The sequence below is a fragment of the Pseudochaenichthys georgianus genome, chromosome 17 (assembly GCF_902827115.2).
Source record: "Pseudochaenichthys georgianus chromosome 17, fPseGeo1.2, whole genome shotgun sequence".
In the NCBI taxonomy this organism is placed as follows: Eukaryota; Metazoa; Chordata; class Actinopteri; order Perciformes; family Channichthyidae; genus Pseudochaenichthys; species Pseudochaenichthys georgianus.
The window spans coordinates 41850646-41966281 of NC_047519.1; the positions used below are offsets into that span (position 1 = coordinate 41850646).

General features: G+C 40.5%; 15 protein-coding genes and 1 pseudogene across 16 annotated transcripts; 8 read left to right on the top strand and 8 right to left on the bottom strand.

The window, feature by feature from the left end:
* Window positions 1–1035: 1035 nt before the first annotated feature.
* On the bottom strand, window positions 1036–11804 carry LOC117461916 (uncharacterized). The gene is made up of 3 exons (XM_034103912.2): window positions 11410–11804; window positions 9055–9073; window positions 1036–1422 (listed from the first exon to the last, which is right to left on the bottom strand). Exons 1-3 carry the CDS (start codon window positions 11787–11789, stop codon window positions 1036–1038), a joined length of 786 nt encoding a protein of 261 aa, XP_033959803.2. The 5' UTR covers window positions 11790–11804.
* A 21508-nt stretch (window positions 11805–33312) lies between these two features.
* On the bottom strand, window positions 33313–33594 carry LOC139435672 (histone H4 type VIII). Its single transcript, XM_071206422.1, has one exon. It carries the CDS (start codon window positions 33592–33594, stop codon window positions 33313–33315), a length of 282 nt encoding a protein of 93 aa, XP_071062523.1.
* Window positions 33595–49066: 15472 nt separating this feature from the next.
* LOC117461938 (histone H2B 1.2-like) lies at window positions 49067–51002 on the top strand. 2 transcript variants are annotated; one of them, XM_071206252.1, is made up of 2 exons: window positions 49067–49456; window positions 50948–51002. In XM_071206252.1, the coding sequence occupies exons 1-2, from the start codon at window positions 49080–49082 to the stop codon at window positions 50967–50969; spliced, it is 399 nt and encodes a 132-aa protein (XP_071062353.1). In that variant the 5' UTR covers window positions 49067–49079; the 3' UTR covers window positions 50970–51002. The 2 variants fall into 2 exon arrangements, with proteins under 2 accessions (XP_071062353.1, XP_033959824.1); XM_034103933.1 differs by lacking the exon at window positions 50948–51002 and having other exon boundaries at window positions 49067–49466.
* A 534-nt stretch (window positions 51003–51536) lies between these two features.
* Window positions 51537–67052, top strand: LOC117461914 (uncharacterized). The gene is made up of 2 exons (XM_034103909.2): window positions 51537–51933; window positions 66533–67052. The coding sequence occupies exons 1-2, from the start codon at window positions 51554–51556 to the stop codon at window positions 66990–66992; spliced, it is 840 nt and encodes a 279-aa protein (XP_033959800.2). The 5' UTR covers window positions 51537–51553; the 3' UTR covers window positions 66993–67052.
* On the top strand, window positions 54851–55462 carry LOC117461898 (histone H1-like). The gene has a single exon (XM_034103895.2). The coding sequence runs from the start codon at window positions 54851–54853 to the stop codon at window positions 55460–55462; it is 612 nt and encodes a 203-aa protein (XP_033959786.1).
* On the top strand, window positions 62067–62399 carry LOC117462659 (histone H4). Its single transcript, XM_034104923.2, has one exon. The coding sequence runs from the start codon at window positions 62073–62075 to the stop codon at window positions 62382–62384; it is 312 nt and encodes a 103-aa protein (XP_033960814.2). The 5' UTR covers window positions 62067–62072; the 3' UTR covers window positions 62385–62399.
* On the top strand, window positions 63126–63692 carry LOC117461931 (histone H2B 1.2-like). The gene has a single exon (XM_034103926.1). It carries the CDS (start codon window positions 63145–63147, stop codon window positions 63523–63525), a length of 381 nt encoding a protein of 126 aa, XP_033959817.1. The 5' UTR covers window positions 63126–63144; the 3' UTR covers window positions 63526–63692.
* LOC139435582 (histone H3) lies at window positions 64630–65057 on the top strand. Its single transcript, XM_071206314.1, has one exon. The coding sequence runs from the start codon at window positions 64630–64632 to the stop codon at window positions 65038–65040; it is 411 nt and encodes a 136-aa protein (XP_071062415.1). The 3' UTR covers window positions 65041–65057.
* An 8934-nt stretch (window positions 67053–75986) lies between the features above and the next one.
* Window positions 75987–87374, bottom strand: LOC117461910 (uncharacterized). Its single transcript, XM_034103906.2, has 2 exons — window positions 86981–87374; window positions 75987–76621 (listed from the first exon to the last, which is right to left on the bottom strand). Exons 1-2 carry the CDS (start codon window positions 87358–87360, stop codon window positions 76162–76164), a joined length of 840 nt encoding a protein of 279 aa, XP_033959797.2. The 5' UTR covers window positions 87361–87374; the 3' UTR covers window positions 75987–76161.
* LOC117461907 (histone H3) lies at window positions 78316–78732 on the bottom strand. Its single transcript, XM_034103903.2, has one exon. It carries the CDS (start codon window positions 78724–78726, stop codon window positions 78316–78318), a length of 411 nt encoding a protein of 136 aa, XP_033959794.1. The 5' UTR covers window positions 78727–78732.
* On the bottom strand, window positions 79801–80239 carry LOC117461924 (histone H2B 1.2-like). The gene has a single exon (XM_034103918.2). It carries the CDS (start codon window positions 80230–80232, stop codon window positions 79852–79854), a length of 381 nt encoding a protein of 126 aa, XP_033959809.1. The 5' UTR covers window positions 80233–80239; the 3' UTR covers window positions 79801–79851.
* Window positions 80733–81139, bottom strand: LOC117462660 (histone H4). The gene has a single exon (XM_034104924.2). The coding sequence runs from the start codon at window positions 81122–81124 to the stop codon at window positions 80813–80815; it is 312 nt and encodes a 103-aa protein (XP_033960815.1). The 5' UTR covers window positions 81125–81139; the 3' UTR covers window positions 80733–80812.
* On the bottom strand, window positions 83441–84086 carry LOC117461893 (histone H1-like; annotated as a pseudogene).
* Window positions 87375–89221: 1847 nt separating the features above from the next.
* On the top strand, window positions 89222–90163 carry LOC139435664 (tripartite motif-containing protein 16-like protein). Its single transcript, XM_071206413.1, has one exon. The coding sequence runs from the start codon at window positions 89222–89224 to the stop codon at window positions 90161–90163; it is 942 nt and encodes a 313-aa protein (XP_071062514.1).
* A 1142-nt stretch (window positions 90164–91305) lies between these two features.
* epdr1 (ependymin related 1) lies at window positions 91306–97401 on the bottom strand. The gene is made up of 3 exons (XM_034103891.2): window positions 97000–97401; window positions 95742–95950; window positions 91306–93827 (listed from the first exon to the last, which is right to left on the bottom strand). Exons 1-3 carry the CDS (start codon window positions 97233–97235, stop codon window positions 93634–93636), a joined length of 639 nt encoding a protein of 212 aa, XP_033959782.1. The 5' UTR covers window positions 97236–97401; the 3' UTR covers window positions 91306–93633.
* Window positions 97402–105979: 8578 nt separating this feature from the next.
* On the top strand, window positions 105980–114920 carry nol7 (nucleolar protein 7). Its single transcript, XM_034104927.2, has 8 exons — window positions 105980–106199; window positions 107229–107289; window positions 107558–107604; window positions 107691–107716; window positions 108574–108655; window positions 110107–110228; window positions 111876–111953; window positions 114249–114920. The coding sequence occupies exons 1-8, from the start codon at window positions 106024–106026 to the stop codon at window positions 114317–114319; spliced, it is 663 nt and encodes a 220-aa protein (XP_033960818.2). The 5' UTR covers window positions 105980–106023; the 3' UTR covers window positions 114320–114920.
* Window positions 114921–115636: the final 716 nt, after the last annotated feature.

Below are 115636 nucleotides of genomic sequence, written 5' to 3' on the forward strand. Positions count from 1 at the left end.
TTGTATATTTTATTAAGTTCAGTTTTTAATCCTAAATATTTTTGTTTTTATTGAATGTAAATACAATTATTATAATTACTGTTATATAACTATACTATTCTGCCACTGTTTCTAATTGTGGCTCTATAGATATATAGTACTTAGTGTTTGAGTTTTAAATAAAGTTGAGAAACGTTTTTGTCCATAAAATACAGTTTAGTTTACCAATATTCTTCAAGATGTTAATATTTACATGCTTATCTAATCTTGAAATAGTGCTGTATAATAGCTTGTGCCATTATGTTTTAGAGCTACTAAACTAACTCCTAACACATTAATGAACTGCTAATTGGCTAAAAGATATTAACTTCATTAATATATGTACTAGATGTACCTCATTTCTCAAAATGCTAATAGAAAATAACACGTGTGTTAATATTTATATTCCACTACAAGAGAGCCACTATTTTCGTTCTGCTCCAAACATGTTGGTGAACACTGACATCTGGTGGATAAAGGCTGGAACTACATATAACCTGTTATTCATTTCAATGTGCGTGTGGGATAAAGATACCATCGAGTGCTTAAATGCTACGGTACGCTATTGATCGGTGAACTGCAGACACCTGCCAATAAGTAATACTGATGTAGTGTAAACTGAGTTAAACACTAATGATGGGTCCAACAAACGTTGTGGCTTTATTTATGTGGATTGACGGATGTAGAAACCACACCGCTATTCATTTGAGAATGTGGTGATTAACCTGCTGGATGTACGAAGGAAATTGTGAAAAAAAAGTTTGCTTTAGTTGAAATAAGGTTTAATTTTAGAGAGGCTACAACCTGCAATACATAATATCATTAATAGTAAATTAGGGTTATGTTTCAATTGTATAATTTGCTCTATAATGTGGGTGTTTTTAGTTGGGTGACTTGGTGTAACATGACATGTTGTGCACATCAATACATATAAGGCAAGGGGGAGAAATGTCTTTAGTTGGAAGTGTGTGGCTCTTAAAAGAGCCTTTGTTGTTTGTTGAAGCGGGTTCAGGGTGTTCACTTCTTGGCGGGCTTCTCGGTCTTCTTGGGCAGCAGCACAGCCTGGATGTTGGGCAGCACGCCTCCCTGAGCGATGGTCACTCCTCCCAGCAGCTTGTTCAGCTCCTCGTCGTTGCGGACGGCGAGCTGCAGATGGCGGGGGATGATACGACTCTTCTTGTTGTCCCGGGCGGCGTTTCCAGCCAGCTCCAGGATCTCAGCGGTCAGGTACTCCAGCACAGCGGCCAGGTACACCGGGGCTCCGGCACCGACACGATGGGCGTAGTTGCCCTTCCTCAGATGCCTGTGGACACGGCCGACGGGGAACTGGAGCCCGGCACGGGATGAGCGAGTCTTGGCCTTCGCCCTGACCTTTCCTGCACCTTTTCCGCGTCCAGACATTTTCTACGTGATTATTCTTTGACGTTTAGGAGAAAGTGAGTCGACCACCGTTCTCACCAGTTTATATAGGAGCGCAGCTAAACGCTCATTGGTCAGATTGATCCGTAACTGTGATCGTCCAATCAGAAAACAGGTCGGTCTGCCGCCTGAATTCTTTTCATGAATGAGACTGAATTTTCTGAAATTGTTTTTACCCGTTCAAAGATGAACATAAACTCCTGTAATTTAAGAAGCGAAAGTCTCAATGTGTAGAGAACATTAAGACATTCTAAAAGGTGTCATACTTAATGATTATTTACAGTGTGTAATTCACTTATTAAATAATATATTTGGGATTATAACTCAAATGACACACACACAGTGGCGTTGCGCAATATTGCGGGGCTCCCCCGCAGGTCGGACCATGGGGCCCCGCCCCCTCCCCTAAATCAATAATAGAGTGACATGGGATAGACATCGTGGCCACTTTTTTAAATGTTTATTTTTTCAGGCATCTTTTGTAAACAGTATAGGCCTATAGGTCAGTAGGACATTTCTGTATAATATACATCTGATTTAAACAGTAAGGTCAGTAGGAACTGTATAATAATATACATCTGATTTAAACATCATTGACAAATACAAACAAGTGGCTGTGTATTTTTTGTAACATGAAGGTATATTGTAGAACGTTATAGCCTATCATCATTGGAGTTCACACAACAGAACGGTTCACATATATATAACATTCTGTATAAAAGAAAAGTAGCCTACAAAAAACAAACAAATAAAACACATATAGGCTACATAGAGGATGCAATCAGGAGCTGCTTTGTATGCCTATTATTTTTATACGAGCGCGTCTCCTGGCATTCTTCTGCGCAAAGTCCTGTATAACAGTCTTTAAATCTATACTGCGCGCGCGTCGGCTCTCAATATTAAGGACTGCTAACCCAGACAGTCTCTCTTGCGACATTGTGCTCCTCAAATATGTCTTTATTAATTTAAGTTTTGAGAAAGATCTCTCAGCACCGGCAACAGTCACGGGTATAGTTAAAAACAATTTCACTGCTGTGGCAACATCGGGGATACTTGGCAAAATTGACTTATTTTCAATGAGCAGGGTTTGTGCCAGGTCTTTGATTGTTCCACGCTCAATTTTCTTTATAGTAGGCCTAAGAGCATTACGGAGGGACAGGATCTGGAAAGGAAACTCGGCTGACAGGTCGTCTTTATACTGGCCTGATAAAGCACTTGCAGACTCAGACAGATCCTTGTCTGTTGCGCGCAAAAGTTCGCAGGGAAGCAGAAAAGAAAATCGCTGTGCAACTTCGCTCATTCCTACAAATCGATTTTTGAGTTGCGCAACGACAATATCGATATTTGCGTAAAATACCGCCACTCTAAAATGCTCCCCTGGGTCTTGGAGCCGCTGGTCCTCGCAAAGCTCTGAAAAGTGCCTCTTTGTGCGCCTTGCGCGTCTGTCTTTGAAGAGACTGTGGACACCCCATGAGGATGCCAGGTCTTGCGCGTGCGCTTTTAAGCCATCAAACTCTCCTCGGAGTTGGGCAAGTGTATCGGTTGCGTTACCAAGCATTGCTGTCGCCTGTAAGAGGTCCACGTCTTTGCGCTGGAGAGCTTGGGACACAATGTTGACTGTTTCAAGGACCTTGCCCTGTATTACAGTCATTACAACAAACTCAAAGCTCTCCATGGCCTTTTTCAAGCCAGTCGCCTCGGCACGTTCCTCGCTTTTTTTGGAGAGCAAGTCTATCTTAGTTAGCGCTTGCATAATGTCAGCATAACGGAACCGCAATGATTGGACGGCGTCTTGTCTTGATGCCCATCGTGTCGGGCATAGTCTCTTCAGTGTAGGCTGGCCAGCCTTGGGCACTGAGAGGTGTGTTTCCAAAAGCTCCCATCGTTTGATGCTTCCACTAAAGAATACATATAGCCTTTCAACAGTGTCGTAGAAGTCTTTTATCTCAGGTATATTTTGGCATGCGTCATTGAGTACAAGGTTTAAATTGTGCGCAGCACAATGAATGTACACTGCGTTGGGCTCTTTGTCCCTTATGCGTTTTTGTACACCGGAGTAGACGCCACTCATATTGCTAGCCCCGTCATATCCTTGTCCGCGGCACTTCCCAAGTAGTATCCCCTTTCTCTCCATCGATTCGAGAATGTCTCTCTCTAGACCTGCAGCAGTTTGGTCTGTGACTGCATGGAAGCCCAAAAAACTTTCGTTTATTTTCAACTCCGTAGGGTTTCCATTTTCATCATTTGCTATAGTAACATATCTGAACACTTGACTCAGTTGGTCTACTTTTGAAATGTCCTGGGTAGTATCCATTATAATCGAATAGAATTCTGCATTCTGTATGTCTGTAATGATTGTGTCCTGCACTTTTTTCGATAGCAATGAAATTATTTCGTTTTGAGTTTGAGGACTTAGGTAGTGCACCTTCTTTTTGCTTTCAATAAGCCTTTGCAGAACTGGATCATAACGCGCCATAAGTTCTATGGTAGATAAGAAATTACCATTATCTATATCACCTATTTTCTCTCTGTGACCCCGGAAAGCAGAGTTGCGAGAGGCCAGTGTTAGTGTAACATCAGTTATTCTGGTTAGGACCTCGGTCCAAAACCCCACCTCTCTCTTAAACTCAGATGATATTTGCGCGTCAATGGTCAGATTATTTTTCCACGTATCATACACGACACATGCTGCCAAATGAGAGCGAGATAATTCGTGTTCCTTAACCTTTTTAGAGAGACCCTGCCAATCATTTATTCCTATTCTCCACGCTTGGTGGAGGTGATGGGCAGACGGTCTGTCACCGAACAGCCAGCACTGCTCACAGTACACCCGGTCCATAGATGGCGAGTAACATAGCCACTTGCGCGGAATTCTACGTCCAATTTTGGATGTTTTGTTATAGAACTCTTTTGAAAAGCACCTTCCCTTCCCATCCCTTTTGAATGGCCCTTCAGGCTTGCATGGCCCGTTATTCAGAATGTACCGTTTAACATCATCGTCTTCTAAATCTACAGGGAATTTCCCCCTATCAGTAGGGTATTCAGTCACAGAGTTGTCACTGGCCAACGTGTCCCTGGGGTGGGTGGGAGCTGCTGTCACTGTCGGGGCACGGCTAGCTGGCTGGGCAGCCTTGGCTATGGCCTCGGAGGGGGCACAGCTGACTTCTTGCTGACCTGAAAAAAGGAATGGATTATATTCCAATTCCAATGTAACCTGTAGCATACTGACTCGTACTGTTTATGGCGATTGGCGAATAAAACTTTCTATTATTCTAACCTGTCTCGAAGCGTGAGGCACAACTAGCTGGCTCGGCTGTAACGGGGCTGCTGGGGTCTGTGGGGGCACGGCTAGCTGGCTGGGCAGCCTTGGCTATGGCCTCGGAGGGGGCACAGCTGATTTCTTGCTGACCTGCAAAAATGAACGGATTAGATTCCAATTCCAATGTAACCTGTAGCATACTGTTAGGAGATTTGTGTGGACCACTTGTCCGCTTTCTTAAACCTCCTCGCGTTCCTAGAACATAGCCGTTATCTTACAGGAAGGAAACCCATAGCAAACAAGTAACCGTTTAACAATAATCCACTTTAATGGTAATATGCAATGCAATACAATCAAGTACAATCAATACAGTACAAATTACATACAGTTCTGTGGGATCCCACATTTACCTGATACTCACGTGAGCCAGCCAGCCAGCCAGCCAGCCAGCCAGCCAGAGGAGAAAGAGACCGAACACAGCGGGGTTTCTGTCTATATCCCTCGCTGACCCAAGGAGGAGTTATCTGCGCCTCCCTTCCAGACCAGTGATTGGCTGCCCAAATTATCATCAACACCCCACATCTTAAGTCCCCAATCCCAGTGGCTCAGCTTCCTTATCACAGGGATCTGAGATGACTATGTCAACTCCACACCTTCCCCCTCTTCCTTTGTCCTCACAAAACCACATGTTAGCAGGCCCAAAACCAGCCCAGTTTTCTACACAAATCATTTCCCTTTTTAAAGCATCTTGATAGTTTACTAACCTGAATACATACAAATATTTCTTTACAATTCCCTCTTTTGCACTCTTAAAAAAGAGAGTGCAATTTACACAAGGCACTTGCAAAAAACTGCATCCTTGTCTGCTGAGTCTCCATACTTTTTATTCTCAGTGTCCACAGTGAAGGGCACTCCGTCCAGGCTCTCGTTGCAGATGACGCAGCGGAAGCAACCGGGGCGGTAAGAATTCCCCAGGGCCTGCATGTCCATGATTAGATGTCCACCTGCGTTGCACTTGTCTGCAGACTGCTGGAACCCAGAGTACAGAAAGTCCTCTTCACAGAAAACCCTTCCTGCGTCATAGTAGAACGCCTTCCCTCTCAGCCTTCGACTACAGGCGCTGCAGGTGAAGCAGCTGTCATGGTAGAGGCTGCCCATAGCTTGGCAGGCCTGGCTGGCTCCATACACCGTCTTGTTGCACTTAACCCACACTCCTGTTTCAGCGGAGAGTGGAGTCCCCTGTGCCGTCCTGGCTTTGCCGTGTCTTTGTCCCCTCTGATCCGCTGATGGCGGCTTCCGAGTCGATGCTGAATAGATGTCCTCCCGATCTTCCTTCTCCGGTCCGATGATGATGCCTCCCGGGACGACTGCTGGATGGATGATGGATGTCCTTCTCCTCCAATCCGCTGATGACAGCCTCCGAGTCGACCTCCCTGATGAGAGCCCGATCCGTCCTGATGTCGTCTAGGGTCCTTGCAGGTGTTTTCCCCCGCCGCACACTGGCTCCGCACAGTGGTACCAGTTGTCCCCCTTTTGGCATCAACAACCTGTGTGGAGAAATCTGATACAAATCCCTCAAGCCTACGCTCCGGGCTCTGGGGCCCTCGGCTGTTTAACCCACCAGTGCGTGGCAACTTGGAGCCTGTTGGTGGGGTGTCTTAAAACAACAGACGTGTGTGCACAGGTTTTCTAAATTAATTGTGCTGCTTCAGAATCTTGGACTGTGCCCACTAAATAAGAACCCCAACATCTTTAGGTAAACTAAATAACATATTTCAATAGCTCTGAATTTCTGACAAGCATCTGTATTTATTTTTAAATGAAATCCCTGAGATCCCATTAAAAATCTAAAATATGATTTGAACTGCTAATGTTTCTGGTAAAGAAACACACTAATCTTATGGATTCAAAAACAACCAAAATCACAATACTAACAAAGTGAATGGCTTCCTGGTGATACTGCTTCTACCCGTCAGTGCTTAGATATTATCCCACTGAAAAAAATGAATACAGAATTCCCACCAACTGTCATCAAATGTCTTTCTAAATGTAGATGAAATGTATATCCCCATAATGACCTAAACAATAAAGTCTATGGCTTTTACTTCTTTACCAGGCTAGTTACATGATGTTGTCCAAATCACATTGTGTCTCATTACATTACTATGTTTTAGCTTAACTGTAAATATGTCTTTCTACATTTCAAACCTCAGTTACTTTATACCTGTTGAACATTAGTTGACACATTACTCACCGGTCAGCCTCTCCAGTATTTCATTCTGGACTTACATCTCTCTGGTAGCCCCTTGGCCACTGATTCTCTACCTGTGCTACCTGCTATAACTCAATCAATACTAGAGACATGTCAACATTCACCAACACAGCCTCTTATCCCCAAATATGGAGCAGGTCAATTCTAAAACTGTCAATCAATGGTCAGATTGAACAATGGAGTTGGGCAGCAGGTTCCTTTCCGTCCCTAAATGAAAAATGTACATTGTAAAGTTTACACTCCCCCTTTTTTACACATTCTCTCATGTGTAAACAAAAACCTGTATGGGAAGAAAACCTTCAGGTCATAATGGATTATAAGACAATACCAAACATTTTCCCAGTAAACACTTGAGAGTGTTTCTCTCCATCATTCAGTCCTAAAAGAAACAGAATTCCAAATTTCCTAGTTTGAGTTTCACATTCTGCAAACAGCCACCTCCTGTGGGAGTGAAACATCATCAACCAGATTAGATACGGTTTCCCCTTTTGTGCAATGTTAGGAAAGCTCTCATTTCACACATTATTATCACACAAAAATAATGTGTTAGTCCAAAACATGCTTGATTAGTCATCGTTTCAAATCACGCAGTTGCACTGATCAGGTGCAGACATACACACACTCACACTCACACTGTCAGGTTGTAAAGTCAGGTTTGGTCAGGTTCACCGCAGAGTCAGTCATTGACAGTGCCTTCCCAAGTTACCCTGTCTGTCAGGGTCAAAGGTCAGTTGGTCTCCGTCTTTTTGGCCATGGTTTGTGCTCTGCAGAGACTTTGATGTTCCAGCACAGGCCAGCAATCCTCCGTCTATACAAATCTGTATATATGGAGCGCCATCATTTATTAATTCACAATTACAACTATAATGTTCAAGATATCTCCAACCCCTCCTTGCTGTTTCCCACATTCCCTGAAAAGTGTCTAGCCAAAAAAAAATGTCACTTCCTTATTGTACTATTACTATTACTAGCAATTCATTTACACCTAATTAGTATTAAAATGACTAATAGATCTATTTCAGAAACATGTGTACATCACTATATTGTGTCAAACATTACTAGGATCTGTAAAGCTCTGCTATTTATTCCATAACTCATTCTATCAATTTATCTTCAATTCTGATGCACTTAAAGAACAATGTTACCCTCTTTCACAGTGCGTGGAACTCTGGGTGTCTGAACATGAAACCAGTACCTCAAATTGAAATACTATATTTTGTTTAGAACCAGCTTTCCCTTCAACATGACCTATATAAATAAATATGTATCTGATCTTATAGAGCTGTTACAAAACTCTCCCTTTGAACTGATCAATACTGTAACAAATTAAAACACTACCAAATTCACACACGAATAAAAAGTCCAGTGCATACTTCCTTCATGCCCCCCCCCTTTTTTTTATCAGTGTGTATTAGACTGATTTTCCACTTCCCTTTAATAGTTCCCCTCTTTTCCGCTATTTTTATTACCACTTGACTAATTTATGGGCCATACATCTTCTTATCTTCACTTATTTATCAAGTCAATTCAAGTTCTTTACAATACATTAGTAGATACCTTGTGGAGTCTTCACAATAACTAAATCCCTCTAGGATATGAAATCCATTCATCTTCAAGCAGATACTATGTCCTTATCTATGTTTTGTTCACGATAACAATGGTATAACAACCACATGTCATCCATTCTGGTCCACCTAAAAACCAATGTTAAACTCTTTAGCAGTGTGTGGAACCCTGGATGTCCGAACATGCAACCATTCCTCCCTCCTTTATCAAGGATTTAAAAACAGAAGTCATTTCATATTTCCCATGGTAATAACTATGCTACAATGGTGAAATCAATTATTTAGATTGGAATACTATATCTGGCTTGGCACCAGCTCTCCCTTTAACATTATTCAAACAGATAAAGATTTGTCTTATAGAGTGGTTCCCAAAACTATCCCACTACTTTATTCACGTGTGAATAAAGTGTCAAAGAATATTCTGTTAACCTGATGAAAAGATTGAAGAATATGGTTGTACTTTGTCATGTGGCCCCCTTTAACCCTCAGTGTGTTCTCATTTTACTCTAATAGTTTACTGCTATTTTTAATTTAATAAATCTTTCTGTCTTTACGTATTTATGCTTTAAATGTGCGTTTTGTGAATAAGTGTGTTTATGTGTAAACTCACTCATTCCCGTTTTCCTTTCTCCTCCTCTGGTTTTCTCAAGCCGTGACCCCGGCCTCCTCACTTCTAATTGACCATGCCAACTCCTCTGATTCTGTGTTCTCTTCAGTCCCTCAGCTGTAACTTCATCCGCTGTCAGCCATTGGCCCAGTTACCTCTGCATGCCCCATCTTGCACTGCTTTGCATTTTATCCCCTCCTTTACAGTCTCTCTGCTGTTTTTATGGAGGGCAGATTCTGCTCTATCTCCCACACTTTGCTCTTGTGCTCAGCTTGGAACTTCATGGTCCTGTCTGAGGGACTGATGAGCGTTTTGTGTTCTGCTCTTAAAATAAAGCATTATCTTCTGACTGTTTATCACATATATTCTTAAGGTCACGATGAATGTCACCACAATACATTGTTTTTATTCAGAAATGTTAACCAAATAACATTAGAAATGACATCAATTGCAGAAAAAGAAGATGTATTATTTCTGTATTTAGTCGACGCATAACCTGAAAACCTTTTAAAATCACTTAATCTATGTATGTTTTAGTTTTTTGCCTTTAAATACTTCGTACATGAATCTTGTGATGCACCAACTTGAACACACCCGTAATTGGGTGATTCGAGTCTTTAAACAGAAAGCCTCTTCCAGGCTTAAAGCCTGAGTCCAAACAAATATCACTACAATAAACAATATTTCTTTTTACATTCTGTTTTCGTCCATCTTATTCTGTACATCTATATAGACTCTTTCATTTACTTGGTCACCTCAAGCATTTTCTGCATTATTGAGATGATTGTATTCATTATTATTTATGTTTTATTATTATTATTATTATTATTATGTATCAAGTTTACTTCACCTCACATTTGTCTTGCAACATAAAATTCACTATTTTATTCTAATTGATTCTATGGTTTCTTTTTGCACTATTTTAATTTAATAATTTAAAAAAAAACAGTTTTATTGTCTTTTGTCCTATATAACTATGTTGCGTTGTTGGAGGAGCCTGGGACTTAAGATTTGTATTGCCACGTCTACACTGTAGCTACTGTGCATATGATAATAAATGAAACTTGACCTTATTAATCGAAATGTATTTTGGGTTAATTTTATATTCAAATTAAGTTAACGAATAATGGATCACGGAAATGTATCTCCATAACAATAATGTAGTCAAGCAGAAATAGTAGAGCTATAATAGTATTTAAAGAAATAATTCAAACATGAAGAATTATGTTTTGTATATTTTATTAAGTTCAGTTTTAATCCTAAATATTTTTGTTTTTATTGAATGTAAATACAATTATTATAATTACTGTTATATAACTATACTATTCTGCCACTGTTTCTAATTGTGGCTCTATAGATATATAGTACTTAGTGTTTGAGTTTTAAATAAAGTTGAGGAAACGTTTTTGTCCATAAAATACAGTTTAGTTTACCAATATTCTTCAAGATGTTAATATTTACATGCTTATCTAATCTTGAAATAGTGCTGTATAATAGCTTGTGCCATTATGTTTTAGAGCTACTAAACTAACTCCTAACACATTAATGAACTGCTAATTTGGCTAAAAGATATTAACTTCATTAATATATGTACTAGATGTACCTCATTTCTCAAAATGCTAATAGAAAATAACACGTGTGTTAATATTTATATTCCACTACAAGAGAGCCACTATTTTCGTTCTGCTCCAAACATGTTGGTGAACACTGACATCTGGTGGATAAGGCTGGAACTACATATAACCTGTTATTCATTTCAATGTGCGTGTGGGATAAAGATACCATCGAGTGCTTAAATGCTACGGTACGCTATTGATCGGTGAAACTGCAGACACCTGCCAATAAGTAATACTGATGTAGTGTAAACTGAGTTAAACACTAATGATGGGTCCAACAAACGTTGTGGCTTTATTTATGTGGATTGACGGATGTAGAACCACACCGCTATTCATTTGAGAATGTGGTGATTAACCTGCTGGATGTACGAAGGAAATTGTGAAAAAAAGTTTGCTTTTAGTTGAAATAAGGTTTAATTTTAGAGAGGCTACAACCTGCAATAACATAATATCATTAATAGTAAATTAGGGTTATGTTTCAATTGTATAATTTGCTCTATAATGTGGGTGTTTTTAGTTGGGTGACTTGGTGTAACATGACATGTTGTGCACATCAATACATATAAGGCAAGGGGGAGAAATGTCTTTAGTTGGAAGTGTGTGGCTCTTAAAAGAGCCTTTGTTGTTTGTTGAAGCGGGTTCAGGGTGTTCACTTCTTGGCGGGCTTCTCGGTCTTCTTGGGCAGCAGCACAGCCTGGATGTTGGGCAGCACGCCTCCCTGAGCGATGGTCACTCCTCCCAGCAGCTTGTTCAGCTCCTCGTCGTTGCGGACGGCGAGCTGCAGATGGCGGGGGATGATACGACTCTTCTTGTTGTCCCGGGCGGCGTTTCCAGCCAGCTCCAGGATCTCAGCGGTCAGGTACTCCAGCACAGCGGCCAGGTACACCGGGGCTCCGGCACCGACACGATGGGCGTAGTTGCCCTTCCTCAGATGCCTGTGGACACGGCCGACGGGGAACTGGAGCCCGGCACGGGATGAGCGAGTCTTGGCCTTCGCCCTGACCTTTCCTGCACCTTTTCCGCGTCCAGACATTTTCTACGTGATTATTCTTTGACGTTTAGGAGAAAGTGAGTCGACCACCGTTCTCACCAGTTTATATAGGAGCGCAGCTAAACGCTCATTGGTCAGATTGATCCGTAACTGTGATCGTCCAATCAGAAAACAGGTCGGTCTGCCGCCTGAATTCTTTTCTGAATGAGACTGAATTTTTCTGAAATTGTTTTTACCCGTTCAAAGATGAACATAAACTCCTGTAATTTAAGAAGCGAAAGTCTCAATGTGTAGAGAACATTAAGACATTCTAAAAGGTGTCATACTTAATGATTATTTACAGTGTGTAATTCACTTATTAAATAATATATTTGGGATTATAACTCAAATGACACACACACAGTGGCGTTGCGCAATATTGCGGGGCTCCCCCGCAGGTCGGACCATGGGGCCCCGCCCCCTCCCCTAAATCAATAATAGAGTGACATGGGATAGACATCGTGGCCACTTTTTTAAATGTTTATTTTTTCAGGCATCTTTTGTAAACAGTATAGGCCTATAGGTCAGTAGGACATTTCTGTATAATATACATCTGATTTAAACAGTAAGGTCAGTAGGAACTGTATAATAATATACATCTGATTTAAACATCATTGACAAATACAAACAAGTGGCTGTGTATTTTTTGTAACATGAAGGTATATTGTAGAACGTTATAGCCTATCATCATTGGAGTTCACACAACAGAACGGTTCACATATATATAACATTCTGTATAAAAGAAAAGTAGCCTACAAAAACAAACAAATAAAACACATATAGGCTACATAGAGGATGCAATCAGGAGCTGCTTTGTATGCCTATTATTTTTATACGAGCGCGTCTCCTGGCATTCTTCTGCGCAAAGTCCTGTATAACAGTCTTTAAATCTATACTGCGCGCGCGTCGGCTCTCAATATTAAGGACTGCTAACCCAGACAGTCTCTCTTGCGACATTGTGCTCCTCAAATATGTCTTTATTAATTTAAGTTTTGAGAAAGATCTCTCAGCACCGGCAACAGTCACGGGTATAGTTAAAAACAATTTCACTGCTGTGGCAACATCGGGGATACTTGGCAAAATTGACTTATTTTCAATGAGCAGGGTTTGTGCCAGGTCTTTGATTGTTCCACGCTCAATTTTCTTTATAGTAGGCCTAAGAGCATTACGGAGGGACAGGATCTGGAAAGGAAACTCGGCTGACAGGTCGTCTTTATACTGGCCTGATAAAGCACTTGCAGACTCAGACAGATCCTTGTCTGTTGCGCGCAAAAGTTCGCAGGGAAGCAGAAAAGAAAATCGCTGTGCAACTTCGCTCATTCCTACAAATCGATTTTTGAGTTGCGCAACGACAATATCGATATTTGCGTAAAATACCGCCACTCTAAAATGCTCCCCTGGGTCTTGGAGCCGCTGGTCCTCGCAAAGCTCTGAAAAGTGCCTCTTTGTGCGCCTTGCGCGTCTGTCTTTGAAGAGACTGTGGACACCCCATGAGGATGCCAGGTCTTGCGCGTGCGCTTTTAAGCCATCAAACTCTCCTCGGAGTTGGGCAAGTGTATCGGTTGCGTTACCAAGCATTGCTGTCGCCTGTAAGAGGTCCACGTCTTTGCGCTGGAGAGCTTGGGACACAATGTTGACTGTTTCAAGGACCTTGCCCTGTATTACAGTCATTACAACAAACTCAAAGCTCTCCATGGCCTTTTTCAAGCCAGTCGCCTCGGCACGTTCCTCGCTTTTTTTGGAGAGCAAGTCTATCTTAGTTAGCGCTTGCATAATGTCAGCATAACGGAACCGCAATGATTGGACGGCGTCTTGTCTTGATGCCCATCGTGTCGGGCATAGTCTCTTCAGTGTAGGCTGGCCAGCCTTGGGCACTGAGAGGTGTGTTTCCAAAAGCTCCCATCGTTTGATGCTTCCACTAAAGAATACATATAGCCTTTCAACAGTGTCGTAGAAGTCTTTTATCTCAGGTATATTTTGGCATGCGTCATTGAGTACAAGGTTTAAATTGTGCGCAGCACAATGAATGTACACTGCGTTGGGCTCTTTGTCCCTTATGCGTTTTTGTACACCGGAGTAGACGCCACTCATATTGCTAGCCCCGTCATATCCTTGTCCGCGGCACTTCCCAAGTAGTATCCCCTTTCTCTCCATCGATTCGAGAATGTCTCTCTCTAGACCTGCAGCAGTTTGGTCTGTGACTGCATGGAAGCCCAAAAAACTTTCGTTTATTTTCAACTCCGTAGGGTTTCCATTTTCATCATTTGCTATAGTAACATATCTGAACACTTGACTCAGTTGGTCTACTTTTGAAATGTCCTGGGTAGTATCCATTATAATCGAATAGAATTCTGCATTCTGTATGTCTGTAATGATTGTGTCCTGCACTTTTTTCGATAGCAATGAAATTATTTCGTTTTGAGTTTGAGGACTTAGGTAGTGCACCTTCTTTTTGCTTTCAATAAGCCTTTGCAGAACTGGATCATAACGCGCCATAAGTTCTATGGTAGATAAGAAATTACCATTATCTATATCACCTATTTTCTCTCTGTGACCCCGGAAAGCAGAGTTGCGAGAGGCCAGTGTTAGTGTAACATCAGTTATTCTGGTTAGGACCTCGGTCCAAAACCCCACCTCTCTCTTAAACTCAGATGATATTTGCGCGTCAATGGTCAGATTATTTTTCCACGTATCATACACGACACATGCTGCCAAATGAGAGCGAGATAATTCGTGTTCCTTAACCTTTTTAGAGAGACCCTGCCAATCATTTATTCCTATTCTCCACGCTTGGTGGAGGTGATGGGCAGACGGTCTGTCACCGAACAGCCAGCACTGCTCACAGTACACCCGGTCCATAGATGGCGAGTAACATAGCCACTTGCGCGGAATTCTACGTCCAATTTTGGATGTTTTGTTATAGAACTCTTTTGAAAAGCACCTTCCCTTCCCATCCCTTTTGAATGGCCCTTCAGGCTTGCATGGCCCGTTATTCAGAATGTACCGTTTAACATCATCGTCTTCTAAATCTACAGGGAATTTCCCCCTATCAGTAGGGTATTCAGTCACAGAGTTGTCACTGGCCAACGTGTCCCTGGGGTGGGTGGGAGCTGCTGTCACTGTCGGGGCACGGCTAGCTGGCTGGGCAGCCTTGGCTATGGCCTCGGAGGGGGCACAGCTGACTTCTTGCTGACCTGAAAAAAGGAATGGATTATATTCCAATTCCAATGTAACCTGTAGCATACTGACTCGTACTGTTTATGGCGATTGGCGAATAAAACTTTCTATTATTCTAACCTGTCTCGAAGCGTGAGGCACAACTAGCTGGCTCGGCTGTAACGGGGCTGCTGGGGTCTGTGGGGGCACGGCTAGCTGGCTGGGCAGCCTTGGCTATGGCCTCGGAGGGGGCACAGCTGATTTCTTGCTGACCTGCAAAAATGAACGGATTAGATTCCAATTCCAATGTAACCTGTAGCATACTGTTAGGAGATTTGTGTGGACCACTTGTCCGCTTTCTTAAACCTCCTCGCGTTCCTAGAACATAGCCGTTATCTTACAGGAAGGAAACCCATAGCAAACAAGTAACCGTTTAACAATAATCCACTTTAATGGTAATATGCAATGCAATACAATCAAGTACAATCAATACAGTACAAATTACATACAGTTCTGTGGGATCCCACATTTACCTGATACTCACGTGAGCCAGCCAGCCAGCCAGCCAGCCAGCCAGCCAGAGGAGAAAGAGACCGAACACAGCGGGGTTTCTGTCTATATCCCTCGCTGACCCAAGGAGGAGTTATCTGCGCCTCCCTTCCAGACCAGTGATTGGCTGCCCAAATTATCATCAACACCCCACATCTTAAGTCCCCAATCCCAGTGGCTCAGCTTCCTTATCACAGGGATCTGAGATGACTATGTCAACTCCACACCTTCCCCCTCTTCCTTTGTCCTCACAAAACCACATGTTAGCAGGCCCAAAACCAGCCCAGTTTTCTACACAAATCATTTTCCCTTTTTAAGCATCTTGATAGTTTACTAACCTGAATACATACAAATATTTCTTTACAATTCCCTCTTTTGCACTCTTAAAAAAGAGAGTGCAATTTACACAAGGCACTTGCAAAAAACTGCATCCTTGTCTGCTGAGTCTCCATACTTTTTATTCTCAGTGTCCACAGTGAAGGGCACTCCGTCCAGGCTCTCGTTGCAGATGACGCAGCGGAAGCAACCGGGGCGGTAAGAATTCCCCAGGGCCTGCATGTCCATGATTAGATGTCCACCTGCGTTGCACTTGTCTGCAGACTGCTGGAACCCAGAGTACAGAAAGTCCTCTTCACAGAAAACCCTTCCTGCGTCATAGTAGAACGCCTTCCCTCTCAGCCTTCGACTACAGGCGCTGCAGGTGAAGCAGCTGTCATGGTAGAGGCTGCCCATAGCTTGGCAGGCCTGGCTGGCTCCATACACCGTCTTGTTGCACTTAACCCACACTCCTGTTTCAGCGGAGAGTGGAGTCCCCTGTGCCGTCCTGGCTTGCCGTGTCTTTGTCCCCTCTGATCCGCTGATGGCGGCTTCCGAGTCGATGCTGAATAGATGTCCTCCCGATCTTCCTTCTCCGGTCCGATGATGATGCCTCCCGGGACGACTGCTGGATGGATGATGGATGTCCTTCTCCTCCAATCCGCTGATGACAGCCTCCGAGTCGACCTCCCTGATGAGAGCCCGATCCGTCCTGATGTCGTCTAGGGTCCTTGCAGGTGTTTTCCCCCGCCGCACACTGGCTCCGCACAGTGGTACCAGTTGTCCCCCTTTTGGCATCAACAACCTGTGTGGAGAAATCTGATACAAATCCCTCAAGCCTACGCTCCGGGCTCTGGGGCCCTCGGCTGTTTAACCCACCAGTGCGTGGCAACTTGGAGCCTGTTGGTGGGGTGTCTTAAAACAACAGACGTGTGTGCACAGGTTTTCTAAATTAATTGTGCTGCTTCAGAATCTTGGACTGTGCCCACTAAATAAGAACCCCAACATCTTTAGGTAAACTAAATAACATATTTCAATAGCTCTGAATTTCTGACAAGCATCTGTATTTATTTTTAAATGAAATCCCTGAGATCCCATTAAAAATCTAAAAATATGATTTGAACTGCTAATGTTTCTGGTAAAGAAACACACTAATCTTATGGATTCAAAAACAACCAAAATCACAATACTAACAAAGTGAATGGCTTCCTGGTGATACTGCTTCTACCCGTCAGTGCTTAGATATTATCCCACTGAAAAAATGAATACAGAATTCCCACCAACTGTCATCAAATGTCTTTCTAAATGTAGATGAAATGTATATCCCCATAATGACCTAAACAATAAAGTCTATGGCTTTTACTTCTTTACCAGGCTAGTTACATGATGTTGTCCAAATCACATTGTGTCTCATTACATTACTATGTTTTAGCTTAACTGTAAATATGTTCTTTCTACATTTCAAACCTCAGTTACTTTAATACCTGTTGAAACATTAGTTGACACATTACTCACCGGTCAGCCTCTCCAGTATTTCATTCTGGACTTACATCTCTCTGGTAGCCCCTTGGCCACTGATTCTCTACCTGTGCTACCTGCTATAACTCAATCAATACTAGAGACATGTCAACATTCACCAAACAGCCTCTTATCCCCAAATATGGAGCAGGTCAATTCTAAAACTGTCAATCAATGGTCAGATTGAACAATGGAGTTGGGCAGCAGGTTCCTTTCCGTCCCTAAATGAAAAATGTACATTGTAAAGTTTACACTCCCCCTTTTTTACACATTCTCTCATGTGTAAACAAAAACCTGTATGGGAAGAAAACCTTCAGGTCATAATGGATTATAAGACAATACCAAACATTTTTCCCAGTAAACACTTGAGAGTGTTTCTCTCCATCATTCAGTCCTAAAAGAAACAGAATTCCAAATTTCCTAGTTTGAGTTTCACATTCTGCAAACAGCCACCTCCTGTGGGAGTGAAACATCATCAACCAGATTAGATACGGTTTCCCCTTTTGTGCAATGTTAGGAAAGCTCTCATTTCACACATTATTATCACACAAAAATAATGTGTTAGTCCAAAACATGCTTGATTAGTCATCGTTTCAAATCACGCAGTTGCACTGATCAGGTGCAGACATACACTCACTCACACTCACACTGTCAGGTTGTAAAGTCAGGTTTGGTCAGGTTCACCGCAGAGTCAGTCATTGACAGTGCCTTCCCAAGTTACCCTGTCTGTCAGGGTCAAAGGTCAGTTGGTCTCCGTCTTTTTGGCCATGTGTTGTGCTCTGCAGAGACTTTGATGTTCCAGCACAGGCCAGCATCCTCCGTCTATACAAATCTGTATATATGGAGCGCCATCATTTATTAATTCACAATTACAACTATAATGTTCAAGATATCTCCAACCCCTCCTTGCTGTTTCCCACATTCCCTGAAAAGTGTCTAGCCAAAAAAAAATGTCACTTCCTTATTGTACTATTACTATTACTGCAATTCATTTACACCTAATTAGTATTAAAATGACTAATAGATCTATTTCAGAAACATGTGTACATCACTATATTGTGTCAAAACATTACTAGGATCTGTAAAGCTCTGCTATTTATTCCATAACTCATTCTATCAATTTATCTTCAATTCTGATGCACTTAAAGAACAATGTTACCCTCTTTCACAGTGCGTGGAACTCTGGGTGTCTGAACATGAAACCAGTACCTCAAATTGAAATACTATATTTTGTTTAGAACCAGCTTTCCCTTCAACATGACCTATATAAATAAATATGTATCTGATCTTATAGAGCTGTTACTAAAACTCTCCCTTTGAACTGATCAATACTGTAACAAATTAAAACACTACCAAATTCACACACGAATAAAAAGTCCAGTGCATACTTCCTTCATGCCCCCCCCCTTTTTTTTATCAGTGTGTATTAGACTGATTTTCCACTTCCCTTTAATAGTTCCCCTCTTTTCCGCTATTTTTATTTACCACTTGACTAATTTATGGGCCATACATCTTCTTATCTTCACTTATTTATCAAGTCAATTCAAGTTCTTTACAATACATTAGTAGATACCTTGTGGAGTCTTCACAATAACTAAATCCCTCTAGGATATGAAATCCATTCATCTTCAAGCAGATACTATGTCCTTATCTATGTTTTGTTCACGATAACAATGGTATAACAACCACATGTCATCCATTCTGGTCCACCTAAAAACCAATGTTAAACTCTTTAGCAGTGTGTGGAACCCTGGATGTCCGAACATGCAACCATTCCTCCCTCCTTTATCAAGGATTTAAAAACAGAAGTCATTTCATATTTCCCATGGTAATAACTATGCTACAATGGTGAAATCAATTATTTAGATTGGAATACTATATCTGGCTTGGCACCAGCTCTCCCTTTAACATTATTCAAACAGATAAAGATTTGTCTTATAGAGTGGTTCCCAAAACTATCCCACTACTTTATTCACACGTGAATAAAAATGTCAAAGAATATTCTGTTAACCTGATGAAAAGATTGAAGAATATGGTTGTACTTTGTCATGTGGCCCCCTTTAACCCTCAGTGTGTTCTCATTTTACTCTAATAGTTTACTGCTATTTTTAATTTAATAAATCTTTCTGTCTTTACGTATTTATGCTTTAAATGTGCGTTTTGTGAATAAGTGTGTTTATGTGTAAACTCACTCATTCCCGTTTTCCTTTTCTCCTCCTCTGGTTTTCTCAAGCCGTGACCCCGGCCTCCTCACTTCTAATTGACCATGCCAACTCCTCTGATTCTGTGTTCTCTTCAGTCCCTCAGCTGTAACTTCATCCGCTGTCAGCCATTGGCCCAGTTACCTCTGCATGCCCCATCTTGCACTGCTTTGCATTTTATCCCCTCCTTTACAGTCTCTCTGCTGTTTTTATGGAGGGCAGATTCTGCTCTCATCTCCCACACTTTGCTCTTGTGCTCAGCTTGGAACTTCATGGTCCTGTCTGAGGGACTGATGAGCGTAGATCTCTGCCCGTCAGCATGCTGTCTGGTTCTGGATGCCACAGGCGGAGATAGTTCTGGCTGCAGTCTTGTTGTTGTCGTTTCAGCTCTGGTTCTCTGTCTGTTCGATGGAGAAGGAGGAGTTTCCTGTTGGGTTAGGTCTTTTGTCTGCTTGGAGGGTCGGGACCGTAGCCTTTTCTAACTCAGAGGGGGAGTCCAGGTCTCGGGACGCATTACCTATAAAAAAATCTAGCACACTGAGGTTAAATAAATCCAACCCTTTCCACTCTGACTCTTTGTAATCATACTATCTGTCTTAATTGTTAAATGCCATCTAAACAACCTAATTGATGTCTACAAATGATATTACAAAAACCCACTCTAAAAATTGTTTCATCCATTGCTACATATGTACCCAACATAACTCTTTCAGGAAACCATTTTCTCCTATACATTGAAAAACGTACATGTTTCCAGCATCACATATTCCACACACCACGAAAGAACATCTACATATTTTCTCCAATATTTTAAGCTAGTTTCTATAACAAGATTATCATGTGTGACATAATAATCAGATGTCTTGTTTGCTAACCAAGAATATTAAACTTTAAAATGTCTTTTGGCCAGTTGAAGTCCTGCTTACTTCATCCTTAAACTCTACTTTAATTTGAAACCAAAAAAGGTCTTCCTTCTCCACCATGATCCTATCTCTATATCAAAGTCCAGACAAACTGATGATTTATCTTCAGAAACCATGAGGAATGACTCATAAAACACTATTTTCCCTTACTTCAGTTCTAAATCAAATGAGCCAGACAGGAAACCCCCTTTAACCACTTGCTTATCCTATTATTTTGATCAAAGTTGTGTTACAAGCAGGTTAGATCTGTAATGAATTAAAATCAATATTTAAAGACGCAATATAAGTTAAATATATTGTTAAGGTAATTACTGTTTTATTGTGAAGGCATCTCTGGCGAACAGCGGCCTTTGGCTTTTATTTTGAAAGGCCGTTCCGGAACAGCCGTGTTCCTAGAAACACGGCAAATTGACAATCGTTCCAATGCATTAACTATAGTCGTGAAAGAGACAAGGAGGGGGAAGGCGTGTGGAAGCAAGCAATGAACTGAAAATGCCACCAATCCTGTTTTAACGTGATGGCGCACATTGAAAACCTAAACGCCTTGTCATAACTGACAAGCATTCAAAAACCTTTCTGCTTATCCCTTAGGCCACTATTTTTGTCTTATTCATAACCTAAAAATACAATTGTGATGAATAGCTTGCTTTTGTATCATTACATTTACCAACATAAAACAAGGTCTGTACTAATCAACAATGACAACCCACAGACAGCTCATTTAGTTAAATATACGCAATATATTGACTTCGCTTTTATTTATCTGACTTAATTAACGTGCTTCCCCCCCTTGCAGCCACTAGATGGCAGCAGCAGAGCACAAATGAGCTTCACTCTTCTGACTCAATGTCTGATATCCATAGACAATGCTCATACAGGTTATTTAGGTAAAAATCACACAGATTTATTCCCCTTACATTTTGTCCGGCTTGATAACGTGCTTCATATGTCGTCACGCAGGACTCTCTGCCTACCTTGCGATCAACGTTATGTTTACGTCAGCCTTTGAAATTAATTTTTACAGACAAGGGAAACGGGAGCCGGTCTCGTCACAATGTAGGTGACGTTAGCGCTCTCTCCCAAGGATTTAACAGATAAAAGTCCGCTGACACTTTCGCTTATTTGGTCTTGGACTCTTATTTTACCCCCAGTTATAAACGGCGGACCGATCTTAAATATCGATCATCCAGGTTACGTCGTGTGGGACTCACACCGCACATCCCACGAACTGCACCGCTCCTACGCCACTTCCGGACTAAACTACCTGAATATCCACGCTAAACTGCTCTAATTTCTTGTTACGCAGGACTCTCTATACCTGACGATCAACGTTCACGTGTTATATATAACTTTCCTAACATGGTAAAAAAGATGCATTGTATACTCCATTCAAACTTCAAAAACACTCTGAAACGCCTACAGACAATCATACATGGCCCTGCTATTGTCCGAGGCGCCCAAAAGTGCTTGTTCCCGACCCAGTGTGGTCCTCTGAATCCTTCCACAGCCCTGTTTACTCGGAAACGTCGGAGATCACCATTTGTTAGGAGATTTGGTAGACAACTTGTCCACTTTCTTAAATCTCCTCGCGTTCCTACACGAGCCATTATCTTACAGGAAGGAAACCCAGAACCTACAAGTAACCATTTAACAATAATCCACTTTAATGGTAATATACAATGCAATACAATCAAGTACAATCAATACAGTACAAATTACATACAGTTCTGTGGGATCCCACATTTACCTGATACTCACGTGAGCCAGCCAGCCAGCCAGCCAGCCAGCCAGCCAGCCAGCCAGAGGAGAAAGAGACCGAACACAGCGGGGTTTCTGTCTATATCCCTCGCTGACCCAAGGAGGAGTTATCTGCGCCTCCCTTCCAGACCAGTGATTGGCTGCCCAAATTATCATCAACACCCCACATCTTAAGTCCCCAATCCCAGTGGCTCAGCTTCCTTATCACAGGGATCTGAGATGACTATGTCAACTCCACACCTTCCCCCTCTTCCTTTGTCCTCACAAAACCACATGTTAGCAGGCCCAAAACCAGCCCAGTTTTCTACACAAATCATTTTCCCTTTTTAAGCATCTTGATAGTTTACTAACCTGAATACATACAAATATTTCTTTACAATACTCTTACTGGTTATGGCGAATAAAACTTTCTATTATTCTAATGTCTAACCTGTCTCGAAGCGCGAGGCACGACTAGCTGGCTCGGCTGTAACGGGGCTGCTGGGCTCTCCGCCTGGACTCGGAGCTGACGGCCGGGGGCCGGTGGGGTTTGCTAGCGGTCTATCTGCAGTAACGTTAGAGTCTACGTCTACCTTTGATGCCTGCCGGAACAATGACGTTATTTTAGGTAGTTTTGCCCTCTCCTGTTCGGCTTTCGCTCTCATTTTGCTTTTCTGAGCACCGCTTGGGTAGTGGCGCTTCATTTTTCATGTTTATCGGCAACGCAACTAACGAACGTTATTTATATGAGCAATACTTCCCGCTTTGTTTTGAACGCTGCCCAGCCTGCCAATGAACATTAGTTATCAGCCGGCTAGCCCTATCGCAGGTGAGCAAATAATTATAATGATACACTGTTGTACTACTACAGGCAGCGTACACATGACGTAGCAACATAGCAGGGAGGGGGGGGCCCCGCCCTCTGCGCCCTGTTCCCGCGTTACGAAATCTAAGAGGATAGCCTACAGTGGGGGCGGGGCCCCCTAAGCTCCGGGGCTCCCCCGCACCGGGGGGGGTGCGGGGGCCTCCGCTACGCCACTGCACACACACCTAAATACATGCAGCTGTTTGGACTAAACATTCCACGGGGAAAAAATGATCATCAATTGTAACTTATTTGTGTAGGTTGTAATTTGTGTAATGTCTATTTTTATTACCTTATCTTTACATATGGAGGACATCTCTTATTTCATATTTAGATTTTAATAGTTTTGCTAGGTATTATTCATTCTGTCTTTGTATGCACCAAATATACCAAAGCAAATTCCTTGTATGTGTCAAGCTACTTGGTAATAAAACCTATCCTCATTCGTGTACACACACACACACACACACACACACACACACACACACACACACACACACACACAGCACATACATTATATTAGCAGCACATAACAAATATATATATATTTGAAAACCTCCAGGTTGAAGTGATGTATAATACAAACAAAACTGTAAAAAAAACTGCTCAGAAAGTAAAATGTAAATAGTAAAAGCCAGATCACAGGAAGATGATCCAAGTGAGCATGGCAGTTTAATGTCACTACTACCAATAAATAATTTCAAAACCAGCTTAAAAAAAAAGAAGGGTGTTTACTTAGACCAGGGGTGCCCACACTTTTTTGGCTGGTGAGCTACTTTTGAAATGACCAGCTCACCGAGGTCTACAGACCAAAAATAAAATCCCAAATTGCAAGGGTTGCTGAATAACACGTTTTATTTTTACATGGGATAACTACAATAGGGCTGCAACAAACGACTAATTTCATAATCGATTAATCAACTATTCGGACTATTACTGTATGCCTTGCACAATTTCTCAAATGCTCTTATTTAGCCATCAACTTTTAGATTTAGCTTGAGGTTGTTTTAGGCATGTGGAAACTAGCAATGAAGACAAAGATGAATACTTGATTTAAAAATACATATATTATTAAATTAACAAATTGTGAACAAAATTAACATTGCTTTTTATTTAAATTAAATAAATAATATTTCAAGTCAAAAGAAACAATGTTTTAACAAATCGTATTAAATAATCTGATGAAAGAACTGTAAACAGAATAGTTGAAACTTTAACAAAATAAAGAGTAACTCAGTTACCTCTAATCATTAACCCATGTTTGTATAATGTAGTTAACTCTGTGTGTTGCTGCTAGCAACACACGGATGGAGCTACAGAGCTACTAGAAAGACAGTCTGAATGTGGAGCAATTTTGCTAAATGTTTAGATAAATTGCTCGTGTTACCGCCCTCACATTCTAAACACTCTTGGCAATGAGCATTGTCCACCTCAAGACGGGTAACATGTAACCACACCTTGGAGCGCTTCTCTCCGCCATCCCAGCCGTGTGTTGCTGCATGTAGCAGCTGCGTGTGTGTAAACTGCCCCCCCCCCCTCGCACACAGACGGGGGAGAGAGATACAGGTCGAAAATACACCGACCATTTGGGTCTTTTTGCATGTTAGAAACGAGTTGGCGACACTAAGACTGAGATAATGTTTCTGTAGCAATAATACATGACCTTTCCCAACTCGCTACTAAAGCAAACAGATATTGTTCTAAACTGTATTAAAGTAAACAGGTATTATCTTGAACTGTATTGAAGTGAACATGTATTATTTGGGACTGTTTTTAAGTAATCCTATATATATAAACCTTCTTACATACACTTTCCCAGACACCCTGACACACACACACACACACACACACACACACACACACACACACACACACACACACACACACACAATACACTCCCTGACCAAGATACCCACACACACAAACACACACACTTTCCCAGAAACCCTGACACACATACACTCCCTGACCAAGATATCAACACACACATACACTTCCTCTTTACCAAACGCACACACATGTCCTTTTCAAGGTTCTTTTTGGGGCCAATGTTTGATACTAATATATCTGTGTACAATGTTTGATTGTTTGAGAAAGAATAGTTTGTGGGAAACCTTCCCTGAGAAATTAATAATTTGTGTGAAACCTTCCCTGGGAAATTAAAGGAGTAGAATCCAGTGGAAGATAAGAAGTGACTCTCCGCCCCAAAAAGTCCATATATACTGTTGTTTATTCATGCACGGGGCCCCCTGTTGCTGACTGGCCGGTCCCGATACCTGTATCGCACGGCAGTGGAGCGGGGAGCCCGGAGTGCTCTGTTACAGGGCACTCTGTATTTTCGTATTGTGTCTTTTTACCATTAAAATCAGATTATTGTTATAACTTGTATGCCGGTGTTTTGAACTCCTTTTCTTATTAATCTGACCAGGCTCATCTAACGGACGGCGCGGAGCAGAGCTGGGCTTTAAGCCACCAAAACTGTGTCTGCTCCTACACTACTCGGAGGGAAGTCGCTGTCATATGCCTTGTGAACAATCCAATAATGCCTCTTCGGCAGAGCGACACTTGCTTTACAAATAAGTCAAATAACCTGTGAATGTGAATGTTTTCCCAGCACTTGACTGATTTTGTATCGCTTTGCATTCTGGGTTAACAGACTGGAAAGCTATAGGTCGCTTTTTCTGTCAATCAAGTAAACTCCTGAATAGAGAGGCGAAGTCCCTCCCTTTCCGGGAGCCTTCATGGGACCCCGGAAGCGTAAAATTATACATTGAAGTCAATGGAGAGAGAAAGGTTATCTTTTTATCCCGTTTGAATTGTGCCACGAATGACACATATGATGTTTGTCAATTTAAAAGAATATTTTGCAAGTCAAAAAAATTAAAATGTGTCGTAAAACTGTGAAGTTACACATTTTTTTGTGTGAAACCGCTGAGTGAACTTCAGGTCTCTTGGTCTCGCACAATACGCGTCACCATCACAAAGATGGCCGTCACGTTAGCCAATTTCACCTGTTTCTTTCAGAATGAGAATACAAGTATAAAACGAGGTGACTACAAGTCTGGACACGTTGAGAGCTGTACATACACGAAAGGGGAGTTATTCGGTTCTGTAAGAGCAGCGGGACCGGCTTTACAAGATGTTGGTGAGTAATATGAGTGCAATGTGTAACGTTAATGTCAGCTAGCTAACATTAGCTAACAAGTTACACTAACGTGTTTTGTTTCAGTAACTAGTGTTCTCCTTTAGAACTTCGTGGTCTCTGTGTATGCTGTGGATAACATTAGTGTTCACAAGAACAAGGTAAACTCCCGTGTTTTGTTTTAGTTGCTCTTCAGATTGAAGCGGCCAGTTTTATATCGACTATACTGTATGTGTGATCTCCTTTTACATCTCGTTGTGTCATTTGAGTTTATTTGCTGTGTGTAGATTCAAGGGTTTTGGTTATCTTGTCAATTTGTTTGGTTATCCAGGCACAGCTGTGCGTGACTCCCTCGGGTACACTGGTATGTGTTTTCCTAATGTAGAGAGCATTGATTAATTAATAAACTACACACTGAGTCTAGATCCTGACCAAATCCTTTTTTATTGTTGATCAAATGTTTTTCAAAAATGTATTCATACACATTTAGAAAAATACAATGTACAATCACAACCAGTACAACACACATTACAAAAAATACAGAAAAAACAAACAATAACAACAATCAGACAAAACTATGGAAAAATAACCCCTCCCACCCCCAGATCCGGACCATCCTTGTATTATTGCTCATTCAATCTATTATAGCATGCTAACAAACATGGTACTTTCTTTATTTGTACAGATCTGCATGGGAGGCGATGGCGCGATGCAGAGCGCTGTCTGTGATTGTGCACGGGGGATGTACAAATACAGCCACGCTGCAGCATTGGCAATATGTGCCATGTGGCAGATCAGCTCCACAGATGTTGAGTGCCAGTGGAGGAAGCCTGGCACTTCCAAAGTAGTCCAGCCGGTGTCTCAACTCTACCAACAGTGAGAGGAGACATACAACCCACTGGCCAGAGACATCGCCACTCAGGATGTAGACTGGTTCAGGTCTGCACTGAGGGGCGCACAGTGTGGCATGGCATGGCTTTTGTCACCTGAGCCAGAGCCGCGGCCTCAACATCAGGCCATTGTCACCGTGCCGGAGCTGGTGAAGGGGCATGGGGGTCGGTGGCTTGAGGCAATTCTTGCCTCAATGCGACTGAGCAGAGACCAGCAAGCTGCCATCCAGACAGCCACCGGAGAACAGCGGACAAAGTGGCAGTTACACAGGCGGGGCAGGTTGACAGCCAGCAAGTTTGGTGCTGTGCTGCGGTCGGGACTTTCATCCACTCCATGCGCGTCCCTCATGAAGAGGGTGCTTGGGGGGTACAACTTGGACGGAGTCATGGCTGTCAACTGGGGGGTTGTAAACGAGGCCGAAGGGGTGAAGGCTTTTGTGCAGGCCTATCAGGAGACAGTGTTCGAGTCTGGTCTCTTTGTGAGTGAGTCGGTGTTTTGGGAGCATCCCCCGATGGACTTGTGCAGCCATCTGCCCTGCTGGAGGTGAAGTGTCCACCATCATTATATAGGATATATATATATATATATATTTGTATACATATCTGTAAATTGTATAATTGTATTTGATTTTAAAGTATTTTTGATCTCTGTCTATAAACACAAACTGAGTAAGATTGACAATAAAGTTGACTTTGAAAAATATATATATTCTTTATGAAAATAGTTGACTGTTGGAGAAATGAATCCAAATGAAACGTTGGACTGAACTACAACTACGCCTTTAAATCTCTACGGACTGTTTTTCAGTGGGATGGCAAGTTCCTATCTTTAAACATTTATTAGTTTTTTCTCAGAACAGATTTGATTTTCTGAAGTTAATTTAACTTAACCATGTAAGGTCATTATTAAAAAGGTACAATCAATTTGTTTAGGGTTGAATAAAATAATGATAAACATTTCATTTGGATAATTTACTGACAGAATAAGAAACTCAATGATGCTCTACTCACCTGTTCCTTTTTATAAAGTGAAACAGTTGAAACGATAGATTTTAGTAAACTTAAAAACAACCTTCTCCAAAAGCTATCAAGGAATATACCTAATACTTGTTTTAGAATTGTATTACATATTATTATATAAATAGTTTGAATGATCCATAATTGACAGAAGCTTGTGTTTACACTGACCTGTTACTCATATATTAATGTCTTTGTAACTTCAGTAAACCACGACCTCACTAATTTATTTCATTCATCACGGTTCAGTAAACTAAGTGACACATGAACCAGTTTAATAATTATGATAACATAGGATTGCAACTCTTTGAAACTGTAGGTGGCTCTTAAAAGAGCCGTTGTGTTTGGGTGTGCTGGTCTCAGGTCAGTTTAAGCCCTCTCTCGCGGATGCAGCGGGATGTCCTTGGGCATGATGTTGACCCTCTTTGCTTGGTTCATCTTACTGGGGGCAGCTACATGGATGTCGGTGCAGTCCACAATCATTGTGCAGTTGAAGGCAGAATGAATTTATTATTGACTCCGAATGAAGCACAACTTCATGTCATACAATACATTAGTGTTGTCACGATACCAACATTGTGGTTTCGATACCGATACCAAGTCAAGAATTGCGATTCCGATTCTTTTTCGATACTTTTCTTAAAAAAAGGGAAACATGGAATATCGGCTTTAAAATTAGGAATAACAGATGATTTTAGCAGTCAGAACAACTAAAGCAGCAGTGTTACTAAGAACAGAAACGCCAAAGAGTCACATCTAATATAAATATATATAAAAGCATTTATTTTAATTGTGTAGCAGTGAGTTTAACATTTTGGCAGCACTGTTGAGCATTTTGAAAATGTATTTTCATTATAGCCTATGAAAAACTAATAGAAAACGAAGGCTAAAGCTAACGTTAGCAGATAGTGATGCTAGTTTGCTAGTTAAGTTTGCTCAACGATAATATTGCGACAGAAACACTTTTCAGTGCACATCACGCTCTGCCGCTCCGACAGGGAGCTCTGCTCTGAACACCTGAACGGCCCGTTCACAGACTTCTGGCGTCTTTTTTGTCAACAAGCCGAGGCGCAGCGGCAGTTGCACTCCCACTTGCAGCCATGCTTCTCGTTTTCTCACATGCTCTGGCAGCTAGCGCGTGGCCGCGTGCACGAGAGAGGGGAGGGACTTAGAACGTGCTTGAGAGGAGCGGGACTGCAGGCATGGCTGCAGTGCAAGGAGTGGAAGCAGAGCGCTGAACACACACGGCTCTTATTAAACGGCGTTTTTTCACGGGAGTACTTTCCCCCGTCATTCTTAAAGTACCGATACTAATGAAACGGAGGAATCGTACCGTTTTTAACGGCAGGGTATCGCGGTACCTTTCAAGTATCGGTACACCGTGCAACACTACAATACATTGACTTTATTTGTAATTGTGTAAAAACATAAAGCATTGATTAGCAAGCAGGACCTGCAGGAACAGAGCACGGTGATGGATGGAGCTGGGAAGAGAGAAGAATAAAGAAAACAGATCAACTTCATTATCGGATATTAAAAATTCAATTTCAAAACAAGTTGCCGCTCCTACAGTTTTCTAGTGTGTAAAGATGATTTCACTTGACCTATGCACAATATCACACTCAATACATGTGTGTCTCTGGGGGGTGCATTGTGCCTTTGATGTATATAAATAATATACCATAACCAAATACTATTACGTACAGTGGAAATCAGGTTGCCAGAGCAGGTCAGTCCAGTGTGCATGTTCCTCAGGGTCTCAGCAGTTACAGGTGAGGTAAAGAAAATAAAAGAGAAAAAGGTCAGTAACAACACTTTGAATAATTATCTCTTTTAATAATGTTCTATCAGTAATCACTCAACTACTGTCTTTCCAACAAACAGATTGACTCACTATCATCACAATGAAACACGTCCAGAAGAATGGACCACAGATGGAAATTAGCTATTAGCTATAATCTGGCATATTGCATCTCTTCTCTTTGCTGAGATTAATGTTTTGTATGCATGGTCCTTCTATAAATAAATACATGTCATGCAAAGCTGCCTGCCTGCCTTCCTTCCTTCGACTCTCCCTGAACTGCCTGATCTTTTAATGTTCAATGTTAACCATTTGAGCAGATAGCATTAAGTAGAAAAGATCGCAGATGCTAATCTGCCGTTAGCCTACCTCCCGCCCCCTTAGCACCTGGTGGAGAGGGCGATAGGCTCCTCTTCAAATGTTTCACAAAATACTTACCATCATGACTACTCTTACTGTTTAACATTTGGGTTCACTTCATGTTAAGGCTAATACAAATGACAAGGCTAAGTAATGTGATGCTAACTAACGTGCTCGCTACTAGCTATGTAGCTAGCTGTGTTCCATGCACAACATGTGTATTACCTGATATGTTTGGTCCAACGACTCCTGGTCCTTTCATCAGACGGGAAGCGATAGAACGAGCTATGATCTATAAGTATGATCACTTATGTGATTACAACCTGGTACAAAGCACACAGGCATCTTGTAAAAGTGAATTTATTTTTAGTCCATACGTATTGATCCACATGAATTCCAATACGTATGATTTTAAGACCCTAAAATAAATACAAATGTATTCATTAGAAGTGAGTTAGTCCTTCCTTAATATCCCGGTGTATTTCACCATTAAAACATATTTCAAAAGTTTAAGAAACCCCACACAGCTGGAAGTAGAAGTTTTTGGATCCTCTACGAACATATCATTGATTTGTTCATCTTGGATTTCGGATAAACAACATTGTGAAATGGTCTACATTTTTAATATCCAGTATCCTAGCAAGTTTTGGAGATGGAATATAGGTTCAATATAAAGTTAATCGAAAGGAATGTCTCTTTTTGAGTAATTTGGGTGGCTCTTAAAAGAGCCTTTGTTGTTCCAGGTATGTCAAGGTGTAGATCAGGGGTGTCAAACTCAAGGCCCGGGGGCCAAATCCGGCCCGCGACTTCATTTGATGTGGCCCGCAAAAGCTTGCAAAGAATATAATACGTTCTTATACGGTTACATGCCACTTTACAGCCGATATGTCCCACAATGCATCGCGCACTGTGACATGCGCACTGAAGAGAGAATTATTTGCCCTGGACTTCTGCTTTCAGACGTAGTTAATTACTAAATTATTACCCTATCTGATAATAATCCAATGCAGAGGCAATGATGTAATTATAATACATTATTTTGTATATATTATATATTTATACATGTATATTTATATGGTTACAACCGGCCCAGAGCCATTTAATAGAAGAGTTACGACATCTCCGTTCACTCCAATGGACCACTTTTTTACAGCAATGGCGGATCGTGGAGCCTCTCAATCGTTCCCCGGAAGTTAGCGCCAAGGCTGGCAGAGCTGTGGAGTTGCAGCATAATACACCGTTCGTGACGGACTTTTAAAGGTAAGAAGAAGTTTAAAGATGTATATTGCGGATATTATCAGTACATCTGATTCAAATGAACATGTGTATTAAAGGATGTCAGTGGATTATCCCTAAATTAGTAGATTTAGGGAACGTTTACAGATAACAGATTAAGCTAGCATACCGAAGCAAGTTAGCAACACACGTTGAACAGCCTTTTAATTGTAAATTCCGTTCTCTTAATGTCATTTCGTCCAACATGTTGAATTAGAGAAGAGGGGCTTCTAAACGGGATTGTATGCGGGGGTGGAGGGAGTTAAATATTAGATAAATATAACTTTGGTGCGTGTAAGAGTGAGTGTTTTTAGCAGAGCCATATTGTGTCCTTGTGATTCTGTTGATTATTACCTGTCTGTATAATGTTGCAGCCCAGCTGATTCTGGATTGATGGCAAAGGGAGAGGGACTTAAGTGAGAGTGAAAACACAAGGTACGTTTAATACTACTGTTTTATATAAGTAAACACGTTATCTCCCCAAGGCAATAGGCGTGCTATATAGGTGTGTATAACCCTTTCTCCTGTCTGTTGCTCCCTCTCTCAGCACAAGAACCAGAGGGGATTCAATGGAGCCTGAATACCTGCACTGAGACCCTCATCCTGCACCCTGAGTCTCAACTCTCAGTGTTTTTCAAGCCTTTCCCTGTGTTTTTGTATTAAACAAAACATTAAGCTCTCCCAATGGTGTGGTTTTCGTTTTGTGGAAAAGTGCAAATGCAGTGTTTGTATATAAATCACATATTTTGTTGCTGTTGGTCGTGAAATTGCTCCTGCTGACTTGAGCCAGCCATTTTTTCCTCCGCTCTGTGTCAGTGGGGAAGCCGTACATTCGTACTCCTTTCTCTGAGCGATTTGAGCATCCCCAGGCAGCACATCAAACCATGGTGGCGACTAGGAGGCAGCACAGCAAACCATGGTGGCGACTAGGAGGCAGCACAGCAAACCAGGACAACACGGAGGAAAAGGCACCGACAAACTGCATGATATGCTCTTCTATGTTTATTGAATTCCATGTATTTGCAATGGATGTTCCTAAAGCAACACATTTAACATCATCATCATCATATCCTGTCGGTCTCCTGTCCTTTCTGAAAGCCATAAAGACAACATTAGTTATTTAGATAACTTGTGTCCTCAATTACCAGGGGATTACTGAAACTACCATGAATTTAAGAAAATGGTAGAAATGAATCCAATCTGAATTTTAAAGCATTACTTTAGATCCCCTCCCTCTAAATGTATCAATAAACATTATAAAGTGATGCTCCTGACTACCATACAAGTTTAAGAAGATAATATTGGTTTGAAAGAATTCAAAGCTATAAATAAACAGCAACAGGCTCTTTAACCAAGGCACTGTTAGTAACATGTAAACTAGTTGTTCACACTAATCCTAATATTATCACTTAATATTAGCAAATTCGATTTTATTTTTGAAAACATATTGATGTAAATACATACACATATCGATTTGTTGTATAAATATTGCAAATCAAAACCTTTATTCACTAATAATTACCAAAAATCGTAGTTCTATCTCCTGTTATCAATGCATTCACATTGCCCGCCATGAACTTCCGGGGGAACGATCCCTCGTCTACATGAACCACGTGACGATAACCGTTTTTGGACTTCCGGTGTCGTAACTCTTCTATTAAATAGCTCTGAACCGGCCCTTTGAGTGAAACCATAATGCTAATGTGGCCCGCGATGAATTTGAGTTTGACACCCATGGTGTAGATGTTTAACCTCCGAAGCCGTACAGAGTGCGGCCCTACCTCTTCAGGGCATATACCACATCCATGGCGGTCACGGTCTTTCTCTTGGCGTGCTCGGTGTAGGTGACGGCATCACGGATCACATTCTCCAGGAACACCTTCAGCACCCCACGGGTCTCCTCGTAGATCAGACCGGAGATACGCTTCACTCCGCCACGGCGAGCCAGACGGCGGATAGCGGGCTTGGTGATGCCCTGGATGTTATCACGGAGAACTTTGCGGTGACGCTTGGCGCCTCCCTTGCCGAGTCCCTTTCCTCCTTTTCCTCTTCCACTCATGTTCAGGTATTGTTATGTCAGCTCGTTCAGAACGAATGAGTAGAAGCAGAGTGACCGGCAGTATTTATATATTCACTGCGGACCTAAGAGAAGACGGAGAGCGGGAAAGCTGCTGGGCGGGGCCAACGCTGCAGCCTCCACATTATCTTTGAAAACATTTTTTCAGTCAGGCTTTATACTAAGCATTTGATGATTAAAGTGTGTTAATATGTAATAAAACCCTCACATGCTTAATAACATTTGAAATAAGACCCTTTCTGAGATTAACATTACATTTAAATCATGCAGTTGCACTCACTCACACTCACACTGTCAGGTTGTAAAGTCAGGTTTGGTCAGGTACACCTCAGAGTCAGTCATTGACAGTGCCTTCCCAAGTTACCCTGTCGGTCAGGGTCAAAGGTCAGTTGGTCTCAGTCTTTGTGGCCATGTGTCGTGCTCTGCAGCGATGTTCCAGCACAGGCCAGCATCCTCCGTCTATAAAAATCTGTATATATGGAGCGCCATCATTTATTAATTCACAATTACAACTATAATGTTCAAGATATCTCCAACCCCTCATTGCTGTTTCCCACATTCCCTGAAAAGTGTCTAGCCAAAAAAAATGTCACTTCCTTAGATTACTACTACTACTACTACTACTGCAATACATTTGCACCTAATTAGTATTAAAATGACTAATAGATCTATTTCAGAAACGTGTGTACATCACTATTATCTTGTGTCAAAACATTACTAGGATCTGTAAAGCTCTGCTATGTATTCCATAACTCATTCTATTAATTTATCTTCAATTCTGGTGCACTTAAAGGAATGGTCCACTCATTAGATAATTAATCAAAACTTCAGTATTTAGTGAAACGTTATGTTTAAACCATACCCTGAAGAAATCAGCGATATTCCCCGGTAAATAATGATTTTATAGCTCTTTTTTATCAAGACCTGTATATTCCGTCTGGCCGCCGCCATGTTTGCCATTTTCAGTAGTCACGTGATGGTCGTGACGTCATCCATGCGTTCACTTTGTCAACACATGGAAACATGGAGGAGTATTTCAGTTCGGACTCGTCAGCAGAGGAACAAGTTTTGACCAATGTGAAGAGATTGGATGGGGGAATTCAGCCATACATATCAGTATGACAATACGACACCCTCTGTCCTAAGACCCTCACATCGTACAAGGAAACACTTCCAGAGAGAAACCCACAGTTTAAAGGGAACATGGGAGAAACCTCAGGGAGAGCAACAGAGGAGGGATCCCTCTCCCAGGACGGACAGACGTGCAATAGATGCCGTGTGTAAATTGAAGAGATAATACATTTGCAACATAGGTAGTCCAAATGTTTGGAAATGCATGTGTGTATAATGGGAAGATGATATAAGATACTATATGTATGCATGTAGTACCACCCTTGCTAGCGATTCCCTCTCTAGTTTAGCATACTCAGCTTCGTTGTCCCTGGCCATAGAATCACGATTTTATGGGGCCGGAAAAACTGGGGGGAAATACACACTAGTCGGTACTACGCTATATGGAAAGGCCACCAAAAACTGTCCTGGTCTGGACGTTAAAACGGGGCTAGCCGCTGCAATGGAAATGCGCTATAACATACCTTATTCTTACTCCGAGCACTACTTCTGCTCCTCCGTCGCTTCACACTTGCAGAGGGCGATTTCTCAACTGGCCGAACTGGTGTCCTGGTCGGTGATGACACCAGAAAGACCGATGGTACTGCATCTCCATTAAGTAATGGTTGTTCCATAAATCCCATGTTATGTTTTATCATACTCTCAGAGTAGTCGTCCGGAAATTTGAAATGTTCGCTGCATACATGAGCCTGTGAATCTTTCGGTTCGGGCCGGCCACATTTCGCTAGCCACTGCCTCTGAATGTACTTCTTACGCTTACCTTTTGGCAACAGATGGAACCGAGCATTCCGTGGATTGTTCCTATCAGAATTGTGGCAATATTTCGCGATACAGTGTGGCATATTTGAAGAGAGAAACTACAGTAAATATCATGGAGATCAACGTGTCTTCGAAAACCAAACGCATGGTTTACGTCACGTCCGGAAAATGGCGGCGCCCACAGTGTTGATGTTATTTCGGTATATAATCAGTTTAAAATCACTGATAATGTCATCGGATTAAAAAAAAAAAAAGAGACTGGCAGAGACTGGTCTGTTTTATCGGATGATAATTATTTAAAAATGAGTGTCATGAGCATACCATTCCTTTAAAGAACAATGTTACCCTCTTTAACAGTGCGTGGAACCCTGGGTGTCCGAACATGCAACAATTACTCCCTACTTTATCAAGGATTTAAAAACAGAAGTCCTTTTGTATGTCCATCCGAAAGCCCTCCTATGGTAATAACTATGGCACAATGGTGAAACCAGTACCTCAAATTGAAATACTATATTTAGTTTAGAACTAGCTTTCCCTTCAACATGACCTATATAAAGAAATATTTGTCTGATCTTATAGAGCTGTTACTGAAAAATGAAAATAAATGTTCAATAACCCATCAATATAGAAAAGCTTCACAATACTTTTGATATACTGATGACCAACAACCTGTCATCCACAGTATATATATATATATATATCAATGGGTGAAACATTCACCAATTCAATGAAACACATTTTCATAAATACAGCAATCTATCAAAGCTTCACAATTCTCATTAGTTTGAAATATTCACCAACAATTTGTAATCCACTGCATAGCTATATAAAGATGTGAAAATATGACCAGTGTCATACTGGTCACCCAGTCGGTCAGTCAGTCGGTCAGTCAGTCAGTCAATCACCCAGTCAGTCAGTCACAATATTACTTGGAAATATTCACCAACAATTTGTCATCCACGGTATAGCTATCAAGAGGAGAAAAATTGATCTCTTGGCCTGGCAGAAAACATGACCAATCAGTGTCATACTGGACTTGGTATGCATGGAAATGTTTAAGATATGATACTGGAATCAGCATTTTCCCACACAAAACCCATTTTGTGTCCATGTTTAACATTTATTTTACCTCAAAAAACAATGAAATTTCCTCAGAATGAACTGTAGCAATAACGAAAATGTCCTTTAAGGCATACTTAACATTGTAAAATAAAACCTCAGATACACATTGAACAACCTTGCCATTCAAATCAATTCCTACAAAGTTTGAAAGAGCTGTCTGAAGTTGGGATGGTAAAGATTCAAATGGTGTGCCAATACTCTTTCCTGGTACTTTTTCACATAAAATCTTGGAGGAAAACTCCCAGCACTGTTTGTATTGGTGACGGCTACTTAGTGTTGTAGCTATGTTAATGAAGTTCCTACAATTACTGGCAACATTTTTAAAATACTGATGCTTCCCTTCGCATGCACCAAAGGGATCGAAGAGGTCCATACATTAACAGAAGTCGAGAGTAATGTATCATATAATGGCATTTGGGTGTAATGATCCCAAATACGTCTTTCATTTCTCCGAGGAACTCCTGTACAAGTAAGTCTAACATGGGAAGACACTGCTTTTTTACTGTAGATGCCATGACAATATCTAAAATCTCACGACACAAGAGGAACACATTTCAATATTTACTATCTGGTGGAACACGGTCTGCTATTAGAAAAGGGAGCAACCTAAAAAGACACCACTTTTGTGATGCAGATCCAACTATTCCTGACTTATTTAAAAGCTTTTCAGACAGCAGTACAGGTCGGTTTGTCTTGTCATTTTGACCAATTGAGAGTTTCTGTAACTCTTCATTTACTTCTGTAATAGTGATATGCTTCTCTCTATGAGCTCGAGTCAAACAAGTTTTAGAACTAAAGTAATTACTCCTTCTAGTAGATCGTGCATTATGTCTGGGGGAAAGGAGGTAGTTGTGTCAAAATAGGGCAGTTCATCTAATGGACATTTATTCTGTATTCCATATATTGCTTTAGTGTCTGGATTTTGTACTATACATTCAAGGTGATATTGATGAACAGCTGCTGTTCTTAAAACAAAACATTCCTCTGTAAACTTTTCTTTCATTTCATTATAAGTTGCCATGCAATACCTACAAATCCTAACAGAGTTGACTGACATGCTGTACCCAGCAAGCATATGAGCAGAGAGATTATCGCTAGAAATCGTTGCTAGTGCTGCATTCACTTTATACTCAATCCCACTAACAGATACAGTGAACCCATTCGTTGCTAGATCTTTGAGATCATCAAGCATTATTTTTGTCTCTACATTTTAGAATAAAACTAGCAAGGTTCTCACTAAACGATGTCGACAGTTCATTCAAGTAGGGAGGCTGTTCGGCCATGCCATTTGTGGAGGGATCATTTTCTGCAGCTTCATTTTCAAGGTCCATAGGGGGCTCATGCTCTCCGTCATCAGAGGGCAAAATGGAGTGCTTGTGTTTTCTGTACATGTGTCTTCTGAAAGACTCATATTTTGAAAATGTACTTTGACAATCATTCAATCCACAAGTTATGTTAAAATTAGACTCATGAGCATGTATAAGTCCAACATGCTGTACTAATTTCATTAGTGTGAATGTTCTTCGAGAGCACTTGGGACATTGATGTAGGCGAGGCATTAGTATAACTGGTTAAGAATTCTGATAACAGTGGTCGAGAGCAGCTTATCCCCTTCCTCAGATATGTTCAGGATGCAGCGCTGTATGAAGGTCAAGGTGTTCTTACGGTTTGGTGGGTAGGCCATGTTGAAAACGAAATATGCGCAAAAGGCTGCGATGACTCCCTCCTCCAAATCACTGGCCCTGCACAACACAAACCCATCCGTTTTGAACACACTGGGCCCTCTTCTTGTGAAGGCTGACTTCCAGTAGGTGTGCGTCAGTTGGGTGGTCGGGTAAGGTGTGCCAGACTAAACACAAAATGGAAAGTAAATTAGTATAACCCAAGTATGCACAGTGGTGCTTGAAAGAGACACGGAAAATCATGTGTCAAGTTCAAATGGAACTCAACATGAATATTTGCAAACAAATGCGCATCGGTTGCTCCTTCATTTATAAGAATGAGGCACATTTCCCCCCTCCGGTGTGACAGTGGCTCACCTCTTCCAAAGTAACATGATGCTCCACCTTTTCCTTGAAAATAATTGGCAGGAGAACAAGCCCGGCTTTGAAGTCCATGGCTAAAAGAGAGGAATACACAGATCAACACATATATCTAAAATTGTAGTGGTGTCTGATTCTCTGTCTATTGTGGCACTGTGGTGAGAAGGTCGATCGGACCTATACAATTGTGAAAATGACCTAAATGGAGCAGGGAAATAAAATAAAAGTAAAGATACAATGTGTGCAGATGTAAGTGAGTTGAATTGATTTAACTCACTCCTCAGTATAAACCGGCCACCCGCATCATTGAATACTAGCATTTCAGTGGCGTAGTTGGTGGTGTTTGAGTTGGTCACAAGAGTTTGTAAGTCAGAGGATGAGATCGTACCGACGTGGGCAAGTGAGGGTGGAAGCTAGGACGCAGTAGGGCTGTGCAATTAATCGTATTTTATTCTCGATTAAAACGATTATTTTGCTGCATTCCCTTTCGCAATGATGCTCTCAATGTGTCTTGCGTTACACATCCTGCCCTCCCTAAAAGCCCGCTCGGCCAGGTTGTGTCTTGCAGTCTGTTTAATAAATCCATATAAACACGTTACAAGGGAAGCTTTAGTTGCTGTGTCTTTATTCTCCGATCTCTAGTGTACAGTCAACTTTTACTAACCTCGTCAAGCCGGAGCCTACTACTTCCTGTTTCCAGGTGAGGGGTTACCAAAATAAGAGTACTGCGTGTAGCAGTATAATTAAACATTACAGGTTGTGAGTGACATTAGTTATCATATTTATATATGTTTAGTAGGTTGTGGAAGTGAGCTCCAAAATATATGTTTATCTTCTGTATTGGTATTTATTATTTTGATATTATTTATTTAAATGTAGATATAAATGTTTTTGTTTTTTTTATGTTACATTACAGGGTAATCAACTGTTAAAACATATTGTTCAAAATATATATTTTTTAAAGTTCAATAAATGGATGTTTTCAAAGTCAATGAAAAATCGTGATTAGGATTTTTGCCATAATCGAGCAGCCCTACGACGCATTGACACCTGTACACAGACAGCATTACCTGGTAGATCTTCGCTCAGTGACTCTTCTCTTGCCTGCAGATATATCTTCTCCAGAGGGGATTTTCCTTTTGCAAGGGCCAGCACCTTGGGTAGAATGGGGAGAAATTCCTCTCTGAAGCGGTGCTGCAGGTTTTCAATGTTGTGGATGCGGTTCATTTCCTCACACAACTGCATAGACGGACAGAAACAAAGACAACACAGTACAATTTAGAGAGGTTGATTGTATGGACGGAACACTACGCGTGCAAGTCGCAAAGGGTTACATATTTTACATACCCCAGCAGGTGTCTTCAAGAATGGATACTTATTGGCGATAGTATCAGCCCGTACCCCCTCAGCCACCTCCTTTCTCCTCCACTGAAATGTCTTTGTCATTGCGTTGGTAACGATGCAGGAATCAGGCTGGGTCTTCAGGTATTGTCGTTTCAAAACCTGTGTGTGTGCACCAATGGAGGACTCGTCCTCCCCAGAAACAGAAATGATGTCCTGCAGATAGACAAGACAGATGGAGACAAATGACAAACATGAGTCTGGCTTAATATAGCAGTGCCACCATTTTCTATGTACTTTATTTACTGACTCAGTTTTAAGTGTATACAGGCTGATAGGAATAACTCACTGAAGATCGTCTGACAGAAGTCGTTATGCTTCCCTGGTTATTTTCTGGTGCTTGGGGTGATCTATGATGCCCAAACGTTTGCTTCATGTTTCGAACTACCTCGTGGTGAACCAGGGGCGTCCTTTCAGCTTTGAACGGCCGTTTTAAAGACATATGCCAGGTGTTCTAATCAAAGGAGACAAAGATTTAAATTAACCCAAAACATTTTTGTGAAACTCATTGAGTTTAAAGAGAAGGTAGCAGATGTTTGGCCACTACGGAGCTGTTGAGCTAAAGGGGATTCTTTGTCAGCAGATGGCACCCATGTATTGGTCGCACTTTCATAGCTGACAGACTGTCAATCAAAAGACGGCATGGGCACAAATATGATAGACAGGTGGTTCATCCAATCCCCTGCCAAGTATTTTTGAAAGTGCCTGCCCTTTTCAAAACAGTTTACCATAGAGTCTTCCCAGTTGGTTGTGTGAAACAAACAAATCAGGTATGTCAGGTTATGGAAATCAAAACATATATTTTTGTGATGTAACCCAGATAACACCTCATTAGAAAAAGTTCATTTGTAAATGAGCTCTCGAAAAGGCTTTTGTCCTTTATCGAAAATGCTATAGGGGAGATAACATCTGTCAATTCAACAAACCACATAGGACTATAAAACCAGTAAAAGTAACTTACATATCCATTTCCCTCCATATCCTTCAGGAAAGGATACCTGAAAATCAATGCTTTGGCCACTTTAATGTATTCAGAATTTGTCGGATACCTAGAGAAAGCAGGAGGAGAAAGTAAATTAAGTATTTGTATGATCACAATACTGTAGAAGGTGTGCTGACAAATATTTACAATAGCAATATTTACATTGTGTATTGTGGCATCGTCTCATGCAATATCCTCACGATTTTGTGTCTATCAGTAGACACTTTATGGCATGGTTGTTTTGTGTCCAGTTTGGTCTGGATATCTTTGGGGAACGTTGGCAGGGTAAACACAGCAGGGAAACTCCCATATTCTTGACTGCAGGACAAAGAGGCATGCGATTAGCAAAGGACAAACAAGCTGAAAAATATGTGAGGACATGTGATTATATGTAATCACATTATCATGTTATCGCTATGTGTGAGTGATATTTGATCATCCATGTAATCAATACCCCTTCCCATTCAACCACAGACTCCCATGGCATTGTAAACACATGTTCCTGCTTCCCATGACTGATATTTGTATTCTAATGAAAGTGTCAACCATTTCCCCCCTGATTAGTTAATACATAGAAGTAAAGCTAATACATGAAAGCTACAACAAAAGTTATCGTAAAAATAAATGCAGTTGGTTAGTATTGAGCGTTCAACAAGGTAATGTCACACTTGCCATGTTGGAGAAAGACAGTCATTTGGCAAGATCGCAAAATTCAGCGTTGTAGTTGGCTCTGACTCTTCAGTTGGCGTGCAAATTGTAGGAATTTTGCTTGCTTTTTGAAGGAACCTTCAAAGAGGTATGCGACCATCGTCTCGGTCAGGCCATAGGAAATTGCTTCCCCGTCACACAAATTATGTTAGCAAATCTCAAAACACTTTTCAGAATGTAATCATTCCTAATCCATGCTGACATTATGTCGTTCCACATTCAAGTCAAATCCAATGTCATTGTTAGCAGTTCCAGTTCTAGTCAGGTTAGCAATACATTTGAGTTGATAATAGCCAAGTTTCCCGGGCTGATTTTTAGTCCCAGTCTGCCCCTGCATGTAATCAACATACACTAGCACGGCTGTAAGCTATGGCTAAAACTCTGAGCTGCGTTGGTGTGAAGGGGCATTTCATACTGTAGGTAGCTTCGCACACGGCTGCTTCCCGCATAACGTTACATGTCTGCATGTGCTCATGTCAAGCAATCACTACACTAGCACAGATGTAGCTAATCTTGAGCTACGGCTAACTAACGTTGTCTTGGAAATTAAGAATCTCTCCTTTAGAAGAAAATAAATATGAGTGCCTTTTCCACAATGAACAGATTCATGTTGGTCAATAGCCCCGTGTCTGTGAGCTTTAGTGAAAGCCACCATGCTAATCGCCCATCCAGCAAAGTAGACAGACAACTGTCACAACCCCTCCATCGCGCGCTCACTGTATGTACATTGTCTTTGAAATAACGTAATGGCTAGCGTCGGCGCTCTGCTAGCTAGGCTAACTATGTTCAGTTAGCTAGGTAACGTTAGTTAGCTTCACACACGGTTGCGTTATGACCGATACATTCAAAAACATTTAACCGGCAGTATTTTGTTGTTCTCCAGGGACTATGGAGCTAGCTAGCGTTAGATACCATCTCCCCGGTCTTTTCATGAAAGGCATTAGCCTTAGTTAGCTAAATGTTAGCTACTTGACCAGTCATGAATGAAGGTAAAGTTCACTTACCTTTGAATTTCCTAACTTCCAGTTCAGTTACTTCTATCCCATATTCTACTACCTTTGTGATAATATCACTAGTGGATAGACAGGTCAAGGCAAAAGTTGTCCCACTGTTCGCCATGTTACATGTAACACCGAGGTCAGGTCTTTTGAAAAGACGGAGTCTTTCAATCTGGCCAAATATGACCATTAGATTATCTCCCGCTCTCAGCTCTCTTAACCAATCAGGTGTTGTGTAACATTAACGTCTATTTCTCAGCGAAGCACAGCAATAATAATTAAATTTAAATTAAACCAAGTTTATTATCACATATCATTCATGAAATTAGTGAAAAAGCCTACTTGTAAAACAAAATAAAAAAAATATATATATATTTTTTTAAACCACAAGGTATTTGCAGCAGGAGGCTATACGTTCAAATACCCGAAAAAATTACAAACAGTCCGTGAAGGGTAGACTTATGTACCTTTTCCGCAATACATATGCAATGCGTACCTTTTACTTGAAAAAGGTACTTATTAGTACCATACAGGAGCATGAGTGTACCTTTAAGGGTACATTTGTATCTTTTGTAGAACAACAATGTACCTGTACTGTACCTTTATTTCTGACAGTGTATGTAAAGATGATTTCACATGACCTATGCAAAATATCACACTCAATACATGTGTGTCTCTGGGTGGTGCAATGTGCCTTTGATGTATATAAATAATATACCATAACTAAATACTATTACGTACAGTGGAAATCAGGTTGCCAGGTCAGTCCAGTGTGCATGTTCCTCAACGTCTCAGCAGTTACAGGTGAGGTAAAGAAAATAAAAGAGAAAAAGGTCAGTAACAACACTTTAAAGTAACAACACTTTGAATAATTATCTCTTCTAATAATTTTCTCTCAGTAATCACTCAACTACTGTCTTTCCAACAAACAGATTGACTCACCCTTACTGTCATCACAATGAAACACGTCCAGAAGAATGTCATGCAAAGCTCCCTGCCTGCCTTCGACTCTCCCTGACTGCTTCCTTAGCACCCGGTGGATGGCGCAGTAGGCTACTCTTCAAATGTTTCACGAAATACTTACCATCATGACTACTCTTACTGTTTAAAATGTTGGTTTACTTCATGTAATAAAATAATAACTTCATGGTAAGGCTACTAAAAATGACAAGGCTAAGTAATGTAATGCTAACTAACGTGCTCGCTACTCGTCGCTACTAGCTAGCTAGCTAACTTGACTATGTTCCATCATGCACAACATGTATATTACCTATGATATGACCTGATATGTCTGATCCAGCGACTCCTGGTCCTTTCATCAGACGGGAATCGATAGAACGAGCAAGTGGTATGATCACTTTTGTGATTACAACCTGGTACAAAGCACACAGGCATCTTGTAAAAGGGAATTTATTTTTAGCAATCTCTTATTTATTGGAGGGAATAAATCAGTTATGAGATCTTCTTCTTCTTCTTCACTTTAATTACGAGTCGCAACCACTTGGAGCAATATCGCCTATGACTTCACTTACGCGACCCAGAATGGGATTTGGGATTTGTAGTCTTTGTAGTCGCGTATTTTTCATAGTCTTATATTTCAACAGTTTTACGACAAAATGTGACTTTTTTGACATGGAAATTATTGTTTAAGATTGACAAACATCATATGTGTCATTCGTGGCACAATTCAAACGGGATCAAAAGATACGTTTTCTCTCTCCATTGAATTCAATGTAAATGTTTCGCTTCCGGGGTCCCATGGGCCGGAAGTAGATGGGCGTGACTTCGCCTCTCTATACTGTAGGTCGATTGTTCAGCAGCTAAATACGACCCAGAGTCACGTTTTAAAGTTCAGGTCTCCCTTGAAAAAGAGATCTATGATCTCAATGGGACCAATCTGGTTAAATAAAGGTTTGAAAGTGTAGCACCTCTAGTGGTCGTGTAAGAAAAAACATGCTCCTGTCGATTGCAAACGCTCCGGAGGGTCGTTTATTCACAAATAACACACTCTGGAAAATCCCAAATTGTGGAATAGTTTGGCCATTAAAATGCTTTTTTATTAGATTTCTAGCGAGAAGTGTATATTGTACTTTTATAATCTACGTCCAGTGGATGTGTAGGATCTACAGTTTGATAGATATACGAAGATGATTTGAGGTCTTGTGTACTGTATATGGGGCAGCTTCCATGTAAAGTTAGCGTGGGTGAAAACAGTATTTCCGGTCTCTAAGTTTTCATAATAAAACCGGAAGTATTCCCCACACTGTCAAATGATTACACAGTGATATCTCCATTACTCATCCACTAAAACACATCAGTTTATCCTTGTTAATTACACAATATTGATTGGTTTAAATTGTGTACAATGCTTTTGTGTTTTTAACCTTCGATTCGGTGAAACAAATAGTTTTTTCGGAGTTTAGACACTACAGAGTTTCCGAAGACACTACACTCCTCTCTTAGCCTCAAGGGTTAAGCTCCCAGAGCAAATTCATAACATCATCTCTCTTCACTTGAAGACTGTACTTTTGTTTTAGTACCTGCCACATTGTTCGGTATCCAAGCAATTGTCCAGGTCCACGAAGTTCCAACCTGATGGCGTTAATTACAGCGATTTGAGAGGAATAACCCTTTCTGTGGAAAAACCCGGCTTGATTCAGTTTGCTTTTAAGAGTCCGCAAACTGATTTTTACACCATGAAAGGTAGATGTCCACGATTACAGCATACGAGTGACCTTCATTAAAATATTGCACGCAATGATGCAAGATATCTGGTCCTTTTCCGCTTTGATTCTGGTTTGTAAAAGTGTTTCATCAAATATTAATGTGATTCGGGAAATGTTAAAGTGTTTCAGGAAATGTTAAAGTGTTTCGTATTTTGTTAATTTGTTTTTGTTAATGTTAAATTGTTTTGTCATTAGTAAAAGTGTTTTATAAAATGTACATTTGTTTTCAGCTTTGTAAAAGTGTTTTGCATCTTGTTAATTTGTTTTCGTTAATGTTAAAGTTTTTTTTCCTTGGTAAAAGTGTTTTATAAAATGTAATTTTGTTTTATAAAATGTAAATTTGTCTCAAGCTTTGTTAAAGTGTTTCACACTTTGTAATTGTCCATTGCACTTCTCAGCCACAGTAAAGGACCCTTGGTTGTGTTACATCACAGCTAAATAAGATCCCTTGATTCAATCAGACAAAGACAACACATTTTAACATGCTCATTCCAGCAGCTACCAAACTACAGGGATAAGACATAAAACGGGGGTGCAGAATAATGTTAAAATACTTTGTTCCCCTTTTTACAATACAGTACAGTAGATAGGCTACATCTGATCTATGCACATCGTAGGCTCAGTCATGCCCAGACGATAACCAATCCCGTGCAAGCAACAGCACAGCTATATTTGCATCGAGGGGAAATAAAGAGGGTTTCTTAAACTGTTGAAATATGTTTAAAGGTGATATACACTAGGATATGTTAAGGACTAACACACTTATAATGAATACATTTGTATTTCAGGATCTTAAAATCATAGGTATTGGGATTCATGTGGATTAATATGTGTGGACTAGAGGGTGACAAGCATCACTTTTACCTCACTTTTTTATTTAAATTCCAACATTGGTCATGAAAAATGTGTTTCTCTGTTGTCCATGTTGGAACAGAAATCAAAACCGATCAAAAAAGACAACATAAAAGTCAAAATGACAAGACACAAAACATCTGAGTCTATTCATTCTTTTAAAGAAGAATTATCTAAACAAGACTGGAACAAAAGTGTATGTACCAGATGCAAATGAAGCCGGTGAATCATTTCTACATGTTATATCCTGATATACGTATGAAAAACATTGTCCTTGTGTAAAGAAAATAGTGAAACAAAAATATGCTGAAAAACCATGGATCACTAAGGGAATATTAAATGCATGTAAAACGAAAAATGAATTATATAAAGACTTCTTAAAGAATGGATCAGTAGAGGCTGAACAAAAATACAAGACATACAAAAACAAACTAACACAGATAATACGATGTAGCAAAATGGATCATTACAACAAATGATTGGAGGATAACAAAAATAACATTAAAAACACATGGAATGTATTAAATACCATTATTAAAAAAGGAAATGGAAAGGCACAATACCCAAACAGTTTTCTGTCAAAAAACGATACAGTAATGTATGGCATGACCTCAGTTGTGGAAGATTTCAGTACTTTGTCAATGTTGGTCCTTGTCTAGCTGGGGAAATTCCAAATACTGGTTGTAGTGATGGTGTTGAAAGTAAAGATATATATGTGAAGGAAACTATATTCTTAAGAGGGACTGATGAAAATGAAATTATTGACACAGTTAAAAAACTTAAGAGTAAAAGGTCTACAGACTGTCATGATGTTGACATGTATACAGTTAAAAACATTATTGAATGTATAGCCAAACCACTAACTCACATCTGTAATCAGTCAATACAAACCGGTGTATTTCCAAATAAAATGAAAACTGCTAAAGTCATACCAATACATACATCTGTAGATAAACATGTACTGTCAAACTATAGACCAATTCCATTGCTTTCACAGTTTTCTAAAATACTGGAAAAAATACAAGACTAAATGACTTCATCACCAAACATAACATACTCTATGAACAACAATATGGTTTCAGAGCAAACAGAACTACATCATTTGCAGTTATAGAATGTATTGAACACATTACTAAGGCAATAGAAAAGAAAGAATATGCAATAGGGATATTTCTGGACCTTAAAAAAGCATTTCACACGGTTGACCATGAATTATTAATAGAAAAACTACAGAGATATGGCATTAGAGGTGTTGCACTATCATGGCTATCCAGCTACCTACACAACAGGGAACAGTACGTTGAACTACAAAGCCATAAATCACAACTACTACATGTGGGGTGCCTCAGGGCTCAGTCTTGGGGCCATTACTATTTATTCTGTATATTAACAATATATATGAAGTATCAACAATTATTAAAACCATTCTTTTTGCAGATGACACAAGTCTACTCTGCTGTGGGGACGATTTAGAACAGCTATTGGTCACAATGGAGAAGGAACTGAGCAGGATGAAGATCTGGTTTGACCTAAATAAATTAACATTGAACGCAAGCAAAACCAAACTCATACTATTTGGGAATCGATCGACCAATACAGAGAAGAAACTCACTATAAATGGCATCCAATTAGAGAGAGTATCGGAAATAAAATTCCTTGGAGTAATCATAGACAATAAATTAAGTTGGAAACCACATATAAGCTATATCAAAGCCAAAATATCCAAATCAATAGCAATTCTGAATAAAGCCAAATACCTAATTAATCAAGCTTCTTTGTTTATGCTGTACTGCTCCTTCATACTTCCATACATGATGTATTGTGTGGAAGTTTGGGGGAACACATATAAAACAAATACACATACAATCTTCATCCTGCAAAAAAGAGCCATACGAGTTATACATAAAACTACGTACAGAGAACCTACAAATAAATTGTTCATCAAACTAAAAACACTAAAACTACAAGACCTGGTTGACTATAAAACTATTCAAATGATGTTCAAAGCCGCAAATTAACAATTACCTCATAATATCCAGGGACTATTCACACGGAGAGAAAGCATGCACATGTTGAGAGGAAACTGCATTTTCAAAAAAAAACACCCGTACGAACAAATGCCAAACTTCATTGCATCTCATCAAAAGGTGTTAGTCTGTGGAATAACTGTAACGATGCACTGAACTATTGTACAAGTCTATCTAACCTGAAAGTATTATTTAGGAGCCAAATCATTAATGGTTATGAACAGGACCTGTGAAATCCCATTTGTTGTTGTTTCTTGTAATTGTAAAAGTAATGTATTTGATTGTTTTGTAAAAAACTAAAAGCAAACAAATTAACAAGACAAACATGTCACTGATGACGATGACCTAATGTTTTATTTATAAGAAAAATATATGCTAGAGGGGGTAGGACCAGAACAGTTTTGTTAAGCTTCTTCTTGCCCCTGTTGAACATGACAGAGACTATCTGAGAATTATTATTGGGGTTGTAATTATTAATTTGAGTGAGAACAAAAAAAGAGAATATATATATATATATATTATTGTTGTATGTTTTTGTTTCTGACATGTTCAATAAACTGACTAATAAAAAAAACTCGTTAAGCGCATGCTCCGTCCTGCTCAGAAGACAACCAATCCCGTGCGAGCAACAGCACAGTAACATTTGCATCTGGTGAATATAAATAGACCGCTCTGTGACAAAGAAGTCATTCGACTCTGTCTTACATCACTCTCTCATCATGCCTGCCGATGCACCCCCCGTCAAAGCTGCCAAGAAGGGCTCCAAGAAAGCCGTCGCTAAGACAGCCACCAAGACCGGCAAGAAGAGGAGAAAGTCTAGGAAGGAGAGCTACGCCATCTACGTCTACAAGGTGATGAAGCAGGTCCACCCCGACACCGGCATCTCCTCCAAGGCCATGGGCATCATGAACTGCTTCGTGAGCGACATCTTTGAGCGCATCGCCGGTGAGGCCTCTCGCCTGGCTCACTACAACAAGCGCTCCACCATCACCTCCAGGGAGATCCAGACCGCTGTCCGCCTGCTGCTGCCCGGAGAGCTGGCTAAACACGCCGTGTCTGAGGGCACCAAGGCCGTGACCAAGTACACCAGCTCCAAGTAAACTCTACTGCTACAAACCAACGGTTCTTTTAAGAGCCACCCACTTCATCTACTGCTGCTCGCTCCTTACAAAGTATCTAATATACGTCAACATTATTTCCATTTTCCATTTATAAAAAAAAATCCAACTCCGTTAAAATAGACAAAGGCTTTGGCCTTGGCCTCCCTGCCACTTAATTCAGGAGTTTACTTGATTGACAGAAAAAGCGACCTATAGCTTTCTGTTAACCCAGAATGCAAAGCGATACAAAATCAGTCAAGTGCTGGGAAAACATTCACATTCAAAGGTTATTTGATTTATTTGTAAAGCAAGTGTCGCTCTGCCGAAGAGGCATTATTGGATTGTTCACAAGGCATATGACAGCGACTTCCCTCCGAGTAGTGAGTTGAGAAAGGTCATGTATTATTGCTACAGAAACATTATCACAGTCTTAGTGTCGCCAACTCGTTTCTAACATGCAAAAAGACCCAAATGGTCTATGGTCTAAACATTTAGCAACATTGCTCCACATTCAGACGGAGAAATGCACCGGGTTCGACTGTCTTTCTAGTAGCTCTGTAGCCCCATTCGTGTGTTGCTAGCAGCAACACACGGATGGGGCTACATTATACAAACATGGGTTAATGATTAGAGGAAACTGAGTTACTCTTTATTTTGTTAAAGTTTCAACTATTCTGTTTACAGTTCTTTCATCAGATTATTTAATACGATTTGTTAAAACATTGTTGTTTCTTTTGACTTGAAATATTATTTATTTAATTTAAATAAAAAGCAATGTTAATTTTGTTCACAATTTGTTAATTTAATAATATGTATTTTTAAATCAAGTATTCATCTTTGTCTTCATTGCTAGTTTCCACATGCCTAAAACAACCTCAAGCTAAATCTAAAAGTTGATGGCTAAATAAGAGCATTTGAGAAATTGTGCAAGGCATACAGTAATAGTCCGAATAGTTGATTAATCGTTTATCAAATTAGTCGTTTGCTGCAGCCCTATTGTAGTTATCCCATGTATAAATAAAACGTGTTATTCAGCAACCCTTGCAATTTGGGATTTTATTTTTGGTCTGTAGACCTCGGTGAGCTGGTCATTTTTTGGTCTGTGAGCTGGTCATTTCAAAAGTAGCTCACCAGCCAAAAAAGTGTGGGCACCCCTGGTCTAAGTGAACACCCTTCTTTTTTTTTAAGCTGGTTTTGAAATTATTTATTGGTGGTAGTGACATTAAACTGCCATGCTCACTTGGATCTTCTTCCTGTGATCTGGCTTTTACTATTTACATTTTACTTTCTGAGCAGTTTTTTTTACAGTTTTGTTTGTATTATACATCACTTCAACCTGGAGGTTTTCAAATATATATATATATTTGTTATGTGCTGCTAATATTGTGTGTGTGTGTGTGTGTGTGTGTGTGTGTGTGTGTGTGTGTGTGTGTGTGTGTGTGTGTGTGTGTGTGTGTGTGTGTGTGTGTAAACACGAATGAGAATAGGTTTTATTACCAAGTAGCTTGACACATACAAGGAATTTGCTTTGGTATATTTGGTGCATACAAAGACAGAATGAATAATACCTAGCACAACTATTAAAATCTAAATATGAAATAAGAGATGTCCTCCACATATAAAGATAAGGTAAAAAAATAGACATTACACAAATTACAACCTACACAAATAAGTTACAATTGATGATCATTTTTTCCCCGTGGAATGTTTAGTCCAAACAGCTGCATGTATTTAGGTGGGTGTGTCATTTGAGTTATAATCCCAAATATATTATTTAATAAGTGAATTACACACTGTAAATAATCATTAAGTATGACACCTTTTAGAATGTCTTAATGTTCTCTACACATTGAGACTTTCGCTTCTTAAATTACAGGAGTTTATGTTCATCTTTGAACGGGTGAAAACAATTTCAGAAAATTCAGTCTCATTCTGAAAAGAATTCAGGCGGCAGACCGACCTGTTTTCTGATTGGACGATCACAGTTACGGATCAATCTGACCAATGAGCGTTCAGCTGCGCTCGTATATAAACTGGTGAGAACGGTGGTCGACTCACTTTCTTCTAAACGTCAAAGAATAATCACATAGAAAATGTCTGGTCGCGGAAAAGGTGCAGGAAAGGTCAGGGCGAAGGCCAAGACTCGCTCATCCCGTGCCGGGCTCCAGTTCCCCGTCGGCCGTGTCCACAGGCATCTGAGGAAGGGTAACTACGCCCATCGCGTCGGTGCCGGAGCCCCGGTGTACCTGGCCGCTGTGCTGGAGTACCTGACCGCTGAGATCCTGGAGCTGGCTGGAAACGCCGCCCGGGACAACAAGAAGAGTCGTATCATCCCCCGCCATCTGCAGCTCGCCGTCCGCAACGACGAGGAGCTGAACAAGCTGCTGGGAGGAGTGACCATCGCTCAGGGAGGCGTGCTGCCCAACATCCAGGCTGTGCTGCTGCCCAAGAAGACCGAGAAGCCCGCCAAGAAGTGAACACCCTGATCCCGCTACAACAAACAACAAAGGCTCTTTTAAGAGCCACACACTTCCCACTAAAGACATTTCTCCCCCTTGCCTTATATGTATTGATGTGCACAACATGTCACCCAACTAAAAACACCCACATTATAGAGCAATATACACTTGAAACATAACCCTAAATTACTATTAATATCAACTGAATATCAGGTTGTTTCCTGTAAAATAAAGCCTTATTTCAACTAAAGCAAACTACTTTTCACAATTTCCTTCGTACATCCAGCAGGTTAATCACCACATTCTCAAATGAATAGCGGTGTGGTTTCTACTTCTGTCAGTCCACATACATAAAGCCACAACGTTTGTTAGACCCATCATTAGTGTTTAACTCAGTTTACACTACATCAGTATTACTTATTGGCAGGTGTCTGCAGTTCACCGCTCAATAGCGTACCGTAGCATTTAAGCACTCGATGGTATCTTTAGCCCACACGCACATTGAAATGAATAACAGGTTATATTTAGTTCCAGCCTTTATCCACCAGATGTCAGTGTTCACCAACATGTTTGAAGCAGAACGAAAATAGTGGCTCTATTGTAGTAGAATAAATATTAACACACGTGTCTTTCTAACAGTTATTTATTTATTTTGTATTAGCATTTTAAGAAATGAGGTACATCTAGTACATATATTAATGAAGTTAATATCTTTTAGCCAATTAGCAGTTCTTTAATGTGTTAGGAGTTAGTTTAGTAGCTCTAAAACATAATGGCACAAGCTATTATACAGCACTAGTTCAAGATTAGATAAGCATGTAAATATTAACATCTTGAAGAATATTGTTTAAACTAAACTGTATTTTATGGACAAAAACGTTTCTCAACTTTATTAGAAACAGTGGCAGAATAGTATAGTTATATAAAAGTAATTATAATAATTGTATTTACATTCAATAAAAACAAAAATATTTAGGATTAAAAACTCAATGTAATAAAATATACAAAACATAATTCTTTATGTTTGAATTATATTCTTTAAATACTGTTTATAGCTCTACTATTTTTTGCTTGACTACATTATTGTTATTGAGATCATTTCCGTGATCCATTATTCGTTAACTTAATTTGAATATAAAATTAACCCAAAATACATTTAGATTAATGAGGTCAAGTTTCATTTATTATTTATTGTCATATGCACAGTAGCTACAGTGTAGACGTGGCAATGCACATCTTAAGTCCCAGGCTCCTCCAACAATGCAACATAGTTATATAGGACAAAAGACAATAACACTGATTAAAAAAACAAACAAATTCAATTAAAATAGTGCAAAAATAAACAGTAGAATAAAATAGTGCATTTTATGTTGAAATGAAAGAGTCTATATAGATGTAAATAGAATAAGATGGACAAAAACAGAATGTAAATATAAATATTGTTTATTGTAGTGATATTTGTTTGGACTCAGGCTTTAAGCCTGGAAGAGGCTTTCTGTTTAAAGACCCGAATCACCCAATTACGGGTGTGTTCAAGTTGGTGCATCACAAGATTCATGTACGAAGTATTTAAAGGCAAAAAACTAAAACATACATAGATTAAGTTATTTTAAAAGGTTTTCAGGTTATGCGTCGACTAAATACAGAAAAGTATACATCTTCTTTTCCTGCAATTTATGTTATTTCTAATGTTATTTGGTTAACATTTCTGAATAAAAACAATGTATTGTGGTGAAACTGCTGGTCATTCATCGTGGCCTTAAGAATACATGTGATAAACAGTCAGAAAATACTGCTTTATTTTAAGAGTATGCAGAACACAAATACATGAGAGAAAGAAACAAGCACCTTTAACCGGTGTTAAATAATAAATAAAGTTAAAATCCTAGTCAGACATGTGTGGAGCCAAAACACCTAAGAAGCCTATTTAAAGTCTCTAATCTTCTGAGTCTAAAGTTTATTAAAGGTGTTTTTTGGAGCACATTTAGTGATGTTATTGTAATAGTCTTTAATGAGTGTAACAAATAACTCTAAAGTAATCAAGTTTCTCAAAAACAGCCCCCGATTTAAATGTTCCAACTGTTTGAGTGTTTTTTGTAAATGCGTTTCTGCTGTGTCTCTTAAAGTTAAACATACGAAATTAAAAGACGCAAAATGAATAAATAAAAATCATAAAAGTGATATGATAAATTATAGATGAATACACTTTATATGATTGACGTGTTATCGGAAAAAATAAATGTACTTGCATACTGTAAATCACTCCAGCAGGCAAACGGCAGGTTACTTAGTTTTCTGAAGAAGAAAAGATGGGCCTACATGTTATCAAAGTGTTGAATTAAGTTAAATTATCCTAAATTAGTGAAGTGTAAAAGAAAACATACCGACTCCCTATCAGAACCGGAGTACAATCCCACGACTCTTTTGAGTGTGTTTGCAGAGACAAAACTAACCTCTGTTTAACATTAACATATTTATATTAGTAACCTTTTTTTATGTTAGGTCTTTAACCAAACATCTTATTCCTATGCCAGACTAGTTTAAGTCGAATTTGAAAGTATTTTAAAGCATTTAAGAGGGAATTTAGAGAGGAAAGTCACATATTTACGACTCACACGGCAGCATTTGAGGGAGGTCGAAAGGCTTCCCATTAAAATCATAACACAATATTGAGGTTAATTTCACTTTTACACGAAGAGAAACTCCTTTGCTATCGTTTAGGGTGAATTTTACAATATATTGTGTCCTCCAGGTTTGATTTTAATACATTTGTTCGTGAAGAGAAAACACAAAGTGGCACAGTATGCCTGCTGCTCCTGTGAGACAGGCTGCGATTGAGTCTCTACGGTTCTCATGGTGTGTTTAAGTTCCGCTCTTTGCTGGTTTCTCTCTCAGTCTCACCGAGTCCAGAGAATCCACTTTGAAAGCAACATGGCAGAATCAGCTCCCGCCGCCGCCGCACCGGCCAAGTCCCCGAAGAAGAGAGCCACCAAGCCGAAGAAGGCGGGCCCCAGCGCCGCTGACCTCGTGCTGAAAGCCGTCACCGCCTCCAAGGAGCGTAAAGGGATTTCCTATGTCGCCCTGAAGAAAGAGCTGGCCGTTAAAGGCATCGACAACGCCAACCAGGTGAAACGCGCCGTGAAGAAGCTGGTGGAGAATGGAGCCCTAGTGCAGGTCAAGGGATCCGGAGCCAGCGGCTCCTTCAAAGCAGCCAAGCCCGCCGAGAAGCCCAAGAAGGTAGCGAAGAAGCCCGCAGTCAAAGCCAAGAAGCCGGCAGCAGCGAAGAAACCCGCCGCCAAGAAGCCAGCAGCCAAGAAGGCAGTAACACCCAAGACGGCGAAGAAGCCTGCTACTCCTGCAAAGAAAACCCCCGTGAAGAAGATCACTAAGAGCCCGAAGAAGGTGGCGGCCAAGAAGGCAGCACCCAAGAAGGCAGCGACCCCCAAGAAGACCTTAACCCCCAAGAAAGCTGTGAAGAAGGTGGTTAAACCAGCTGCCAAAGCAGCGAAGAAGGCACCAGCCAGGAAAGCAGCGAAGAAGTAAACAGACCATCTGTTTAATCTACAAAAGGCTCTTTTAAGAGCCACCCACATACACCGAAAGAGCACTTCTCCTGTTTTAATATTACATGTTTATAGTTTCATAACACCAGACTACCTTACTTTTTACAAGAAGTTAATTAACTGATATAAAGATGACTTGAATGAAACATGAATAACATGTTACCTGGTACGACATTCATCCATTTCCTCTTAGTATAATACATTTTCATTATGTTGTTATAAATACATCTACTTACATATTGTCTCTAAAACATTATCCCTTACATGTACATTATTTCCTATAGACATTGTTTTAAAATCCATATTTCATAATGACATATTATATTAGAACGTGTCTTTACTACACATGAACCATTACCCTCACCCCCCTCTGCAGCCGGACAGACAGCGGAGCTCCTTCTCCCACAGACTGATCCAGCGTCTCCTCCGGCTGGCAGAGAGCTCCCTTTAGCTTCTCCCTCTCCAGAACCACGAACAGACCTCTGCACAACAGCAGCCTTGCACATCTGTCATGTATATACTTTGGTATACAAGTCAACTACATGTACACATTTGAATCCATCCACAATATTCTATAATGTCAATCATTTTTAGTATTTTCTTCTATACTTATATGCACTGTTTATTTTATTTTGTATCTTACTACTTCTATACTTTATTCAAACGCTTTTTATTGTGTAATGCCTGAACACACTGTAACATAATAATTCAGTACATTATTGAAATGATATCATGTTATCACAATTCAAATTAAACTTAAATGCAAAAAGGTTACTGAAACAATAATATATAAAACCCACAAGTTTATTATATATGAAGTAAAACAATCGTGCATTGTAGAATAATAATCATATTATTGTACGGCACGCTTTGTGTACTTTTTAAACATAATAGTTGTGGTTCTCATCCCATACTTCATAATATTGTTACAAATGAAAGGTTAAAATGTCTTTCCATGTTGTCAGATCAGATCAGAAGTATTTTAAAGACCTGAATACAGAGTATTACAGAGTACAGAGTATACATAAATGAATATACTAAAATCTTACTGACACCCAACATATGTTAACATTATGACGTAACATTTAAAGAAACCAGGACAATATGCTAATGATTTTGTTGTTGGTAGTCCCGAAAGACATTAGACAACATGCTTTACACATTTTAAAATGTCCATGTTTTTAGATTTAAAGCTGATGACCGGTATTCCTTTCTTTCTAATGTGAAACCTGAATAAAGCATCATGGTGTCACTCAATGCTACAATTCTGTGTCGCTCATAGATGGACTGTTGACAATAAAGGGACAATATTTCAAAAGTAATATATAACATAAATCTACACAATCTGTGTACCCTTAGTGGATAAAACACATTTATGACATTATCGCATCTGAATGCGATATATCTGTCCAACAGCACCCTCTGCTACAACAGGACACAACACGTGGTTATTTTACCATTTCATATATTTTATTTGTGTGTCATGCCAGACAACTCTAGGCAACCTTTTATACACCACTTCAATTAGTTACTTTTTTATTTTTAAAACTGTCATAAATAGTTTTGTCAATACATAATAGACATACACAAACCACTGCATAAAAACATGTACACACAACTCATAAATACATACTTAAACACAACAGAACAGTATTTCAGACGGCAGAAAGGGAATTGTCCGATGAGCCTTTGTTCAATCACAGACTCAGTATGCTCCATGGTAGTCTGTGACTTGTCGAGGCTTTCTCTTCTCCTTAGCTCGGTTCCGATATGTTTTGTTTTGGTACAACTGTTAATTATTGTTTGATGTATTACCACAGTGCATCTGGTCTTCCATATCTGCATACAAGGGACGGAGAAGAAAACACTTTGGTGCTTTCTGATAGAATATATCCACCATATTTGTATTCATTTATTTAAAACAAATATATATATATATATATATATATATATATATATATATATATACTTGGAAGTCCATTCCATTCAAAGGTGTATATTCATTTATGAAATCAGCATATACTAATTTGTATTATTACATGGCTTAGTTGAATACTCGATTCTGATTGGTCAATTCAGAACACGTGACACGTTGTTAATACCGAACAGACAGACCGCTGTCAAGGACTTATTGACCGTTGTTAAGGACGCTCACATCTTCAGAAAGAAGTCCGGTCGATTGAACTGTATACAGTTGGGCCGAAACTGGGACAAAAAAAACTGCGGAGAAGTAACGGGGCAGAAACCCTCCTTTTTACGCAGCGGTCCAGACATAGACATCAAACGGCGACACATATTCACTTGCCAGTTACTTTATCATTAGGGCAGGGATATCTAGATACTTTCCAAGGTTTGACATCATGAATTGTGCTACTTTTAAAGCAAGGAGCGATGTTTTCAAATCTGTAATCAAAAAGCTCCTCAAAAACGCAAGCAGGTCCTACCGTTGGCTTTTCAAACTGACAAGAGACGCTCTAACTGTAAAGCAAGCAAACTGTCTGATTGTCTTTAGTTTTCCGCTGTCGTGTGATAGCAACATGGAGGATTTTAACATTCATTTTAATATATTTGGAGAGCACAGTAATTTGGAGTAATGGTTAGTGGCTGATGAGTCCCCAGTGAAGAAAAGAAAAAGACAAGAGGGACAAGAAAACAGCGGAGAAGTAACGGGCAGAAACCCTCCTTTTTACGCAGCGGTCCAGACATAGACATCAAACGGCAAAACATACAGTGTGCAGTTACTTTGGCATCAGGGCAGGGATATCGAGATACTTTCCAAGGTTTGACATAATGAATTGTGCTACTTTTAAAGCAAGCAGAGATGTTTTCAAATCTGTAATCAGAAAGCTCCTCAAAAACGCTATCGAAGCAGTTCCTGCCGTTGCTACGTTAGTTCAAACAGTAACAACGGACTATTTTTCTTCGCAGATGCATGTCAATTTAAATCAATACAACTATTTTTTAAATCAATAAAATCATTTTATAAATCCATAAAAGCATTTCAATTAATATTGGGAGTCATAACGTTACTTTGTTGAGAATGTGGCCATGTAATAAGCGGGATAATGTGCAGCGACTTGGTCATTATGGGGAAAAGAACACCTTCATGCCGATCTAGATCCCTCCGCCTCGCGTCGGGCTCCTGATCAGCCTGTCGGTGTTCTTTTCCCCATAATGACCGCGTCGCAGCACATTATCCCTTACATATGAGCCATGTCTCGATCTACCTCTCCTTTTTGTCCACCTTGATTTATCCCCAACCCAGGGTGCTTTCCTTGATATTGCCGCTGTAAACATTTTTAACAAAAGTCATTTTAAGTTTAATATCTAGGTCTACGTCTCCAAATACGCCTCCATATTCCATTCTTTTAAATAATAAATTACGTTGAGTAACGTCCCTCGTTGTGCCCCACACCAAATGTACGTGTTTGTTTAATTATTTAATTATTTGGGACGGGTTCAATCAGTTTGTTCTCCCAATTTAGGTCAGCACAGTTTTCATTACAGTCAAACCAAGTATTTTTATTTCTTGTTTAATTTAACTTAAGCGTTAATGGCATAAGTTAAGTTTCCTCTATTATATATTTCAGATTTCTTATGATAATTCCCTGTTTAGTTGATCAATTTCAGTTTTCAAATTAGAAATATTTTCTTCACCCGTTTTAGATTAAACTTTAATCTGTTTTAAAATAATACTGTTTGATTAGAGTAACATACTATTTGTAGCTTTATTTAATTCTCTACATTTGAATTTAAATAAATGTTTTATCCTATGTTTTAATGTTTCCCATAATCCACAGGATTGTACCATTATCACATCCTGAGAAATTGTGGATTTGTTCACATTTTAGTATCACTAATTCTTATAAATATTTCCTTTATCGAATATGGACCCTTAAGTTCTCTTAAGTCAGCACTAATGTACGTTGAACATAGGTTTCCCTGAAAACTGAATTTCAGTGGATACACATGAAGAATTGTTATTGCTCGAAGCAATCGAAGAGAAATGTCGGCTCAGCATTTTGGATAAAATGCTGCAATAACTTACCATTTATATACAATATTATATACTATTGTCCTGCAGTTTAGTAACACTATGGAGTGGCCTTGGCTGCATACTTGCTCCATCCTTCTGTGTCATTCCAGTGCCTTGCAAAAGTATTCAGCCCCCCTGGCCTTTTTCTTGTTTTATTGCACAAAAACATTTAATTCAATTAGATTTTTGCAGATGTTGTTTTTATTGATGTACACAACATGAATCTTTGAAGATGCAAAACATATTTTTCATTGTGAAAAAAACAAGAAATAATAATGAATAAGAAAAAACGTTTGCATGCATAACTATTCACCCCCCCAAAGTCAATACTTAGTAGAGCCACCTTTTGCAGCAATTACAGCTGCAAGTCTCTTGGGGTATTTTGGGGAATCTTCCACATGGCTTTTGGTGAACTCCAAACGTGTTTTCTTGTGTTTTTCCTTAAGCAATGGCTTCTTTCTGGAGACTCTTCCTTAAAGCCCAGCTCTCTCTACTGTGGTGCTAACCAGCTCCTTCAGGGTTATCCATGACCTCTTTGTTGCCTCTCTGATCAATGCTCACCTTGCACAGTGTGTTTGGTTGGCGGCCCTCTCTTGGCAGGTTTGCTGTCGTGGCATATTTTTTCCATCATGAAATAATGGATTTAATCGTGCTTCGTGGGATGTACAAAGTTTGTGAGGTTTTTGTATAACCCAACCTTATCTATACTTATCCATAACTTTGTCCCTGAACTGTTTGGAGAGCTCATTAGTATGGAAGCAAACAAGAGACAGAAGTATTTGAATTTGATCAGACACCGAATTTATAGCATTGAAAATATTTACTTTGAATATCATGTATCTGAATTTTTTTTGCTCCGAATTTAATTTTTTGTGAAATAAAAATGTTCAAATTCAGATCCCAACCTTATTTATACATATCCACAACTGTGTCCCTGAACTGTTTGCAGAGCTCCTTAATAATAATAATAATTCCTTACATTTATTATAGTGCTTTTTCAATGACTCAAAGCGCTTTACATATACACACATTACACATATATCATACATGCAATGGTCAGAAACTGTGGACAATACCCACAGGAGCAAGTTCAGGTGAAGTGTCTTGCCCAAGGACACACCAGCTTTACAGACGCAGCAGCGGCGGGTTTCACCCCTTGATCTGATGATCATTGCACAGCACACTGCGCCACACCGTCCATCTTCACGCCTCGAGGACATCGAGGCGCTTTTACAAGTATACATTGGTATTATACATGTACTGTGGACAATACCCACAGGAGCAAATCCGGGTGAAGTGTCTTGCCCAAGGACACAACGGCCTGACGCAGTGGGGCGGGAGCGGGTTTCGAACTGGAGTTCCCCAGCACTCCCCCTTGATCTGATGATCGGATGCACAGACCCGTCCTTAGTCTTCATAGTGTCGTTTTCTTGCTAAGTATTGCCACTTGTTAAGTGGTGTGGGAGATTTGGGCCTTCTACAACAAGTGTATACATACAGATATAATCAGATATTTGATTGCACACCGGTTAAGTTAGCTTTATTTAAATAATGTTTTGACTCTGAAGGTCATTGTTGGGTTAATTCGTTAGCATAGCTAGCTAAACAGATGCTAATAACAACAGATCGCCACTGTGCTTACAACTAAAGACACAGCCACGCAAACACTGCGGCATGTGTACGGCTCCTTATGGGTATTGCAATATTGTAAGGGCTGGAGCGGCGTTCCGGTGCTCTCTGTCAGCACTCCTTTCAGACGAGACATATACCACGTGAAGACACGTTACGCTCGTGTTGTGTTCTATCTAGCATATCATTATCAGAGCTAAACAGTAGTTATATTGTTTTTCTTTTCTTTTAAAAAATACAATCTGTCAAAACTGTTTCCATGAGGCAATACCATTTTCTAATAAACAGTTTTCTCTACTAAAGTATCTTTTAAATGTGTAAATTAAAAGCTTTAATTGATCAAACTTATAACATTTTGTGAGAGCTGAAATATCTTTTAAATTATTTGTCTGTTACTTTATATTTTATATTTAACATGAACAATTTGGTACATTTCTTGATGGCCACACAACCAAACCTAAATACAGTGTATACATTCAGTTGTTTCTATTGGACTAATTATTACTTTTATGTCAAATTGTTGACATGTTTTATATAAATGTATGTCTTGACTCATCAGAAACAGAATGAAAGTCTCCTATAAAGAGTATTTTTTGAAGACTTTGATCAACTTTAAATGTAATGTTAATCTCAGAAAGGGTCTTATTTCAATTATAAATGTTATTAAGCATGTGAGGGTTTTATTACATATTAACAAACTTTAATCATCAAACGCTTAGTATAAAGCCTGACTTAATTATATAAACAATATTAGAAGGAAGAGAAAATGTTTTGAAAGATAATGTGGAGGCTGGCAGCGTTGGCCCCGCCCAGCAGCTTTCCCGCTCTCCGTCTTCTCTTAGGTCCGCAGTGAATGTATAAATACTGCCGGTCATTCTGCTTCTACTCATTCGTTCTAAACGACCTAACATAATAATATCTGAAAATGAGTGGAAGAGGAAAAGGAGGAAAGGGACTCGGCAAAGGAGGCGCCAAGCGTCACCGAAAAGTTCTCCGTGATAACATCCAGGGCATCACCAAGCCCGCTATCCGCCGTCTGGCTCGCCGTGGCGGCGTGAAGCGTATCTCCGGTCTGATCTACGAGGAGACCCGTGGGGTGCTGAAGGTGTTCCTGGAGAATGTGATCCGTGATGCCGTCACATACACCGAGCACGCCAAGAGAAAGACCGTGACCGCCATGGATGTGGTGTATGCCCTGAAGAGGCAGGGCCGCACTCTGTACGGCTTCGGAGGTTAAACATCTACCCTGACATACCTGGAACAACAACGGCTCTTTTAAGAGCCACCCACATTACTCAAAGAGTCTGATTCCTTTCGATGAACATTATATCAAACTTAAACTCTCCAAAACTTCCTAGGATACTGGATATTAAAAATAGACTATTTCACAATGTTTATCCGACATCCAAGATGAACAAATCAATGATATTTCCGTAGAGGACAAAGTCTACAGCCATAACAACGACTGCTCCAAAAACTTCTCCTTCCAGCTGTTTGGGGTTTCTTAAACTTTTGAAATATGTTTTAATGGTGAAATACACCGGGATATTAATGACCAACTCGCTTATAATTAATACATTTGTATTTATTCATGTGGATCAATACTGTGGACTAGAGGGTGACAAGCATCACTTTCACCTCACTTTTTCATTTAAATTCCAACGTTGGTCATGAAAAATGTGTTTCTCTGTTGTCCACGTTATACATAGTTAAAAACATATGAAAGACTTAAAAGGACATTGATCCCAACCGATGTATTCATGTACAACACATTATAAAACCTCAATAATACAAATACATAATCAATGGGGGGTTCATTTTACATGTCATCCAATCTGTTTTGATTCTAAAACTCGTTAAGCGCATGCTCCGTCCTGCTCAGAAGACAACCAATCCCGTGCGAGCAACAGCACAGTCATATTTGCATCTGGTGAATATAAACCGACCACGCTGTGAGCAAATAGTCATTCGACTCTGTCGCACCTCTCTCTCTCATCATGCCTGCTGAAGCACCCCCCGTCAAGGCGGCCAAGAAGGGCTCAAAGAAAGCCGTCGCAAAGAGCGTTAGCAAGACTGGAAAGAAGAGGAGGAAGTCCAGGAAGGAGAGCTACGCCATCTACGTCTACAAGGTGATGAAGCAGGTCCACCCCGACACCGGCATCTCCTCCAAGGCCATGGGCATCATGAACTGCTTCGTGAGCGACATCTTTGAGCGCATCGCCGGTGAGGCCTCTCGTCTGGCTCACTACAACAAGCGCCGCACCATCACCTCCAGGGAGATCCAGACCGCTGTCCGCCTGCTGCTGCCCGGAGAGCTGGCTAAACACGCCGTGTCTGAGGGCACCAAGGCCGTGACCAAGTACACCAGCTCCAAGTAAACTCCGCTGCTGACGTACCAACAACACAAAGGCTCTTTTAAGAGCCACCCAACCCATCCAAAGAGCTCATCCTGTTATACTCTATAACTTTACATGTTATTTATACATTATATTTTGTAAAGCAAGATAAACCATGATTGAATATTCTTCATTCTTCACTATATGTGTTTATACCACCTCACTGGTGTTTGTTTTTCCAAAATAAAAATCAATACATTTCACAATATGAAGGAAATATGGTGGTTATTTTACTGCAATACTGAGAGAAAATGCTAAGTGGTAATCTTTAGAGGAGACAAATGAACACATTTATTATTAAATGGTGTCCCTCTGCCACAAACTCTAATGTGCTGTAACAACAATCCAGATGGTGTTTCTTGCTGACACTTAAAGCCTCCCTTGAATCATTGATACCAGTAATACAAAGTTAAGGGTTTAATAAGAGAAGAGAATCATTTCACCAATCAGTAATGTCAAAAACACAAACGAAATGCTTGTGAAATAAATAATACATATAAACAACATTCATATGGGCACATACATTTCATATGGATAAGTAGGCTATATACCTACATCTTTCACACTAATAACTCAAATACTTTTAGAAGGTGATCTAATTTTACTGCAGAAGATCATGATTCATTTGAAGTCTTACACTCACACTAAAAGCTGGTGCCATTTCAAGACTGTTTCTGCTCACTACATTATTAATGAATTCATTCCTTTGGGTTGTAACTGATGTTAATTCTCATATTTAACTTTTGGGCAAATGTTTATTGTTGTTGACTAAATGATTCCTTTATTTCAGGGCGAGTTTTTCACTACAAATTAAATCATAGTTATACGTTAGAAAATGACAGGGTTAGGGTTATATTATATTTAATCATATTTAGTTCCCCCTAAACTAAACAAAAGTTCATTTTGAGGATCCCCCGGATCATCCCCTGTGGGGGAGTGGATTACATTGTCCAATAGTAAAGCAGCTGCTCAGCACACGTGTCTCCCGGCCTGCACCAATCAGCGCGGCCCTGCTCCGGCAGCTCCTTTATAAAGCCGCTGCTCACAGAAACCACGCTCTCTCGCTGTGAACACTGAGAAATTACAATGGCCAGAACCAAGCAGACAGCTCGTAAGTCCACCGGAGGAAAGGCTCCCAGGAAGCAGCTGGCTACCAAGGCTGCTCGTAAGAGCGCCCCGGCCACCGGCGGAGTGAAGAAACCTCATCGTTACAGGCCCGGTACCGTAGCTCTGAGGGAGATCCGCCGCTACCAGAAGTCCACCGAGCTGCTGATCCGCAAGCTGCCCTTCCAGCGCCTGGTGAGGGAGATCGCTCAGGACTTCAAGACCGACCTGCGCTTCCAGAGCTCCGCCGTCATGGCTCTGCAGGAGTCCAGCGAGGCCTACCTGGTCGGCCTGTTCGAGGACACCAACCTGTGCGCCATCCACGCCAAGAGGGTCACCATCATGCCAAAGGACATCCAGCTGGCCCGCCGTATCCGCGGGGAGAGGGCTTAGACTGACCTGCGACCAGAACACCCAAACACAACGGCTCTTTTAAGAGCCACACACACTTCCAAAGAGTTACAATCCTACTCATTATTATGATGACACTGGTTCATATTATTGTTGGTTAGTTGTACCGTGATGAATGAAACCAAGGTTGTTGTTTACTAAACGTTACAAAGACATTAAAATGTGAGCAATAGATCAATGTAAACACAAAGTATGTCAATTATGGATCATCCAAACTATATAAAATATTTATTAAAGTTCTAAAAGCCAAGAGCCTTAATAACTTTGGGCAAGGTTGTTTTAAGTGTACTAAAAGCTATCGTTATAACTTGTTCACTTTAAACACTGAACAGGTGAGTAATAATACTAGATGTTTTTTGTAAGCGCTCTTACAGGTGCTCCAAGTCGCTTTACAGAGATGGTGAAAAGAACAACAAATACATATGTTTGGTGTACCATATGTAACTGTACTGTTTGTACAAACACCTGCACACTTACATGTCAATATATCTAACAATCCGAACCCAAATATCTATTCATCACAACAGTTACTATATTGTATTTGTGTATCATGTGTATCCTTGTCAATCTGTACTGTCCTGTTTTTCACTATCACTCTGTTTCTGCTTTAAATCCTGAATATCCACAAGCAGGGATGAATAAAGGTCCATCTTATCCTACCTATTTATGAAATGAGTGTAACACGTAGAAGGAAGTGAGGTAGATAACAAGTACACAGAGTTAGATGCAGATTCTTGTACCAGCAAAAGATGGAATAACTAAGAAGCAGGCAGTATCAGTAATAATCTCAACGAGGAATGTATCGCACAACAATGTGGAAAGAGATTTTCAAGAGGTAACAAATAAATAAAACAAGAATTAATCAGAACTAAACAGTTTCATAACATCCTGCTCTTACAAGTAGTACTAATAAGTGATATTATATATAATGATATAACACTCGGTCTGGTACTTTAACAAGTAAATTAAGCTTCCTGTTCTGTTTGAAAATCAATGAGCCTTTTCTCAGCAAAGAATAAAGCTGCTTTAGGTCCATTAGATCTGCTCAGATGATAGTAGTGATTTACAACTAGAACTTCAATATGATGTATTAAATGTATGTGTCATTGTAATACAATAAAGTGATAACATATTGACACATAGGTCTAATAGGACTTCACTGTCAGAATTACTTTGGGTTTCATCATGTGTTGATTATTATTTCATTGTATAACTTCATCTCTTTCTCTTTACCTGCTGCTGTGAGCTGCCTGCATCAGTAGCTTGTTAGCGTCACATTGTAAAATGATGAACAATAAATACATAGGCCGACATTGTTAACACTGTGCTCATCTGACAGAGATTATACATCTATTCAATACATTTACTAGAATAGCTCCAGGTTTAGTGTCTTTCTTTTTAGTAGCAACTGGAAGAAGACGTGAGCTTCCTTCTGATTGGACGATCTTCAATACGGTCGCTGATGGCCAATCAGAGAGCAGCTGGTGGCTATAAAGAGCCGCTGTGGCGAGCAGACTGTCACACTTCTCTGTAAACTCGAGAAAGCAATCATGTCTGGAAGAGGGAAGACCGGAGGAAAGGCCCGAGCCAAGGCTAAGACTCGCTCATCCCGTGCCGGGCTCCAGTTCCCCGTCGGCCGTGTCCACAGGCATCTGAGGAAGGGTAACTACGCCCATCGTGTCGGTGCCGGAGCCCCGGTGTACCTGGCCGCTGTGCTGGAGTACCTGACCGCTGAGATCCTGGAGCTGGCTGGAAACGCCGCCAGGGACAACAAGAAGACCCGTATCATCCCCCGCCATCTGCAACTCGCCGTCCGCAACGACGAGGAGCTGAACAAGCTGCTGGGAGGAGTGACCATCGCTCAGGGAGGCGTGCTGCCCAACATCCAGGCTGTGCTGCTGCCCAAGAAGACCGAGAAGGCTGCCAAGAAGTGAATACCCTGATCCCGCTTCAACAAACAACAAAGGCTCTTTTAAGAGCCGCACACTTCTGTCCAGAGAGCTTTCCTTCATCTAACACTTATATTTATTTAATCAACGACTATAATGTCTTATTTGTAGTTTCCACTACCCTGATGTTAATGATGTATCATGTAGTGTAACTGCTTTCTCAACAGTTATTTCTAACCTGAGAAAATCTGGACAACGCATTTCCATGATGGTCAACACCACAATAAATACATAGTACAGATAATCATTTTCAGCCTGTTTGATATTCAGGTTTACTCAGCTTTCTTCAGTGTGGCTTTATCAGAAATATTAAATTATTTGTAAAGTGGCTTCTTTTGAACATCCTGTTAATAATCTTTTTTCTCGATATTGATTTATTTTTTCTAATCTCTACTCTAAACGCTGCAGCAACATGACATTTGGAAATGTAAACTGCATGGAAAGCCTCTAATATACTACAAATACAAAGACTGTGTTCAGACCAAGCGGCAAACTGTGGGGTAGAGCCGTGAAGCCAATACGGAAGTGCCACACACTGCAGTTCATATATTGGCCGATAGGCGATGGCTGCAGAAAGGAGCAATTTCCATAGACCCCCATGTTAAAATGCCCAACTTTACAGCAGAAAAAAACATGTTTCTCTCCCTGGCTCCATACATTTTTATTATCGATATAGTTAGATTCCAACTTCATGATTATGGATCTGAGAGTGAATTGTTTTCTAACGCGAGCCTTTTATTTATATTAGGTCTTAAAGTGTGTGCATAAATTAGGGCGTGGTCACGTTGAGTGACGGCTCTGTCAAGTGCCTGCCGCTGTTAGCTTCTTGTCTCTCTGCTAGCTGCTCCGTGAAGCTAGCTACAGGGACTCTGCCTGCCCAGCTCATCCAGGAAACACAACTTGTAGCCGGCCGTGGTTGTTTGTTCTTCATGCTTATATATCGGACTATTGTGACTCGCTCTGCGGTTAAAACAGACGGTGCATGAATGCGGTAAGTAAAATTCGAGTGCTTTATTTATGTGTTAATGATTTTAATCAGCTACGTAATGAATGGTAAGGCTTGGGTTAGCATGTAAGCTAGTGGTAGCTACATCGGTGCTAACGATTGTAATCGTACCCTCCAAGTTAAAATCATAGACTGTATATATAAAGGTTAAAACGAAATAGACAAGTGTTAAGTGGGATAATACTGTTGAACAAACGGCTTCTGTTTGAGGTTGATAAAATAAGGTTACATCCTTGTAACTTAGAGATATTTTATTATGTAGGAGGAACTGTATGCATCTAAGGTTAATTTAAATTGGCTATGCTCAAGTATGTAGACAAGTTAATGTCGAAGTAGTTATGTGAAATCAACCTCACAATAAGATGTGTGTATATTACAATTATTAATGTCATATCTCAAGATGATTACTTAGATATTACAATATGGTTGATTGAGCTGGAGTTCATTATCGAGCTTACACCTTAACGTCACAGTCATCTGAAGAACGAACCCAAACCTTGTTGTTTTTATTAATTGCATTACCAAATGGGTATCAAATCAACAGTAAGCATTGGTAACAAAACTTCCAAAGTTACAGTAAAATAAAAAGGACCCTGTCTCGGACAATACACAATCAAACATGTCCAACAGAAGAGAATCAGTTATATTGTTTGTACACATGGTACTTTACGTATATCTGTTTGTTTAAGGTGTCCATGTGATGCAGACAGGCTTGACCAGAGAGTGAGAGACAGAACTGGACTCCTCACAGCAGTGAACTTCAGCACAGGTACAAAGACTCTTTTTTTCTTACTGTACAAAGAATCAAGAAAGATATTGGTTTAAATGAATGAAGTATTGACTTGAATACACTGATATACATTCCAATAAACAATACTAAATACTAGATCACCTACACATCAGTTAAGTTGAGGGGTTTTTCCATGCAAAAAGTTACATTTAGATATTTAGCAATATGACTTTGTCAGCTTTCTAATGTCATGTATTGAAGGCAAAGATTTATCTCTCAATATTGTCTGTAAAAAACGTGGTAAAAGTGATTCTTTCAGTGAGACAACAGAGCAAGCTTCTACAGTTGCACTACGTTTTGATAACAGTTAAATATTATTTTGATAATAACATATATTTCAATGTTGATGAACATCATACTGTTCATTCATAATCTGATTGTCTTTGTAGCTCATTGTTTAAATAAAAATAAAAACATTACAATTACAAAATAATTATATCTACAGCCCCTAAACACACAAACACACCGCTTTCATAAATAACACACTTGTTCTGCAATAATATGTTTTATGTTTCCTGTCATTTTTGTTAGGAAAGGACATGCCTGAAAGACACGACATGTTCTCCTTCTCTGAGGGTCAAGAAGAACATCCAAGAGGATCATTAAAAGCTGATGCTATGAGATGTTAAGACCAGTACAGGACATTCACTATAAACAACTTTTATTGTAAAAACAGTCAGCTGATCGAATGCAGCTATTTCCACATCTACACTCCATCAGCTGATTATTTCTATTTGCCTCACTATATGAGCTTCACATCACTTGTGCCTTGTACCGCAGAGTTTGCAACGTCATACATAAATGGGGCCAATCTTCAGTCAGATGTGAATGTGTAATCTAACATGTTCAGTAAGAATAATGGACAAAAGGAGAGCACATACAATTTATTGAAATGTGAACCAAAAGTTAATCAAATGTTTTAAATAAAAAGCACATATGGACAGAAGGTGTAAACCTATTACATTTATAAGTAAACACATTTAGTCAAATAAAGTGACAGACTAGGCCTGTGCAGTTGGTATCAGCTTTGCCCAGCATGGGCTCCTCCATCAGGCCTGGTCCTCCTCGCAGAGGAAAGACCCTCAGTCCTCTCCAAACCAACAGACAGGATGTCCATCACACGGAGGTTTCTCCCTGAAGTCTCTGCAGCTCTCTGGACACCATGCTGTCTCAATCCGTCCACACTGAATATGAGAGGGGGGAAATGAAAATAATAAATGCTTTAGACAATAAGAAACATAAAGTTGACTGTTGAGTTGCTCAGTTTTTTTAGATTGTCAATACTATTACTGTATAACTAATATCTCAGGTTAAGAGGCACATTCAAATAAAGATTGGTCTTTAAATACATTTTGTCTTTTGAATTGTTTGTCTAAAGTCAAGGATCTAGAACTGGTACTTAGTTTGAATAATACAGTCTGGTTATTATGCTGTTTGGAGGAGGCCTCACAGGTAAGAGCACTAACTAGCTACCATCACATGTACCTTAGCTTGACTTAAATGTATTAAACGTATAGTTAAGTGATATCAAAATATAAATAACTTATGTCATGCAAACATATTAATATTTGCTTGATTCCAGAGTTGAATTTAGCACAATTGCATACAAACGTTAAAGAGCCTGTGACACGGTTTCCCCCCATCATCCAAACCCATCAATTTGAGTACATATTGTCCCCTTGAAAACCGTTACTGAACTGATTTTGGATATTTGTACTTTGATAACCATTAATCTGCCTTCAATGTTGACAATTTTCTGGATCTTCTCGCGGATTCTTCAAGTCCCGCCAAATGATGGGTGACGTCATTGCGGGCACAGCGCTCCAGCTGCACCGTCCAGGATCCCAGCATCTGCATGTAAACCTTTATATATATACAGTCAGATGTAAACGCACGACGGCGCACACAGCAGCAAGCTCAGACAGCGAGGACAGGTTAATGTTGAACGTGTCTGAGAGCTCATATGAGGCTGAAGGATCGCTTTATGTTGTATCTGTTAGAAGTTTAGGAATGAGGTGCGTCAATATGGGCGATCATATGGTCATGTAGCCAGTGGTGGAATGGGACTAAATATCATCCCGGGACTCTCGACCGGCCCACTTCGGTACCGCTAGTAAATTGTCAACGGGGGAAGTGGGGGATGTAGATAGTAAATGTAAATATGTAAATATTTGTGTCACTGCATCCTGGTAAAATACAAATATAATGTATAATGTCTGTGTCTTTGACATTAGCGCTGCTAGCCACCTGTGCCCTGTACTACGAAGCCAGTTCAACAGACCCTGGATATGTTTGAGTAACAAACAAACTAACAACAACAAACTAACAAACGAGATATCGCTAAGCGGTCCTACGACGCTGGTTATCAACTCGGTAAATCAAGCCAGGGTTTCTCTCTCCAGCTGAGAGCGCGTTCACGTCTAAGACACGAGTGGATCTGACTTTAATTACATTTGACTCGATTGTTTCGTCAACATAATGTGTTAAATAATACTTCTGCATACAGTATGTGACACTGAGTGTTGCACGGCCAGATGAGGCTGGAGAAGCTGACTCAGATAAGGAAATATATGATATATTATGATATTATATGATCGATGATCTGATTGATGATGTAATATGAATGATAAGTGCGACACGTCGGCGTCTTCTCTGCATGGCAGTTTAAACTGTATTTTCTTTATCCTGTAATATGACTTGAGAGATTTAAACTCCGCACACTGAGTGATCTCTTTTCTATAGACGCCGGAGGCGGGCAGCGTCAGGTAAAAGAAGTTATTTAGCCTTCCCATACCTGAGCCTCACGCGCCGCCTATGGGGGATGTGCTGGTGACTTATCCGACCGGCCCACTTCGGTACCGGCCCATCGGGATTCGTCCCGATGGCCAGTCCGCCACTGCACCCAGCCCACGTAAATTGTCAACGGGGGGAGCCTCGCTGCGGGGAAACGGTGGACCTAGTGTCCCGATCGGAGTGGGAATAATAATAATAATCCGTGCATTTTATCCATTAATTTCCCCAACATTGTGGTAAAAAAAACACACGTTTAATCCATGTTGTTGGTGTACTACAACTACAAAAAGCATCGGTTTGTTTTCTCATCAGGAAATGCAGACCGGCTCAAACAAACGATTTTTAATCATCATCCATTTAATGTATCATATGTTCGCCGAATTGACATGAAAGCACTAATAAATGTAGTTTCATCCACTTGAGTTTACAACCACAAAAATAATCGATTTGTTTTTATATCACATCCGACGGGAGGAAATTCAGCAGCTCTCACTCCCGATTTTTAATCCTAATGTAATCATCATCTTCACCACGATCATTTATGTTTATGTCGCCAAATTGACATGAAAGCACTGACAAATATGAATATACTGTAGTCAACTTCATTAAAACGTTATTAACGTGCCTAATCTCAGTAATTCACCATTTCTACGCATGACAACACACTTTGCCGTGTTTGGCTCTCGAAGCGTTCCCGCATTGACGTCACTTCCGGCTTCCCCCAAAACTTCAAAATGAGTGAAGGAATTTCCCCGCGATGTTCGAAATTATTGATATTTAACGGAACGGTATCGCTTTTTCTTTTTTAAACTGACGGTTCGAGATTACTAGTAGCCCAATATTTCATTGCACAACAGTTGTTGGGATGGTGTCACAGGCTCTTTAAGGGGTTTTAAGATTCTGAAGTATTATGCTAAAAACTCAATAACTTAGATTATTATTTATAGTTTTGCTGAATAGTTTCATGGCCGCTTACCTTAGAAACGTAAAATGCGACGGCAGTGTGCAGATGGGGAGCATGTTAGCTTAGCTTGGTAGCTTCAGCTAGCTCTGGAACTTCCAGCTGGGTGGCAGCAGGTCCCGCCTCGGCTCCGCCTCTTTGCCCTTATTTGGAGCAGGCTGGAGAAGGCGGGAGTTGAACTCTGACGTCACTGTTGAGCCGTTAGTGGCCGACTCCGCCTACTAAGGGCTTCACGGCAACTCTGCAGAATCCTATGGGTGACGTCACGGACCCTACGTCCATTTATATATACAGGCTATGGTTCAGACTCTGTAACTCCTATTGAAAAAGATGCGGGTTGTAAAAATCATCACACTTTGAAAAAGATGCTTATATCTCTGTGTTGCAAAGCCGTTGTTTTAAGAGTAAAAGTATTACGGTCATATTAGTTTCACATTTTGACTGCAGTTTTGTGAAATGAAGACATGAAGAAAATACTTTCTGTTTTATTCATCATGTCAAGCTTCTTCAAACATACATCAGGAAACATCATTTAAATGACCAGAATCTCAGCTTTGTGAATAAAAATGATGAATGAACGAACAGAATAACCTGAATGTGGTTAAAGATTTTTTTACACACTAACAGACTGCAAAATATCTAAGATACAGAAAGCCTGTGTTTATCTGTTAGGACACATGCAGATGACAAGAAAGATAAATGGTATCCATCATGGATAGTCCGGTATTCTCTCCACACAGTGTGTTATATACATTTAACACTTATAATGTCGATAACATCCTAAGTTTAAATTGTGTGAGCTGTGAGTTGGCCCGTCATGGTTTATATTTCACAGATATATATCTTTCACTGTCAATATGTAGACATTTAACTTTTCATTTTGTTTTATTTTTATACAATTCTTCTCACTTCTTCTGCCTTATTTACAATCTGCTGTGGCGGGAAGAAACACCGCATTTAGATGAATAAAGTCAATGTTACAGGCAAACACATGAAATCAGGAGCAGTGATGGAAACACATGGATTTGACAAGAGTCAAAAAACATCACAGAACAACTCCTAAGAGGATGTTAAAGTAGCATGCATAAGTGACATCACTATGTAACACATTGGACGTGATAGGCAAAAAGGCGGGACATCTATAAGCGGTTGACGGACAGCTAGAGGTGCTGCAGGCAGTATGAGAAGGATAACAAGCTTTTTGAACATTAAAGCACGGAGACATGTCCCAGTAGAGACACTATCTGCTTTTCCAGTTGACAGATCTCAGCGCTGTCTCTGAACGAGTCGAGGTCAACTCCAGCGTGGAGGGGCTCAATGAAGCTGGTCTGGAATCTGTGGAGGAGGGTCATGGTTTGGTCGGAGACGCTGTAGAACAGGGGTGTCAAACTCAAGGCCCGGGGCCCAAATCCGGCCCGCGACTTCATTTTCTGTGGCCCCGCAAGAGCTCTGAAATAATATAATATTGTTTATTATACGATTACATGGCGATGTACAGAGGCACGTTGCCCATAAACTACATGTCCCACAATGCATCTCTCATTTGACTTTTTTCTCAGAATTTGACTTTCTTTTCAAAATGTTACTTTTTTTTTGTTTTTCCAGAATTTGGCTTTTCTTTTAAAATCATATTGTGACATTCTCACTGAAGAGACTGGCAATTATTTGCCCTAGACGTCTGCTTCCAGACGTAGTTAATTATGAAGTTATTATTACCCTATCAGATAATAATCCAATGAAGAGGCAATAATGTAATATAATACATTATTTTATATATATTCAAAATGTATATATGTATTTTTATATAATCTTAAAGTTACAACCAGCCCTTTGAGTGCAACCATAATGCTGATGTGGCCCGAGATTAAATTGAGTTTGACACCCCTGCTGTAGAAGGACAGGATACCTTCATCGTGATCCAGATGAACTCCTAATCTGGAGGACTGAGCAGCAGACATAGTTTTCATGTTGGCAGTGAAACATTAAACTATCTTTGTCAAATCTTCCTGTCCAAGATGTGTAACTCAATCCATGTACAGATGGGACCGCTCTGCTGATACTCTTTGTAAGAGAGCGCTATATAAACGGCTCTCTCTTTCCAATCCATCTCCACCTCAAAGTAGCAGCGTCCAGTCAGACTCTCTTTACTTCCCGTTTCCCTTCGATAAACCACACTGTTCTCTGCTGTGTTAGGATCCATCGTGATTTGGCGGGAGTATTCAAGAATTAATCTCTGGTCAGCGGATTTCTGGTAAATTCTCTTTCAGAACAACCTGCATTTTTTCTCCGAAGTCTGACACAGCGCTCTTCACATCCTCGAAGTACAGCAGGCGGCTATTGACTCTGGAGTCTAACAGCGAGGGGACGTTTTGGACAAACTCACTGTCTTCCTCTGTGTTGGAGAGCTCATTCATATCAGAGTCTTTCGTCATGCAGTTCCTCCTCCAGTTTCTCCTGAAGGTGTTTGACTCGTTACAGTTTTCCGCTGGGATCCAACCATCTTTTTCACAGTAGACTTCCTCCCCTCCACGGTATGGATCAGCCTTGAGAATACATAAAACAATAAATAAATGTGAAAAACGGAAATAAATTAACGTGGAAATAAAACAGGAATAGAAAAACACAGGAAAAAATAAATCAATATCGAGAAAAAAAAGATTATTAACAGGATGTTCAAAAGAAGCCACTGAACAAAAGCTGCCCAGCAACAAGCAGAAGACCCTCATCAGAAAGGCGTTTCATTGGCTGATTGATACGAACTGATGACTGTGGCATTTGTAAAGTGCAAGTTTCACTGATGTTTGTAAGGAAGTTGTTTTAAAGTATCCGTATTCTTTCAGAACACTTTAGGAATCTCAATCATTGCAAACTTTGTTAACACACTCTGAAAAATGATGTATAAGAATCAGGCGGAAAGTATTAAATCTTTCGACTTGAAGATCACGTTATAAATAAATAAATTAGAGAAAATGGTAAATGTAGCTAGGGAAACCAACCAAGACCAACCAGTGATAAATAATTAGATAAGACATTAGATATCACTCCTACCTTAGGAAGCACAGCTTTTACCCGTAAGAAAGACACTGTTTACGAGGAAGAGCTGTACAGCAAATACTTTGTGACTGGATGTAGACTTGTTATACCACTGCTTACTAATAAAACACTGTACACTATGAACTCCATGAAACTATCTATGCACACATTCATGAAGTGGCTGATCACTGAGTTATGCTTGATGCACATGCAGCAGATACCACGGTACTTATTTAATAATATTGGCATTTATGTTTTGTCCCTTTTATTTAATATTTCTGATAAAGCCACACTGAAGAAAGCTGTTATTGAGTAAACCTGAATATTCAACAGGCTGACAATTATTATCTGTACTATGTATTTATTGTGGTTTTGACCATCAGGGAAATGCATTCAGATGTTGAAAAAAGCAGTTACATCATTACACATCAGGGTAGTGGAAACTACAAATAAGACTTTATAGTCGTTGATTAAATAAATATAAAAGTGTTAGATGAAGGAACGCTCTCTGGACAGAAGTGTGCGGCTCTTAAAAGAGCCTTTGTTGTTTGTTGAAGCGGGATCAGGGTGTTCACTTCTTGGCAGCCTTCTCGGTCTTCTTGGGCAGCAGCACAGCCTGGATGTTGGGCAGCACGCCTCCCTGAGCGATGGTCACTCCTCCCAGCAGCTTGTTCAGCTCCTCGTCGTTGCGGACGGCGAGCTGCAGATGGCGGGGGATGATACGGGTCTTCTTGTTGTCGCGGGCGGCGTTTCCAGCCAGCTCCAGGATCTCAGCGGTCAGGTACTCCAGCACAGCGGCCAGGTACACCGGGGCTCCGGCACCAACACGATGGGCGTAGTTACCCTTCCTCAGATGCCTGTGGACACGGCCGACGGGGAACTGGAGCCCGGCACGGGATGAGCGAGTCTTGGCCTTCGCCCTGACCTTTCCTCCGGTCTTCCCTCTTCCAGACATAATTGCTTTCTCGGGTTTACAAAGAAGTGTGACAGTCTGCTCGCCACAGCGGCTCTTTATAGCCACCAGCTGCTCTCTGATTGGCCATCAGCGAGCGTAGATTGTCCAATCAGAAGGGAGCTCACGTCTTCTTCCAGTTGCTACTAAAAATAAAGACACTAAACCTGGAGCTATTCTAGTAAATGTATTGAATAGATGTATAATCTCTGTCAGATGAGCACAGTGTTGTAACTGTTGTGATAAATAGATATTTGTGTTCGGATTGTTAGATATATTCACATGTAAGTGTGCAGGTGTTTGTACAAACAGTACAGTACAGTTACTTGGTTCCAGGTTTGACGGCTCCAGCCACAGAGGACTGTCCGAGGAGGGATGAGTCTGAGGGTGAAAAAGTTGAAACTGTGAAAAAGTTCTGTTTCAAGCTAATACAATATGATAGAAATCACCAATAATACTTGCATGTGTTTTGTACATTTGTAATAATCAGGAAGTCTTAAGCATATTCTTCATCAATTGTTCCGTTATGAGATTGATGTCATATTCTTTAGGAAATAGTTGACTCTGTTGTGAAATGAATCTAAAACGTGCTTTCTTATTTTACTGATGCCTCAAACATCTTGGTGGGAGAACAATTTCACTAAAGCAAAATACAGTCAAGTAATCCATATTATCCGTTTTGTCACTTTGCCTTAAATCACATTAATTTTTTTTCTATTGGCATAGTAACAAACTATTATGGCCTTTTATTATTTTAGTACCGTTTATACTTTTACATTAGTTAAAGTTTATATTCAATGTTCTGTTGTAACACTGTTAAATTAATGGTTCTTGGCTTGATTACCTTTAAAATAATGACATGTGTTAATAAGGATAAACCAATCAAATGAAACGTTGGACTAAACTATGCTGTTAAATCTCTGACTGTTTTTCAGTAGGATGGCAAGTTCCTATCTATAAACAATTATTAGTTTTTTCTCACAACAGATTTGATTTTCTGAAGTGAATCTAACTTTGGCGAACATGTAAGGTCATTATTAAAAGGTACAATTAATTTGTTTAGGATTATTTATGTATGTATTTATGTATAGAAGGACCATGCATACAAATACATTAATCTCAGCAAAGAGAAGAGATATGCCAGATTATAGCCAATAGCTGATTTCCCTCTGTGGTCCTCAGGTTGACTAAAATGATGAAAAACATTTCATTTGGATAATTTACTCAAAGAACTTCACTTCTTCAATCTGGTTTTTAATGTGTGGCTGTTGTTATTGCTTGCTTTTAAAATTTGACTTCAACCATATGTATTTGTTGTTCTTTTCACCATCTCTGTAAAGCAACTTTGAGCACCTGTAAGAGCGCTTACAAAATACATCCATTATTATTACTCAACTGTTCAGTGTTTAAAGTGAACAAGTTATAACGATAGCTTGTAGTACACTTAAAACAACCTTCCCCCAAAGTTATCAAGGAATATATGTATCCCTTGTGGCTCTTGGGTTTTAGAACTTTAATACATATTTTAAATAAATGGTTTGGATGATCCATAATTGACATACGTTGTGTTTACACTGATCTATTACTCACATTTTAAATGTCTTTGTAACTTCAGTAAACAACAACCTTTCTTGTTTCATTCATCTTGGTACAGCTAACCAAAAATAATATGAACCAGGGTCATCATAATAATGAGTAGGATTGTAACTCTTTGAAAGTGTGTGTGGCTCTTAAAAGAGCCGTTGTGTTTGGGTGTTCTGGTCGCAGGTCAGTCTAAGCCCTCTCCCCGCGGATCCGGCGGGCCAGCTGGATGTCCTTTGGCATGATGGTGACCCTCTTGGCGTGGATGGCGCACAGGTTGGTGTCCTCGAACAGGCCGACCAGGTAGGCCTCGCTGGACTCCTGCAGAGCCATGACGGCGGAGCTCTGGAAGCGCAGGTCGGTCTTGAAGTCCTGAGCGATCTCCCTCACCAGGCGCTGGAAGGGCAGCTTGCGGATCAGCAGCTCGGTGGACTTCTGGTAGCGGCGGATCTCCCTCAGAGCCACGGTACCGGGCCTGTAACGGTGAGGTTTCTTCACTCCGCCGGTGGCCGGGGCGCTCTTACGAGCAGCCTTGGTAGCCAGCTGCTTCCTGGGAGCCTTTCCTCCGGTGGACTTACGAGCTGTCTGCTTGGTTCTGGCCATTGTAGTTTCTCAGTGTTCACAAAGAGAGACGAAGTGCTGTGTTTCTGTGAGCAGCGGCTTTATAAAGGAGCTGCCGGAGCCGGGCCGCGCTGATTGGTGCAGGCCGGGAGACACGTGCGCTGTAGCTGCTTTACTATTGGACAATGTAACTCCTCCACTTTAGTTTAGTTTAGGGGGAAATAAATATGATTAAATATAATATAACCCTAACCCTGTCATTTTCTAATGTTTAACTATTATTTAATTTGTAGTGAAAAACTCGCCCTGAAATAAAGGAATCATTTAGTCAACAACACTAAACATTTGCCCAAAAGTTAAATATGAGAATTAACATCAGTTACAACCCAAAGGAATGAATTCATTAATAATGTAGTGAGCAGAAACAGTCTTTAAATGGCACCAGCTTTTAGTGTGAGTGTAAGAAGTCAAATGAATCATGATCTTCTGCAGTAAAATTAGATCACCTTCTAAAAGTATTTGAGTTTATTAGTGTGAAAGATGTAGGTATATAGCCTACTTATCCATATGAAATGTATGTGCCCATATGAATGTTGTTTATATGTATTATTTATTTCACAAGCATTTGCAAAGCATTTTTCGTTTGTGTTTTTGACATTACTGATTGGTGAAATGATTCTCTTCTCTTATTAAACACCTTAACTTTGTATTACTGGTATCAATGATTCAAGGGAGGCTTTAAGTGTCAGCAAGAAACGCCATTTGGATTGTTGTTACAGCACATTAGAGTTTGTGGCAGAGGGACAACATTTAATAATAAATGTGTTCATTTGTCTCCTCTAAAGATTTGCTAAGATAAAGATTACCACTTAGCATTTTCTCTCAGGATTGCAGTAAAATAACCACCATATTTCCTTCATATTGTGAAATGTATTGATTTTCATTTTGGAAAAACAAACATCAGTGAGGTGGTATAAACACGTATAGTGAAGAATGAACAATATTCAATCATGGTTTATCTTGCTTTACAAAACATTATGTATAAATAACATTTAAGTTATTTAGATTTCTGGTAGAGTAGTTATAGAGTACAACAGGATGAGCTCTTTGGATGGGTTGGGTGGCTCTTAAAAGAGCCTTTGTGTTGTTGTATGTCAGCAGCGGAGTTTACTTGGAGCTGGTGTACTTGGTCACGGCCTTGGTGCCCTCAGACACGGCGTGTTTAGCCAGCTCTCCGGGCAGCAGCAGGCGGACAGCGGTCTGGATCTCCCTGGAGGTGATGGTGCGGCGCTTGTTGTAGTGAGCCAGACGAGAGGCCTCACCGGCGATGCGCTCAAAGATGTCGCTCACGAAGCAGTTCATGATGCCCATGGCCTTGGAGGAGATGCCGGTGTCGGGGTGGACCTGCTTCATCACCTTGTAGACGTAGATGGCATAGCTCTCCTTCCTGGACTTTCTCCTCTTCTTTCCAGTCTTGCTGACGCTCTTAGCGACGGCTTTCTTTGAGCCCTTCTTGGCCGCCTTGACGGGGGGTGCTTCAGCAGGCATGATGAGAGGTGCGACAGAGTTGAATGACTTCTTTGTCACAGAGCGTTATATTTATATTGACCAGATGCAAATGTCACTGTGCTGTTGCTCGCACGGGACTGGTTGTCTTCTGAGCAGGACGGAGCATGCGCATAACGAGTTTTAGAATCAAAACAGATTGGGTGACATGTAAAATGAACCCCCCATTGATTATGTATTCGTATTATTGGGGTTTTATAATGTGTTGTACATGAACACATAAATACAAATGTATTAATTAGAAGCGAGTGTCCTTAACATCCCGGTGTACGTCACCTATAAAACATATTTCAAAAGTACCCCACACAGATGGAAGTAGAAGTTTTTGGAGCAGTCGTGGTTGTGGCTGTAGTTGTGGAGTCTTTATCCTCTACAAACATATCATTGGATGTCGGAAAAACAACATTGTGAAATGGTCATTTTTAATATCCAGTATCCTAGCAAGAGTTTGGGAGATATAATATAGGTTATAAAGTTCATCAAAAGGAATGTCTCTTTTTGAGTAATTTGGGTGGCTCTTAAAAGAGCCGTTGTTGTTCCAGGTATGTCGGGGTGTAGATGTTTAACCTCCGAAGCCGTACAGAGTGCGGCCCTGCCTCTTCAGGGCATACACCACATCCATGGCGGTCACGGTCTTTCTCTTGGCGTGCTCGGTGTAGGTGACCGCATCACGGATCACATTCTCAAGGAACACCTTAAGCACCCCACGGGTCTCCTCGTAGATCAGACCGGAGATACGTTTCACGCCGCCACGGCGAGCCAGACGGCGGATAGCGGGCTTGGTGATGCCCTGGATGTTATCACGCAGAACTTTGCGGTGACGCTTGGCGCCTCCTTTGCCGAGTCCCTTTCCTCCTTTTCCTCTTCCACTCATTTTCAGATATTGTTACGTCGGGTCGTTCAGAACGAATGAGTAGAAGCAGAATGACCGGCAGTATTTATACATTCACTGCGGACCTAAGAGAAGACGGAGAGCGGGAAAGCTGCTGGGCGGGGCCAACGCTGCAGCCTCCACATTATCTTTCAAAACATTTTCTCTTCCTTCTAATATTGTTTATATAATTCAGTCAGGCTTTATACTAAGCGTTTGATGATTAAAGTTTGTTAATATGTAATAAAACCCTCACATGCTTAATAACATTTGAAATAAGACCCTTTCTGAGATTAACATTACATTTAAAGTTGATCAAAGTTTTCAAAAAATACATAGGAGACTTTATAGGAGACTTTCATTCTGTTTCTGATGAGTCAAGACATACATTTGTATAAAACATGTCAACAATTTGACATAAAAAGACATAAAAGCCTCGACAAGTCACAGACTACCATGGAGCATACTGAGTCTGTGATTGAACAAAGGCTCATCGGACAATTCCCTTTCTGCCGTCTGAAATACTGTTCTGTTGTGTTTAAGCTGGTTTAGGTCCTATCTATCTGAACGCTCTCAGTTTGTAAGTGTTAACGATGAATCTTCCACGCAAACCAAAGTTAGCCATGGAGTGCCACAGGGCTCAGTGCTCGGACCTATTTTGTTCACATTATATATGCTTCCGTTAGGCAATATTATAAGGAATCATTCTGTAAACTTTCATTGTTATGCGGATAATACTCAACTATATTTATCAATCAAGCCTGATGAAATTAATCATCTAAATAAAATTCAAGACTGCCGTAAGGACTTAAAAACGTGGATGACCTTAAACTTTTTGATGTTAAACACGACCAAAACTGAAGTTATTGTACTTGGCCCGAAGAATCTACGAAACAAATATCTAAAGATATATTAACTATGGATGGCATTAATTTGGCCGCCAGTGAGACTGTAAGGAATGTTGGTGTTATATTTGATCAGGATTTATCCTTTAACGCTCACATAAAATCAATTTCAAGGACCGCCTACTTCCATCTACGTAACATTGCAAAAATCAGGCATATCTTGCCTCAAAACGATGCAGAGAAACTAGTTAGTCCATGCATTTGTTATTGTAACTCTTTATTATCAGGGAGTACCAAGAAGTCAGTGCAAGTCGCTTCAGCTGATTCAAAATGCTGCGGCTCGTGTACTAACCAGAGTTAGGAAAAGGGACCACATTACTCCTGTTCTGGCTGCCTTACACTGGCTCCCTATAGAACACAGGATAGAATTTAAAATTCTTCTTCTCGCCTACAAGCCCTTAATGGGCAGGCACCATCTTACCTTAAAGAACTCATTATACCCTACTGTCCTACTAGGGCATTGCGTTCCAAGAATGCAGGGTTGTTGGTTGTTCCTAGAATCTCTAAAAGTACAATGGGAGCCAGAGCCTTTTCTTATCAAGCTCCACATTTGTGGAATCAGCTTCCAGTTTGTGTTCGGGCGGCAGACACCCTATCCGTTTTTAAGAGTGCGCTTAAGACCTTCCTTTTTGATAAAGCTTATAGTTAGGGCTGATTAGATTCAGCCCCTAGTTTTGCTGATATAGGCTTAGTTTGTCGGGGGACATCTTACTTCTCCCTTCTCTCTGTCTATACCTCTGTATTCTCATTAACCCAGCTTCCCCAAATGTCTTTCTTTTTGGTGTCTATATACGCCGGGATCCGGAGTCATGGATGATCCTGCGGTCCTGTGTCCTGCATCGCGAGCGCTGGATCGCGAGTCATGGCTGTGGTCCTGGATGGATATCCTCGTGGATTCATCTTCCTATTATACACACATGCATTTCCAAACATTTGGACTACCTATGTTGCAAATGTATTATCTTTTCAATTTACACACGGCATCTATTGCACGTCTGTCCGTCCTGGGAGAGGGATCCCTCCTCTGCTGCTCTCCCTGAGGTTTCTCCCATTGTTCCCTTTAAACTGGGTTTTCTTTGGAAGTTTTTGCTTGTACGATGTGAGGGTCTAAGGACAGAGGGTCTAAGGACAGAGGGTGTCATATTGTCATACTGATATTGTAACATTTGTGATATTGGGCTATAAATAAACATCGATTGATTGATTGAAATAGATGAATGTCATATACCAGGTAACATGTTATTCATGTTTCATTCAAGTCATCTTTATATCAGTTAATTCACTTCTTGTAAAAAGTAAGGTAGTCTGGTGTTATAAAAATATAAACATGTAATATTAAAACAGGAGAAGTGCTCTTTCGGTGTATGTGGGTGGCTCTTAAAAGAGCCTTTTGGAGATGAAGCAGATGGTCTGTTTACTTCTTCGCTGCTTTCCTGGCTGGTGCCTTCTTCGCTGCTTTGGCAGCTGGTTTAACCACCTTCTTCACAGCTTTCTTCGGGGTTACGGTCTTCTTGGGGTCGCTGCCTTCTTGGGGGTCGCTGCCTTCTTGGGTGCTGCCTTCTTGGCCGCCACCTTCTTCGGGCTCTTAGTGATCTTCTTCACGGGGGTTTTCTTTGCAGGAGTAGCAGGCTTCTTCGCCGTCTTGGGTGTTACTGCCTTCTTGGCTGCTGGCTTCTTAGCGGCGGGTTTCTTCGCTGCTGCTGCTGCCGGCTTCTTGGCTTTGACTGCGGGCTTCTTCGCTACCTTCTTGGGCTTCTCGGCGGGCTTGGCTGCCTTGAAGGAGCCGCTGGCTCCGGATCCCTTGACCTGCACCAGGGCTCCATTCTCCACAAGCTTCTTCACGGCGCGTTTCACCTGGTTGGCGTTGTCGATGCCTTTAACGGCCAGCTCTTTCTTCAGGGCGACATAGGAAATCCCTTTACGCTCCTTGGAGGCGGTGACGGCTTTCAGCACGAGGTCAGCGGCGCTGGGGCCCGCCTTCTTCGGCTTGGTGGCTCTCTTCCTCGGGGACTTGGCCGGTGCGGCGGCGGCGGGAGCGGATTCTGCCATGTTGCTTTCAAAGTGGATTCTCTGGACTCGGTGAGACTGTGAGAGAAACCAGCAAAGAGCGGAACTTAAACACACCATGAGAACCGTAGAGACTCAATCACAGGAGCAGCAGGCATACTGTGCCACTTTGTGTTTTCTCTTCACGAACAAATGTATTAAAATCACACCTGAAGGAAACAATATATTGTAAATGTCACCCTAAACGATAGCAAAGGAGTTTCTCTTCATGTAAAAGTGAAATTAACTTCAATATTGTGTTATGATTTTAATGGGAAGCCTTTCGACCTCCCTCAAATGCTGCCGTGTGAGTCGTAAATATGTGACTTTCCTCTCTAATTTCCCTCTTAAATGCTTTAAAATACTTTCAAATTCGACTTAAACTAGTCTGGCATAGAAATAAGATGTTTGGTTAAAGACCTAACCTAAAAAAAGTTTACTAATATAAATATGTTAATGTTAAACAGAGGTTAGTTTTGTCTCTGCAAACACACTCAAAAGAGTCGTGGGTTTGTACTCCGGTTCTGATAGGGAGTCGGTATGTTTTCTTTTACACTTCACTAATTTAGGATAATTTAACTTAATTCAACACTTTGATAACATGTAGGCCTATCTTTTCTTCTTCAGAAAACTAAGTAACCTGCCGTTTGCCTGCTGGAGTGATTTACAGTATGCAAGTACATTTATTGTTTCCGATAACACGTCAATCATATAAAGTGGATTCATCTATAATTTATCATATCACTTTTACGATTTTTATTTATACATTTTGTGTCTTTTAATTTCGTATGTTTAACTTTAAGAGACACAGCATAAACGCATTTACAAAAAACACACAAACAGTTGGAACATTTAAATCGGGGGCTGTTTTTGAGAAACTTGATTACTTTAGAGTTATTTGTTACACTCATTAAAGACTATTACAATACAATCACTAAATGTGCTCCAAAAAACACTTTTAATAAACTTTAGACTCAGAAGAGTAGAGACTTTAAATAGGCTTCTTAGGTGTTTTGGCTCCACACATGTCTGACTAGGATTTTAACTTTATTTATTATTTAACACCGGTTAAAGGTGATTGTTTCTTTCTCTCATGTATTTGTGTTCTGCATACTCTTAAAATAAAGCAGTATCTTCTGACTGTTTATCACATGTATTCTTAAGGTCACGATGAATGACCAGCAGTGTCACCACAATACATGGTTTTTATTCAGAAATGTTAACCAAATAACATTAGAAATAACATAAATTGCAGGAAAAGAAGACTTTTCTGTATTTAGTCGACGCATAACCTGAAAACGTTTTAAAATAACTTAATCTATGTATGTTTTAGTTTTTTGCCTTTAAATACTTCTTACATGAATCTTGAGGCTTAAAGCCTGAGTCCAAATAAATATCACTACAATAAACAATATTTATTTTTACATTCTGTTTTTGTCCATCTTATTCTATGTACATCTATATCTCTTTAATTTACTTGGTCACCTCAAGCATTTTCTGCATTATTGAGATTATTGTATTAATTATTATTTATTATTATTATTATTATTATTATTATGTATCAAGTTTACTTCACCTCACATTTGTCTTGCAACATAACATGCACTATTTTATTCTACTGTTTCTTTTTGCACTATTTTAATTGAACTTGTTTGTTTTTTTAATCAGTTTTATTGTCTTTTGTTCTATATAACTATGTTGCATTGTTGGAGGAGCCTGGGACTTAAGATGTGCATTGCCACGTCTACACTGTAGCTACTGTGCATATGACAATAAATAATAAATGAAACTTGACCTTATTAATCTAAATGTATTTTGAGTTAATTTTATATTCAAATTAAGTTAACGAATAATGGATCACGGAAATGTATCTCCATAACAATAATGTAGTCAAGCAGAAAATAGTAGAGCTATAAACAGTATTTAAAGAATATAATTCAAACATGAAAAATTATGTTTTGTATATTTTATTAAGTTCAGTTTTTAATCCTAAATATTTTTGTTTTTATTGAATGTAAATACAATTATTATAATTACTGTTATATAACTATACTATTCTGCCACTGTTTCTAATGTTGGCTCTTGTACTTAGTGTTTGAGTTTTAAATAACGTTGAGAAACGTTTTTGTCCATAAAATACAGTTTAGTTTAGTATGGTCACATTAAAGAACTGCTAATTGGCTAAAAGATATTAACTTCATTAATATATGTACTAGATGTACCTCATTTCTTAAAATGCTAATACAAAATAAATAAAGAACTGTTAGAAAGACACGTGTGTTAATATTTATATTCCACTACAAGAGAGCCACTATTTTCGTTCTGCTCCAAACATGTTGGTGAACACTGACATCTGGTGGATAAAGGCTGGAACTACATATAACCTGTTATTCATTTCAATGTGCGTGTGGGATAAAGATACCATCGAGTGCTTAAATGCTACGGTACGCTATTGATCGGTGAACTGCAGACAACTGCCAATAAGTAATACTGATGTAGTGTAAACTGAGTTAAACACTAATGATGGGTCCAACAAACGTTGTGGCTTTATTTATGTGGACTGACAGAAGTAGAAACCACACCGCTATTCATTTGAGAATGTGGTGATTAACCTGCTGGATGTACGAAGGAAATTGTGAAAAAATAGTTTGCTTTAGTTGAAATAAGGTTTAATTTTAGAGAGGCTACAACCTGCAATACATAATATCATTAATAGTAATTTAGGGTTAGGTTTCAAGTGTATAATTTGCTCTATAATGTGGGTGTTTTTAGTTGGGTGACTTGGTGTAACATGACATGTTGTGCACATCAATACATATAGGGCAAGGGGGAGAAATGTCTTTAGTTGGAAGTGTGTGGCTCTTAAAAGAGCCTTTGTTGTTTGTTGAAGCGGGATCAGGGTGTTCACTTCTTGGCGGGCTTCTCGGTCTTCTTGGGCAGCAGCACAGCCTGGATGTTGGGCAGCACGCCTCCCTGAGCGATGGTCACTCCTCCCAGCAGCTTGTTCAGCTCCTCGTCGTTGCGGACGGCGAGCTGCAGATGGCGGGGGATGATACGACTCTTCTTGTTGTCCCGGGCGGCGTTTCCAGCCAGCTCCAGGATCTCAGCGGTCAGGTACTCCAGCACAGCGGCCAGGTACACCGGGGCTCCGGCACCGACACGATGGGCGTAGTTACCCTTCCTCAGATGCCTGTGGACACGGCCGACGGGGAACTGGAGCCCGGCACGGGATGAGCGAGTCTTGGCCTTCGCCCTGACCTTTCCTGCACCTTTTCCGCGTCCAGACATTTTCTACGTGATTATTCTTTGACGTTTAGAAGAAAGTGAGTCGACCACCGTTCTCACCAGTTTATATAGGAGCGCAGCTGAACGCTCATTGGTCAGATTGATCCGTAACTGTGATCGTCCAATCAGAAAACAGGTTGGTCTGCCGCCTGAATTCTTTTCAGAATGAGACTGCATTTTCTGAAATTGTTTTCACCCGTTCAAAGATGAACATAAACTCCTGTAATTTAAGAAGCGAAAGTCTCAATGTGTAGAGAACATTAAGACATTCTAAAAGGTGTCATACTTGATGATTATTTACAGTGTGTAATTCACTTATTAAATAATATATTTGGTATTATAACTCAAATTACACACCCACCTAAATACATGCAGCTGTTTGGGCTAAACATTTAACGGGGAAAAAATAATCATCAGTTGTAACTTATTTGTGTAGGTTGTAATTTCGTGTAATGTCTATTTTGTTATCTTATCTTTATATTTTGAGGAAATCTCTTATTTCATATTTTGATTTTGAGGAGATTATTAGAAATACTAACATAAACTACGCATGCTGGTTCATTCTGAGAAGAAAATAAATAAATACTATTACTATATTAATAATATTTAACTTCATCTTCTACACACAAGCAGTGATTTATATACGTGAAACAGAAAAATAAAATAACACGCTTCACAATGAGATGTATAATTGTATTTTCTGTACAGCTTTTACTCTTAAACCGTGTCTAAAAGCTGTGATTCTTAAGGTAGGAGTGATATCTTATGTCTTAACTAATTATGTATCACTTGGTTGGTTTTTTTCTTATACATCATTTTTTAGAGTGTGTTAACAAAGTTTGCAATGATTGAGATTCCCAATATGTTCTTAAAGAATACGGATACTTTAATACAACTTCCTTACAAATATCAGTGAAACTTAAATACAAATAACTTTACAAATGCCACCGAGTCATCAGTTCAGGCAGGTTGTGTACGGTAGCTTCTTTGAACAGCCTGTTAACGACTCTCTCCATAATAAAGAAAAGTCCCAATGGGTACCAGAACTGTCCCATTGTCTTTCAAAACAGACGTCGTTGGACCGCCTCAAGTCGTTATTGGATTGGAACTTTAGGTTTGCTATTGGTGATCAATCTGAGACAGAAGAGGAGTCGTTTACTGAGAACTGTGCTGGAGTCGTTCGGCGTCTCTCACTGCCTCGCTAAACCAGTTATATGTCTCTTCAAACTTGTCCTCACTTCCCAAACTTTTCTATCTTTTCCAACCTTATTTTCCGTTGCTGTGATACTATGCTAGCTATCTAAACTCTTGACGTTATGAATAAAACAGATGTAAATGTGTTGGTTTCTATCCAGATCACTCAACTGTCGTTTCTCAACTTCTTTCAATGACGTTGCTGAACCAGTTGGATCGACTTGGAAAACAAACATTTACTGAGAAGCTGAGGCAGTGTGACTGGTAGTAAACTGATATCCCAAATACATTGAACTAATCTTATTTAGTAAGAAATTATTATATCACGATTATGACCCAAACACGATGACATTGGCGGTCAACGAAGATCCAGAAACCTCTTCCTCACACAGGTGTACGTTTATGAACTTTATCCATGTGAGCCAACTCAACAAACTTTCAAAAACACAATAATAAGAACATATTTTACAAACACAGCCAAACACTTCTATTGTTAAACCCAGCCAGCTCCCCTCCCCCTCACTGGTATGCAAGTGTGAAGTTGGGTGGGACCGAGATAGCCATTGGTGTAAATTAGCAAACAGAAACAGAAGGACTAGTTTGTTTTGGAGGCAGAGCACAGACTTCTCTGATCTCAGAAACTCTCTCACCGTCACAGCTGCGAGGAGAAATGTCTCAGAAAGGAGCTCAGCTGGACGTTGAATCCATTTCCTGTTCGATATGTCTGGATGTGATGAAGGATCCGGTCACTATTCCCTGTGGACACAGCTACTGCATGGGCTGTATTACAAACTACTGGGATGGAGAGAAACCGAATCAAAGGGAGAGCTGTCCTCAGTGCAGGAAGGCCTTCACACCGAGACCTGACCTGGTTAAAAACACCATGTTGGCATTCCTGGTGGAGCAGCTGAAGAAGACTGGACTCCTTCGTGTTGAAATGAAGCAAAAAGAGCTCAATGTGAATCGACAGCAGAGGATCCAGGACCGAGAGGAAGATGTAAAGCTGCTTCAACAGGAGGTGGAGGAAGTTGATGCTTTGTTGTCACGAACCGAGCCCAAAACCAGAGCTGAATTCTCTAAATATTCACGTGAAATCACACTGGATCCAAACACGGCAACCAAAGGGCTGTCCTTGTCTTTGGAGAACACGAAAGTCACCGTCACAAAACGAAAACAGATATATTTCAGTCACCCTGACGGATTAGATATCTGGCCTAAGGTCCTGAGTAGAGAGGCTCTGATTGGCCGATGTTACCTGGAGATCGAGTGGAGAGGGTATCAACTGGATTTGGCCCTCGCATACAAGAGTGTCAACATGAACGAGGATGAAATTGGATTAGGATTCACAGACAGATCTTGGAGTTTGAGATGTGAGAACCACTATTTTTCCTTTTGGTTCGATAACGTGGAAACTCCCCTCTCAGGCGCTCGTTCCAACAGGATAGGAGTGTACCTGGATCACAGTGCAGGGGTTCTGTCTTTCTACAGCGTCTCCAGTGAAACCATGACCCTCCTCCACAGAGTCCAGACCACCTTCACCGAGCCTCTCTACGCTGGAGTTTGCTTTTATGACAACTTTGGAGACTATGCTGAGTTCTGTAGACTTAACTAGACAGAAGAGATTCAAGGGGCATTGGGTTAAATGTTGAGATTAACTTCTTTAACTCACTTTGTCTCCATGTTTGTAGCTGAGTTGGTCGTGTTGGTTTTTCTAACCTGAGATCAGATATAATTATTTATAATCTGGACTTTACGGAAAAAAAATGAAGAATCAATAAAGGTTTTTACAAGATTGAATGATCTTGTCTTTATTCCAGGGTTTATACAAGATGGTGAAAACGATGTGAAAGGAATATAAGAGTATACGTGATGCAGCTAACTTTTCAAATACAACTGATTACACACCGGTAGATTTATATCAATGTAACAATCCCTAAATCATGGTTCCCAAACTGAGGGTGAGTATTTATAAATGGCTGGTTATCTCAGCATTGTATTCATTGGTGTCAGGGCCGTCCATTCACCCTTAAATAGACCTCGTTCAGGTGAAGATATGATTGGTTAAAGGTTGTTGGACATGGTTGCATTGAACAGCAATATATTTCTTAGACCAGTAAGATAAATAAAAACCTTGCAAATAAACGTTTGTTCAGATGTTCAGACCGATATAGGCTGCTGTTTCAAGAACTGCGAGACATGTGCTACTGTAATTGTAAAGCTTTGTTTCGTGGCATTACTGCAACGTTAAGTTTGCATAATTGACTCCGTCAGCTAAGGTTTGGGTTTGCTTTTTGAGTCCGGGAAAAGCCCCTTTTAGCCGATTACACTCCTAACCTATTAACATAGTCTGGTTTGGATCGGGTTACGTCTGCAGCATAAGTAAACACGGCAAACAAGTTACTTTAAAAGAGAGCCTCCTTAATAACATGGAAAACTAGCTATCTCTAAAATATGCCTTTGCAGAGTTAGGTTTGTGGTGTAATGATGCTTGATGCCAGTTTTCTTTAATTGTTTTGAGTCTTTTCTGGTTATTTCAAGTAAGGCATCAATGACTAAAGCTGTTATAATTAAAACCCACAAAGGCTGCAAAGAGCTGTCTATGGAAAGGGAATGCATTGTTGGTTTGGACATCAGAGCTCTGAGGCATGATGTTTTCCACTAATAGAGATCGCAGAATTATTATTTATCCCTCGATTTAAATAAGGTCCATTTTTTTCAAACATTTCATTCATGACATAAACAAGAATCTGTATGGAGAGTGCTTTAAACTGCTTTATTAATAAAACATAGAAAATATCCGGATCAGCAACAAGACGCTGTGGCAATGAGTTTCCTCCCACTGCGGCACATTCAGTCGTTTGTAATTAGGGAACAAATATATTAAACGTCAAAAAATACAAATGTTAAATATGTCAAAGAAACTGAAAACCATAATGGCATGCAGTCCATGTTTGTGAGGCACTTCATATGTTTGATGTTGATGCATTAAACTGCTGCCGTGTGCAAATACATAAGCAACAGTCCTTAGTGTGTTGTCGCAAAGCTATATCTGTCAGATGTCGATTCATATAATCAATCTGATGCATTAAGAGGGCTGACCGAGTCCCCTCTTTAGCATTAAGCTAATCGTTTAAGAATCCCAATGAGCTAGTTTGTTGTTGTTTTGTGGCATTTAGAACGGCTACAGCAAACAAGCAACACATGAACAAACAATTCTATAAAACACTATTACAAAAACACCAAAAGCTTCACAATCGCTCCCTCTTTACTACACAGTGCACGTCATCCTCCCGGCATCATTGGGATTTAAACAGTAGAGCATATTGAGCCAAAAAGCAACGCAATGTGCTACTGTAGGTTTCACAGATACAAACTGTTAAAGGAAAACGCTTTGTGCTCACTGTGGGTAAACTACTAAGTGCCGTTTGCATCGGGAGTGATTTCAGAATCAGAAAACTGTTTAAGCCCCCGTCACACTGTCCCGAAATTGACACCCGATGGACACACGATAAAGGAAATGTTCTAATTCGGCTCTGATCATAACAACATCGCGCCTTTCGATAGGGCATCTTAATCCATCGTATGACCGCCGGTGGAGTTTCTCAGGCTCCGGCAGCAACTTCGTGAGCGGTGGCAAAAGCTGAATTTGAACATTTCCTTTATCGTGTGTCCATCGGGTTGTTTTATTGCACAACAAAATCATGTAAGCATATTATGTAAATAACCCAATTTGTGTTCTGTGAAACTAAAAAGAATATAATATATTATTTTGAAGGAGAGTTGACAGGAAGTTGTTGTTGCTATGGAAACAACATTACGGAGAAAACGTAATATATTCTACATATAAAGATGGATAAAGTAAAGGATAAAGTCTGAAGATATCAGTGCAGTATCATAGTACTGTAACATAATTGTTTTTGGTACTTTCATTGCAGTTGTATTTCTTAAATGTAATGTAAATGTTGCCTTCGTGTGGGGTTCGGGGCCATCTTCGTGCGAAATTCACAATTCCATATTCGTGTGTCCATCGGGTGTACATTTCGGGACAGTGTGACAGGGCCTTAAAGGGGAACCTCAGTGTTTTTCAATCCTGCAGTTAAATGCTACAAATGTTATCCCTTGGTGTCCAAAAAGTGCCGACTGCATTATTACAAACCTTCTCTGTTTGTTAGCGTGTCATGTGACCCGTTTCTCAAAAGGCAAGCCATTCAGACTAGCTGCACCTTCACCAGCTTTGAGAACACTTTCATGATCAATCATTATAAAACATATCAGATATATTATTCTGAAATGGATCAATCAAACAACGACTACTTTTACTGTTGCTACTATATTTTGATGAGAATACTTTTCTACTTTTTAATTTCACTGTAACAGAGTATTCCTACACTCTGGTACTTCTACTTTTACTCAAGTACAAGATCTGAGTACTTCTACTTGTACTCAAGTATAAGATCTGAGTACTTCTACTTTTACTCAAGTACAAGATCTGAGTACTTCTATTTTTACTCAAGTACAAGATCTGAGTTCTTCTACTGTTACTCAAGTACAAGATCTGAGTACTTCTACTTTTACTCAAGTACAAGATCTAAGTACTTCTACTTTTACTCAAGTACAAGATCTGAGTTCTTCTACTTTTAATCAAGTACAAGACCTGAGTACTTATACTTTTACTCAAGTACAAGATCTGAGTACTTCTACTTTTACTCTCAAGTACAAGATCTGAGTACTTCTACTTTTACTCAGGTACCAGATCTGAGTACTTCTCCCACCTCTGCTTTAGTGGATGGACATTGATAAAGGGTTATATTTTAAGTCATTTTAGCTTTTATGCAGAGCGACTTACGTGCACTTTTATACAGTAGACAAGCAGGACCTATTAAGGGTTAAGTATCTTGCTTAAGGACACTTGGACATGTTGATTACAGCGACTGGGGATCAAAGCTCTGATCCGTCGATTGGTGGACGCCCATTTGAACCCCCGAGAAACACCCGAATTACCTTTTCACTGAAACCTGATTAAAGGGTTGAAAAACACCGAAGTCACCCCTAAGGTTCCTAAACCACGAGGAGAGGGTTTGCTCAGCAGGAGGAGTCGGACATCCTCTGGGGCCGGGCTGATTGACAGGTGGAGGGCGGGGTGAAGACGTCGGGGTCACTGATGCCCAGCTGCAGGTTGAAGAAGCGGGTGGAGGTGGTGACGCTGCTGTTCCTGGCGTAGGTCTCCTGCACCGGGTAGCAGTCCTTCAGGGTGTAGACCCCCACCCAGGTCTCATCTGCAGAGATGGCAAAAGTACACACATCCTTTACTCAAGTAGAAGTACACACATCCTTTACTCAAGTAGAAGTACAGATACTCGTGTTTAAAAATACTCTGGTGAAAGTAGAAGTACTGACTAAACTTCTTTACTCAAGTCAAAGTAAAGGCTTTGAAGTGTACTTCAGTAAAAAGTACCCATAGCTAGCAGCTGTTTTAAAGAGTACCTGACCTCCCTTTATATCAATAGAACAATAATGTCATTGTTAGCTGATGAATGTTTCCATGGTGACCAACGGCAACATGACGACGTTCCCATTGAAGATCTGGGGCCTCATTTATAAAGGGATATACGCTCAAAAAATGGCGTACGCCAGTCTCTACGCAATGTTTGCGATTTAGAAAATACTAACTTGACGGGAAAACGTGCGGTCCTCCACGCAAACTCTAACGCATGCGTACGCACTAAGCACAAAAACGGGAGGGACGAGAAACTGCGACACCGTTGGCAGAAGGAAGAATGGAGGTGATGCAGAGTTGACAGCATCTGCCACATGCTGCCACTCTGTTGCCTTTTTGGCATTCGTTACGCCAGTACTATGGCCACCAAACAAAATGTTTTGCCTTGTCTCTACTTCTCCCACAAGGATTTCAACTTCACAGTTATTGAAGTTTCTTTTCTTGCCTCTTTTTTCCGTCTTTGCCTGAAATCGGTTTGATGAATATTCATTATGGGCGTATCAATGACTATTTATGGACAAATATGGGTGTGACGGGAAGCCCGCAAAAGCTGCGCCGCTTTTCGAGTTGATTGGGATTTATAAAAAGGAAACCGGCGTAGGAAGTGCTGTACGCATTTCCCTCGTCGGTACGCAATGTTTTGTGAATCGTAAAATGTCGGAACATTTCTGTACCTATTTTTTTTGCTTTGTACTACGTAAGCAACCTTCCCACGTGAATCCTACGCACGGCGTTATAAATGAGGCCCCAGGGAATGATGGATACACGGATCGTGTTCAAATCAATAGGCACGCAATCACTCTAAAGAATAATGACCACGCACCAAACACACACATTCAGACTAAAGGAACCAGCTGTTTGGGAAATGAGAGAAGTAGAAAGTACAGGTATTTGAGTTCAACATGTAAGAAGTAGAAAGTACAGGTATTTGAGTTCAACATGTGAGAAGTAGAAAGTACAGGTATTTGAGTTCAACATGTAAGAAGTAGAAAGTACAGGTATTTGTGTTCAACATGTAAGAAGTAGAAAGTACAGGTATTTGTGTTCAACATGTAAGAAGTAGAAAGTACAGGTATTTGGGTTCAACATGTAAGAAGTAGAAAGTACAGGTATTTGGGTTCAACATGTAAGAAGTAGAAAGTACAGGTATTTGAGTTCAACATGTGAGAAGTCAAAGTAAAAAGTCGTCAGAAAAATAAGTAGTGGAGTAAAGTACTGATACCAGTAACGAAGTATTTGTACTTCACTACTTCCCACCTCTGACCAGCCGTTATCACCAACAGATGCAGTTTGAATTGGGAAAAACCTCGCTAAAAGCTTCCTTCAATTTCAAATCAGCTGCAGGAAATATTGATCTTGGACATGGACGATTTTTCTTAAGTACTGTGTTTAAGTAAAAATGTTCAGGCTATTTCATGTCATTTTTTCTTCCAATTTTTTTTTTAAATTTTATTTCAGGTGAGACAATACAAAAAACATTAGGGGCAGCAGAACAAAACATAATAGCACCCACAAAACCATAACAACACATAATAATTAATATATTTATTTTTGTAGCAGCCCTTCAGGGTGTAAACTGCTGGCCTCTAGTGATCACTAACAGATCTGAACATTTTAAATCCGGAAAAACCTCCATAAAAGCTTATTTAAATTTATTTTGAATAAGAGAGAATGTATCTTAAACCAGACTCACGTTGGCGCGCAGGCTTCCTGTCGGACCACTCCTGGACCTCCACGCTGTCCCCGGGACCCCCGATGAGGTACTGGTCCTCGAAGGTGGAGTTTTTGGGGATGTCGAAGGGATCGAAGGCGTCCGTCAGAGCGATCTTTGAGCAGTCCTTCGTCTTCTGGTCGATCTGGAACATCACCCCGCTCTGGTACAGGAAGATGTACTCAAAGAACCTGGAGCAGAGGGAAAACATTAATAACATTAATAACACTAGTACTATTTTGTATTATTATTAACAATTATTTTAAAGATTATTTAGTAGTAGTAGGAATGTAATTGTTATTTGTAATTTTTTTATAATTAATGTTTTATTTTTTATAGTATTATTATATACTCAAAAGCAGAGGAAGAGGGGTGCGTTCAATGCATCAATAACATTAAAGCTGAATTAAATTAAATTATTACGATTCTATTTTGTATTATTATTATTATTACTAAGAATTATTTTTTTATTATTTAGTAGTAGTAGGAATGTAGTTTTTCTTTTTAATTATTTGTAAATGTTATAATAATTTTTTGTTTTTTGTTGCTAATATTATTTAATTATTTGTATTACCATTGCTGTTATTATAATATAGTAGTAGTCTTTTTTATTTTACTTTTAAATATGTGTTACTTTATTATTATGAATGTATTCATATGTATTTTTTTATAATAATAATTATTACTATTATATAGTAGTAGTATTTTTATTATTTGTGATTATCATTATTATTATTATTTCATCCAATATACTTATTAGGTTATTGATTTGGTTGTTGTTAGATTTGAATCAAATTAATCTGTGTTAACATAACATATTAACAGTGTGTAACAGGTTCCTATATATAACAAATATATAAATAATATTCCTTTAGATAGATAGATAGATAGATAGATAGATAGATAGATAGATAGATAGATAGATAGATAGATAGATAGATAGATAGATAGATAGACAACTTTTCCCAAATAGTAGTTTTGAAAGTCAATGTAGAATAATTCCAACATTTCTTAAAAATAGAATAAAATACAAACAAAATATACATACACTCAGAATACCCTCTAATAGAATAATCTACATAAAGGGACAAATATAAATAGTGTATTATATACATTAATTACACAAAATGTGCACAGTTTCTTTTAATTAAAGGTGAAATATATGAGGTTAGTGTTAGTCGTGTAAGCATCTAAATAAATAAGTAAGTACAGACTGTGCTATCATGCATGTGTCTGTCACCTCTGGCAGGGTGTGTGCTTCTTGTTCTGCTGCAGGACGCGGACCCTCTGCGTCAGGCCGTCGTAGGACACCGAGGACCGGCTGTTTCTCCCGGTACTGTGGTCGAAACTCACCCAGCGGCCCTCCCATTGCAGCGGGGCGAGGCAGGGATCAGAGGCGGGGGACACATCCTCCACAGGGAGGCCGAGGACAGACGCTGCGGAGGCGGCCACAAACACGAGCAGGAGTCGGTGCATCTCTGGGTCTACGGAAACTACGGAGTCCCGTTAGGTTCTGATTCCGGTTCTGTTGTTGTTGTTGTTGTTGTTGTTGTTGGTGTTGTTGTTGTTGTTGTTGATGAGCGGCTGCACCGTTCTTGTTATACATCCATGGGCCGCACCTGCTGCTAGAACAGCATTTCAACAAGCGTTTCCGGTTGTGATTTCAAAATAAAAGCTTGGATGAACTTTTTTTTCAGACGTATACATAAATGAATACAAAAAATAAATGAATGAATTAATAAATACATGATTACATACATAAATAAATGAATAAATAAATACAATTAAATACAAATGATAACATTAATAAATATATGGCGGTACAAATGTAACTGCTTATTAATTTTATTATATGAAATTGGTAAAAGTTACCTTGTAAATGTATTCTTATGAAGATAATTACCATATTTATTACCAAAATAAAAGCCTGGAAGACTTTTCAAAATAAAAGGATTTCTATAGTTGTGCGTTTTATAATAAATACAAACAATATAAAGTAATGTTTTTAGCTTCAGCAGAACTAATGCATTTTAAATAAAAGTAAAATAAAAATTGCTGTTTATTTGTTGGTGCTGATTATCGTCTCAGCCACTAGAGAGCAGTCGGTTTTACATGTTCATAAATATTTCTGTTTTATTCACTGTAGATCTCTGCTTCCGACGAAAATGCAAAATAAAAGACTTTCTTTCGTGTTGGAAATTCAACATAAACGCCTCCAATAAGTCCAACAACTAATTCTAGATTGCTTTTTATGATAAATATAAAAAAGCGTGTTTAATTTCCTTGTTCATTCTCAAAAAAGCCTTGCAGCCACTTTTCTGTGTACTGGTTACATAAAAGGATACATAAAACAAATGTACACAGGTTTTGTTTTAACCAATTCACCTGTAGTGTCTCGTAATTAACACGAGAATATGTTTTACTCCAAACTACATTTAGTTGTTAGCCTGTTTTGTTGAACAGTTCACGTTAACATTGTTTTGTTATGCCTCGCTATCAGACTTCATTACCTTTGCAGCAGTGGTCTATGTATGTGTCTTTAATGTATTGTAATGACTGAAAACCAAGAGTTAGATTACATTTAAGTACAGAACAACCCAAACCCCTTTGATTCATGAGAAGAATGTACCTGAGCAGTTTATAACCAGAAATTAACTTTGATGTAAGCGCGTGTTTATCGTTATCAAACAATAACAAGTTGAATTAAGAACAAAGTCCAGTGCTGCTCCTCTTCCAGGAAAGCTTGATAACCCCCTGTGAAGCTGACAAGTGAGCGACTCGACCAAAGTAGTGAGGCAGGGACAGAACGGCAAAATACAACCCACTGTGGGAATTTATTAATCATATGTACACAATTCCATAAATGCCACACAAGCTCTTGTCATCTTTTAAATAAATGAAATGCTTCCTGTGAAATCATATTCTACCGTGGTGCAAAATGAATATGCTTCGCCAATACCGAAGCTATATAATATGTAAAGGAGAGTGACTGAGATCTACGGCCCCAGAGATCACCTCCGTTACTTTTCCTCACCCCTCTCCCTAGGAAGCACAGTGTCTTATCAGTCTTGGCTTCGGGACAACCAGTCAGCTACACGGTTTGACTTCCCTGGCATGGACTTAACCGTAAAGTTGTATGGCTGCAAGGCAAGGTACCACCCCGCAATACGCATGTTTGTGTCCTTCATCTTGTGAAGCCACTGGAGCGCACGATGGTCTGTCTCCAGGATGAACTTCCGTCCAAGAAGGTAGTACCTCAGGGGGTCGAAGGCCAACTTCAGCTTGGATACAATGGAGGACCTGTTGTAGGTGGTCCCTGTGTTCTGCCGAGGTTTGGCTTAAGATCACCACATCGTCCAGGTAAGCTTCTGAAAATGTTGCAAACTCCCGCAGTATGTAGTCATGTAGTCCAAATGGCATTACCCGGAACTGGAACAGTCCAAAAGGTGTGGTAAAGGCCATCAGCATCTTGGCCTCAGGTGCCAATGCCACTTGGTGAGGTCCAATGTGGTGATGAACTTTGCTCTTCTCACTCTCTCCAGAAGCTCGTCGATTATTGGCATTGGGTATGGGTCCCACTTTGAAATGCTGTTGAGATACCTGAAGCCAATACAGAGTCGTAAGGAGCCATCTTTCTTTGGTACAAGCATAACTGGGCTGCACCACTCACTGGTTGACACTTCGATGATCCCCAGCTCTAATATCAGCTTTATCTCCTTCTTCAGGGGCCGGCACCCCTCATCTCATCTTCTCCAAACGCTCCCTCATCTTGACCACGTAGGACACAATGTTCTCACCAGCGGGCTTCGGATTCTCCCAGTGGCCTTTAGCAAACCCAGGGGGCCCCTCACCTGGCGTCCATACATAAGTTCAAAAGCTGAGAACCCGGTTGAAGATTGTGGCACCTCCCGGTAGTCGAAGAGGAGGGATGGCAACCACTGGTCCCAGTCGGAGTCTGTCTCTGAAACAAACTTGCGGAGCATGCTCTTCGAGGTCTGGTTGTATCGCTCGACAAGTTGATAAGGGGTGGTCTTTACTCATAGCAGCTGATACACCTGTTTCAGTAACTTGGAGAGGAAGATTGTGGCGCAGTCAGTGAGTATCTCTCTGGCTACGCCTACCCTAGAGAACAACTGTACTTGGCAATTTGCCACATACCTGGCCTTAACATATCTCAAGGGAAACACTTGAGCGTACCGAGTAGCATAGTCATAAATTACAAGAATGTAGCGTTTATCAGATGCACTTCTCTCTGAAGGCCCAACTACATCCATACCTATCCTTCCAACAGGTGTTTCAATGAGGGGCAATGGCTGTAACGGGGCTTTAGCTACCCTTTGTCTGGACGTGATCTGGCAGGTCTCACAGGCATTACAAAACTGGGAAAGCTGGGTGTACAGGCCTGGCCAGGCAAAACGACTACCCACTCTACGCAGTGTTTTATTAAATGCCCTGCCCAAGGAACTAATGGCGCGTTTCCACTGCAGGGGTAGCTCGCTTTAAGCGTGCCGAGCCGTGCGGGGCCCGTGTTTGGTTGCGTTTCCACTTGGCCTAGTTTTGGCCCGGGGCTACTTTTTCACCTTTTTTCTGGCCCGACTAAATGGTGGTTCTAGGGCCAGGAACAACCAGGCTGAGTCGGGCTGAGCATGCTAAACTAGAGAGAGGATCGCTGGCAAGGGGGCTACAGCTACAACAAGATGAAGATATTTTACCGTGATTTAATTGTAATACACGTTTCAAAATGATGCCGAAGTAACAACACACTGATACCGGTTAGTAAAAACCATGAATTAATGCTTTGACAAGTCTGCAGACAGACGGCAGGCGAAAACCCTTTTAAAATGCGTGTTTTCTGAATGGAGATCAGCTAAGCTAACGTTATATATGCTCCGACCGTCCATACTCACAGCAACGGCCTGCAGACATAAATAAAGCAGCGACTGTATTCGCCATGACACAGACAGTCTGTGGTTTGTACTTGTTTAACTTTTGTCTAGTTTCTGAACAGATATGAGGAGCTGTGAGCTCTGAGTGCTAAGAGCTAACGGCTGTGTTGTTTTTTGGGGCTCTCATTGAAGATGACGTCACGGCTCCGCCTACACTGCGTTACTATAGTAACTGCCCCGGTTCCTAAACTGTAATGGAAGCGCAGCATTAAAGTGAGCCGGGCCTAATAAGGCCAAACCAAACCGAGCGAGGCCTGCAGTGGAAACACGCCATTAGTGGCCTAGTTCCATTAGTCTGCTTCGGAGTGACTGGGGTAAAGCTAACCCTTCAATCTCACCCTGACGGCGGTACAAGATACCCTGTTTAATGAGGTGAGTAGCATCCTCCATAAATTCTGCATCTGCTGTTTTTACACCATCAACCTCTGACACTTTCTCAAACCACTGTGTAAGGGAAGGGTCTTTCCTCTGCAGCTCACCTACATCAGGGGCAATCTGAATGTCTAGCAGGTGACTAGGTACAGGAAGCTCAATGCTTTCCCGAGGAGCAGTCAAAAACGTGTCCCTGCACTTCTGGGCTTTGGACAGGCGCTGCTTGTGTGTACTTGCCTTTAGCTCAAAGCTATAAAATAGTAGCTCACTAAGGGTCTCCTTTGTCGTCTGCGCCCTTGTAGCGACATTACACATCTTAATCTGGGTGTCTGAGCTTACCTCTGACTCAGCATCACAGGGTTCTGACTCCCCGGGCCACTTCTACACACTCAGAATCAGAGGGAATAACTGGTGTTGGACCGGATAGGGCACTTGGAGGTGGTTGTTCTTGCAACGTTGGAAAATCAAGGCCTCAAATGACTGAATAGGGAAGCTTGTGTGGTAGTGCCACAGGAAGGAAGATAGTCCGACAGTCGATTGACCTCGGCGGTGGGGTAAGGCTTTCCATCTCTGTGGATGCAACTGACGGTAGCTTTATCATGGGCCCATTGATCCTTGACAACAAGACTTGACCTCAGAACTGTCTGGAAACTGCCACTATCCACAAGTGCTTCCTCACGCTGACCTTTGATGAGTACCGGAACTATACATGCCTTTCCCCTGCCTACCCACTGGTTGCCTGGTGGGTCTGGGAACAGTGCAAATGAGGGAGGGCTTGCTCTGCCTAGCCACTGGGCATGTGTATTGCGTATGGCCAAACTCATTACACTGGTAGCACCTTACTTCTGGCTGAGCTTGCTTCTTAGCATACTGACTTGGCATGTTACAGAACAACTCAGTCATTGTTATAACTGTGAAGGGTAAGGTTCTACCTTTAACGAGACATGCGCTCCATTGTAAAGACATGTTTTACACAGCTTATCGTACTCATACAACTAGAATCTAATAAGGATCAAAGTTCAGTGCTGCTCCCTTCCAGGACTCTCCTAAAGTTTCATACACATTTGTCTTACGGGGCTTTACAAACTATACAGCATACTATCTGTCCTGAGACCCTTGCAGCCAACAAGTTACACCCCAAAAGAAACCCAACAAGGCATGCACTAAATCGAATTAAAACATATACCATCCATATGACAAAAATGACTGGATCTGCTGAGGTGACTACTTTCGAAGTTCTTGGACAGGTCTACAGATGTTGCTGTGCGAATACACAATAGGAAGTAGAATTGAAACAGATGAAGCACCATTGTTTTGTTTCTCTGTAAAAGTCCCAAAGCTCTGCTGAAAACCGTTTACAGCCCGACTCGTGTGAGCTGGCGGTCAAAGGTCGAAGTACGGCTTTGCTAACGGCATGTTGTAAAGGACAGAAAACACACCTTGCCTCTCTTAAAGTCCAGCTGATTCCTCACTCGCTGCTGCAGGTGAACCAGAGCAGACGGAGAACACATCGCTTCTGTTCAGAGAAAATTACTAACAGTCATTAACACTGAGAGGTGAAATGGCGCAGCGAGGAAATCAGATCAACCAAGACATAATCCGCTGTACGATCTGTCTGGATGTACTGAAGCACCCGGTGACCATTCCCTGCGGACACAGCTACTGCATGGACTGTATTCAAAGCTCCTGGGATGGAAAGCTACACAGCTGCCCCGTGTGTAGAAAGAGCTTCACACCGAGGCCCGTCCTGCTGAAGAACACCATGTTAGCAGCTTTAGTGGAGGAGCTGAAGAAGACTGGACGCCCAGCTGCTTCTGCCGATCACTGCTACGCTGGAGCTGAAGACGTCTGCACTGGGAGGAAACTGAGAGCCTGTAAGTCCTGTCTGCAGTGTCTGATCTCTTACTGTGAGAAACACCTCCAGCCTCACTACGAGTCTCCTGCCTTTCAGGGGACTGAAGTGGATGTTTCGCTGCCTCAACCAGAGCCCAGGACCAGAGCTGGATTCTTAAAATATTCACGTGAAATCAATCTGGATCCGAACACAGCACACATACAACTGTTGCTATCTGAGGGGAACCGAAAAGCAACGCTCACGGAACAACGGCAGTATTACTCCAGTCACCCAGACAGATTCGCCGTATGGTCTCAGGTCCTGAGCAGGGAGAGTCTGACTGGTCGTTGTTACTGGGAGGTGGAGTGGAGAGGCGGAAGAGTTTCTGTAGCCGTCGCATACAAGAATATCAGCAGGGCAGGGTGGGGAAGTGGATTTGGATTCAATGACAAATCGTGGGCGTTAGAGTGTGACCAGAACAGTTACACATTCAGTTACAACAGTATCGACACCCCCGTCTCGGGTCCTCGCTCCTCCAGAGTAGGCGTGTACCTGGATCACAGAGCAGGCGTCCTGTCCTTCTACAGCGTCTCTGACACCATGACTCTCCTCCACAGAGTGCAGACCACGTTCACTCAGCCGCTGCGTGCTGGAGTGCTGCTGTATTATGAAACCACAGCTGAGTTGTGTAAACAGAAATAGCCCGAAGCCATTTGAGGAACTCTTCTTAAACTCGTTGTGTACCACACCCAGTTTCTGCACAACTAGCTGCCACCTCTCGGTGAGTCTACAGGATCATTCAGCACCAACGCCCGTACTCTGAGGTGCTGTGAGGACGGGATGAGAGAGAAGTGGACCATTCTCTCGCTGAAGGGGACTGAAGTGGGTATTTTACTGCCAGAACCAGAGCCCAGAACCAGAGCCCAGGACCTGAGCCCAGGACCAGAGCCCAGGACCAGAGCCCAGAACCAGAGCCCAGAACCAGAACCCAGAACCAGAGCCCAGAACCAAAGCCCAGAACCAGAACCCAGAACCAGAGCCCAGAACCAGAGCCCAGGACCAGAGCCCAGAACCAGAGCCCAGAACCAGAGCCCAGGACCAGAGCCCAGAACCAGAGCCCAGGACCTGAGCCCAGAACCAGAACCCAGAACCAGAGCCCAGGACCAGAGCCCAGGACCAGAGCCCAGAACCAGAGCCCAGGACCAGAGCCCAGGACCAGAGCCCAGAACCAGAGCCCAGGACCAGAGCCCAGGACCAGAGCCCAGAACCAGAGCCCAGAACCAGAGCCCAGAACCCAGAACCAGAACCCAAAACCAGATCCCAGAACCAGAGCCCAGGACCAGAGCCCAGGACCAGAGCCCAGGACCAGAGCCCAGAACCAGAGCCCAGAACCCAGAACCAGAACCCAAAACCAGATCCCAGAACCAGAGCCCAGGACCAGAGCCCAGGACCAGAGCCCAGGACCAGAGCCCAGGACAAGAACTGGATTCTTAAAATATTCACGTGAAACCGGAGTGTACCTGGCTCACGATGCAGGGGTTCTGCCTTTCTACAGCTGCACTGACACCATGCCCCTCCTCCACAGAGTGCAGAGCGTCTTCACTGAGCCGCTGGACTTTGGAAACTATGCTGAGTTCTGTGAGCTCATCGAGACAGAAGGGAATCACCGGGTTCTCAGACTTTTTCCTCAAAGATTGTGTTCGTTTTTAACCACTTGTAATAATAGGGGACCTTTTTGTATCATTAAGTGGACTAACACTGCTGGCTGGTCGTTGTGGTGTTTCTTCAGCTGTCAATCAAACGCTAGGGGCGGTACCTCTATCTATAGTTGTTGAGTAAGTGTGTGACTTCCTTTAGCTGTGTATGTGTTTCTCTGCAGCAACTCTTCTCTGCGTCCACATGTCGGAGGAAGATTTGTATTCATGTGTTTCTTTGCTGCTGTCTCTCTTCCACCGCGGGGCCCTGCGGAGAGGAAGCAGGCCTCCTTTATCCCGCACACCTTGTTCTCTGATCATTTGTAAAGACGTCTGTAACGTCGCAAACTGAAAACACATCGATTTCAACTGTACCTTGGCAATTAAGTTATTGCTGAAAAAAGAAACGAAGCACTTGTTGAGTTAATTTAGGCCTTGTTGATTCACCAGCACTTATTAAGGTATGATCTTGATTGAAGTGAATATATCTGCACTTGTCGATTCTTTGTCTTTGCCCTTATTGTAAGTCGCTTTGGATAAAAGCGTCAAATGATATGTAATAATAATAATATGTAATAATAACCACATGTGTTTGTTATTGTAGGTATTTTAGAGGTGTACTCATCCTGATCATAATCAATAAGGAGAGGATTGATGAGCTCAGTGTGTGTGAACAAACTGCAGCTTTACATGGTGAATAAACTGACATCAATAACGTGTTCTTATTTTGGTCTTTATTCCCAAAGCCTGTGGAGAAAACTAATATGAGAGGTAATAATAAATAATACAAGGACTTATAATGACCAATACAATAAAGAGAGAAATACAAATTACATAAATAAACAAATAATAATAATAATAAATACAAACATGTATAATACAAATACAATAAATAAAGAAATCTAAATGACATGGATAAACTCATAATAACAAAAAAATACAAACAATTATAATAAAAAGTACAATAAATGAAAAATACATGAATACAAAAAATTGTAAAAAAAATACAAACAACTATGACAAATCATTTTAAATAAAATAAATAAAATAAATAAATAAAATAAAATAAAATAAATAAAATAAAATAAATAAATAAAATAAGTTAAATAAATTAAATATATAAAATAAATAAATGATACAAACAATTATATAAATAAATAATACAAACAATCATATAAAAAAATAAAAGTTATATTCAAAACAATTATAATAAGAATAGAATAATGATAATATTTGAAAACAGTATATTTAATAAAAACAGCGATAATGACTTTCCAATTAAAGTAGATTTTATTATTTTGCATTGTGTATGTTTTTATTGGTAATTCTCTTCTCCACCGCTAGGGGGCAGTGGTTCCCATTTGTCCCATGATATCTCCGTCACCACGCGGCTTGATGACGTCTCTTCTCCAGCCAACATGGTGAAGAAACAACGTGGGGAAACATCTTCGTCTCTAAAGATGGAGAAAGTCTCGGATAACTTAAATTTGATGCTTGAGTCCAGCGACGATGAGGCTCCAGAAGAAGTGACGTTTGAAGACTCAAAGGCTCAGGCTCTGAAGAGCATGAAGCTCGCGCTGGACACCGCGAGGAGGTAACCAAACTCCATTTGAAAAACAGACTTTTCATATTTTTTATTCATAATAGTCCGGAAAAGTCTCCTAAACAAATATATTATCACCTATTCTGATTTATTAGGACACATTGTACACGTCGGCGGTCATATTTAGCTCTTTATGAATACATGTGTGAACCAGAAGGTTAAGAACCAGCCAAACTCCATTAAAATATCCCAGATTGTTAAGCTTTTTCGTGATACAAGTCAGGAAAAATGAACCAAATCAAATAATTTATTACACATTCTGGTTTATTTGGACACTATAATTCGGCTTTCATATTTAGCACTGATCAGATCCTTATATATGTGTATTTGACAGAGTTGGGAAGTAACTACGTACATTAATAACTCCGGAAGAACCAGCATCCAAAATAATAACAATTTTTTCGTAATAGTAGTCAAAAAATCTCCAAAACAAATGCATTATCACACATTCTGATTTATTTGGACACATTTGACACTTCGGCTTTCATATTTAGCACTGATCAGCTGTGTGTGTGTGTGTGTGTGTGTGTGTGTGTGTGTGTGTGTGTGTGTGTGTGTGTGTGTGTGTGTGTGTGTGTGTGTGTGTGTGTGTGTGTGTGTGTGTGTGTGTGTGTGTGTGTGTGTGTGTGTGTGTGTGTGTGTGTGTGTGTGTGTGTGTGTGTGTGTGTGTGTGTGTGGGTGTGTGTGTGTGTGTGTGTGTGTGTGTGTGTGTGTGTGTGTGTGTGTGTGTGTGTGTGTGTGTGTGTGTGTGTGTGTGTGTGTGTGTGTGTGTGTGTGTGGTTAACACCGCTACCGTAATGTGCAGGTTTTAGGAAGACCTATGTAGTTTTAGTGAAGCTCTATTTTGGGACAATTTGAATGCGGATATGAACAGAACCCACTCAAAAGTCGAGTTGAGGCATTTACATGTGTTCGCCATGTTTGACAGTTTGTTAAATGGAGTTTGGTTTGACAATTCGTCCAGAGAGAACAGACCAATATTAAACCAGGATAACATAATGTGGTTGCGTTTCTCTGCAGGGACAAAGCGCTGCTGAAAGAGAAGAGGAAGAAGAGACAGGAATTATTCCAGGAACAGAAGGTAAGTGTGTTTTTAAAATGTCCGTTAAAACCATTTCACAGACTCGATGGTTGCTGTTATAGATTGTTTAAAGACGGTTCGAGTCTGAATGTGTTTTTTAGTATCCATTAGAATAGCCTTTACATTAGCAGCAATCAGATTTCAGGCACTAGGAAACTTATTTTGGGAAATAATTCATTAGTATACCATGGCAGGTATTAATAAATCCGTTTTTCAAATTGTCACAGTGACGGAACATGACATTTACCCATTCTGCCGTTTCCCCCAGAAAAGGAAGCTCTTGCCGGCCGCCGTGTTGGAGGAGATCGCCTCAAAGTGAGTTTACCGGTCTGATTGAATTCTGCAGCTTCTTCAGTTCAACCCGTTTCTCCTCCGTCGCTAACATCTGCTCTACTTCACAGGAAGCAGAAACCGTCTGAAGACGAAGGTGAGGAAGATTTTCAGGATTGACTTTGACTCAGTTTAGACTTTCTCAGGAACGTCTTGAGGGAATTTCCTTAAATCTGTCAGAAATGTCCACTTGGACTCAACGATGGACTGCATTACATGTGGGGGGTCTTTAGCAAATCATTATCAAATTAATTCTATAGTTCTGATCCCACCTCTCCGCCTCCTCACTGAGGCCAACGAGTTTTTGTTGGCCACGTGGAGAGTGCATCACTGGGTAGAACATCCACTGGTCGTTTTGATTTATTGATCTTGAACATTTATAATCACAATATCAAAATGGAGCTTAAACTTTAATCTGTTCACTGAGGCTCAAAAGCATTAATAAAAGCGAAGTAGATCAAAACAAAATCGGCTTAAATGCGGCTCCTCTAGAGCGGTGCAGTGCCGCGTCCTAAACCCGGGAGGAAGCTGCCGGTTCCCTCGACTAAAAGCAACGGGATTTAGGAAAGGAGCTGGAAATAAGGTCTGTGGAAACCTGTTTGATAAATGCACGTTTTGTTCAGCCGGATAATCTCCTCGGGTCTACTTTCATAATGTTCTAATCATAAATCGAATCGAAGCTAAATGCTAACGTGATGCTACAAAGGAGCTACAGCGAGTCCAGCAGCACGACTTCAACGTCACGCCAACAGACCTTAGTTCCAGCTATCCCATTGGCTCTGAGACGAGGGAACAGGAAGTGGAGAAATGCTGACTCACTTCCTGGTTTTAGGACGCGTCACGGCACCGCTCCATACTCCTGAGCCAGCACTCTTTACTACACACGTCTTTCTGAGTGTTTTCTGACTGTTTGTAAAAGCAGCTTCTGATCCGTGTGACTCTCTGTTCCTCCAGCGGAAGACGAGCAGCAGGAAGAAGGAGGAGAGGAGACGAAGAAGACGAAGAAGAAGAGTGGGAAACTTGCTAATGCCAGAAAGTACGTAAATCTATTTGTATGGACTTGCTGGATGACTTGAACTCTGCACTGATCATCAGAGTACGAAGAGTTAACTCTCCAGCTGTTTGTAGGGGAAGGTTTCTGATCAGTTTCCCGTCCGTCTGGAGGGGAGCAATCCGGCCGTACTTTTGCTCGTTCCAGATTCTCCAATTTGAGTTTTAGCTTCCCTTTTTTGTCCTGAAAGCTGGTAATTAATTATATTTGGGTTAGGGACTGTTGGAGTTTTGCAGTTGATCCAAATTATAATTTTTGAAGACATGACTCTGGGATGAGGTTCATTTTAACGTGTTTCCGCTGCACTGTTTACATTGAAGGCCCTTTTAGTTAATCGAGAAAAGTATGTTAGTTACAGAACAAGTTCAAACATTTCCGCTGCTGTTGGAAATACACTTAATTAGTTGTTACTCCTAATGTTTAGGGCTGCCCTCGACTGAAGGTTTTTATAGTCGACCAATATTCGTCAATTTAGGCGATTAGTCGACTGTTGCGTGTTTATGATATATTATTATTTTTGTCCTCGGCCGCCCCGTAGTTTCAGAGCGCATCGAGTTTAAAATACCATCTACATGCTGATGCTGACAGCCCGCTCCTGCCGCCCGCTTGTGGCAGACCACACTTCCACGCTCACCGGCAGGCACCATCGTGTGTGTGTGTGTGTGTGTGTGTGTGTGTGTGTGTGTGTGTGGCCCGAGCGAGCGAGAGACCTTACGTGTATTGTTGTTGTTAGCATCTGGTGCTAGCTAGCTGCGCTAACGGATATAAGGAGCTGTTTCAATGAAAACAGAGGAGCGCTCCATCCACACAACTGCGCCGAGCACTTGACTTGATGCAGGAAGCAGACAGTGGGACATTGTAGGAGAAGCCAGCACACTCAGCTCGGATAGTGCAACATGATTGCAGCGGCCAGGCAGCTCCCGTTCGAGCATATGCCTTGAGTTGCACATAGCTCCATCACACACACACACACACACACACACACACACCATTTGTATTGTATTATTGAATGAGAGGTTCCAGGTTGAATTGAGGCGAATATTTGTAATGTTCAGAGGTCGTTGTGTTTAATATTCATGAGAATATTTGTCATTCTTCAAATGATAATAAACATTAGCATAAAGCATATTTGTCCACTCATATGTTTATATATGTATTAAAAACTTGAAAAATATTCCTCTAAGGTACATTTAGAACAGATCAAAAATGTGCGATTAATTTGCGATTAATCGCGATTAAATATTTTAATCGACTGACAGCCCTAATATATATACTTCTTTTCCCCAACTAAACGACTAATGAAGAATTGCTCGACTCTATTAGTCGACTATGAGGGGGCAACCCTACTTAAGTTGCATTAACGGGAATAAGAAACCTCTCTAAATGTTAGGCATAAGGAAGCTTTGTCTGACGACTGTGTTTTGAAACGGTTTCAGTCTGAAGGGGAAGTACACGGTGCAGACGGTGAAGCACGGAGCGTCCGAGGCGTCTCAGCGTCAGACAGCTGAGGACTTCCTGCAGAGCAGACTCTATGGAGCGGGGAGCTGCCGGACCACAAGTGAGTGGGGGGGATAACCAACACTGCACCTCAACCAGGGCCGGTCAAATCATAATCTAGGGCACCAAAATGTCTAGGGCCGGCCCTGACCTCAACAGTGTAAACATCTCAAATGGAAATAAAACTAAAATATACATTGACGTTGAAATACTAATTAATAATTAATAATAATTCCTTACATTTATTATAGCGCTTTTTCAATGACTCAAAGCGCTTTACATATACACACATTACACATATATCATACATGCAATGGTCACTGTGGACAATACCCACAGGAGCAACTCCGGGTGAGGTGTGTTGCCCAAGGACACACCGGCCTGACGCAGTGGGGCGGGAGCGGGTTTTATAGGGCTGCTCGATTCTGGCAAAAATCATAATCTCGATTATTTGGGTCAATAATTGATAACACGATTATTAAAAACGATTATCCATTGACTTTGAAAACATCAATTTATTGGAGATAAAACATGTGAACAGAATGTTTTTAACAGTTGATTATCCTGAACTTTAAGAATTACTCAACTGAAAAACCAATAATAAAAAGTAGTAATAATAAAAAAATAATCGTTTTATTTAGATTACGTTGTTTTCGTAATCGTTGCAAGCCATAATCGTAATTGCGATTTAAAATACGATTAATTGAGCAGCCCTAGGGGGGTAGGGTGTAGGGGGCGGTTTGGAATTGAGCCGTAATGTAACTCAACCCCATTGTTTCCTGCTAACTTCCACCACCTGTTGGTTATTAAGGGTTTTCATTTGAATCAGAAACTACATGTCTGACAGCTTGATGTTACCGAGTAGCATGCATTCAAACTAATTATAATACAAGTTACACGATTTACAAAAAACACATCCTGTAACAGTTCTGAGGATGTAGCAGCCAGGTGTAAATTGCACACTTACTAACGGCATTTTGGTGAAGTTTTCTCAATTTGAGTTCTGATCTGATCCCTGCAGAGAGACGGCACATTTATATCAATAAATATCAATAAATGAATATTATTGTAATATGCTTCCCCTTCTGCTTGGAACACAGAAGGAGCTGAAACTCTCAGATTGTATCACTGTGGCTCAAGTCCATCAGGACAGAGAACAAGAATCCATTGCTCTTATATCCCATCATTCAAGTCTTTTTAAATTCTAACAGTTATTTAATTTGCATATTGACTGGTTAACGCATTTAGTGTTTAATGTTTCATTAATGTTTTACAGCTGTATTCGTCTGCCTGTATTGTTTTGTGTTCATTTGTTGTAACTTTGTTCATGCTGCCTCTGGTCAGGGCCGTTTCTTCCTATAGGCGGGCTGTGCAGATGCATAGGGCCCCCTAGTGGCCACGGGGGGGCCCCGCGGCCACAAATGTAGGATATAAACACAACGATAGCAAAGCTGAGGCTTGTGTTTTGGGGTAATAAAGCCCAAATCATCGTTGGGCTGTCAGCCAATGAGTGACGTCTGAGGAAGATGAAAAATATCATTGTTGAGAAAATGCTGCATTCGTTGCCGTCGAGGAGCCTTATTGTTTACCTTTTTAATATAATTTTGTGTACGTTTCAATTGCTTGGTTTTCGTGAATCGGCCTGTTTTGCTCTTACAGTGCGATGCAGGATGTTTATGTTTAAGCGTGTGTTTGTGTCTGCTTCCAGGCAACGAGCTGCTGTCCCTGGAGAACAAGAAGGGGAGGAACAAAAGTGCAGCGGTGACGTTTGTCAATAAAGACTGGGGTAAGCTTTTAACTTCATTGTGGAATAACGGCCACAGTTTGGGCTTTTCAAATTGAGTTTTATAATTAGATATAGGTCATCGAAGGTGCTTAAATCCACCTATTTTCTGCAAGAATCAAATATAAGATGTTTTAATATCTTCTTTTATTCAGCGTCTGTAAAGCCTGCCGGTTTATTATTTTAAAAAGTCTGTAGCGGCCAAATCATATAGGAATAAAGCTTAAAATGAGGGACCAGTTACGCGGGGCGAGAATCTCCGTTTGTGCTTTTCACAAAAGAACAGGTTTCCTAGATTCCTTTCCTTAGTGTCTTTCCTTCCTCTTTATCCTGCTTGCATCCCACTGGTTCTCTTCTCCCACGACCACCTGCCTCCAATATATACAATTACACCCAGTGCCCAAACATGCCTTAAATAATAACACTGTTAAGAATACATTCACTATACATGTCTAGAAAATAAAAGCTTAACTATTAAATAATATAAAGCAAAATATCGCTCCGACAGTGTCAGTAATGCGTCTCCTGCTCGAGCGTTTTAATCCCGATGTCAGATTATATGACATAATGATGAACTCGTGTTGCTTCAGAGAGACCTGTGTCCTGGTGTCACACCGACCCAGTTGAGTCACTACGCAGACTGAACGTCTTCTCCTCCCGTTATCTTTGTTTCTCTGTCAGATCAATAATACCCTGGCTCCATGTGACCCAGTGCAGTTTGATTATCCAAACATGGTCAGAAACGCCCACGTCCTGATTTGTAGACTGTACATAGTTGGTACCTTTTATTGCTATCAATGAGTCGATATTTAGTGCAATAGAGCGGAGCAGGGAAGACGTATTTACCCGAAAGGAAGCTGCCGGTTCTCTCGACTAAAAGCAACGGGATTTCTCCATAAGATTTAGGAAAAGAGCTGGAAATAAGGTCTGTGGAAAGCTGTTTGATGAATGCACGTTTAGTTCAGCCGGATCATATCCTCATGCCTACTTTCATAAATCTAATCTAAGCTAAATGCTAACGTGATGCTATAAAGGAGCTACAGCAGCACGACTTCAACGTCACGCCGACTTCAGATCCATGTTCAAACTACAGACTCTAGATGGAACGAGTTGAAGTGTTGGAACACTTTGCAGGAGGCAGGGACTGGCTTTCAAGCAGAACAGGAACTAACTTAGAGGAGTGTTCGGCGTAATGACGTACAACGACCTCCACGACTTCTGTAGTCCTGTTCAGCCACTCGGTAACAACCATCGTTCCTCAGACACGTCCACTCTTCAGAAACTGCTGATGATTTAATGTCCTGGAACAAAACGTGATCCGTCTCTTCGATGTGTCTCAACCTCAGACCTGATTCACCTCTCAGATCATGGGTCCATTAGAATAAGTCACTTCATTCAAACTTATTTCTACATTGGAAAAACCTTGATATAAAATACATTTGTTTTATTTATCGAACTTGTTGATAAAGAGACGAGACGCGTCTTCGGTTCAGAGTCAAATCGACCCGTTCACTTGGAATCAAGCCAAATGAGTCTTAAGGATTTTTATTGAAAGTGTTTCATCGTATAGAAATAAAACAGGTAATTAACTTAAAATCAGGGACCAGTTAGGAACCTTCCGCAGGGCAAGAATCTCCATTTGTGCTTTTATAACACGATCCAATTTCATTTACAAAAGAACAATGAACAGGTTTCCTATTCCTTTAGCGCAGGGGTCTCAAACTCGAGGCCCGGGGGCCTAATCCGGCCCGCGGCTTCATTTTCTGTGGCCCCGCAAGAGCTTGCAAAGAATATAATGGGTTTACTAAACGGTTACATTTACAGAAGCAGGTTGCCCATAAACTACATGTCCCACAATGCATCTCGTTTTGTGACATGCGCACTGAAGAGACTTGCAATTATTTGCCCTGGACTTCTGCTTTCAGACGGAGTTAATTAATAAGTTATTATCCTATCTGATAATAATCCAATTCAGAGGCAATCATGTAATTTAATACATTATTTTTATGTTACAACCGGCCCTTTGAGTGCAACCTTTATGCGAATGTGGCCCGCGATGAAATTGAGTTTGATCCCCCTATAATGTTGTCTTTTATGAATTTTAAGTGTTTTATGAATTTGAGTTTCTAGAAAATTGCCCTAAAAATAAAATGTATTATCAGATGATTGAATGACATAACGAAGTGACTGTTACGGCTCAATGTGTTGGAGTGCGATGTGTGCCCCGATGGCACACTGACCCCGATGAGTCAACATGCATCTCTTTCTCTGCGTCTAATCCCTCGTGTCTGTGCGCAGCCTGCAGGGAGAAAGCCAAAGCAGAGAAGCTGAAGAAGAGATGGATCCACAAGCAGCAGATCCCCTGCTGACGACGTCCACCAGAGGAGCTTTCAACGCACGGAAACCTGGAGGAAGACGTGAGGAGGAGCGGCGGTGGACGGACTGATGTTGACTTCTTATTTTGCAACAACTCAAATAGAGATTCAAGATGCATCTGTTCGAAATGATGTAACATCAAATGTCTGTTCGTACGTCTCTATCCATCGTCGGGTTGACTATTAATAAACAGTCTGGGACAGTTTGTAACCTTACTTTACTTTACTGCAGCCGATACGACCAGCAAAAGAATCTTAATCTGTTCCGATATCACAAGTCGAACAGGATATCTAAATAATCTCATTCGCCGTCGAGCCCGAACTCGCGGGAAAACAAACGGGAACATTTGCAGCAGGTCGTTTTTGGTATTTTCAAAACGTTCCTCTTGTTTCTGAACTGAGACGTTTCTACATCAGTTCATTCGAGAGCAGGACGTGTGGTTCACAGGTAGACTTCCCACGACCTGCTCCTTGTGTTTCATTAAAAGCTTGTTATTTCTGTAAATATGTTTGAACGACTGAGATGTGATTAAAAGCTCGGAGAAAAACGAGTTGACTTGTTTTTATGCTCTACAATAAAACGGTTTCTCTCGGATCACGTTTCCTCATTTAAACCGGCTGATTACATATTAGAATAAACTAATGCTCTTAGTAGAGACGCACAGATATTAAACACCGGAGCAGAGCTATCTTTATTTGTCTTGTTAATGGCACTGTTGAGGAACCTGTGGTCTAAGCTTTTCATACATTACAACGTGGTGTGTGTGGAATGACGATAACCCCTTAAATCAGGTAACTGATGAATGCCAAAGATGTTTGAGATAAGTTAGAAACTGTTGCTTTACTTTCACTTAAGTTTGTCCAACATAACAACCTTATTTTTGAACAGTAACTTGACCCACAAAATGCATATATTGGAGAGTTATTCATTTCATTTTAAGTTGCTTATAGTTTTTGGCTTAAGAATGTAATATCGCCCGGGTTTTCACGTCACAACTGATTCTGAAAACGTTATTTTTGCGTTTCTTTCCCATTAGAGACTCAGATTAACCACTAATTTAAATGATAGGCTTATTTGTATATGTTTGGTCAGTTATTCAGAGGGTCCAGATATATTAATTTGAGGATACATGTGGGTAAGTGTTATATCTGGATGAAACTGTCGGTACTCCTTTCACTTAAGTTTGACCAACATATAACACGAATAACCTTATTTTTGAACAGGCCCACAAAATGCATATATTGGTGAGAAGCTAATCAAAGGAGTTGAATAAGTTATTTATAGTTGTGTGGTCCTAAAGTGTTACTTTT

Excerpts from the sequence above, each read along its gene's own strand:
- LOC117461916 (XM_034103912.2), bottom strand. The coding sequence starts at position 11,789 with ATGTCTGGACGCGGAAAAGGTGCAGGAAAGGTCAGGGCGAAGGCCAAG.
- LOC139435672 (XM_071206422.1), bottom strand. The coding sequence starts at position 33,594 with ATGAGTGGAAGAGGAAAAGGAGGAAAGGGACTCGGCAAGGGAGGCGCC.
- LOC117461938 (XM_071206252.1), top strand. The coding sequence starts at position 49,080 with ATGCCTGCCGATGCACCCCCCGTCAAAGCTGCCAAGAAGGGCTCCAAG. Across the intron at positions 49,457-50,947 it reads ACCAAGTACACCAGCTCCAA|GTTTTATTACCAAGTAGCTT; the intron begins GTAAACTCTACT and ends GAATGAGAATAG.
- LOC117461914 (XM_034103909.2), top strand. The coding sequence starts at position 51,554 with ATGTCTGGTCGCGGAAAAGGTGCAGGAAAGGTCAGGGCGAAGGCCAAG. Across the intron at positions 51,934-66,532 it reads ACCGAGAAGCCCGCCAAGAA|AGAGCAGCTGGTGGCTATAA; the intron begins GTGAACACCCTG and ends ATGGCCAATCAG.
- LOC117461898 (XM_034103895.2), top strand. The coding sequence starts at position 54,851 with ATGGCAGAATCAGCTCCCGCCGCCGCCGCACCGGCCAAGTCCCCGAAG.
- LOC117462659 (XM_034104923.2), top strand. The coding sequence starts at position 62,073 with ATGAGTGGAAGAGGAAAAGGAGGAAAGGGACTCGGCAAAGGAGGCGCC.
- LOC117461931 (XM_034103926.1), top strand. The coding sequence starts at position 63,145 with ATGCCTGCTGAAGCACCCCCCGTCAAGGCGGCCAAGAAGGGCTCAAAG.
- LOC139435582 (XM_071206314.1), top strand. The coding sequence starts at position 64,630 with ATGGCCAGAACCAAGCAGACAGCTCGTAAGTCCACCGGAGGAAAGGCT.
- LOC117461907 (XM_034103903.2), bottom strand. The coding sequence starts at position 78,726 with ATGGCCAGAACCAAGCAGACAGCTCGTAAGTCCACCGGAGGAAAGGCT.
- LOC117461924 (XM_034103918.2), bottom strand. The coding sequence starts at position 80,232 with ATGCCTGCTGAAGCACCCCCCGTCAAGGCGGCCAAGAAGGGCTCAAAG.
- LOC117462660 (XM_034104924.2), bottom strand. The coding sequence starts at position 81,124 with ATGAGTGGAAGAGGAAAAGGAGGAAAGGGACTCGGCAAAGGAGGCGCC.
- LOC117461910 (XM_034103906.2), bottom strand. The coding sequence starts at position 87,360 with ATGTCTGGACGCGGAAAAGGTGCAGGAAAGGTCAGGGCGAAGGCCAAG. Across the intron at positions 76,622-86,980 it reads ACCGAGAAGCCCGCCAAGAA|AGAGCAGCTGGTGGCTATAA; the intron begins GTGAACACCCTG and ends ATGGCCAATCAG.
- LOC139435664 (XM_071206413.1), top strand. The coding sequence starts at position 89,222 with ATGTCTCAGAAAGGAGCTCAGCTGGACGTTGAATCCATTTCCTGTTCG.
- epdr1 (XM_034103891.2), bottom strand. The coding sequence starts at position 97,235 with ATGCACCGACTCCTGCTCGTGTTTGTGGCCGCCTCCGCAGCGTCTGTC. Across the intron at positions 95,951-96,999 it reads AAGCACACACCCTGCCAGAG|GTTCTTTGAGTACATCTTCC; the intron begins GTGACAGACACA and ends CCTCTGCTCCAG. Across the intron at positions 93,828-95,741 it reads CAGGAAGCCTGCGCGCCAAC|ATGAGACCTGGGTGGGGGTC; the intron begins GTGAGTCTGGTT and ends CCATCTCTGCAG.
- nol7 (XM_034104927.2), top strand. The coding sequence starts at position 106,024 with ATGGTGAAGAAACAACGTGGGGAAACATCTTCGTCTCTAAAGATGGAG. Across the intron at positions 106,200-107,228 it reads GCGCTGGACACCGCGAGGAG|GGACAAAGCGCTGCTGAAAG; the intron begins GTAACCAAACTC and ends GTTTCTCTGCAG. Across the intron at positions 107,717-108,573 it reads GAAACCGTCTGAAGACGAAG|CGGAAGACGAGCAGCAGGAA; the intron begins GTGAGGAAGATT and ends CTGTTCCTCCAG.